Below are 144,179 nucleotides of genomic sequence, written 5' to 3'. Positions count from 1 at the left end.
CTGACTCTAGTCTTACTTTGCCAAGATAGTTGCCATTCATCTAGTTTACGTTGGCATTCTTCACGAGCAACCACTTCCCTTGTCTCTTCCCCTTGTGCTCGTATATGTAAAGAACGTAAACCTTAGCAAGAAAGGCAACGAGAATCGGAATTCTCTTTTCAGTCAGAATGACTATTTCAGTTTTTTCGAGTGCCAGGTCGAAATTTCCCATCCACTCACCCGCCGCATCAATATGCCAAGTCTGCCTTGCGCCTGTTCGACAGTGCGTCCAGCAACAAGCGCCACGACATCATCTGCATAACCGACCAGGCGTGACTCTTATGGCATGCGGAGTCCAAACAGACTATTATAGGAAGGGTTCCAGAAGTCCGGCCCTAGAATGGACTCCACCCCCGACATGACCTCCATCCTCCTCTGACCCTCTAGCGTTCCATAAAGCAGGAAGCGATGTCGCTGATATTCCCTCAATATCCATAAGAGATAGCTCCGGAAAGTGTGTCTTGTGTGCCCAGAAGGTCTTCACATTTTATTGCCCTGACGGACTTCTGATGCCAACCGTTATGAGGAGCACCACCCATCGAGCTCGCGGTTGTGTATCTATGCTCGACGAACACCATGTACGACTTGTTTAATAGCATTAAATGTGGAGCCCCCTGCTCTAAAGCTGAATTGAAGTGGGAATAAGTTCCTGGCAGAACGTAACGCTTCAGCGAGTTGCTTTTGAAGAGCTCTTCGAAAACTTTCCAGGCAGCGTCAAGCATACAAAGTGGGCGGCGGGACGACGACAACTCAGGGTCGCCTTTCCTTTTGCTGATCAGCCTCACCACCTTCCAACGATGTCAATGTCCTTTTTCAGGCGAGCGTTGAATGCGCCGGATCCTCATTCACCTTGCCTACCAGGTCTTACCAGGAGCTAGCTTTGCTCCTATTTATTATGGCTGCGAAGTCCTCTTTTGGCTGATCTATATTCTTTCATTACGGTACCCGTCTCCTCCCGGTCGTTTAGACGCTGTGTCAAGAGGGTTTGTGGATCTCCTTCCAAAGCTTTGCAATTTCCGCCGTTAACCATCACATAGAAGGCTTGCCACGTCTCGCCAACCAATGCCCTCCTGGGCATGAAATCTCGGCAAATGGTCATAATCAGATTCATAACTGGATTTACGATAGTATCAACTGCAGCTCCACCTCCTAGAGTACTCCCCAGTGTGGATCCACCTGCTCCAAGAGTTTCGACATACCAACCGGAGTTTCCCCTCGCGACATTCCATGTACAGAAAAAGGGCCGAGGTGGCGTGCACCGAGACTTCAGGCCAATCACTTCGAAGGCAATGTATTAATAGTTGCCTGACCACCAGCGACAAAAATGACTCCAAGGCGAATCTTACGTCAGGAATGCTTGCCCCGCAGCCTGGTCACCGGAATGTTCGGATGGTTTCGGTGTTTAAAACTAACAATTCTCACGTCATTTCGAGAAATCGTTGCCCTTTGGAGTCTTGGTGAGTCATGCCCCATTCAAGTGCCCAGGCATTGGAATCATTACTGATCTGAATCCGCCCATCTGGGCACAAGATAGCGTCCTCCAGAGCATCAAGTCTGCGTCAACAGTCCGGTATCGTCTCATTCGGTGTGGACACTGAAAAACGTTACCCCTAAACGCCAAATCCAGACAAAGCAGTACCTCCTCGGCCTTGGGCAAAAACCCTAAGGTTGGTGCCGGCAGAGGTAGCTAATATGTTGTGGTGCGATGAAGCTGAAACCTTGTTCACTGATGAGCGCTAGATCAGCTTTAGTCTCCGCAGCAGCGATTGCACTCCGGTTTAAAAGGTGCGGATCATGTTAACTGCGTCCTAGCTCTTTCCAGTTCTACTCAGATGACTGGACACCGCTCCGAATCCGCAGTATGCGGAACTTCTCACCAGGCGCGTTACGCTCCCTGCACAGGAGGCAACTCTCCTTTTCGTTGAAGGTATTCGGTTCATGGCCTGCCTGACCGCATCTACGGTCGCAGATGTGTACTCATTCAAACATTTGTGGGGGGGGGGGGGGCAGCGCGGATTCGTATCCTACACATTACCCAACCAATTCTGATTTTCCCGCTGTTAAGAAGTTTTCTCCCGAATTGCTCCGTAACTTCAACCACAGCGAGCTTTTGGACATTGGTTACCTCCGGACATTCTCGATTGATGTTCTCCTCTACCTTTTCATTTCCACTCAGCTATATTCTGGCTTGATTTTATAACGGATTTTGCAGAGGACTTCCACGAAGGTCTTCCCTTCCGTCTGCTTAATAAGCAAAGCTTATGGTCTAGTCCACCCTACCTTTTCTTTTAGTTCGCCAGCCTTCGTGTCGTCCTTAATTTTCAGAAGAAGGTTTTCTTATGACGCTGCTTGCTGTTGCTTCTTTTTCCTCTTCGCCTTCTTGTTTTGTACATTCCCATGTGTCTTCCAGCAGTTTAGCCTTTCCTGCAGCCTTTACTAGGCGCTGGGGTGGACAATACATTTTTGTGCTGTGTGCAAATCCAGCCAACTCATTCTCCATTCCCACTATCTCCTCATTCGTATTGTTTATATTCACCATTTAAGTTTTTAGTTGTGCATTGTGTGCAAAGGAGCGGGAGTTACATGTGATCTACACACTCCATCCACCCTTCATCGCGACGAAGATACCAACATAACTCCTTTGTTCCAAAAAGAGAATTATCTCCAAATTGCAACAATGTGGATTCATTATTAAAATCCATATTTTATAAACATCCGGTGATCAAACCGAAACAATATTCATAAACTGTAAGCAAAGCATGTCAGTTGCATATCAATATCTACATCAGCACAATTTAATTAAAACCCATTCGATCGTGGGAATAAATAAATAAGAAACAAATCAAAGATCTTAAGACAAGAGTATATAAGGAGCAATGACAGGCAGAAGGGGCGTTCAATTGTGTTCAGTTGCGTTCAGTTGTCTTTAGTTGAGTTCAGTTGCGTGGAGTTACGTTCAGTTCAGAAGTGATAATTATTAGATAGAAAGTTCATTAATAAAAATAAATGTATTATTCTATTAACAAAGTTTTTCATTCAGTTGGGTCGGTTGCCGAACTATAAAATATATTTTTTGGGATTTTGCGAAAAGTAAAATCATAACTCGTGCCACAATAATTAGGAACGGGTATACCTTCGGGGGTAAAGCCCCTACCCCAGTTCCCTGAAGCCTGACCCACGATTAGCTGACTCTGTAATTCACGGACGGATCAGGGCTCGCTCGGGGCAACACTCACATCCCCCATCGACGTCGACAAGGAGTTGCCGACGATTCCAGGGAGTTTGTTCTGATATGTATCGGTGATTAGCGGCTCGCTCTACACCTTCGAAACTTTTTCGACGCTACTATCTAGGACCCAGGTATTATGCCATCTAGGGTGTCAGAATTATCATACTTGCTGGGGCACCTCGGAGAGGCCACTCCCCGTATCGTAAGCGGCCAGTTAAGGATCGCTGACGACCCCTGACAGGCTATGTGCGGCATAAAGGAAAAGGGAATAATTACATATCTATTAGGTTGTAGCATATGAAATGGCCGTTTTGGAAATCAAGTGAAGTTAGTTGTAATTTTGGTGTATCAAACCACCACCAGTTGGCGCTGTTGGTGTTGAATATTGAAGTATAAATACTCTTTAATCAAGGACTCATTTCAGTTTTGACCATCGTTAGGATAACAGGGAATAGAAAGGAAAAAAAGGATGGAAAAGAGCCAAGAACGTATACTTTTTCTGTATGAGTTCAAACTCGGCCATAAAGCGGCGGAGGTGACCAAGAACATTAACAGCGCATTTGGAGCTGATGCGGTAACCGAACGAACTATACAGCGGTGGTTCGAAAAATTCCAGTCAGGCGACGTAAACCTTCAAAGTGAGCCAGGTGGTCATCCAGGGCCATCGATTGACAACAAGAGCTGCGTTTTGTAGTCGAATCCGACATACGTCAGTCTGTGAGAGACATTGCAGAGAAACTGGGGGTACCCTATTTGACAGTTTCCCGGCACTTGCAACAACTTGGAAAGGTGAAAAGGCAAGCTCGACAAATGGGTTCCGCATGCCCTTACAGAGCAAAACATGGCGTTTCGAATGGAAATTTGCAGTTCTCTACTCACCCGCAACAGAACCGATCCCTTTTTGCACAGAATAGTGACATATGATAAAAGGAGGATATTATACGGCAATCGTCGCCAATCAGCACAATGGCTACATGCTGATGAGCCTGTGACTATGGTGACTGTTTCGTGGTCTACAGCTGGAGTTATCCACTATTCTTTTTAGCATCTGGAGAAACGATAAATGCACAGAAATACTGTGCCCGACTCGAGGAAATGCACCAAAAATTGAGCATTCATCGGCCGAGATTGGTCAGCAGAGGTCGAGTGATACTAATTCAAGACACGACCTCTTGCATCCAGAACAACGGTTCAAAATTTGAACGAATTACAGTATGAGACTCTGCCTCATCCACCATATTCACCGGACCTTTCGTCAACCGACTACCACTTTTTTAAGCATTTAAATCATTTTTTAGCGGAAAAACAATTTAGGAACGAAGAGGCTGTCAAAATTGGAATTCTACGAAACTGGCATAAATGCTCTTGAATATCGCTGGGAAAAGTGTGTTGAATCGACTGGTACCTATTTTGATTAAATAAATCAATTTTTGTAAGCTTTACAGTCGTTTCAAATTTTAGTGCAAAAACGGCCATTTCATGTGCAACAACCTAATACATTCAATCTAACTAAAGGTTGGGCAGATGCGACAACTGATTTTAAAACCATACATTTATATACGCATTTCATACCGTTATTATTATTTTATAAGTTTTATTTTAAACAGGATAATAGTAATAAAGCCAAAAAATAACTGTTCTGTAGAACCAAAATACATCAAGACAGTCCTCTGTGCGAAATTTAGTACTCCTTGGATGAACTTAAGGGGAAACCTTAACAAAAAAAGGGGGAATACAGGAAGTTCGCGCTCGGGTATAAAGGTTTTGTGTTTGTGTTTTCTATCCGTATATAGCTAAAAATCCAGCATATTCCTTTATATTTTTCCAAACTTCAAGACATACATACATGTTACAGCCATAAATTTAAAAAAAAACTAAAACAAAATAATTCTTTCCGACCCCATTCATATGAACTTATTTCGCTGTGGTATTGACGAATTGATATGTGATAATGACGTCACACACGTTGCAAAATGCACGAAATTCACAAAAAATGGTAAAGTTTCATCCCTCATTACTTTGTTAATAATAATTGGATTTGCTTCAAACTTATTGTGCATTAGGTTATGCTTACAGTACATGCCAAATTTTGTATGCGATGAACATAAAGGTAAGATTGCCAGGAAAATTTCTAAAATGTGGAAAAATACTATTATTAACTTTATTTCTGTAGATATTGTAACTGGATGTATTTTGAGGTCTAGATTTAGTAGAGATGCATCACTATGATTTTTCAGATTTTTCAGTTGGACAGGTTTTGAGAACGAGACCTTTTTGATGGTTATATCCATCCATCCATTTAGCCATCGTTTCATGCAATATCAAATATGGACAGACAGACATCAACTCGATTCTAATAACAAATTTAACAAATTTTGCAAATTAATATTTTGTATGAAGGTCATCAGCTTTTAAAATTGCAAAAAGTCTTCTTTTCATTGACCGTACAAGTTTGTCGATTCCTTAGCAACCGTGGTTGTTCGTTTTAGGTCATTGTCATGAACAAACATTATAGCAAATGACACGCTACCATAGCATACCAGCTGCTGACTTAGTATATCAAAGTAGTCTATTTTAGTGAAGTTTTCTAAGATTAACTACAGTGACCCTGATTTGAGGATTAGCCTTTGTTCCAAAATTCTTTGCAAGGATCCCCACACAATTTGTCGTTTCAGGAGGAACGAAGGCTGTTCCTTATAACGTAATAAACAGTGGACTTTGAATTCTTTTATTTCCGAGTTATCACAATCTCGGCAGATGCCGGATTTTACCTAATACTAGCACTAAGTGCCAAGCATTTAGGCTCGGACGATCCTACCTACTTAAAAACTAAAGGGGCACTGGTGGTGGTGGCCGGTGGTAGGTCAGTGGGAGAATCCGTCGAGTACCCCCCGCAACATCGAGCACGTATGCAGAATGGTGTACTTCTGTATGGTTTGAACCAGACTGTGCGAAAGTCCCAGGACATCAAGGGAAGCCGTGAGGGATTTAGGTACAATACCTGTAGCTGACAATATTATGGGAACTACAACCACCCGCTCGAGACGCCAAATTTCTTTGATTTCCCGAGCCAATGGCTCATAGTTCACCTTCTTCTCCACGTATTTCCGTTCAATGTTGCTATTATGGGGGATAGCAACATCAATAATATACGCGAATTCGTGAGTTCTTTTATTATTATGATAATATCTAATGATCACCTATTTTGAGTCGCAGAGCAACTGCGTATTGTCTTTTTTTTTGCCCTTTAACACATGATACTTCCAACGAATTAATCGTTGCGGCAGATTCAAGGAAGCGCAAAACTTCAAAACACAGCACGAAATATAACGGTGCCTCCTTTGAGCAGAAATCACGTTTCGTGTTACCGATATGGGATAATAATAATAATCGTTGGCGCAACAATCCAATTGGACCAAGACACTGAAATGTGTTAGAGCACTTCATTCAAGACCCCAATGGTACTACACTACAGGATTGCTGTTCCTTATAGGAGGTAATGTGGTCAGCATTGTGCTCGCCCGCTATTATTGCCCTGATTTGACTCAGGTACTCATTCACAGCTAAGTCGATTGCTATCCGGCTTCAAATCACGATACAAATCCTAATGCCAGCAATGAGATTTGAACCGTGACCTTTCATAAGACAGTCTCGTGCTCTAACCACTCAGCTGTCTGGATACGCTATGAGATGATAACTTGTGTACAATTGTTTTTTTTTTTTGCTGAAATGAACTTTTATTTTCTTGCTTTTCTTTAACATCGGGGATTTTGAACAATCTAAAACTAATAAAATTATAATAAAATAGATGAAAAGTTGTTGTTTTTTCTTTCGTAACTCATTTAAAAATATCATCTAGCTTTCGAGATACCATATTTGACCTAAAAGTGTATTACAGTAACTGTCCAATATTTTAATTGGTTGGCTGTATGTATATTTCAAATAATATCAATGAAATGAAATCATTCTTAAAAAATATTTTCAGCTCTGGCCAAGCTCTGGTCAATAAGGCGGAATTGCACCCAATATAATTCGTAGTCATGTCGTGTTCTACGAATTATATAAAGGAGTGCTCAAGATCTGCAAGCCCAGTTCACTCCGAGACATCGAGGCGGGCAGACACGTTGCGGGTATTAAAAAAATATAACAGGAAGGGACGGAAGTAGCGAAAGTGACGAAAGTGGTGCAGTGTAAAGCGGAGTACTATCAAAGGAAATACACTCCAATGAATTATGCAGTGCACTTCAATATTATTGAGACACTGTATACCAAAGTGCAAATACTTGTAATTGTTTTCAGTGAATACTTGAGGATTCCGGAAACAACAGAGAACGGGCTTGGGGACAATAATGTCCGCCAAGAGAACTAAAATGATACTCCCTGGGGAGCTATCATCTAAGGACGAGGGGAGCACGGGTCCCGCAGAAAATGACCACTCATTATGGAAGGAGCTTGAAGAGCTCAGAGGTGAAAAGGCAGTCATGGCACATCAGCTGCAGTGCCAACAACAGCTGATAATTCAGTTAAAGCAGGAGCTAGCAGCCCTACAAGAGGCAGTGCGAGCCGGCACATCAAGGACCAATTGTGAACCAATCGTCATCGACAGCGGGGGAGCACCATCAACGATGGAGAAATCACCAGGAACCAGCCAAGAATGCGATATGGACAGCGTGGGACCGCCACCAACATACCCCGAAGTCACCATTGATGAAGATGACCCATTCAACTTTGTCCGGAGGAGGAAGCAGAATAAGACTAAGGTTAGTGTCAAAACTGTAACCGCTCCCAAACAGGCTACCGCCCCCCAAGCTCCCCAACCTAGTAAGTCCAAAAAATTAAAAGTCGCCGCAATAACTGGGTACGGTTTGAACGTACCCGCATTCCTAAAACTATTAAAGAGTAAGGGGTTAAAAGCGTCCCTGACAGGACCCTCATATTTACGGAGACGGCGGAAGATCACGGAAGGTATGCGCGCTCTTGAAAGAGCAAGGACTTAATGCCACTACTAAGACGCCTTCCTCCCTTCGCACCCAGTCTGTAGTTATCTGCGGACTCCACAGGGAAACGGACTCCGTGGACATCCTGGAAGAACTGAAAACAGAGCATCCAGATCTCCAACTGAAGACAGTTGCGAATCTCATTACGCGCAGTGACGCAAAGTTTCTGCACAGCGAAAATCCGTCCCGATAAAATCGCAACCGGGATTATTCATCGCGACTTTCGAGCCCTCTCAAGAGCTCAGCGAGGTGATGAAGGTGAAATACATCCTTCATCAGAAGGTAACCTTTGGAAAGGTTAAAAGCTTTGAGGAAGTGCAGGTTTTAACTGCGAAAATTTTGGGCACATCGCCCAAAATTGTACCCCCATCCTCGCGGGGAATGCGGAAGACAAGCAACCGAAGGGCCTCCTTGCTGCAACTGCGGCCAAGCTGGCCACCCAGCGAGCTATCGCTCAATCCAAGACCCTTATTCGCCAGCCCATGTCGATTTGGTCTTGCCGGATTCTCCGACAAGATCCAGTAGTCAATCAACCATTGACTACTTCCTCCTTTCGGAGGAAACTTCCCTGAACTTTCAAGTGATATCTTGCACTACTCTACCACGCATGTCTGACCACCTCGCAGTACTAATTAAACTTTCCTCGTCCTCCCAACTGCGAAAGCTCCCACACTAACTGGGACAAATTCAAGTCAGACCTTGCACCAAGGCTGAACTTGAAAAAACTCGTAACTGACCGCAATCAATCAGACATAGAGATCGACGAAGCCATCGCCTTGGCCACAGATGCCATTAATACTGCTACACGCAGAAACACAAGGCTTATCAAAGTCCACGAGTTACAATATATTATAACTCAGTCCCTCACGATATCATGCTCCACATGAAAGTCAGGCAAATATGGCGTAGGAAACTCAAACGGATTTTACACAAACACGGAAATAAAGTAAATGCTGTGTATAAAGCATTGCTTTCCCGGATTAATTGTCTGAGTACAATAATTCGGCAAAGAGTGGCGATTTCCCGCAACAAAGAATTAACAAGGAAACTAGCAGATATTAAGCCGGGGCCAGATATGTTTGAGCATATCAACAGGCTAACCGGCAAACACAAATTCCGTAATATCGCTCTTTTCAAGAACGGGGAGCACATCTGCAGTGACGCTAGGAAAGCGCAAGTTCTCGCGGAATCTTTTGAGACTCAGCTCAATTCCATTCCGCCTCAAAACAACCCGACTATATCGTCAATTGTTCATTCAAAAATCAAGGCCTTCGTCTCTGAGAACTCCCAGAAGCTAACTAAATTTATAACGACCAACACCTTGGTCAAGCCATCGGAATCGCAACATTTTCTGAGTTTACGTCAACTCACCGACTTAACCCAAAACCTCAACGGTAAAAGGTCAGCCGGGCCTGATGAAATCCCGAATTTTGTGATAAAGAACTTGCCCAGAGCCTCATTGAAATTCTTATTAGCAGGCTTCAACTACTGCATTAATAATGGCTACTTTCCATCCACGCGGAAAGTTGCAAAAATTATTGTGATCTGGAAAAAAGGCATTTCCAGCGAGCCGAGCAATTTCAGGCCCATTTCTTTCCTTATCCAACCTTGGCAAACTGTTTGAGAAAGCATGGACAATTGGGCTAGTCCAGCACTGCAACCTCAACAAAATTATCCCTGACCACCAGTTCGAATTCCACTCTAAACACGGAACGCAGCACGCACTGAGCTAGCTTCACGACACTGTTGTCTCAAGACTTAACGTCAACAACAAACCCACAGTAGCCTGTGCGTTAGATTTAGAAAAGGCCTTCGACTCCATGTGGGTAAACGGACTTATATACAAATTAATAGATAATGAATTCCCAGTCCCGATAATTAGACTTGCGTTAAGTTTTTTCGAAGATAAGCACTTTTATGTCAGCATGGGGAATGAATTCTCCGATCTCTTGTCGGTAATGTCGGGTGTACCGCAAGGATCCATTTCTGGGCTAACTTTCTATAACATCTTCATGGCTGACGTTCCGATCCCCGATGATGGCGTTGACCTGATCCAATTCGCCGATGATATGCTTATGTTCGCTTCGAACCTCCACCCCAACAGGGCAACCAAAGCGGTTGAGAAGTGCATTGTAGACCTCTGCAGGTACTACCGTAGTTGGGGAATCAAGATAAATGAGGGAAAAACGCAAATCTGCACTTTTAGGAGAAAATCTAGATACTTAGTTTCTAGAGGCATCCACAGGAAAGCTAAACGCTTGAAAATGAGAATCGGGAACACCACAGTGAGCAGCTCTAGTTCGATCAAATACTTGGGAGTAACCCTGCATGAACTCCTCAAGTTCAAACCCCACCTCCAGCTCGCTATGAGCAAGGCACACGGTGCAGTTAGTGGCATCTACTATCTTCTTCGCAAGACAGTAGGTCTCAGCACCAAAATCAAACAGACACTGTATAAGGCCCTGATAAGACCCGTTAACTGTTACGGAGCACCAACTTGGATCTCATGCTCAAAACCAAGCCATGGCAAAATGCGAGTCGTTCGAACGCCGAATCCTCAGACACTGCACAGGCCTGTCATACAACTGGAAAACTAAAAAGATCGGCAAAAACGCCGAAGTGTATAGGCGAGCCAAAGTCAAACCAACCGCCAAATCGTGAGTTCATCCCACAGACCCAAAATCCGCACCCTTTCTGAAACTCCCTGCCTGCTAGGAGTGGATAGAGGCTAAGCACAGAAAATTGTAATGTGCTTATTGTAAATATTAGTTAAGGATTAATTATGTTAGATTAAGCTAGATTAAGTTAAAATAAGTTAGGTTTAGTAAGTAAATTTCAACCTTCTCGCGCCTTTAGTGCGGGCGCAGTTTTGAAAAAGTCAAGATTATACTACAACTGTCAAGATCCATGTATATAAAGAATAATATACTGAGTAAAGTAAATTACAGAGAAGGTCGGGTTGGCCAAACAATGTAATAGTCACCCGTTTGATAGAGTTAAGATCAATTAGCCATTATTAAGCTAGCATTAAGTAACCATTGTCTAGTTGTAAGTCATACTATTTGAATAAATTGAATTGAATTGAATTGATCTGCGAGCCGCTACGGTCACGGTGCTCCCAGGGCAGAGGTGAGGGAGCGTCTGACGATTTGCCTCTGCCCTGGTAAGAAACCGTAAAGCCGTCATCGCTTGACAATTTTATCAATGAACCGTCTGAGAACAATTAGGAAACGCAGTATATTTACTTTTCAGAATTTTTAGCTTTCTTTAAAAATATGCATATGTGTGTATGGAACATGCGGTAAAGTTCAATTCAGATTCACATACATATGTACAGGGTGCGGCAGCATAACTTCCTTTTTTCAAAACTCAGTAAAAACTATTGTATGCATCGGAAAATATTTATTTATTTTTTATAATGTAGGTACATGTCTAAAGTTTTTATTTACAGTGTTTTGAAGATCAAATCTGTTAGGTGACGTCCCCCATTCTCCATACATTGCGTAAACCGATGTCTGGCGTTTGTCATGACTCTTGTTAGCATAGCAGGTGTTATGTTGGCAATTTCTTCTTGGATGTTGGTCTTCAAATCTTGTAGGGTTCTTGGACGGTTCACATAAACACGGGATTTCAAAAGACCCCATAGAAAAAAATCACAAGGGGACTGATCGGGAGAGCGTGCCGCCCATTCCAAATCGCCTCTAATTGATATAAGGCGCTCTGGAAAGTGTTCCCTCAAAACAGCCATCGATGCTCTTGAAGTGTGTGCTGTTGCACCGTCTTGTTGGAACCAAGTGTCCCCCAAATCCAAATTTTCTAGCCGTAGGAAAAAAAATTCTCTAGCATGTTTACATCCCGGTCCGAATTCACTGTCACTGTAACCTCATTTTCCTCAAAAAACCAGGGACCAATTCCAGCTGAGGAAATTGCACACCACACTGTGACTTTGGGTGAATGCAAAGGCTTTTGATGCAATTCTCGAGGGTTGGTGTCAGTCCAGTAGCGCATGTTTTGTTTGTTAACTGACCCACACAAGTGAAAATGGGCTTCACCACTAAAAAAACAATAACACCCTCGGGAACGACATCAAGAAGAAGCTCACACGCGTTCATCCGAGAATTGAAGTCACGTTCTGAAAGTTCCTGCACTATCGCCATCTTATAGGGATGAAAATGAAGATCATCACGAAGAATTCTTCTCACAGAACGATCGGATAGTCCAAGGGCAGATGCGTGTTTGTGCGCAGAACGCCGTGGCGATCGCAACATTGACGCTCTCACTGCTTCAATGTTCTCAGGTGATCTAACGGGCCCAGGGACTCCAGTTCTTCCTTTTGTCGCACTTGCAGTTTGTCTGAATGTAGTGACCCATGTAACGATTCATTTGCTGTCTGGGACGGGAGCCAACGGGGCTAAATTAAAGCGATTCCGAAATGCACGCTGTGTTGCAATAACCGAACATCCGCTTGAAAAGTAAACCTCAACGGCAAAGACACCCTCCCCACTATTCCAACGCATGATGGAATATGAACCGTGTCGGGACAAAACTTTACAGTATCCCCTCTTGAACGAGACCACTTAAGGTGGTCATTTTAAAAAAGGAAGTTATGCTGCCGCACCCTGTATATGTAGCTTCTCAATACGGGGCACTATACAATTTAAATACATACGAATATACATATGAAAGTGGAAATATTTCCGATTTCCGCGCTTGTTATGCTACTGTTCCTGGTTTTTTAGCAAACCCTGTGCTAGGATTGAATTTTGCTTTGACGCTATCAACAATAGTTTAATATTAAACAAATACATACAAGTTATTTTGATAATAACGCTTTAATTTCCCGATGCTAGTAATTGACATAGAACGTGGACATTTACTTCACCACAGACTTTCGAGTGAAAATGAAATATGTACATCACTGGGATGAGAGGAGCAGCTAATCAAATTTCTGTCCATAATTACCTCTGTATACATTGAGACTTCAAAGAAATCCATTATCGGTGATTCTCTTCGACCAAAATGGATTCCGAAAATCCCTGAAATATGATTTTCGAATTCGGTTGAAAATTAAAATCCTTCCAACCATCTGAACGTTCCGGGCTATTGTTAAATTCCAACCTATGTATCGCAACATAAAATATTTACAGCCACGTTGTCATCCTGTCAGGTATTCCGTGAAAATCTCATTAAACAACCACACCAGCTAGGAGAGAGGTCGATAATTTAATTATGGCCGCGCGTCGGTTTTATCATTTTGCATATTAAACATTTTAAATTTTGCTGGTCTTGTGAAAGGTGTAAACACTAACGTAACGATGGTGCCCTGGAAGCAACATGGGTGAATGACTGAAGGGATGGAATTCACGATTTTGTGAAAATCCTTAGGATATTAACACCTTGTCGGATTAACCCTATGAAAGCAGACATGAGCACCTTCTGTCTAAAGCTGAAATTTATTTTACATACATTAAATTTCACATGCCCTCTGGGTTTTTCATTTCTCACCATCAAAATCTTCCGGTGCCAGTTCTGTAAACATCTCCCACCAGAGGTGGATGTTCGCTCTCGGCAGGGTTACCCAGACGGAACTTTATTTTTGATCCTAGTTTGAAAAAGATACTACTATTCAGATGATTTCCTTTTGATTAAAGGGAGCATCGTATTTAATGAGAGTAGTGAGAGGCTTTGACACTTCATGACTTTTCCCATAGGAACCTTACGTATGAGTAACTGATTTTCTATGTTAAAATTGCATTTCATTCAACATTTCACGAGGGAACCAAGGATAATTTACATGTTTGATTATATTCATATACGAGTCTTTAAAAAATTTTGCCGACGATTGGAGGATTCAAAATATTCATAAAATTATCAAAGTTAAAAACAAAACATGAAAGGTTATCATATATGGCTTGTACTTTTCTCGTGAAGAGAGGGAGGAAGGGGTTTCTTCCTTGTTTCCTTTGATTTGTTGAATATTTATTCAGTTTTCCAAAATACGTAAAAACAGCGGAGGAGAATATTTTTTTGTTGTAATTTTCTATTAGTGGAATATATAAGAAACAATTAGTAGAATATATAAGTAACAATCTCACGAAACTTTTTTCAATTCAACTGGATCGTGGAACAACCAACCAAAGAATAGGTTGAAGACAATATTCAAACAACATTCATTCAGTAATGATACATTTTATTTTAAACTGGCCAGGCAGACGTTGTCCTGTTCTACAGCACGGAAATTCATCCATCAATTTCTGGTTGCTTTTAGGCCATGTTAATCAAAATTATTCTATTGCATGACATGAATCAAAAAATGTATGGAATCTGGCCCATTTCCAGAAACCAATAAATGTGGTCGCTTTTGTGGCGGCAGCAATGGGGTCAATATGATTTGGCCACTGATGCAACACAATCCAGGAACTTTATTTTAAAGGTTTGTCCAGAACAAAACCTTACTAAAATCGGCTTACAGGCTTTCTGTCCGTCCTCTATCGGTCTGTTTGTCTGTCTGTCAGCCACACCTATTATCTCAGAAACGCTTACTCCTATTGATATGAAATTTTGGAAAAAAGTAGGACCTGTGAATCCCGGCGAGTATAGTCGTTTGGGATAGCAAATGGAAGGTCTCGATTAGTACTTTCCGAAATAGATGTTAGTTTTGAATTTGACTGCCATTGAGAGAGAAGAGGAGCACGATACTACCAAGTTTGGTGCAAATAGCACTGTAGCAGAGCTGTAATATATCAAAGTTCTCACTTTTGCGCATGATTATTGCATTCTAAGATTTTGAATGCAGTATTCTATTAAGGTGAATGGTCTGAAAAATGCAGAATCGTTATGAGCTAGGTACAAATGCGGCAAATGTCCACCCATAATATGCTTATAAAAGCAATATGCAAAACCTTTCATACTTGAAGCGTTTAGCTTCCAGTTTCCCGAATTGTAAAACTTAAATTAAATAGCTTACACGTAGTGTGTTGTGGAAACATAATGTTAGATTAAACGAGACATTTCTACGTTGATTTCGACTTCATCGATTCCATTCAACTCCATTTCGCACGTGGCGTTGCTCGTATATATCTTTGAATTGCAGCATGGCGAGTTCTGCGACCCAAGCTGGTACGCCTCATTAGCGACTTTTTAAGGAACCAAAATTTAACGGAAAATAAAAAATTAACTCACTTAGTGCTTCTATATCGCGATGTACACCATGGCTTCAGTTTCGATCGCAGAGCAAAAGCGATCTTATCATACACTGCTTGGCGTCTCTGTCCTGCAGAGCAGCGTGATCATGAGCGGTTATGAATCTTGTTTGCTTCGTCCTCATTATGCCGGCTCCACTTGTTTGGCACTTAGCGCACACACCAAACTTCTTCAAACAAAGGGTAAATATATGGTTGATTTCTTTTTTCCTATCGGTTTGTCCTGAGACTCTTGTGATGGCTGGATATTACGCTTCAGCGAAAACACTGTCCTTCCCGATTTTAACAATACAATAACTTTACTAAATTTCTAAAACAAAACAACTTCACATGTTTTAACATACTAATTTGTTAATTACTTTAAACTATTTAAAATTAACGAGTCTCACTAACGTTCGCTGGGAGCAGAGTAGACCTCTTCGCTTCTTCTGCTTACACTTGTTCTGCTTCAACTTGTTCTATTTCAACTTATTCAGCTTCAAATTCAGTCCGGGCTATCCAAAATAACGGTTAAATAACTTTCCCTTTTCCCGTCAAGAACCCGGAACCACCCGAAATGTACAGGGAGCGCGAGATCTTGGGCTATACATTAATGAACGCAAGACGAAGTACCCGATAGCATCGTCAGGAACAAAAATCAAGGAACCAACATCATCAAATGGCACTAGTTAAATGAGAACAATAAAGATAGGGGACTATAACCAGTTGGTGAACCCCAAAAGCGGGATGTCGGTAATGGAGACGAAGATGTTGCGTTGGACTCGTGTCGTGACATGTTTTGATCACTTCCGAAATGAGGATATCCGCGATCGTTATAAATTTGACATGCAATAACATCGTTAGTGAAAATGGGATTTCCTTCAAACTTCCCATTGCTTTGCACTGCATTAGTCTTTATACTCAAATCATTTCGTATAACTTGATTGAAAGACCTTTTAGATAAATTTCTAAAATTTATAGTTAAATATTAACTTTATTTCGGGAAATATCGGAATAGGATACATTTTGAATCCTAAAAGGGGATTTTCACACAGTGCAACAATTATAGAAGTATTACGTTGTTGGCTATCAGTTATAAAACAACCTATGCTATCTTGCTAGGCAGGATAATCCCATAAGTCCACAACATCATCGGTCCATACCAAAGAGGTTTCACTTCAGGCAATTCAGCAACAGATTGGATTTTCCCTCTGTGGCAAGCGACGTAAAAATTGTTGGATTACCTTCCACCATCACTTCATCAACATCATGTTCGTCTATGATAGCATAGCCCTGGAAGGCCGGCGGGACTCACTATGCCAGGACATTGCCAGACTAATTCAGATAATTGGCAGTGCCAGCAGACGAGTGTCACCCGCCCAGCATGCTGAGTAGATTACCGCCCAAGGGACCCGCCATGCCAATTCGCCTGGCATGAATTTAGCGGATGTTACCGAAGACGAACTTCGAAGAACAATAAACAGTTCGAAGAACGGAAGGGGCCAAGGTCTGGATAGGATGCAGAACTTCTGGTACAAAAAGTTCACCAGTATACATAGTCAGTTGGCACACATCATAAATCAGGTCATTAATCGGCCGGCGGGATTTCAAATTCTCCTCATTGCGGAGACCTATCTTATCCCTAAGAAGGACACGGTGTAGAACCCCGCAGACACAAGGCCGATTACTTGCTTACCAACTCTCTCAAAATTCATTTCTTCCATTATCGGTGGAAGAGTCAATGCGCATCTTGAGACCAACAACATTCTCCCCGAGGAGCAGAAGGGTTGCCGATTAGGGTCAAAGGGTTGTAAAGAGCAACTCATTATCGACTCTTTAGTTGTAGAACAGGCCACATAAACCTCTTTAGTTGCTATATCGATTCTGCCAAGTGACGGCAGCAATGTCCTATACTCCACTGTGGGGTGAATAGAGAGGGGTGAGTTAAGGGGGTTTTCCAATGTAATTTATTTTAAAAGTAGAATATATAAGGAGTATACTCTAGAAATTTTAAGCAGAAATTCAAGTTTTCCTCGAAATTACATTTTTTCAACTGGTGTGAAGCAGAACTAAGTATTAGCCGGACGGAAATCTTTACACATTCTTCTACATATCAGCAGAACAATAAAACGTTTAAATTGTTGGTTGTAGATCAATACAAATGGATCCCAAAATTCTCCTCCCTTTTCCTAGAGGAGCCCCCTGTCACCGTAAAAACTAAATACAAACGTCTTATCTGAAAGAATTCGGAGATCGAAAGCTTTAATGACGGGACTAAGAAGTTAACATGCAGTCGATGATTCATAACATAACTTCAAACTTAATCTGAGTCTTCAAATCAAGTTAGGTATTAAATTGCAGTTCCAGTGATCATTTTTGATAAATCCTGTATAAATATAGAACTCCAGTTTCGGTTGGTAACAAGGATTCGTTTTTAAGGGAGCATCCCGTGTGAAGGTCGTATTTTTTTGTTTTTTTTAGAAATTTTTTGGAAAGAACTGCATAAAGGTACAAATACGAATTTTTCACCATATATTTATCTCCAAAAAAAGGTGGTTTTCTGCTGCCACGCTAGAGGGCGCTGTGATCATTTTTACGAAAAAAGTAAACGGCATTTTAACGTGCAGAGTTAACTACAACCCGCTGACTATGATTATTAAAAAATATGAAAAACTAAATTTTAGGCGGCGTTTTAAATTTTTTTGTGAATTGTGGTGTTTTTTTACGGCTTCTTTAATGAATAAAAAAAAAACTACTGAATGAATCGCAATTATCCTAGTTTGCGAACCGTAGAAATATGTTCTGAATAAATTGTGAAAATTTCAAAGAATTCCATGGGATAGATTTTGGACTACGGTGGCAGCCGATTTTCAATATGCAGTTTCGAGAAAAACGCATTTAAAAAGTAGAATGCGATTTTTAGCCATAAAATCTTTACGGATCATTAAACTGCTATTTCTAGCGCATAAACCTTAGGTTCCATCAAGCAACACATGTACAGCATTGGCTTCAATTCTTGTCTTTTTAGTGAAGTCATTCAAACGTCATTCGGACCGACAAACATAATTTCAGAACGACTCGGAATATCAAAAAATTACTTTGTCCATATATTCTACACTATATCTAGATACAATCGATGCAAAAAAAATTCGATTCCTTGGATCCGACATACGGGATGATCCCCTTAAGCTTTTCGAAATTTTTTGGTAGGTGTACAATGTGACGCTCGAAATTTTAACTTTATTTCATTATTTTTCTGAATCAGAAAATTATGCACGATTGTTCTGAAATTTTAACAGTGTTTTGACCGAAGCTTAAAGTATACAACAATATACAATACATACAATATCTACTTAATTTTCAATTAATCAATACATGACCAAAGTAGACCCCTTACTCTGGGAAGCAACACAGTCTTCTTCGGTGGTCCGAATTCAAAAATTAAATGTCTTTCTATTCTTTAGACTTGTCGAAATATAATAACAATACTCGTTGGCACAACAATCCATATTGGATCAGGGCCTTGAAGTGTGTTAGAGCACTTCATTCAACACCGTAACGGTACACTAGGAGGCAATGTGAGATTATTACCCTGATTTAACTCAGGTACTCATTCATAGCTGAGTAGACTGATATCCGACGCCAAATCACGATACAAATACCACTGCCGCCAGCGAGATTTGAACCGCGACCTTCCGTACGATAGCCTTGTGCTCTAACCACTCAGCTATCTGGACACATGTCGAAATATGCAGTACCTAAAATATGCAAATATTTTTGAAAATAGCAAAATGGCAACTTTTTTAAAGGAAAACTTTCAGAACCGTTGTATTTTTCTAGGTTAAATTGTTAAAAAAATATTTAATATTAGAAAGTTAATTATGTATATATTTTTACATAAGGCCTAGACCTTAGTCAGCTGAATATAACAATACAGGATACAGGATATTATATGGCAAGGACCATTAAAGTAGCTGCTGCTGCTAATTTCCGTTTCCTACCTACTGTACATATATATATATTTTGAATTTTAATCTAAGATTTTGATAGTATATTTACAATACGCGATTTTTCGATAATGTACACGAAAAAAAGAATAATGCCAAAAAATTAACAAACAAATTCGAAGTTAATTTCAGCGGCATTATTGGAGGATTCCGCTATAGAACTTAAAAGGGAATTGGAATTTGTATATCTAATTTATTGGGAATGAATTCGGTCGATGCAAAGCGCCGAGTACAATACGCAATACTATTTTTAAAAGATCCATTTTTTTAACTTGCACCCGCACCTCTATAAGCTTCATTAAATATCTTCATCATTATCATCAACGGCGCAACAACTGGTATCCGGTCTAGGCCTGCCTTAATAAGGAACCCCAGACATCGCGGTTTTGCAAGAGGTCCACCAATCCGATATTCCTAAATGTTCTGTCTGGCGTCCTAACCTACTCCCCCTCACTCCCCTATGTTACACCCAGAATCAAATATGGAACCAGTTTTGAAAAATACTAATTGAGATCTTTCATTTGATACATGGCCACATTTTATGAAAAGCAATTTTGCACCCTCCATTCACATGTACGTGGAGCTCCCTTACACTTAACATAAAATGGTGCCACTTCCTGCATATAGAGGGAACAGCAGATCACACACTCTTATCAATTTTCGTGACATTTGGTGAAGTCGTTTCCGAATAAATCGGGTGTGACGGACTGGCAGACAGACACTGACTCGATTCTAATAAGGTTTTGTGTGAAACAAAAAGTGTAACAGGTCTCGTTCTCAGAACCTATTCAACTGAAAAATCTGAAAAAAATCACAAAAGTTAGGCCCCAAAATATATCCGGTTCCGATATTCGTACGAATTAAGTTAATCATAGTATATTTCCATATTTTAGAAATTTACCCGGCAACCCCTCTTATGTCCATCCCAGAAGTAGAAAATTTGACATGAGTGTAAGGGATAACATAATGCACAACTTGGTCAAGCTTGAAGAAAATCCAACTATTATTAGCAAAGCTATAGGGAGTGAAACTTTGCCATTTTTTATCAATTTCTCGCATTCTACTCTATTCTCTATTTTGGAATGCGCATGGTATAATCTTCATCGACTATCTTGAGAAAGGAAAAACCATGGCGTTATTGGAGCATTGAAAATATGAGCTTTTTTGAACAAATTAAAGCAGCAGCGAACAAGGCTGCAGCTGGAGTTTCGGCGTTAAGTGGGCTAATGGCAAATATTGTGGGTCCTACAACTAGCAGGTGACATCACCTGATGATTTCAACGCAGTCCGTCCTGCTCTACGGAGCAGAGGTATGGACTGACGCTCTTGACAAGGAGGTATATCGTCATGTCTCTGAACCGGCTGCGATGGTGATCGCGATATGAAATAGATGCAGATGGACTGTGCGACTCATCGGCAACTTAGGTACGTGGCTAAATCGGAAGCATTGTGAGACTGACTATTTCCTTACCCAGTTCTTAAGTGGACATGGAAGTTTTCTGTCTTACCTGCACAAGATTGGAAAGGCACGATCTCCGGATTGTCTGTTTCGCAATGGAGAAGGCAGGATAGGATACGTCAGCAACTCTATTTAAACACGGGGGTTCTCTCTCCAGACAACATTGTCGAGGAGACGCTGAGGAGTGCTGATAGGTGGAGCCGTGTTGCCCATTACGTTCGGATCCTTCTCGTTGCTAAGAAGATAGAGCTCGACCGGCGGGGGGTTCCTTGAACTGACAGTTCCCTTCCTCCTCTCCCCTCCCGTTGGAGAAAGGAATCGTCTGATTTGAAGCCTCCGCAAGACAGGAGAGTTCGGGGACTAGCACGAAGTAATGTGCTGAACGGTTCCAGGCTAGCTCTCTGACGATGGAGAGGTGTTTAGTTGGTAGTCCGCCGATGTAACGAACTGGGTGTCCAACACTCTGTGCGTAAATGCATTCACCTACCCTAACACAAAAAAAAGAAACAAAAAAAAAATGGACAAGCAACCGGATTGGACGTAGTTTGAACATTGTGCTGGACCCCATTTTTTTCCACATTGGAATTATTGTACTTTCTTGCCAGTCAGATGGTGTTCTACCTCCCTGAATAACCCGATTAAATAATTTACTGTGCTGCAGGGTTGGGTCCTAGCTCTTTGGTTTCCAGAGGTCAGATGCGATGTCGTCGGGTCCTATTGCTTTCCCCGATTTCATTCGTTTTATTGCTTCCTCGACTTCAGTTACCCTGACAGGTGGAACTGCTGTAAATCTCGCCAATGTTTGTGGAAGTGGAGGATGAAAAAATGCTACAGTTGATGGTCTCATAGGAAACGGCTTTGCAATCAGTGACGATGGTAAGATGTCGGCGTGCTATGAGAATATAGTCGATTTTACTTTTCTCACTATAAAATGTAGGAAAATGAGACAACCGTTTGATGAATCATGGGTGTCTGCAAAATCGATTATACGGTCGCCACCATCTATCCCTCCTGGTACCTGTTACCGTCTGCCTTTCACCCACATGACCATTAAGGTCGCAATGATGGTAAAGTCACCAGCGGACATGTTGCAGGTGCATTGAGAAGTTGCGAAAGGCATCTTTCTCGGAATCAAATAGTGAATAGTGAGTTTTTATTCCTCATATTTCGGTATGTCCTCTTGCTCAGTGGGTTTTTATCTGACAAACTCACTCATTATTCGCCATTAAAAAATGAAACTTACTTATGTTCTGACGCGTCGACTGAGATGGGTGCCCTAGCATTTTTCCGAGGTATGTTACTCAATTCGATCTAGCGGCATTGGACGCATTATCTTAACCAGGCTGTCGCCAGACCTGCCACTAACAAAAATAACAGATATAAGAAATAAATAAAACCTTTCATATCTGAAGCATTTAGCTTCCGGTTTCTAACTTGTTTTGTTTAAAACAAAACGGACTTGAATAGTGTTTTCCAAATCTAACCTTACTTTTGACGTTTGATTCAGAGGGGAAGAGCGCGGGGCTTGAAAGTTATCATTTCTTTCAGGGACCCATTCTTAGAAACTATTAAATCAGAAAATCTGAAGAAAATCACAAAAGCTGCCATTACATATTGCCTAGGAAACTGACATAATATATTCAGTTTCTAGTTTCCTGATTTGTTTTAATTTGGTTTCATATTTTCTTTGATTCATTTATGCTGGTTTTTACGGTTTTATGTATAGCAAAACCTTACTAAAATCGATCAACATCTTTCTGTCCGTTTTTCGTTGATGATGCTGGGAGTCCTGAGTCCACACCCACTTGGTAACGGACCGGATCACTTAGGAAGCAGCTTGCTTCCTCTTTTGTAGTCCACGGATTCCTCTTTTTTGAGTAAAACACACAAATTTTCAAAAAAGAACAAAAACGGTTTCGTCCAGTGCAGTGGCTGCTCCCAGGGCAGAGGTGAGGCAGCGTCTGTTGAGTTGCCTCTGCCCTGGACGAAACTGTCAGCCAACTTTTTCGATCTTTCTGTCCGTCTTTTTTCAGCGCTAGTAGGTGGAAAAGTTCAAAACCCACCGTTGACTCCTGCCATATGGTTATATGGGACTTTTACCCACTAAAGCCACCTCCTTTTCCGGCGCATATCCCACGGGACTGCTATTTCGTTATTTTGCCGAAGAGCAGAATCAGTTCCGAAGTGTGGCTCGTATTGGTACTTATCTTCTTCCAAAGTTCCTCTTTTTTGTTAACATATGATGTTTCAGGGGCTATCATGTTTTGCACGATATTCTTGGGTGAAAACTGCGCCCGGCGACAATTTCCACTTCCGGGCGGCGAATCTCGGACAGTTAAATACAACCTGTTCCGCATCCTCCTGAATCATATTACATGTCGAGCAATATGGGGAGTTGTCACGCCCAAAGTGGTAAGGGTATGCATGATCCGTGCCCACTTAGGGATGTAGGCCCACGGTGTCCACGGTTCACTTAATCGGTGTGGGCGTGGAATATTTTTTCTATTTGCTACATGTTCCAATGCGTTGGCCCAGACAGGAGCTGCCTGAAGTCGAGCTAACACCTATATTCGCCCCAATAATGTTGTATGATAACTACGGATGCTTTTGTTGCTAAACTTTCAAGATGTGGCTTGAAGTTTATTTTTTGGTCAGTCTTGACTCCCAAATATTTGAGTGCTTGTTGCGAATATATGGTTTGTTCGCCAATACTAATCTTCATCGCTTGTAAACACCACACCAGCGCCTTCTAACCGCGGCAGTCACTCCGATATCATCGAAACCGATAACGTTCGCCCCTTCGAGGAGCTGAAACCTCAAAATTCCATCGTACATTATTAACCATAGAAACGGACCGAGGACCGATCCTTGTGAAACCCCACAGCTAGCCCGATGTCTCTTAGGTCCATCGTCCGAATCGTAACACAATATTCTATCGAGGAGAAACTCTATGACGATGCGCGCCAGGTGTTTGGGAGTGGCAAATTTGACTAAAGCCTCAATTATTATGCCGCAATTTGCAGAATGCTTTCATTCTTCATATCGCCTCTGTGCCACTTTTCCGAAAAAATCACTTCGGTGAAGCATGCCATAAATATTTGTGTGAGCCAATTTGAAACTCTCCTGATGGTCGCTAGCAGCGCTTCATTTCATTTCGTCTAAGCCTGAAATTTTATTTTCGGAAATCTTCTTCGCGGCATCAAGAACCTCTTTTGTCGTTACCTCGGGAATTTCATCGCGATCTACCTGAACGGTGGGTAGGTTCGATTCACTTGGGACTTATGGGAAAATAGTATAAACGGTATCTCTGAGCAAATCAGGGTTCGTGATCGGCGGTGAGCGTTTATCCTTCGAAGCCAGGACTGCTTTATATGCAACCCCCCTCCCCTGCCTTATATGCACCTCGGAGTCTGCTTTCTTACATAGCCTCTTGAAGTGTTCGGTTTTACTTCTAGATATGGTTAAGAAAGGCTTTACGACATTCATCAATCTTGAAATTTCACCACAAGCTCCTTGAATACAGTACGACGTAGCATGCAATCCTCATATGCTTTTTGTAGCCAGGCTCGATTATTACTTATGAGAAGTTCATTCCTTCTGATACTGGCTAAAATATAAGTCAGCCACCTTGTGGAATTCATCAACGCTCAAATCCATGGCCTTTGCTCTTACTTTTTTTCTTGACGTCGCCCACGTGTTGGATAAGGTTCATAAATTGTATAGAGACCTCCCAGGAGAATTCTTTGAGATCCTAAACTCTGTGTTCTTCTATTCTGAGTCAAATACGAACGAACAGAATCTGGATTGTAGAAAAATTTGGGTGGTGCACCGCAGGGTAGCGTTTTAATCGTACCACTGTTTCCTTTGTACACTAGTGATAATGGAATTTGCAAATAAAACTCCTAGTCTTACCAACAGAAATACTGAGGGAGCAAATAGAGTTACAAAAAATTATTCAACACGTTGGAGAATGGACCAAGAAATTGAAAATCCAATTAAACAAAACCAAATTGACTTATTTTACATTAATTTCACTAGCAAGCAAGTCAGAATACCGGAAGTTAGACACTTCGGGTTTCAAGTTTTTGTGTTGCGTAAGTAATTTCCTATGCAGGTTTTCCGATTCTTGTATAAAAGTAAAAATTCAAAATATACCTTGTTATATGTACTTCCAACTCCAACTCCGTCAGACACGTCCTAAAGTGCAATAAATTCACGTAAAATACAAAAGTTTGATGTTCCTTCAAGTTTTACCAAATTGTGTATTATATCCTTATAATGGCGCTGGTGTACTTCTAGGATAAACCTAATCGGGGGTTTCGAGTAAATTCCTAAAATATGGTAATATGTCATTATTGGCTTTATTTGAGCATTTATCGAAATGGGATGCATTTTGCCTAGAATTCGTCTAGATAAATTATTGTGAATTTTTTCATATCTTTCGGATAGGTTCTGATAACGAAAGCTATTATACTTTCCGGGACACACCTATTGAGCTCTCATTCTATGTTTCACGAAAAGTGCTAGTCGAGCCCCCCTTTTGCATGTATGGGGAGCTCCTTAGACCCAACGTAAAATGATACCACTCGTTGAATGTAGACTCTCATATTGTCGCCAAATTTGTGCTAAGCTCAGTTGGAAAATACTCACTCTAGAAAAGAATGAAGAACATGTAATTAAGCATAGACTGGGATTATGTTCAAATGACAAAGCGAAGTCCAAAAATTGACAGGTATCTATCAAGCCGAATGACTTTCTATCATAAAAGGAACACATAAGCTTTTGAGGAACAGCCAGTTACTCAGGAAAAGCAACCATGGAGCTGGGGTTAACCACAGGGTCTTCCTGCTAGAAATGCGAAACTGAAATTTACAAAGTAAGCTTAGCGAGAGGTGGCTTCAATAGGTAACAAATCGGGAAACCGGAAGCTGGGCGCTTCAGGTATGAAAGGTTTTGTTTGCTTCTTCTGTGAGTATATTTGAGTGTAGAACTATCCCATTTGTGCGTACCCCGTTATGTAACTAAAATTAATAACACTGGAGGTTAGTAAAAAAAATATATTTTATTGATCTTTATGATCCTAATACTAGTACAGTTCCAGCTAGACTAATTATTTCTAATACTTAATGCTATCTTAACACCTACGATGCTCGCTCCATTGTTTACTTTTCCCATGATCTATTGTTTTGTGCATCTGTTATGCAGATGCACCTGCAATATTGTTATGCTGTTAAATTCAATAATGTTTATGATTCTATTAAAATGATTCATGTTTACAATGTTTGGCTTAATAATTCTCATGGGAATTAACTGTGAATGGAAGATAAGCTTGGCGACCCAAGCGGATATTTAACCTCTCCCCTATTTAACTTAAAATTCTCCAGAATTTTACTGGATTGCGAGCTTTTTACAACAATTTTCAATTTTTTGTGTCCATGATATAGGGTTAGTATTATGATAAATAGTATTAACAGAAATGCGATTACAATTGAACCAGATAGGTAATTTATATTTTTATGAAATTTTAAAATATTGATATGTTCCAAGTTTCTCTTATTTTCTAAAACTATCTCTTTGAAATCAATGTTTTTGGTGAAATTATAATCCGTATTTTCATTATAAAAGAACCTGTCAATAAATTTTACATTTGTGTTACCAAAAGTTTGATTTAGTATCTGGATTGTACAGTTATTGATGTTGATTAAATAGTTACCATTTAGGTGTATGTCTCTGTCGTCACAATAATTAACAATATTAGTTTGTTTAAGATTCTTACAGATTATAGTGTTATCATCAACCTTCACAATTTCTGTTCCAGTATTTTCTACAAGTACGCAATTATTTCTTGTAATACAATTACTCAAAGGTTTCAACTCCCTTTCATAATTCAAGTTTTCATCATAAACATATTTTGTTCCGTTTATTTCTATAAAATACTGATCTTCTAACATTGCTTGTAAATTATTCGTAGTAGGTAACGATGTAATTAATTTGTACTCTTCAATTTTGTAAGAATTTGGAATTTTAAGGGCCAAAATTATTGTGTTTTCCTTATACTTCAGTAGTCCGGTTCGTACGTTTTTGAGTTTATAAAAGTCCAGTTTAGTCGTCAAAATTTCGGTTGCTGTTAGCATACTAGGGTGAATCAATCCATGTTTCATCATTGCTATGTTGTCAATAATCTGATTTAACTTCTCTTCCAAAATTCGGAGTTTTAAAATTTGGTCTGTTTTCAGTTGGTTTTTTACTAATAATTTTTCGTTTTCTGTGAGTTGTTGAAAGGTTTTACTAATTGCGTTTCGGTCTGACTCTATCAAATTTTTAAGGTATTTAATCGAGTTATTAAAATGAGAATTGAGTTCAATTTGTTTATTAAGGCTTTGAATTGCGTTTTCAGAATTCTCTTCTATTAGCTGGACATGTTCTGCTATTTCCTGTCTATCGTCATCATTCATGGTCCCAAAAAGCCATTTGTAAACGGTGCCTACCGCATTAAATAACCCTCGTTTCATCCTTTGATTGGGATGAGGTTCAATAGCACTAATTTTTGCGTATATGTTCGCCAGTTCCCTACTTATCAATATCGTTTTCTATCCTTAGCCTGCTAATGTTGTCTTTTAGTGAGTCTGCTGTGTGTTTGATTTCGTCAGTATTAATCACGTATAAAATTGTTTTAGTGTCCTTAATTATTTCCGTCTGTCCCATGTAAATTGTGGTAAATCCATTACGCGTTTGAATTTCTGTTACTGTCAGGGTTGCATCTATCTGTGGTGTTGCTAATAGTAGAAGTGGTAGTGCAACTACCCAAACTGAGGTCATCACCTGCAAATTTACGCCGACGTTTTATATTAATGGGATGTTCTCTACCTAATTCTTTAATCCTATATCTAGGTTCGTTCTTATAGTAATTACGTTTATAGTTCTTAACTGGAATAATTCTCCTAGTCTCCCTATAATCTTCTCTTTTTTTATTAAGCTTATTTATATATTTATTCTTGTAGTCCTTCAAAGAATTTTCAAGCATTGCAGGATCAGCCCGCACTGCTTGATTCGGAGTCATTTTGATAGAAGAGTGATATCTATCGTTATAATTACTTACTGCCCTATGTATTTTCTGTAATAAAGTTAGATCTAATTTCCTCATAGATACTAGTTTTTCCTGTAATATTAAGTGAAACCTTTCGATATCACTATTCCCTGTATGGGTATTAGGTTTCGTGAAATGTAATGCTATACCTTGCGCTCTAAAGAAGTCCTTAATATTAATACTAGCGAACTCATTATCGGTAATAATCTTCTGCGGTTTACCAAATTTAGAGAAGTGTTCTTCCAACACTTCGATCTTCCTATTCCAATTTCTATTTTGCTAATGATAAATATAAGCTTTTTTCGTCAGCTTATCAATTAGCGTTAGAAATGCCTGCTTCATGAAATAGTATATACCCATATGCAAAATTTCGTTTATACTAGTGGGAGTTTCACTAATTTTGTATTTAACTCTGAAAGGCTTACGTTCGTATTTGGTTTCCAAACACGTTTTACAATTATTAATAACTTTGGTTATCTCCTCGACTAACTTCGGGTAATACAATTTATCATATTTTTTAGACTATTAAAGGTTTCTATAATCCCACTGTGCATACTCTCAACTGTGTGATATAAGGATATCTGTCTATGGATTTCCTCTGCTGTTTTTATTTCTCTAGCCCTCATTGTAGCTTTGATAAATTTTATGTTCCTATCGTGTCCAAATAGTTCAATTAATACTTGCTGAATTTTATTAAACTGATGGTATGAAAGTTCGGTGTAGATTCCTGTTATACCTGGTCGAATATACCTTCTTAAAAGGTCAACCCAATGATCCCTATCCCTAGTCATATCAATATATATTATTCTACGGTTATGCAATATTTCTATTTCCTGATCTACGTCATATGTTAGTATTAACTGCGTTTTATACTTATTTACTATGGTCTCTTTAATAGGAATGTGATCCAACTGTTGTTCATCTTGTGAATGAACTGTAGCGTTATCTGACAAATCATTGATCGATTGGTTATCAGTGGAATTTTCTTTTTGATTAGTGGCTTCTGGAATGCGACTCAAGAAGTCTGCAACCTTGTTTTCCTTACCTTTGATATACTCTATATCAAACTGATACTCTTGTAGTTTCAGTAACCACCGTTGATTACGTTGACTAAATTCTTTCCCCTTATACTTCTTTGTCATATACTTTACTGGTAAGTGGTTTGTTATAAGTTTGAATCGATTACCCCACAAGTAGGGACGGAAATATGTTATAGCCCAGACAACTGCTAAAAATTCTTTATCGGTAACAGAGTAATTTTTCTCATGATCATTTAGCGATCGAGAGGCATAACACACAGGTTGATTATTCTGTGTTACCACGGCCCCTATCGCATAATTGCTCGCGTCGGTAGTGAGTGTAAAAGGTTTATCGAACTCGGGAAATTTTAAAATCGGTTGTTTAGTCAAGACTAATTTTAGTTGTTCGAATGCTTGAATATATTCTGGATCTCTAACATTAATTTTTTTGTCCTTTTTCAGGTATTTGATCATCGGGTGTGCAATTTTTGCATAGTCTTTTACAAATTTTCTATAATAGCCTGTAGCACCTAAAAATCTCCTTAACTGTTTAATTGTTGACGGTAGTGGATACTCTTGTATACACTTTACCTTATTTGGGTTAGGCTGCATACCCTCAGCTGTGAGAATATGTCCAAGAAATTCGGTGTGTTTTTGCATGAAAGAACATTTGTCAAAACGAATTTTTAAATTATGGTCAGATAAAATTTGGAATATTTTTCTTAATGCCTTAATATGCTCTTTTAGGCTAGTGGAGAATATGAGAATATCGTCTAAGTAGACGATGCAGATTACGCCTACGCAGTCTCGAAGTATATAGTTCATAAATCGTTGGAAGGTCCTTGGGGCATTCTTTAGCCCAAAGGGCATTCTAAGGAATTCGTATAGGCCGTCGGGTGTAACGAAGGCAGTTTTGTGGATATCCCTCGGATGTACTTTTATTTGATGATATCCATGAACCAAGTCCACGGCTGAAAAATATTGTGCTCGTCCGAGCTTATCTAATAGACTCTCTATGTTAGGTAGAGGGAATTGATCATCCTCTGTGATTTCGTTTAACGCCTTGTAATCTACGCACATGCGAAATTTTTGTTTACCTGATTTATCTAATTTTTTTGGTACGATTACGATAGGTGAGGCATATCGGCTGTGTGATTTCCGAATTATCCCCAGTTTCTCAAACTCCCTCACTTGCCGGCGGACTTCCTCCTCGTGTTTTGGAGGAAGACGGTATAGCCTCGAATGGATTGACTGATCCGTTTTTGTTTTTATTTCGTGCATAATTGTGTCGGTGTTAGTTAAAGGATCCCCTTCCTTGTAAATTAACCCACTAAATTCCTTCAATAATTTTTCCATTTCACTTCTTTCTTCTTTATTTAAATGACTTAAGTCAACTTCCCCTTGTTCGGCATTAAGTTCAAAGCACTTGAGATTTTCTTCATTTTCTGAAGAATCTATAAATATTTTACTACCATTATTTAGGATGAGACATTTATTCTCAAAATCGAAGATTTTCACAATTTTGGATAATATGTCCATTCCGATTAAAAAGCCATACGACTTCCCTAATAAATCCCTCTTATACCATTTGATTCTACCTTTTGGATCAAAGTTAAATTCTGTTGGAATATTTGTAATTACTCGTTCAACGCTTTCCATGGTTGTATGATTTATAGTCTGCAAACGGATGTTAGTCTTATCGAAGATTTTAAACTTGCTACAATCTACTCTAGCAGAGTTCAAAATGCTCATTGTTGAACCTGTATCTATCAAGCACTTGTACAATTTATTATCAATGGTAATATTAGCAAAGATTTTGTTTCCGAGGCCTAATTCAGAAAAAACTCTGGTTCAATATTATGAATCTCCTCGTTTACTGAATTAGACCCGGGTGATGGGTCATTTTTATTTTGGTTTGATCGTCTATGGGTCACGGTACCTATCTCCATAGGTTCAGGTGGTGGTCGCCTAACCTGGTCAGAACGATTCCAGGAATGTTGTCCATGTTGAGTAGAATTATTATTACTTCTAAACCCAGAATCTCGGAAGTTATTTAGTCGAGAATTTTGTCGATCTTGCCAAAAATGTCCCGAGCTACGTCTGTATTGATTTGATTCTACCCTATTTGGTCTACCAAAATTTGAATTGTATAGTCCCTGATTACCGGATTGTTTCTGTCTATTGTCCTGTTTGTTATGGTGTTTTATATAGTCCTGACTGTTATAATTCTTTCTTTCCTGATATAGTGTTTCTCGGTCTAAATTATCTTGATCGTAGCCCACGTACGAGTATAAAATTTCTTTTACTTCATGTAAATCAAACAAATTTTTTATATCACGTGACAAATTACCACTAACTATTTGCTTAATTCTATTCACTAATAACGCGTAGAAAGTTTGGCGAGTTTCCGCTGTATTCGATTCATAAGTGGCGAATGTATTGATTTCTTCTATAATACATTCAATTTTAGAGTTAAGATCGGAAATAGAACTTACTTTGAGTTGCGTTATTCTTCTCGAAAGGTCCTTGTAGTTCGTAGATGGTCGAAAATGTTGTTTGAGTAAATTTCTAGCCGACTCCCAGTTTTCCGGACGATTATTTAACAAAAGTTCCTTTGCCGCTCCTGTAATTTTTATGTTATAAATTGCCTGCCAGGCTTCTTCCCGTGATTCCTCATCGATAGCACTAAGATGACCACCAACGGTTGTTAAAAACTGCGTTAGCTGCTTCCTGTCTCCCGAAAACTCTTTTATGTAGGCAATTTGTTTTATTATTGTTTCTGTTCGATTTGGCCGTTGCAGATTAGCTAAATTCTCCAAAGCTGCTATCAATCGTTGCGCTAATACGTTATCCATTTCGGCTTGAAGGATGCGTCGATGGTAAATAGCTAGTCTGTCTCTACGTTGAGTTTTGAGGTGAGTCTATTTCACTGCACTTTTATATTAGATTTTTTTTTTTTTTATCTATTGCTAGGATTCCAAACCAGCCTCAGAATGTGTTTTAAGACGGATTTATGCTTGTTACTCCGCCTCCTAACTTTGTATTTATTTTAGTTAATATATATTTTTTTTTTTTTTTAATTGCTTAAACGAATCGCGATGCTCGATTTTTTTAGTTAAAACAACTTTGTTTCTAAAAAATTGCGCCGGTTCTTGAACGAATTTAAAGCACGTAACTTCGCGTATCACTGGATCCTGCTCGATGCATGGATCCTACCGACTGCGCCACTAAAATTAATAACACTGGAGGTTATTAAAAAAAATATATTTTATTGATCTTTATGATCCTAATACTAGTACAGTTCCAGCTAGACTAATTATTTCTAATACTTAATGCTATCTTAACACCTACGATGCTCGCTCCATTGTTTACTTTTCCCATGATCTATTGTTTTGTGCATCTGTTATGCAGATGCACCTGCAATATTGTTATGCTGTTAAATTCAATAATGTTTATGATTCTATTAAAATGATTCATGTTTACAATGTTTGGCTTAATAATTCTCATGGGAATTAACTGTGAATGGAAGATAAGCTTGGCGACCCAAGCGGATATTTAACCTGTATATGCATTTAGCATGTCATATTTAGTACTTCGGATTGTAAATTTACATGGTAAAGACAACTTTGAGCTACTGTAACTTTGTTACTAATACTATGATTTTAATCAAACTTGGGAATAATATGCTTCATATTATACTTTGTACTAATACCAACTTTTATAACTCTGGGGTAAACTTAAAGGGGGTTTTACTCAATTTTCCCAAATATATGTAATATACTATTATTAACTTAATCTGAAGAGATATCGATATGGAGAGTATTTTGCGTCCTGAGCACTATATAGAAGCAGCTTCAATTTTTTCAGATTTTTCGGTTGAGTAGTTTCTGAGAATGGATCCTTTAAACAAATCATCACTTTCCGCCCCTTCCACTCCACGCCTTTCCAACAAATCTCAAAACTAGGACCGGCTTCGAAAAGTACCAATCAAGACCTTTCATTTGATACCCAATATAACTATATTCGGTGAAAAAAAAAATTACACCCCCCTTTTACATGTTTTACATGTATGGGGTTTTGCACCCCCTAAGTCTCAACGTAGAAGGATATTACTCACTGCATGTCTGGGCGTTCACAGTTCCCACCTTGTCACAAAATTTCGTGTCAATCGGTGTAGCCGTTTCTAAGAAAAGTGGATGTGACAGACAGACAGACAGACGCAGAGACAGACAGACAGACTGACATTGAACCGATTTTAAACCTTTAAACCTTAAAAATTGGCACTTGAACTGTGATCTCTAGCCATGAAAGATTTCCAACCCTCAGCTTTTCACTGAAGTTAAACTTTAAGTGCCAAGCTAGAAGATATTCATATTTAATCTGTGTTTGTTCTGCTCCTCATCCAAATAGTTTAAAGCAGCTTCCGTCTGTCGCTAGTATGTCTAGAGACACGCACGTTCGTCTGCGAATATTGGTATCGTGAGGGTGACATCGCTGATTTTATTCCTAAGTTGTGGTAGAGATGTGTCACAGCCGTTGCCAGCCCTAGCTTATGCGGTCCTAAGATATTTCTAGCACTAGATATACAATTTTTGACATTCAAATTATCCAGCATTATAAAAGCTGAGGGATTTTGCGGGGAACCTCATAGCTTTTCCTGTGGTAGGACTTAAAGTCGCAAACTATAGGCTGTGGTAATTGCATCGGGTAATAAGACCATTAGGTTCACTTCAACTATTAAATATATAGGAAGACTACAAAATGTGTTAACAAAAAAAGTACTCAAATTAGAATGGTCCAAAAAACTTACTCATGTGGCTACACAGTAACCCTGCCCTTCCCAAAATTCACCTTAAATCCACCCCCTTCATCAGCTCCCACCAGGCTCATCGAGAAAGGTTCGTTGTTTGCCTTTTCTCCAGCATGTACGCCCATTAAATTTACATATTCGCGGGGGTTCATCACATTTAACTCAAATTGTTCCGAGTTTAACATATTCATGAAGTTTGGCTGATCACTTCCACTCTGAAAGTGAAAGTGAAAACATTTTAATTGAAGGGATATCGTCACGAAATCCGCAACTGCATGACTTTAAAGAACCACCCAAGCATTCAGGTTGCCATCTGCAGTTTCCTGAATTTGTGAATGTGGTTACATATACATTCATACCGTGTAGCTGTGCTTGCGAAAGCAATGTCCAGAACACTGAATTGCCGGTTAATCTGCCCTGCAATTTTATTACAGAAATCGCGACACTATCATGATGCTTTGCGGTACCTCCCTATGGCGAAACAAATGATAATGTGTGGTGAATTTTTGCATTATACATGAATTACACATGAGAATGGATGAGGTACTGTTCAAACGGGTGACAATAAAAGGGAAATTTGAAATGGTATTACATGCACCACCATCGTAAATCTGTGGAAATGATTCCCGCATCCTTTCAGGTCTAGATGTATAAATATTTCAATGTACTTCGTATATGTGTTATGAAAAGTGCAGTTATTATATTATTATATTCAACAAGTCAGAAAACCTCTGGTTATTTGAATATTTGTTTCATATCTGCGTTTATTCTAAACCTTCTAGAATTCTTAGGTGTGCATTCAACTGAAAACACTAACCCCTTTTATTTTTATGATTAGTCTTGATATTAACTTTTGCATCATACTGCAAACCCATATTGCCTGTACTATGGGTGTAGTAACTTCGCTAACAACACTAGGGTTTTCATTAAACTTTCTAGTTTCTTTGTTTGAATTTTGAAAGCAGCCTAAAACGAACTTCAGAAGAGACGTAGTGACGAATTCCAAAATATTAGGTTGAGGAAAAAGTAATGTATTTTGTCAATAGATGGCGACACTTAAACATATCTTGTGTTGTACTTATCGCATCGGGTCATACTATACTATTTGAAGATGATAATCTGGGCTACAGGTGTCTCTTTGACAGTTTTATGATCGTACGTTTCAGTCTCAAGTTATAGCGCGTCAAAGATGGAGTCCACCAAGGAAGAAATTCGTCGTATTTTACATTTTTGCTACCTGATAGGTAAAAATGCAACGAAGGCGGCTGAAAAAATTTGTGAAGTTTATGGGTCCGATACTGTAACGATTCGCATAGCACAGCGTTGGTTCGATCGATATCGTTCAGGTGTAGTGGATCTCGAAGATACACCCCGTACTGGTAGGCCAATCGTTGTAGAAACCGATAAAATCGTCGAAATAATCCAAGTAGACCGGCATGTGAGCACTCGCTCGATTAGCCAGGAACTGGGTATAGACCATAAGATTCCAAAAAAGCTGGATGTTTGGCTGCCACACGAGTTGACGCAAAAAAAATCTCTTGGACCGCGCTCACTGCTGAAATGGAACGAATTCGACCCATTTTCGAAGTGACGACAACCTCAAGCGCGGCGAGCCGGCCCAAACCATCGCCAAGCCCGAATTGACGGTCAGGAAGGTTTTGCTGTGTGTTTGGTGGGATTGGAAGGGAGTCATCTACTATGAGCTGCTCTACTATGGCCAGAGCCTCAACTCGGTCCTCTACTGTGAGCAACTCGACCGTTTGAAGCAGGCGATTGATCAGAAGCGGCCACGATTGGTCAGTAGGAATGGTGTTCTGTTCCACCAGGACAACGCTCGGCCTCACACATTTTTGATGATCCACCAGAAGCTACGGGAGGTCGGATGGGATGTCCTATTGCACCCACCGTATAGTCCGGACTTGGCACCAAGTGGTTACCATCTCCTCCGGTCCATGCAAATGCTCGTGGCGCTACTAAGTTGGCCTCACAAGAGGCTTGCGAAAACTGGCTGTCTAAGTTTTTTGCAAATAACGAGGGGGGGGGGGGGTTTATAAGAGGGGATTATGGAGTTGCCATCTAAATGGCAACAAGTTTGCGATCAGAACGACGCATATTTGACTTAAATCGGATAATTCTAAGTATGTTAAATAAAGCGTTAAAATTCGATCACAAACAGTACATTACTTTTTCCCCAACCCAATTTAATCGGCTGCTATTATATATACAAGTTGGAAAACGGGAAGCTGGACGCTTCAGGTATGAAAGCTTCACGTTAGAATGACACGGACGTTGAAAATCTGAGAATACAAGTGACAACTTGGACCTATTAAAACTCTGTTAGCAATAGTGCAATTTTCACCAAACTAGTAGCAGTATCATGCTCAATAGTGTAGCCTGTATTACTGCAAAAGTTTATGATTCTAGGATAAATTTAAGGGGAGTTGCCAGGCAATGTTAAAAAAATATACCTATAACAAATATGGTAATATATGATACTTTTATTCACTGTATTTAAACAGGTATCCGTATGGAGAGTTTTTTGAAACCTGGCTTCCATGTACATGTAACACCATATTTATTTTCAGGTAGTTGTATTGATACTTTGTGTGTGACTGACCCTTTCGGACCCACCCACCCCTGCCCTTTGCGGCCAATGTCAAAGTTAATATAGGCTTTGTAAAGTACTAATGGAGACCTTTCATTTGATACCCTACACCACTATATTGTATTGTACACCCCCTTTTTGCATGGAACTATGTTACTTCTTGCATGCAATTGAATTCACAGGTCTCACCTTTCTACCAAATTTTGTGTCAATACCAGTAAGCGTTTTTGAAATATAAGGAGTGACAGTTAGACAAGGAATGGGCACACGGGCGGGCAGACAGACAGAAAAACAGGCAAACAGGAAATCGATTTTAATAAGGTTTTGTTTTACACAAAACCATTTTTTAATTAACGCACAGACGACTTTTCCTCGGCCAGTTGCTTCCATTTTCATTGCATTTTACAATTGAATCCGACTAAAATTTGTGAGAACAACTAATTTACAAATGCTGTTGTGACGGGCCTATTGAAATGTTAGATAGATACGTCATTAAATTTCATATCAAAAGGAGGCGTAAGTCAGACATAAGCGTTGTTCGTTTGAAGAGACTAACTCGCTCGAGGTAACTTCAAATTAATATTTGTCGAACAGAAGTCTATTGAGGTAGACTGTCTCTGCGCTTACCACAGAGAGGGATTCTCTCTCTCTTTTTATGACTACTAATAATGGACACCCTGCCACCTAGCATTTGAGAAGAACCTAACCGTAATAATTATCAAGTTTGGGGACAGACGATGTGATAATTTAAACAAAACTTGACAAAGTAGACGGAATATCAGAAATCCTTCATATTCTCCTAGTGTTGTAGAACTACGAACCGAAAGCCTAGGGACTTGCACTATCACTGAATAAACACATCCATAATAAAGCCTGGAGCTACTAGTTTTTGACTTATGAAGCTTTTCTGATATTGGTACAACCCGATTCGAAAATCGCTAGTATCAAAGAGACGTGCAAGGGTCTACCTGCTAAATTGTGAGACGAGGACCAGCATTTGGTGTTAGACCATTGACTATTAAGTTTGCTCAGGAGTGAAAAACAGCCAGGCAATCGAATGGAGAAATTTTATTTTCCGACAGGAAAGAGAAATTTTTGTGGAACAATTGGATGTATGCAGGATGGCATCGTTATTATTCCTTAAGAAGGGATTACCAACCTTCAACGGGGCACTGGTCTTTGAACTACCAGATGGAAAAAAATCGAAGAGGTTTCATATGAAGCCCCGCCGATCTTAGACAAAGGTATCTCGGAATTTCAATGAAGAATTTCCGTCTCTAAGAAGTCACTATCCTCAGGGAGGAAGGACTTCACTTAACTGGGTTCTGAAGAGCAATTTAGTTGATGCCGAATTGGACAGAGTGGAAAACACACCAAAAGCGATGAAAAACCAACAGATCGCTAACTTAAATCTATTTCTAAGATTCAAACCCGAGGTTCGACTTTGAAATGTAGAGTAATGTCAAGGATACTTAACTTGTTCTGTAGATGCAAATATGCAGGACCGCATGACATAAAAGTGAAGGAACAAATGTCATTCTACGAGTATGACAAGACGGCGTAAAGTCAACCGCCGTTAATTAGTTGCGTTCTTTCCGTGGTGAAGGAGATGACGATCCACGTTCTGGTTGAGAGAAAACGGAACACCTTTCCCAGGAAGGGACTCCTAGTTAAGGACATTTAGTTAAGGTTTTTAAAGAACGGTCGAGGATATGCAAACAAATTTTATGTTTACTGACAAGATGTATGATCGCATGAAACTACGACTATTGATAACGTTGGACCTCTAAAACCTTCGAAAAGATAAAGATATATTCAAGCTACCCAGTGCGACTTAACGAAGTTCGTGCAAGCATACTCATTAGAAACAAAAGATGCTGGCAGTGTAGCAAAAACGTTTGTGGAGAAATTTACTTTAAAGTAGTGGAAAATTGAAATCTGATGAGAGAACTGAATTTACTGACGAATTATTTAAAATTGTTTGTAAATTACTGAAGATTGTAAAGTTGACATTAAGACCTTTTCATCATGAAACTCTAGGAATACTTGAAATATGTCATCCTCTTTTAACTATATATATAAGTTTACACGGCAGAGAATACTGGCATGAATTATTACCTTATTATATCTATTAAAATCAGAGTCTGTTTCTCTGTTTTTAAGGTTTTGTGTGAAACAAAACCTTATTAGAATCGAGACGGTGTCTGTCTGTCCGTCTGTCCGTCTGTCTGTCTGTCTGTCTGTCTGTCTGTCTGTCTGTCTGTCTGTCACACCCGATTTATTCGGAAACGACTAGACCGATTGTCACGAAAATTGGTGAGAGTATGTAATCTGGTGATCCCTTTACATGCAGTAAGTGGCGCCATCTTGTGTTAAATTTAGGGGGGGGCTCCCCATACATGTGAATGGAGGGTGTAAAATTTTTTTTCACAGAATGTAGCCATGTAGGGTATCAAATGAAAGGTCTCAATTAGTACTTTTCGAATATTCGAATATATTTCGAATATTTGATATTAGATGAAACATAGGGGAGTGAGGGTTCAAAATATGACCCCCAAAAAGTGTAACAGGTCTCGTTCTCAGAACCTATCCAACCGAAAAATCTGAAAAAAATCACAGTGGTGCATCTCTACGAAATCTAGGCCTCAAAATATATCCGGTTCCGATATCTGCACAAATAAAGTTAATAATAGTATATTTCCACATTTTAGAAATTTACCCGGCACCCCCTTATGTTCATCCCAGAAGTACAAAATCTGGCATGCGTATAATGAAGAACATAATGCACAGTTTGGTCAAGTTTGAAGAAAATCCAACTATTATTAACAAAGTTATAGGGGGTGAAACTTTACAATTTTTTGTGAATTTCGTGCACTCTACAACCTGCATGACGTCATCATCACATATCAATTCGTCAATACCACAACGAAATGAGTTCTTATGAATTGGGTGGCAGAGAATTATTCTGTTTTAGTTTTTTAGTTCTCTGTCAACCAGACATGTGTGTATGTAGGTATATAATATATGCGTGCTAATGAACTCTGCGGGTAGTGCCTAATTCAAATAGATAAAAGAAGTAAATCGGAAATATGGGTACGATCCATTTATATACGTACATATATGTGTACAGTATTCGGTAATAAGCAGTTTGTTTGTTTAGGGTGAGCGTGATATCTATGGCTGTCATATGTACGTATGTCTTGTAGTTTGGAAAAATATCAAGGATTATGTTGGATTTGTAGCTATATACGGATAGAAAAATGTGCGTTGAAGTTTCTCACATAAGATGAACACAAAACCTTTATACCCGAAGCGCGAGCTTCCAGTATTCCGACTTGTTTTTTAGCGTTGGAGGGTAGAACGATTCGAAACCTACTGCTGGTTTCTGCCATGTAGTTATGTGACACTCATACTCACTAATACTAAGATCTATTTATACTAATGCTAATATCTTCCCGGGGAGTGCTCTAAATCATCAGCGGCTCATTGTGGTTCTCTACCTTTCTTCTTTTCTTCGGAATTCTTCCTGCCGAAACTGCTCGTGAATATTTACTGGCACGTTTTCGACTTGTTTTCAAGACTCCTTTCAGATGATAAACGTGTATCTGCGACAGCTTCCAGTCTTGTCCGGTGCACATTTTCAGCCATACTAACGCATTTGGGGCAGCATGGCAAATCAGCATGCCCAAATCTATGTAGGGAGCATGCTTAACTTTATCTCTGCTCAAGAATTCTGACCGTAATGCGGTGTGCCTAACGACCAGTTTGTGTCTCGTCCTATCTCTTTTCGTATTCTAGAAATGCGCTCTATTCCCTGACTACATACTTTTTATCGTAGAGACGCCGACCTTCGTTCGCTAGGGGGCTGACAACCCTACACGGAAAACCGACGTTACGGAGCCACGAAAGGAGCTTCGGACAGGATGGAACTACAACAGATTAACGATTTGCGCATTTTCCCATGGAACGTGCGCTCCCTGTACAGAGATAAAGCTGATAAGCAGCTAGCCCATACCCTGTCCCAATATAGGGCTGATATAACAGCGTGACAAGGGATGCGATCGACAGGGACTGGTTTCCTGGAGAAGAGCCACTACACCATATATTATAGCGGTCATCCAGTAAACCATGTGCTCGGAGTAGGTTTCTTAGTCAGCCAAAAAATGAAACCTGCTGTTATCAGCTTTGAAAACATAATCGAACGGCTATGCACTCTGCGCTTGCCAGGCAAGTTTAGAAATATAAGCCTCATTAACGTTCACGCCCCATTAACGTGCAGAGGAAACTGCAGAGTCGGAGAAGTATACCTTCTACGACGCCGTAGAACGAACTTTCGAAGCCTGTCCCAGATATGATATCAAAATCATACTTGGGGATTTTAACAGCCAAGTAAGGAAGGAGCTCGTATTCAGGCGATACGTTGGCTCCCATAGCTTGCACGAAAAAAAAATGATAACGCACTGCGGATTATTCTATTAGCAGGGTCAAACGAAATGGTTGTTCGAAGTACCTGGTTTGCGCGGAAAGCGGTCCACAAACCTACGTGGTCCTCTCCATACGGGACTACTTTCAACCAAATTGACCACATGTTGATCGAACGCCGCCACCTCTCAGCCTTGATGAATGTCAGAACATATAGGGGGGGCAATATAGACTCGGATCACTCTCTCGTTGGCATGGTGCTCCGAGCTCGAATAACAATACCACCTAGAATCCCCTCTCACAATGAGGTGAAAGTGAACCCTGAAGCCATTCACAACACAACCTTGCGCGACACCTATAAGAGGGAAATGGATGGCGCAATAACCGCAGTCAACAGAGGACTTGGAGATGAAGCATCAACAAATGATCTTCCCAATCACCTGAAGAACGTTATCATGGATACGGCCACAAACATACTTGGCCCCAGCCGCAAAAGGAGTCGGAACGGTTGGTTTGACGATGAATGTAAGCTAGCAACGGAACGGAAGAATGCCGCATATCGAGTAATGTTGCATTCTCAAAGAACCCGGGCACGCGTAGAGACTTATCACGAACTCCGTCGAGCGGAGGAGCGACTTCACAGGCGGAAAAAGGAAGTCTGGGAGAACCAACAAGTCTGTGAGCTAGAAAAGTACAGGGAGCAATCGCACCAGGCGCGGAAGTTTTACCAACAAGTCAACAGGATGAAGCCTTATACACCTCGATGCTCATCCTGCCGAAACAAAGAGGGAAATCTGATTTCCGACAAACTTTCATGAGCTACTGAACAACCAAAACACCGGCGAGTTGGAGGTCCCGCCAACTGAAGGCGAGGGACAAATACTGCCACCACCAAGTTTAGGAGAAACAGTCGGTGCAATTCATCGGCTAAAAAATCATAAGTCGCCAGGAGCCGATGAAATTACAGCCGAATTAGATAAATATGGAGGGGACCAGTTACACCAAGTGGTTCATCAACTTATGCTCAAGGTATGGGACAGTGAATCAATGCCTGACGATTGGGAACGAGGCATTATCTGTCTCATACATAAAAAGGGAGATATCACACAGTGCAGCAATTATAGAGGTATCACGTTACTGAGTACCATCTATAAGATATTCTCTACTAGCTTGCTAGGCCGGATAGCCCTATACGCCCAGAACATCATTGGCCCATACCAAAGAGGCTTTACTCCAGGCAAATCAGCAACAGATCAGATTTTCTCTCTGCGACAAGCGATGAAAAAACTGTTGGAATATGGACAACAGTGGCACCATCTGTTCATCGACTTTAAAGTCGCCTATGAAAGCAGTGCCAGGGTGAAACTGTACACGGCCATGAGAGAATTCGATATCCCGACGAAATTAATAACACTGACTAGGGCGACCCTGACCAATATACGAGGCCAGATAAAGGCAGCAGGACCACTCTCAAGACCATTCGACAACAATCAACAACAATCTACCACAAGGGGATGCCCTATCATGCGCCCTATTTAACCTGGCCCTCGAGAAAGTGATCCGTGATGCTGAGGTAAATGCCAGAAGTACGATCCTCTTCAAGTCGACCCAACTATTGGCCTATGCTGACGATATCGACATCATGGGAAGAACCACCCGAGATGCACAAACTGCCTTCATCCAGATCGAGCAGGCGGCAATCGGCGCGAGATCTTGGGCTGCACATCAATGAAGGCAAGACAAAATATATGGTGGCAACGTCAGCACCGAAGACGAATCAACCAACAACATCAAACCGCACTGGTCAAACACAAACACGAAGAAGAATAAGGATAGGAGAATACAACTTTGAGACCGTTGACAATTTCTCCTATCTAGGGTCGAAAATCACAACCGATAACAACTACGATGATGAAATCCGCGCACGGTTGTTGCCAGCCAACACAGCCTATTTCAGCTTACAAAAACTGTTCCGCTCGAAACGTCTCACCATAGGGTCAAAGCTCTTACTGTACAAGACTATGATCTTGCCAGTCCTCATGAGTTCCTCGGAAACTTGGGCTCTTAGCAAGAAAAATTGCGAACTCTTGGCCGCGTTCGAGAGAAGAATCCTCAGAAGAATTTTTGGCTCGCTACATGAGGATGGACGATTCCGTAGCCTGCACAACGACGAAATCTATGAACAATACCATGACCGTCAGGTTGTAGATAAAACCCGGCTCAATAGGCTACGGTGGGCGGGTCACTTAATCCGTATGGATGAGGATGATCCAGCCCGGAAAGTCTATAAGGGAATATCTATGGTAGAAAAAGAAGACGAGGCAGACCCTGCCTAAGATGGAGCGATGGCGTAGGTCAGGACGCCAGACAGCTTTTAGGGATATCGAATTGGTGGACCTCGGCGCAAAACCGGGATGTCTGGAGTTCCTTATTAAGGCAGGCCTAGACCGGATACTGGTTGTTGCGCCGTTGATGATGATGATGATGATGATATTGATCTATATGAGGACGGACTCCCCACCCTACTGGTTTACCTGATTTCGGATCGAGTTTCAGCTTTTGTAGCTTCCATTGTTCGAGGAATAGTTCTTCTCTAGATACATGTTTGGTACTGCTCCAGCTGCCACTTTCAAAGCGATATTCGGGATGTCATCCAGCCCTGGAGTATTATTTTAAATAAGTTTGTTTGCTATCTCCAGAATTTCCTTGTCCACTACTACTGCGGGAAGTCTTGCATGGTGTACATCTTCTGGGAAGAGAGCGTTTATTATATTCCGCAGAAACTTCGTCTGTCTGCCTGTCACGCCTTATATCTCAAAAACGGTTACTCATATTGATGCGAAATTTGGAAGAAAGGATGGACCTAAGAATTCCATTGCATGCAAGTTAGTTAACTCCACGTTGAGTTTAAAGGAGCCCCATACGTAGAAAAGAGGATGGTGATTTTTTTTACTGAGTATAGTCATGTAGGGTATCAAATGAAAGGTCTCGATTAGTACTTCACGAATGCTATGCCTTTAGTTTTGACATTGGTTGTAAATGGCAGGGGTGCGTGGTTCCGAAAAGGGTCATTGACTACAATGCCCGTCCTCGGAAACTACCCAACCCAAATATCTGAAAATAAATACAGTGTTATATGTACTTGCAACCTAGGTTTCAAAATACTTTCCATCCAGACACCTGTTTTAATATAGTTAATTAAAGTATATTACCATATTTATTAAACATATTTTTTTAAAACTGTCTGGCAACCCTCCTTATATTTATCCTAGAATCATAAACTTTTGCAGTAATGCAGGCTATACTATAGAGCGTGACAGTGATGAAAATCGCACAATTACTAGTCAAATTGACACTTTTTGTGAAAATTTCTTGCACTCTCAGTCTTTGATCGTCAATGTCATTCTAAAATGAATGGTGTTATCAACTAATTGCATAAACATTGCGAGCTAAGTACACAGGGTGAGGGGCATCCTATGAGTTGGGGGTTTAAAGTTTTCCTTGCTTGTCATAAGACGCGACTGAAAAGGATAGAAATTGATAAACTCACAACCTGGAAATTTTGAAACTTTACTGCTACCGAAACGTCAACAACGGACAGATAATTCAGGAAAGGCTTCTTAAAATTGATTGCCAAGGTGGGATCTGAAAACTTCTTGCTTGGATATGTGATGGGGCATGTAATGGTAATGGTCGGAGGTTTGTGGATTTCTGCAGCTTCCACCGCCTCGCCATTGGTGGCACATTGTTGGAGCAAAAAGCGTGCCATAAGGTCAGTTGTGTTTTAACTAACCGCCACCGCACCAGCAACCAAATCGGCCACTTCATGATCAATAGATTTAGGAATTGTCTTCGGGATGGCACATTACGGAAGAGCTTGCAGTCCTATGGAGGACGTCAACGGTCGACTTCTCATCCACGATGATGAACAACTGAAGAGATGCAAAGAGGACTTCACGACAGTTCTTAACCGTATCACATCTGGTGCAGTTCCTCCTCCTGTGGATGAATTGGCTAGTCACGGAAACATGCGGGTACGGGCAGTTTCTCTTAGCAGAAGCAAAATCATTTCAGCCATCGATGCACCCAGATCTAGTAACGTCGCTGGACTTGACGGTGTCTCCGCAGAGTTATCTATCGCTGCAACTGTAGTTACTGCAGATCTTCTGCTTCCACTCCTACGGAAATCTTGCAAAACCCGAGACGCATCCCAAAGAAGAAGACTCGTTTTCAGTGTAACAATTGAAGGGGTATCTGCGTTCTCGCTGCTGTCGCAAAGATAATACATAGTTGAAATAATACTGGAACGCATCAAACAACACCTTGAAAGCTTTCGGTAGCGTGAATAACGAGTGTATTTGGTTTGCTCAACGCAGGATTCCAGAGAAACTAATAGATATTATCAGAGGGATATATAATGGCGCAAAATGCCACGTTCTGCACCGAGGTAAAATCTCGAAGGATTTTGTGGTCCAAAGCGGAGTACCCCAGGGTCGTATCCTGTGGTCAATAATATTTCTTCTTGTTAGCTGTGACATTCTTCATGCTGCCTTATTCGGGGATTTGGAGGAACTCAATAGGCGATGACATATTTTCTTAAACACCTCGACTACGCTGATGAAATCTGTTTGTTTTCTCATCAGGTCATGAAATTTGTGCATGTGTGACATGATATGCTGACTGTACGATGGGCATGGAATAGTTCCATGTATGGTCATAGTGTAATCAATGACACATTCAGGTCAACCGTGTTCCAATATTTAATCGACGTTATTATCACTAGTGCAGCTGTCAGGGCTTGCAATTGAATCTCGATCGACTTAATGAAAGCTCTGTAACACTCGTATACATAGAACACTGGTGCACCGTCGGTAATAAGGTGGATAACAGTTCAGCTTGCCAAAAATTTGCTTCCCGAATGGAGAGACCAGCCCGTTTTGTCTGCCCTGATGGGCAAATTTGCAAAAAGAAACGTAACTGTATAAAGAAATCAGATCACAAGAAGGCAGATGAAAATCTTTGAGAAGCCGGTAGAGTTAGATATACCACGAAAATCTCGTCAGGGTTTGTAATGAGCCACTATTCAAGAAACTATAGACAATCGCGATGGTATAGTGGACTATTTTTGGCCCATGTGAGGAACACGGTGAGACGGTACTGCATTTAATATTGCAGTGTTAGTGGATTTTAGCTATGGTCAGAAAATTATCTTGGTTAGCCAAAGTTGTCCTAGAGGGGAAAACTATCTCAAAAACCTCAAAAGTCGGCAAAGTTCACATGTCCTTAAACTATAACAAACAACAAACAAAGCTCTGGATATCGGCGAACCTTTTGGAAGAGAACACGAGAGCTGAAACAGTAAATGAAAGAAAAAAATAACGACTCGACGCTATCTGAAACCCCGCACTCATCAAAAAATAATTCTGGTGGTGTCAGCAACGTGACCAAGGAGTTCAGGCAAATGTTTAGTACCGACATGTAAAATTCCGTAAATCATAAAATACATTTTATTCAACTTCAGCATATTTGGATTTTCTTAGATACTACTTAGATTAATTAGTTTAGTTTAGTCGGGGGAGCGCAGCTCCAAACACTTAGACCTTTGTTAGGCCCATTGTAGTATCCCCGAAGGTCGCATCTCGCGGACGTTTGCAAGCTTTCGCGGGTCTGAGAACATTTTCGAGAGACAGATAATGCATAGACTTTCGATGGAGAAAACCTTAACGGGGTATCTTCGTCTGAGGTCTATGGAGGCCCAGCAGCAGTGTATAAAGTGCAAGGCCATATCTTCCGCCTCCTCACATTGGCTGCATATAGCCGAGACCACCACTCTAATTTTCTCAAATGATAATTTAAAAAGCAGTGTCCCGTTAAAAGCTCTACTAGAGTTTTCACGTCCCACTTCTTAAGGGAAAAAAGGGTTCTTTCGCAAAGACTTTCGTTTACCGGCAGAAGTTCAGATTTGGGTGTGGGAATCCTTGCAATTTTCCCCTTCAAAGTGAACTTGACAGTCGATGGCCGCATGACGAAAGCTAGTTCTGGGACCACCATTGTGGTTCCGGGCAGGACCATTTGGGATCCAGAACCAAGACAAGCCAGTCTGTCAACTTCCTCATTACCAGCAAAGGTGAGTGCCATGACATCAGGAGTGTTTCTTTCAATCGTTTCAGGAGCACATAACTGCAAGTCCACGCTAGCTTGATATGTCGTTGCTGTTTAGTGATGATAATGCTGTCCGACTGTCGGAACCGATTCGAAAGGAGCTATTCTTCCATTTTTGGCGCAAATATTCGGCACTTGATTTTCTGGTACCACCACCTCTCCTAGACTCTCCTCTAGATTCCTCCTTTCTTCTACAAATCTTAGACAGTAAAAGAATACATGCTCTGGATCCTGTGGAATTCCATCGCAATTTGGACAGTCTGGTGAGGTCACCAACTTAAACCTGTGCAGGTATTTGCAATATCTTCCATGCACCGTGAGAACTTGGGTGAGATTATAACTAATCCCACCGTGTCATCTCTTCAACCACTCGTTGATGGCAGGAATGAGCCTGTGAATCAACCGACCCTTTCTCCAGCGTTCCCACCAATCTTGCCATCTTTTCATGGATCTCTCTCGGCTGCGATAAGGGAGGTATATGTTCACCATCTCATCTGCCAAGATGTCAGTCGACATCATGCCAGAGATGACAAATACTGCATCATCTGAGATAGTCCTGAAGGCAGAGCGTACCCTCAGGACTGTCCTCCTGTAGACTGCACTCATTTTGTTAGCGTTAACAGACATCTACAGCGGCTCCTCCAAACTGGGGTCCCATAGAGCATGATTGAGATCACCACCCTGGCTATAAGCAATCTAGAGGTGTACCGCGCAATGCCGCGTTCGGTGTCATCCTTGCCAGGGCATACTTGAGGTGGATAATTTGTCACAAATATAATGCAGGTATAACTGAGCTTCCTGTCTATCACCACCCGCAAGTATTTGATGATCGGCTTGCAAGTAATGATATGATTTCCGATTCTAATGTTGGTGTAATCTTCCGCCGCTTAGTGACGAGGACTGCTTCCGCAAGTGTCAGACCAGAGCTCTCAAGCCAACTTTTACCAGCACTGATTGCCTTGCTTGAGTATAACTCAGAATCTTCGAGATGCTTTACGACAACAAACAGTGCTATGTTGTCAGCGTAACCCGCTTCCCGCGGATGGGGAAGATTAAGTACATCGTTGTACAAGATGATCCACAGTAGTCGGCCTGCGGGACACCCGCGAAAACAACGTACTCCTGGGGTCTGTCATCGGTGTCATAGCAGAGTCTCCTTTTAGCTAAGTAATTACCAACAATAGCAGCGAGATAGGCGAGAGTACCAACCTTCGCTAGGGATTTGCGAATTAGATTCCAATTGACCGAATTGAATGCATTTTTCACATCCAGCTAAATAACTACCAACAATAGCAGCAAGATAAGCGGGAATAGCAACCTTCGCTAGGGATTTGCGTAGTAGATTCCAATTGGCCGAATTGAACGCATTTTTCACGTCCAGGGTTACTACCACGCAATATTTGCTAGTACTACCCTTTCCGTGAATTGCATCTTCGACCAAGCCAGTAATCAATTTGATGGTATCAATGGTTGATCTGGCTTTACGGAACCCATACTGCCGATCTGAAAGGCCGCGTTGGCTCTCAACAACCGGGAGTAATTTATTATAGATTACCCTCTCCAACATTTTCCCCACAGTGTCCAAAAGACATATGAGTCTCTATGATGATGATTCACCTGGAGGTTTACCAGGCTTAGGCAGAAGTATCAACCTCCGCCGCTTTCATTCCGCTGGAAATATCCCCTCGGACATGCACGCTTCGAACAACTCAGCGAATATGTCCGGTCTGGATTTCACGACAAGTTTAAGAGCGTTATTCGGTACTTCTCTAGGCCTGGCACTTTATTGCCTCCTATCCTACCGCAGATCTCCAGCAGCTCATCATTGGTGACCGGCGAAATTGCCGTCACATTCAGAGGTGGTTGCCTCTTCTACCCACACCTCTACCGTGACGGTTTGTATACAGTTAACGTATGATAGCGATTTGCACCTTAGATTTGAACGTTTGCTCAAGTAAATCTTACGCGACCCTGCACCGATTGAGGTTTATTTGAATTCCTCCATCTGTGATCTATTATAAAGAACTCTAATAGCCCTCACCATATTGTTTATGGCCTAGTGCACGTTTTGCTTGTCCTTGATAAACTCGTATAACTCAACTATTTTTACCCCAAACTGGGTCAAGAGTACTTCTTCCGAATAGAGACCCTATTCCCTATGAGCCCCGACAGGATTACAGCTTTTATACTAGGTTGTTCAATAAGTTTTGCGTTTCGGCAAGAGAGGGCGTTACTACTAGCTTATTTTTTTTTTGTTATGTTGGTACACTCGTTCATATAGTATAGTGTGTAAACTTTCATTCCAATCTGTCAATTAATTTTTTTGTTTACAAGCCATTTAGTATCGACCGGGTATTTTTTTACAACGTAAAAAAATCAAGTATGGTGCAAGGATTGAATTTTTATTTTTGGGTGGTTTAAAAGCAAAGGAAATTTGGGGCTTGGTTGCTGAATTTAAACGTGGTCGTACAAGCCTTAAAAACGATCCACGTCAAAGACGTCCAAAAACAGCAACAACTCTAGAAATGCAGAAAAAATCCAGGATATCGTATTAGAAAATCGTCGAGTGACTGAAAGAAATTTAGTAGAAGCCCTAAGCATCTCATTGGGCAGTGTAAGCTTTTTGCACAATGGATTCCGCATTCGCTAACAATGGAGCGAAAACACATTCGAATGCGACTTTCTCAGCAATATTTAGAGCGTTTTCGATAGGATAAAGTGGATTTTGTGGGTCAAACCATCACTACAGATGTGATTTGGGTCTATCACCATGATCCTGAATCAAAACAAGAGGCTAAAGAGTGAAGTGAACCTGGTTCTTCGGCTCCGAAACCAGTTCGCGTCCAGAAATCAGCCAAACAATAAATTCTGAATATTATTGTAATCTAAAAGATCAGCTGAAGAAAAAAATTCGTGAAAAAAGACTAGGTTTACAGAAGAAAAAAAACTCTTTTAATCAGGACAATGCACCATGTCACAAGAGCATTTTAACAATGGTTAAATTCCATGAATTCAAGTTCACATTATTGGAGCATCTACCGTATTCAGCAGATTTGGTCCCTAGCGACTTTCATCTGTTTCCAGACCTAAAAAAATCATGCGTGGAAAGCATTTTCCATCAAATGATGAGATCTCACTTAGATAGATAGAAATCATAAATTGCAATATAGTTGGGACAAGCGTATTGATATTTACCGAGACTATACTGAATAATAAAGTGTACTTCAAACCATACGAACTTCTTTTGAATGGATTCCTTTCTTGGTCCTGATGTTCCTCCTGCTGTCGTCCATCTTGAACATATGCGGTGGGCGTTATCACGGTTTTTATCGTCTGTCCGTCATATGCATTTTCACGGAGACGGTTGTAGCGATTCTTGCCAAATTTGGTGGAAACGTGGGAACTGTGAACGCTCACGCATTCAGTAAGTTACATTATTCTTCATCGAATTTAAGGTTGGTCCCCATATATGCAAAAGGAGGGTGTAAATTTTTTATTCATCAATTACAGTCATGTGGGATATCTAATAAAAGGTTTCGATTAGTACTTTCCAAAGCTGGTCTTAGTTTTGACATTTGTTGAAAAAGTGGGAAGTGATAATTTTGTTTAACGGGCGAACAGAAACTACCCAAACCAAACATCTGAAAAATCAAGAAATTGCCACTATATGGTGCCTAGGCTCCGAAAAATTCTCCACTCCAATATCTATTCAAATAAAGTTAATAATGGTATCTTACTAAAATTTTTGGTAATTTGCTGCAAAACCCCCCTTAAGTTCATTGTAGCGTTACACAACAATGTAGGGTGTAACACATGATCCTACTTGGGGGAAATCGCACTATTACTAACAACGTTATAGCTGGTCAAAGTTGTCGCTTCTATGGAAATTCAATACTGAAGAAATATATGCATATATTACGTGCAAGGTACTAATGGGGCAAATACACACTCAAATATCTTTGTAAAAGAAATACACAAAACCTTTCATACCAGAAGTGTCCAGCTTCCGGTTTCCCAACTTGTTTTCAATTCTTTTCTTTTCTACGACGAAGCATGCCTTTTCAAGTGTCCAAATGGCTCAAGTGATTAAAGGTTGCGGTTCAAATTTGGATTGGTTCAAAGAAGGATTGGTTATCGTGACTGGATGTCCGATACCAATCGACTCAGCTGTGACTGAGTGCTTGAGTCAAATCAGAGTAATAATCTCGGGCGAGCGCAGTGCAGACCGCATTGCCTGCTACAGTATACTTTAGTGTACCGTTATAGTCTTGAATGAAGTGCTCTTCCAGGCCCAGATCCGATATGGATTGTTGCGATTATTATTATTATTATGTCTTTTTAAAGATGAATCTAGAGACCATATTAATCAGAGGCACTTGATGCTTGTAAAAGAATTTTCAGATATACGGATGACTGTATGGCAGGCCGGTATTCCACGCACCAATGGTATCAAGCCCACTTCATTGAATACTTTTCTTTAGGACAGCTTCGAGTGCCGCGCTTGTCGTAATGCTTATTGCTCCAATAATACTTAGGCAACCAAGCTTCTGAATCTGAATCAGCAGCTGTCTGCTGTTAATCAGACATCAAAATGGGTATATTGTTGAAGCTTGTAGCTGCCCCCCCCGAGGTTCCTAGTGAGCATCACCAGTCCAGTCTTGCTAGCGTTCACCATGAGTCGGTTACGTAGGTACCAACTGTGGGTTATCCGGTGGGCAACCCCTAAGACGTCCTGCATCAAGAGACTTCTGTTCGACTAATATGTGAAATTATCTCCACACTAGCACATGAAAAATCAAACTTTGATGTCTATGAATACGCGTAAGGCGTTTTCTTTATCGAACATCGCCTTCTCAATTGCTGCTCCGAGGTCATGAGTTGCTGCCTCCGTGAATTTGCCTTTTTTATTGGCAAGGTATGCCACCTAGGGACGTAAGTTACATGCCGTGGGCCGAAAGTGTTTAAAAAAAAGAAATGGACTCCAAGTCCCCTGAGATCCGAAATGAATCAAACAAATTATGAATTACTATTTCAACTTTATTCACGGAAATTCCTGCTTACATTGATCTACGATCTAAGTAATACTACTCTCGAGAAGTTACGTGGCAGGCGTATTTATGATTTTACTGTGCTGACTTAGCGTCTGCGTTTTCTGGAATTGTGGAAGGTTGCAAATAATTTCTCACGTCTGCCAGTATGGTGTCGCATTTCTTGGCGTCATACTGTTTCATTCCAGTCGTTACCTGATACATAACTCGCATTTCTCGGTGTCATACTGTTTCATTCCAGACGTTACCTGATACATAACTAACTCGCATTTCTTGGTGTCATACTGTTTCATTCCAGACGTTACCTGATACATAACTCGTATGCATCCCTTATGAACCGATCAACTAGTCTTTTTATTCCTTTTAGGGGGAAGAGAACTAGAGTGTTAGGTCAACAAATTTTTGTCTTCAATGTAGTTGGATTTCCTTGATTTGGGAATAAATTTCACCTTCACATCACGCCTCTTATTTGGAATATAAACGTCTGCTACGCAGGTATAGAACATATTCTGAGTATGTAGATGCAAGTCCCTTTTACTAGATCAACAATAATCCAGACCAGCATGGAACGAGTTAAATGCCTAATTCATTCATTTCAAGTATACTACTTTGTATGCTAGAGTCCAGTCTTTTGGTTAAGGGCTCTATGCGTCTCACTGGTTTGCCGATTCTTCATCTCTTTCTGTGTACCTCCCGCTCTGTAAGATAACCCAGCTACTGGCTACGTCCTTTGACCAGGATCCCGTTCAGCTTTGAAATTGGTCCAAGAAAGGTGGTCTCTTCGCAAAAGCGTCTCGATGATGATCATTCAGCTGATCTAATGCTCTTCTTTAAAGCTGTCTGCCTTTTTACACCGATTCCAGACAGCGACTGAATCAGACTTTTCAGCTTAGTTTTGCTAAATCCAAGTCCCACTATGAAGTTTTATCCTCTTTCGACGTCCTGTGGACAGCTCTTTTCGACAGTTTCCCTCATGCTAGTTGTGACCATCTGAGTTGTTTTCTCAACTCTGGTAATGAATTTGATGAGTCCATCAAAGAAGTCTGTACGTCACGCAATCTGCCTTTCGCAGATTCCGAAATGGAGTGGTTGGAGGTAGATCCATCCGTGCGCCTGTGATCCGAGAGCGTCATATCGTCTGATGCTTTCCACTCCTGAAAATAAGCCGCAATGTCCGCGCTCCATGACCTCTCCGCTGGCCAGGAATGTGGGTTCATTACCCATATTAAGCTAAGTGTTGTGTGTACATCATATCATGAATTGGAAAACAAAAGATTCGCCCATCAGTGTTGCATTGATGTGAACAAGTGCCAACCAAGCGAAAAATTTATTTGTGCAACGTTATGTAAATTGAAATCCTATCAGCAAGAGCCAGTGGGAAGCCCACTTAAAAAACAGAGGTGCGGCACAGTAGGAAATTATGCAGCAGCAAATCCCTATACCTCAAAAGTGTCCGGGCAGCTCAGTGACTAGAGCACAAAGCTGTTATACGGAAAGTCACGGTTTAAATCTTACTGGTGGAAGTGGGATTTATTTCACTACTTGACGTGCTACTTGACTCAGTTGTGAATAAGTACCTGAGTCAAATGAGGATAATAATCTCTGGCGAGCACAATGTCGACCACATTGCTTTCTACAGGGTATTATAATCCTGTAGTGTACAATTACGGTCTTAAATAAAGTACTCTAGCCCAAGTCAAGTCCTGGATTGTCGCGCCAATGATTATTATTATTATTAAAACTCTATACGGAAATTTCAACTTAGACCGGACCAAACTTCATATAAATTCAGTCAAGTAAGAAATATTACCGGCCGGGACTCCGATTACTCGCTTCAGGGGTTTATCAGAGCAGTGGGAAACGTGGTTCCTTTATGTGGAAATAATGAACCCTTATTGAGATGTAGATTATTTACAAAGGCAAAAGAGAAAATTCAGAGTGAAGCCAAACCAAGTGTATAGCAATCAAAAGGCAAGCTGAAACAATGGTGGGTTGATAGGCTGGATGGGGATTTAAAAGCCTCAAGATTGCACTCAGATCAGGCATTCGATAGAGCCAAATGGCGAAACCGAACGAGCCGACCCCGTTTCTGAACGAGAAAAAAGCTGAAGAAAAAGAAGAAGAAGAAAAGGTGAAAACGCCAATTGGGATCTCGTGTAAAGTGAATTAAAAACACATTTCAGACCAAGAAATAACTATAAACAAGTCGGGAAACCGGAAGCTAGACGCTTCAGGTATGAAAGGTTCTGTGTATTTCTTTTATAAAGAGGTTCGAGTGTGCATTTGTCCATTAGAATGTACCACGTAATATTGTATATGCATATATTATGTGAGAGTATCCCCTTTCAACTGAAATTGACATTCACAGTCTTGAATTTACATAGAAGCGACAGATTTGACCTATTATAACTTTGTTAGTGATGGCGCTATTTTCATCAAATTTGACAGGATCATGCTCTATGCTGAAACCTGTATCGTTGCAACATTTTTTTGATTCTAGGGTGAACTTAAGGGGGTTTTCCTGATAATTACTAAAAATTACAGTAATTTACTATTATTAACTTTTTTTGAGCAGGTATCGGTACGGAGGATACTTCGAAGCCTAGGCACCATATAGTGGCAACCTCCTGATCGTTTGCAGATTTTTCGGTTGGGTAGTTTCTGAGTATGGGTTCGTTAAAGAAATGATCACTTTCAACCCCCCGCTCTCCCCACCTTTCCACCAAATGTCAAAACTAAGACCCGCTTCGAAAACTACTCACCTTTAATTTGATACCTCATATGACTATATTTGATTAAAAAAAATGTACACCCCCCTTTTGCATGTATGGGGATCCCCTTTAAATTCGACGTAAAAGGATGTAACTCATTACATGCGTGAGTGTTCACAGTTCCCACCTTTCTACCAAATTTGGTGTCAATCACTAAAACCGTCTCGGAGAAAAATGCGTGTGACCGACAGACGGGCAGACAGACGGACAGACAGTAAACCGATTTTAATAAAGTTTTTTGTTTACACAAAACCTTAAAAAGAGTTTCAACTTGAAGGTTAATACAATCAGATCTATAAATTATAACTTAAATTAATTATATGGTTTCGAGGATAATAAATCCCGAAATTAGCTACCGTACTCTGATTACAAGAGATATTTCCCTAATTCAGGCTACTAACAAATTCGCGGGTTAAGCCTTCTTGATGAGAATGACAGTCTTCATTATTATTATATGAATTTTTGATAATTTTTATTTTAATATATATAATTTTTAAATAATAACAAAAATAACGGAGATTTTCATTCCAAAAATGGCAGACCCAGAAATAAAGGAAAACAATTCCAAACGTCCAAAAAATTTTAGTAATATTTCAAATTCAGATCAAACCATATACAGGGGGCGGCAGCATAACTTCCTTTTTTAAAATGCGCGCCACTCAGTTAGTTGATGTCATAGCGGAGCGCTAGTGGTCTCGTTCAAGAGGGGATACTGTAAAGTTTTGTCCCGACACGATTCAGTCGCCATCATGCGTTGGAATAGTGAGGAGCGTGCCTTTGCCGTTAAGGTTTACTTTTCAAGCGGATGTTCGGTTATTGCAACATAGCGTGCATTTCGGAATAGCTTTAATTTAGCCCCGTTGGCTCCCGTCCCAGACCGCAAATCAATTGTTACATGGGTCACTACATTCAGACAAACTGCAACTGCGACAAAAGGAAGAACTGGAGTCCCTCGGCCCGTTAGATCATCTGAGAACATTGAAGCAGTGAGAGCGTCAATGTTGCGATCGCCATGGCGTTCTGCGCGCAAACACGCAGAATTCATCGTGATGATCTTCATTTTCATCCCTATAAGATGGCGATAGTGCAGGAACTTTCAGAACGTGACTTCAATTCTCGGATGAACGCGTGTGTTTTTTTTTAGCGATGAAGCCCATTTTCATTTGTGTGGGTCAGTTAACAAACAAAACATGCGCTACTGGGCTGACACCAACCCTCGAGAATTGCATCAAAAGCCTTTGCATTCACCCAAAGTCACAGTGTGGTGTGCAATTTCCTCAACTGGAATTATTGGTCCCTGGTTTTTTGAGGAAAATGACGTTACAGTCGCAGTGAATTCGGACCGGTATGTAAACATACTACAGAATTTTTTTTTCCCACGGCTATTTGGATAATTTGGATTTGGGGGACACTTGATTCCAACAAGACGGTGCAACAGCACACACTTCAAGAGCATCGATGGCTGTTTTGAGGGAACACTTTCCAGAGCGGCTTATTTCAATTAGAGGCGATTTGGAATGGCCGGCACGCTCTCCCGATCTGTCCCCTTGTGATTTTTTTCTATGGGGTTTTTTGAAATCCCGTGTTTATGTGAACCGTCTAAGAACCCTACAAGATTTGAAGACCAACATCCAAGAAGAAATTGCTAACATAACACCTGCTATGCTAACAAGAGTCATGACAAACGCCAGAAATCGGTCTACGCAATGTATGGAGAATGGCGTAAGTCACCTAACACATTTGATCTTCAAAACAATAAAATAAATAAAAATAAATAAATAAATAAAAACTTTAGACATGTACCTACATTATAAAAAGTAAATAAATATTTTCCGATGCATACAATAGTTTTTACTGAGTTTTGAAAAAAGGAAGTTATGCTGCCGCACCCTGTATAATAACCTTCAACCTAAGCAATTCAATAACTCACGTCAATATCGCCACAAAAGCAGCAATAATTAACGCGGACAATCTTACAAAAACTACAGACGTTTGAAAATAACGAGATTGCACATAACAACTTTAAAAATTGTGAATATGGAAGTTGGTAATATTCAGCAATAAGAAGCAAATTTTCCCAAAACACCTCTGGAGACAAATTGCCGATAGTATCGTTAACGTAACCTTTAAAGCATTGATCGACTCCAAATCAGAAGCAATTATCCTCACCCAGCCCCACCTTCAACACATATTCAGATAAAAACCTTTTCTCTACTCTCAATAGAATCCACGAAGTCAAAAGAAAGAGAGAGAAAGAGAGACATATACCTTCCGAATTAGAATATTTATTATCTTGGAAAATGGTGGACTTAACGGGTCGCCAGTACGATGCGATCGTCGGTCAAAATAAACTACTAGCTAATAAAATATTTGTTGAACATAACGGCCTTATAATAATTTAGAATCTGTTAACATGGATCATACAAATTTTGATCATTTAAATATTGCTGAGAAGCACAAATTGATATACTTTTTAGAGGAATATCAAAATCTCTGCTACAAAAAGGCAGAACAATTAACCTGGAACCACGACAATCAACCCCGTCACAACAATAAACGCCCCAATTTACTCAAAAATTTACAGGTACCCTCAAATTCACGAAAGTGAAATCGAGAAACAAATTTGAGGAATGTTGAACTAAAAAATAATAGCACCGAGCAGTTGCCCCTATAACAGCCTCCAGTGGATAATAATAATAATAATCCATCTATGAAAAGAAGAAGAAATTTGTGGTGCGGTACGGATAACCGACGGGAGTCGTCTCACTTGGTGACAAGGTTGGGGCGCGGGCAGAGGCGGTGGAATGGTGACAGGGTTGGGGCGCGGGCAGAGGCGGTGGAATCAACAATACCACGCCGAACTGCAGGCAACAGTTTCAGTACTCGTCAAAGCACTCTTCTCCACCGTCCAGCTGAAGTTCGGGACGAATTCCAAAGAGCGTGCATAGAATTCTCGGACATACATCCTTTGCATAGACTTGGTATTCCCAGCCTCTATTCATCGCCAGTGGTGGTCAAAGGGTAGTATAGGTCTCAGGGTGAAATGTGGATTGGTAGCCATGATGGAGCATAAAACCTGGAAAACGCCTGCTGAACCAACACCAACAGCTCTACTACCAAACCCTATCTCCACCTCCACGTGGTGACCGCTGGGAACCTTCTCTCCCACACCTTAAAACGCGACAAATTGTACCAACTGATCCTCCTGGTTGGGGTTGGGTAGGGCTGACAACCCTACATGGAAAACAACTTGTTACGAAGCCACAGCAGGAGTCTCAGACTGGACTGGACGAACCTGGCAACAACGACGCAATGTTCCATTAGAAAATGCGCCTCCTGTAGAGAGATGCATGCACCTTATATTATAGTGGCCATCCAGTAAATCATTTGCTCGGAGTAGGGTTTTTAGTCAGCCAAAAAATGAAACCTGCTGTTATCGGGTTTGAAAACATAAGCGAACGGCTATGCGCTTGCGAGGCTAATATAAGCCTCATTAACGTTCACCCCCTACAGAGGAGACTGCAAAGTCAGAGAAAGATTCCTTCTATGAGGCAGTAGAACGAAACTTCTAAGCCTGTCCCAGATATGATATCAAAATCATACTTTGAGATTTTAACAGCCAAGTTGGGAAGGAGTCCGTGTTCAGGCGATACGTTGGCTCCCATAGCTGGCACCAAAATACAAATGATAACAGACAGCGGATCATTCAATTAGCGGTGTCACATGAAACAGTTGTTGGAAGTACCCAGTTTGTGCGGAAATCGGTCCACAAAACATATGTGGGCGTCTCCAGACGGGACAACTTTCATCCAAATCGATCACATGTTGATCGAACGCAGCCACGTTTCAGCCTTGATGAATGTCAGAACGTATAGGGGGGTCAATATAGACTCGGATCACTATGTCGTTGCTGCTCCGAGCTCGAATAACAACATCACCACAATCAGGTGAGAGTTAACAATCAAGCCATCCACAACACAGCCCTCCGCAACACTTATAAAAGGCAGATGGATGCCGTAATAACCCCAGTCAACAGAGATCCTTAAGCATCAACAAATGATTTTCACAATCACCTGAAGAACGTTATCATTCATACGGCTGCAAACATACTTGGCCCCAGCCGCAAAAAAAGGGTCGGAACGGCGGGTTTGAAGATGAACGTAACGGAAGGATGTTGCATACCGAGTAATGTTGCATTCTCAAAGAACCCGGGCACGCGCGGAGACTTATCACGAACTCCGGCGAGCGGAGAAACTACTTCACAGACGGAGAAAGGAAGCCTGGGAGAACCAACAGGTCAACAACTCGAAAAGTACAGGGAGCAACCACACCAGGCGCGGAAATTTTACCAACAAGTCAACAGGATGAAGCCTTACACACCTCGATGTTCATCTTGCCAAGTATACAAGAAACAGTCCGTGCAATTCATCGGCTTAAAAATCATAAGTCGCCAGGAGCCGATGGAATTACAGCCAAATTGGTTAAATATGGAGGCGACCAATTACACCAAGTGGTTCACCAACTTAGGCTCAAGGTGTGGGAGAGCGAATCAATGCCTGACGATTGGCAAAGAGGCATTATCTGTGTCATATATAAAAAGGGAGATATCATACAGTGCAGCAATTATAGAGGTATCGCGTTGCTGAATACCATCTATAAGATATTCTCCTTTATATTGCGGCCCCGTACGCTCAGAACATCATTGGCCCCAAAGAGGCTTCACTCCAGTCAAGTCAGCAATAGATCGGATTTTCTCTCTATGGCAAGCGATGGAAAAACTGTTGGAATATGGTTATCAATTGTAGCATCTTTTCATCGACTTTAAAGCCAATGATAGCATATCCAGGGTAAAACTGTAGACGGCCATGAGAGAATTCCGTATCCCTACGAAATTGATAAGACTGACTAGGCTGACCCTGACCAATGTGCGAGGTCAAATAAAAGAACGGTTTGAGATCACTCTAATTTGTATCGTGATATGATGTCGGATAGCAGTCGACTGAGCTGCGAATGAGTACGTAAGTCAAATCAGGGTAATAATCTCGGGCGAACGCAATGCTGACCACATTGCCTCCTACAGTGTACTGTAGTGTACCTTACGGTCTTGAATGAAGTGCTTTAACACACTTCAAGGCCCTGATCCAATATGGTTTGTTTCGCCATCGATTAATATTATTTCCGAGTTATCACAATCTTAACGGCTGCCGGATTTTACCTAATACTAGCACTAAGTGCCAAGCATTTAGGTTCGGACAATGCTACCTACTTAAAAACTAAAGGGGCGCTGGTGGTGATGGCCGGTGGTAGGTCAATGGGAGAATCCGTCGAGTACTCGCCGCAACATGCAGAATGGTGTACTTTTATTTTATTCTTTTATTCTTCCCCGAAAGAGGTTTGAACCAGACTGTGCGAAAGTCCCAGGACATCAAGGAAAGCTGTGAGGGATTTAGGTACAATACCTGTGGCTGACAATATTATGGCAACTACAACCACATGCTCTAGATCCCAAATTTCTTTGATTTCCCGAGCCAATGGCTCATAGTTCATCTTCTTCTCCACGTATTTCCGTTCGGTGTTGTTATTATGGGGGATAGCAACATCAATAATATGCGCGGAGCGACCCGTCCTGCTTACTAACAGCGGGTTAGGTTTGTTGTGTGGAATATGGCGATCAGTTAGAACTTTCCGGCCCAAATACATACTGTAAGCAAAACTATCAATTACTGTTTGCAGCTTATATCAGTAAGCCGGACATGTTCCCGTGATCAGCCCATGTTTGCATGCAAGGTTTTAAGAAACCACCTTACATACAGCATTAAGACTGGTGGTGTATTGCGCTAGTGCGATAACAGAGCAGCCTGAAATGAGATGGTCTAACGTCTCTAACGCCGAACCACACATTCTGCACTGGTCGTTCTCCACCCGTTCTTTCATAATCAGCTTTTTATAAGCTCGGGTGCCGACCACGCCGTCCTGAATGGCCCATATGAATCCCTCCATCTCAACAAAGAGCTCCTCAGCACACCGCCATCTGACAAATGCAAATCAACAAATGGCTACCAAAGACAATTCAAGTGTTTACCATGCATTGTCTTCTACTTCCATTCATCGATCCGCTCTAGGTCCGACTTCACCCCACTAAGAGGATTAAAAGTCCACAGTCTGCATTACAGACAGCCACATGTAAAAATAAGCGCGTAGCGAGTCGACTTGACGATGATGCTGTGCCGCTACGTCAACTAACTGCGATGTTACGAGGCAAGTTCATCCGCTCCATGGCAGAGTTTGGATCCTGCATTCGGAATTTGGAAATAATTGTCCATATCTGCCGCTGGACGTTTTCCAGATCAGTCTTCGTCCACGCAATATTTCGAATGCATAAGACAATGGAGGGATAGCGAATGCATTCAATGCGCTTATCTTATTCTTCTCAGCGAGATGCAATTTCAGTACCACCTTTACACGTCACCGGAATTCCGACAGCAAAGCATCCTCCAGTTCACCAACTAGGACATGAGTTCCTTGCAGAATTCCCAGGTACTTGCAGAAGTCTGTCTCGGTCATAGCTTCGATGTGGAGGTCACCAATGCTATGTCCGGCATACGGTTGCGATGACCTTTGTGGATGGATTGTATTCGACACTTATCTAATCCAAATTCAATCCGAATATCACGGCAGAACATGTCTATTATTCGCAACAGACTTCTAAGGTGGTGATCAGTACCAGCATACAGCTTGATGTCATCTAAGTACATCAAGTGTGTCAGTTCACACTTAGCATGTAGGCATTTCTAGCATCACTCAGTAGCCATGAAAGGGGGTGCCATGCAAAACCAAAGGGGACTCAACTAATCCCCCTGAAAAGTGTCTATCCGTATACAAATAGGCTCTGAGGTATTAGCACCCTCAGATCAACGCATTGATAAGGTGGTATGCCACCCTTCTATGACTGTCGAAAAAAACTTGATTAGTATGCGATACAGACGTAGGTCGGCATAATTGATAAAGCAACTAAAAACGTTTATTTGGCTTCTAGTTGCTTGTCCTACCGAGTCTATAAGGGGTTGCTCTTTGCAACACCTTGACCCAACTCGGCAGCCCTTCTGCTCCTCGGGCAGAGTGTTTTTGGTCTCGAGGTTCGCAATGATCCTTCCTCTAATAATGGGCGATATGAATTTGTTGACGGTCGGTAAGCAAGTAATCGTTCTTGTGTCCGCGGGGTCCTGCATCGTATCCTCTTTTGGGACAAAACAGATAATTACCGCAGTGAGAAAGGGTGGAAATTCGTCCGGCTGACTAAAGACCTGATTTATGCTTTATGCCAACCGGCTGTGTATACTGGTAAATTTCTTATACTAGAAGTTTTGGAGTCGATCCACACCTGGGCCCCTCAAGTTCTTCGAGCTGTTTGTAGCTCGTCGGACTTCCTCTTCGGTGACATCCGGAAAATTCATGCTAGGGGTATTGTAATCGCGGTTGCCTGCTCAGTGTGCAATTTGATTGCGTAACTGCACCACATTACACAAGTGATTGTAGTTGCAGAAGTGACATATCAGCATACAGTCGAGATGCAATCTCATTATGGATTTGAGATAGAACTCTCGGAGTTGCTGTAGATGCATTGAGCCTAGGAATACCTGGTCTATGCAAAGGATCCATTTCCGAGAATTCCATACACGCTCTTTGGAATTCCTCCCGAACCTCAGCAGAAACTTCAGCTGAACGGTGGAGAGGAGTGCTTTTGCGAGTACTAAAACTGTTGCCTGCAGTGCGGCGTGGTATTGTTGATGCCGCTGCCTCAGCCCCCATCGACTGTTGGTCACCAGTTTCCCCGATAACCTCAAGCATCTGCGACGCGCTAAACAGTCACGTGAGTTATGATTTTGCTTTTCGCAAAATACCGAAAAATATATTTTATAGTTGGACGACTGACCCAACTGAATGAAACACTTCCTTTAAGGATTAAATCACTTTATTATTAATCAACTCTTAAACTTAATAAGTATTAATTTATAAAGACAACTTTAAAACAATTGAACTACTAAACAGTACTCAACTGAAGAACTAACTGAAGACAGCTTGTGCCTGTCATTGCTTCTTATATACTCAAGACTCTCACGATCTCTGATCTGTTTCTTATCTATTTATTCCCACGATCGAAAGGGTTTTAACCGCTTGTGCTGATGCAGACATTAATATGCAACAGATATAATTTGCTTATAGTTTATGAATATTCTTTCAGTTTGATGACTGGATGTTTATGAAATATGAGTTTGGATGTTTATGAAATATGAGTTGGATGATTATGAAATATGAATTTTAAGAATGAATCTACATTGCTGCAATTTGGAGATAATTCTATTCTTGGAACAAAGGAGTTATGTTGGTATCTTTGTTGGGGTGAAGGGTGCATAGAGTGTGTGAGTCATATGTAACTCTTGCGCGAAATAGCTGCAGCCGGCGGAGCTCCTGCTCGTTGTGGCGCCTAGACGTCGAAACCCCCCAAGATTAGCAGTTTCGACGCCGTGCTGTCCATTACGGGAGCCCGACGCATTCATCAAATCAGACGACTCCCGCTGGTTATCCGTATCGGACCTTAAAATTCTCCTTCTTCTCATTTTTGGTGGTGTATTTTATCCCTAAGTGCCAGGTGTAGTGATAGCTTCCTCAATGAATAATCTGCAAGACTGCAAAGTGCCTGCACTTTCCTCACCTACTCTCAGAGACGCTGCGGTGGCGTACAGCCAGTCACATTAAAGCTATCCATCCCTCCTCTTTTTACAACCGGGCTTGGGACCGGCTACGGCGGAGTTGTTATTATTATCAATCGTAACAGTAGTCAATTTTTTTCGTGATCAATGGTTATGTTGTGCAGTAAACACATACATTGCTTCAATTTGCTTTAATAACAACCACGGTTTCATTGCCAAAATTCTGAAAGTACTTTCAAGGCAACGTTGTGCATTTGTTAAATGGTCATTAAATAATGTCGTTTTTAAGGTTTTGTTTGCAATTTTCACGGCAATACCGCTTGATACGAAATTTGCTGAGAAAGTGAGAATTGTGAACGCCCAGAGATGCACTGAGCTACATCATTTTACGCTTAGATAAAGGGGAGGGGGGAGGGTCCTCATACATGCAAAAGCGCGGTGTAAAATTTTTTCTCACCGAATATAGTCATGTTAGGTATCAAATGAAAGGTCGTCATTAGTACCTTCCTATTTTTTACATTTATTGGAAAGGCGAGGAGTGGGAGGGGTCGAAAGTGATGATTTCTTTAACTCTCAGAAACTAATAATAATAAGAATCGTTGGCGCAACAATTCATATTGGATCAGGGCCTCGGAGTGTTTTAGAGCACTTCATTCAAGACCGTAACGGGACACTACAGTACACTGTAGGAGACAATGTGGTCAGCATTGCGCTCGCCCAAGATTATTAACCTCATTTGACCCTGGTACGAAAAAACGAAAAAATCGTGAAGCTGCCTCCATACGATGTCCACGCATCTGCTTAAATTAGGTTAATTATAGTATATTACCATATTTATGGGAAATTGAGTAGAAATAAAATAATTGCCTTCAAGTTATATCATCCCACGCAACAAAAGTTATTTGAGATAATTTCATTCCTGCATTCAAGGTAGGTACAATGGAAACAGTAGATTTCTACCATAATCATGACATGATCTAAAGTACGTTCTCAGCTCTAAATTGGAAAAAAGCAAAATTGTCTTCTTCCTTCATTTCCCTTCTGTAGTTTTCATGGCATCATACACATGAACGGGACAATGTTTAATTATATCTACATTGTTATATCTACATTGTACCAAACCTCAAAACAGCCAAAACTGCACTTCCTAAATCAAATCTCAAAATAGTGAAAATTACACCAATTCCGTCTCACACTTTTATCTGTTTATTGAAATTTTTCATTTTCGGACTTCCTCCATTGAATTTAAAAGAACCATAGTAAATATTACTATTATAATTCATGACTCCTTCAACTTCATTCCTTCTGCTAGAATTTCTGAATTTTCAAAAAGTAGAAATCACAAATATCATGTTACTAAAGTAACCAATAAGAAGTAAGCCCTCAAACAAAGAAACAGAGAACTGAAAAGAAATCGCAAAACCGCACCCGCCATTTGTTCATTCAAACACCGTTAAAACTGCACTTCCTAGAATCGAGATCAAAACTTCTTCCTCTACTTTCGACTTTCTTTGTAAAGTCAGAAATCAGTAACCAAAACCAATGCTACTTCAGCAACAGATACCAACAAAATTCTCTTCTACGCATTTTTAAAACTTAGCAATCACAAAAGTCCTTATCCCGGCAAGAGCACCGATCAGGCAGTTACCTTGTCAGTTAACTTTCGCTTGGATACCAAATGTCCCGCTAATTTTTCTGCCCAGGCAATGAATTCATCATCAGTTGGAACAGTAGCAAAAACTACTTCAATTTTTTTGATATTTTGCATCGAGCCATCCTTCCTCGTATCGGCCTCTTTCCAGTAATAAAATCTCTGCAAAACTCCCTCATTCGTATTTACATTTCACCTTAGCTTGAAACAAACGCTAGAAATAAACGCACGCAATATACAGCATTATCGTGTTTGTAATATTTGGAAATTTCGATATTATTATTGAAAATATTTAAATCAGTTTCAGAGTTTCGGTAAGTTTAAAATGTAAGTTTTATAAATAAAATCATGTTAAGTACTGAATGCCAGGATGGGAATCAGGGAATTGAAAGTAGGATAAATTGGACCTTCGCGAAGCTTACCGTCGATATAATCCTGTAGGTTCTCAATAATATTGCACTCCGAGGATTGTGGAAAGTTTTGAGTAGTTTGGGACAATTGAACACTAATCCGTGCTTGTTTTTGACGCTTTATGTGTCTAGTCACTGTTTCGGCATATCTTAAATGTTTGACAAATGCACAATTTTTCATCGCAGGCATACAGATTTTTTAAAAATACCGATGTATATATTCGCATCCATAGTCTCCTACACGAATATCACATTTTTCACGCCGTCTGCGCTGTAACAGTGACCCTACCACGGCACTTTCCTAGTAAACATTTCACGGATCGCAAGGAATAAAACCTATGTTAATGAAGTCAATCAAGTAAGGCGATCTGAGTTTGCTCAGAACTATCTTTCAAACGTTTTGGGGTGATGTACTCTTTGTCAACGAGTCTAAATTTAATGTATCTTTCTGGGATGGAAAAGTAAAAGCGTATAAAAATCCTAATACAATCCTGTGGTTGAAAAATCTGACAATCACGGCAAAGTGGGAAGTGCTATGGTAGGACTGCTACGGGGCAGAAGGTGCGGTGGTGTGGTAATTGTGGAGGGGTACATGGATGCGAATGTGTACATCGACATTTAAATAAATGTGCATGCATATTTGACAAACTTTCCAGATATGCCAAAACAGTGACCCGAAACATAAAGCGTAAACTATCCGAATTTATTCAAAACCTCTCCACAATCCTCGGACTGCAATTCTATTGAGAACCTGCAGGATTCGGAAACGGCCCATTTCGAAGAAAGAATACTTGATGGATCGTCTTTTCAAATAATCCTCAGCAAGTGTTTTACTTGATCCTTTTCGTGAAATCCTTTTGCATTGTATCTGGCAGACTGTACGTAATGTTCTTAAAACAAAACACATACAATTTGTTTTACCCCCTTCCCGAGCCGGATTTCACTTTTGCTCACTGTATGTATTATGTGAGTCATTATACAATACAATAGTAACAATAATTTATATAATCAGGCGATGAACGTTGGCTGTGTTACCTTTATGTTGCTTCTTGAGCTATACTCGAAACATTTTTTCGCTTTTAGATGGTGCACTGCAACTCACTCACCCCAGAAAAGTTACTATTAACTTTTCCTAATTCAACGAAAACGTCTCGGGACCGGTACGTATTTATTTCGAATTCGTTTTATAGGATTCTAAAGCTACAAATTGTTGTGTGAGGCTGCATGAAAAAGAGCAAGGGACGTGGAGTATAGCGGTCACGTACACGGTTAACGACAATAGAAAACTTCAATTGAGACTTGAGCAACATTTGGCCTTCGATTCTTGGAAATTTTCTAAGATTAAGTATTCCACGGTGGAAAATAAAATCGGACCGATCAAATGCAATCGAAGGTAATGTTTGCAGTACGCTCCAAAACGTGCAACCAAATTAGGATTTATTGCACATAACGATGGTGCTTGATGTCGGATTTCCTAGCTACACATGAAGATATTCGAGCACATTGCGTGATTTGAACCCCTAACTGGAGTCGAGGGGTCAAAATGACCCCACCGTCCGCATTTTTGAAATTTTGTATAAAACAAAACTTACTTTACGTTTTTCGTTTTCAAAATCATTTTTATTTAAACCAAATGTTGAACATTAATAATATAGATCGAGAAAAAAGAATGCAAAAACAATCTTATAATCTAACAAGGAAAAATGGAATAAACATTATGGCCACTGTGGGCACTCAAAGTTTTTTTTAATAAATAACAAACAATAATTAATATAACAAAATACATTACATTGAAAAACAATATGTAAGTTATCCGGAAATGGTCAAAAACCCGACAAGGTTAGCTTTGTCTTGTTGACGAACAAAAAAATTAAAAGAAATTCCATAACCTAATTTTGAACTTTACCTCTTAAAAACTACTTCTAAAATTTAAATTTATTCTTAACGCTAGTACAAAAATAAATACAATTTATTTATCTTAAAGCTAATAAAATGAATGATATACGTATTTAAAGATATTCTTATATTCCATAATTTTTCTTTTTTTTGATGAGCGAAATGAACACAATACAATATAATGAAATATATAATTCATAACAATCGGAGGTGAAAGTAACACCCGTGTAATATTTATATTATTGACATAGTCCCACAAAGAAACAAATGACAGAACCGAGCACCGCCACCGCTAACCGGCATCCCGCAGCCACCAGGACCAAGATTTCTCTTTTTCATCCCAGAGCCCCCGCTGTCAAGTTCGGGGGGTATTCTATCCTTTTGTCCGTGGCCCGTCTATGTATATGATACATAACCGGATCACAGGCAGAATCAAGAGTTAGACCATTCCTGTCAAGATACACGAACGCTTCGGAAAGAATGAAGCCTGTCGTGAGAGTTTTCTCAAAATACCCATCATTTGGGTAGAACGGCTGCGAAAACCAAAGGTTCTCGCCATGCGAAGCAGATCGCACTATATGATTCCGAATCAATCTGACAATAACTGTGTTGATTCTCGGCACAGCAGCAGCTGTATACATCACTTATTAAGTTACATAGTGTTCATAGTTTGACGAAGCACTCCTATTAAACCCCGTGCATGCACGCAGACATTTCCTTTCAAAGATCCTTATTTTTTCCATTTGGCTAGCACTCAAATTAAACCAGATAGCATATCTGTAGGTGAGCACCGGTCTAACCGAAGTAAGATAGTAAAGAATCTTAACCTTCCGGCTAAGATGTAGAGCATAAAAGAGTTTTCGAAGAGACACGAATGCCTTGCGAGTGCTTTCTAGCGCGACTTTAATGTGCTCGTTAAATTGGAGACGTTCGTCAAGACGTACAACCAGGTATCTAACGCACATCTTATGAGGAATGTGCTCAGAACTATCCTCGTTCGCGAGAATGTGGAAATCTGTCTAATTCCTTTTCAAGTTCCTACTGGCGTACGTCAAGGAATTTCGAAACAGAATCATTTCACACTTTTGCGCATTGATTCTCATCCGCCAACTGTTCGTGAAGAACTTAATATTATTTAATATTTTCTCAAGTTCAACTTGCACCTCAGTTACCTTCTTGTGTGCCGTGTAGGCTATCAGATCGTCAGCAAAGGCAACCAACGACCTTTTAGGATTTGCAAGAATAAATATTCACACCAACGAAAAAGAAACAAGTTTTTATTATTTCAGACCTTTTAGGAGATTTATTAAAATCGAAAGAGTTGAGTAATTTGCCGGCAAATACTGCAAATAGTGTAGGCGCAGTCACTGTCCCTTCGTGTAATCCATTCAGAACATGAAATTCTCTACTAGTAGTGAGATTCCGTAATGACAAAGCACTTGCCATACAACATACTGCACATCATCGCTACGAGATGGCTGGGAAACTCATTCTTCAAGACCCTGAAAATCAGTCCATCCAACCAACTAACCAACACCGGCATCAAAGGCCTTCTCCATGTCTATAAGGTAAACGCCAAAGCATTCGCCATTGTTAATCGTCCAGGAAATATCAGACGTTACACGAATTGTTCAATAAATTATTGAACAAAATGCAATAATTACGAATGGCAATGTCTGGTAAATGCTTGAAGACCACGTTGGGAATGCCATCTATACCGGATGATCTCTTATTGTTCACCCTTCTAACTATGGAAGTTAGCTCCACACATGAGACAAAGCAATCAAGCAGACTATCACTCGGTATGAGATCAGCCTGCGACGCAGAGCTAAACCGCAGAACTGTGGTGCCGTTCAGGCAATATTTGAAATTATGGACATCTCGTTCTACAACTTCCGAACTTACTTTACGGAGCCGATATTAATTTTCACATTGGTTGCAAAGAAGGGTAGCGCGAAGGTCCGAAAAGGATCAGTTACTTCAACGACCAGTTCTCAGAAACTACCGAAAGCTATCTAAAAAAACATAGTGCCCCATGCACATGGTATCTACGCCACAAAATACTCTCCATAACAATACCGGCCTAAATAAAGTTAATAATAGTAGTTTGGTTAAGCAGCACTTTCTTTCATATTTGATTACGGATTAATTTAAATTCCCTGTTATATCAGCAATGTTTGAAATGAAATTGACGGCTTTTAACTAATTAACTATATTTTGAGTTAAATGCAATTGAAACAATAAATTGCAGGACAACTCTCCGCCCTATCTCGACTCTCTTCTAGTATTGATAACATACTATATTCATTTTACAAATTTCCTTATTTTTTTTTTAAATCACGACCTGCTCCGCGACGGTGAACACTGATGGGGGGCACTGTCAATCGAGTTAACAACTGTGGATATAAATTTCGAATGTTGTTAACCCCAGGTGGTCGAAGAGTAGTATAGGTCCCAGGGTGAAACATGGATTGGTACCCACGATGGAGCATAAAACCTGGGAAATGCCTGCTGAACCAACACCAACAGCTCCACTACCAAACCCTATCTCCACCTCCACGTGGTGACCGCTCGGAGCTCTTTCTTAATGAAAAGCTGCAGACGGAGAAGGGTGAAGGCGTGTCTTTCGCACCTAAAAACGGGACAAATTGTACCAACTGGTCCTCCAGCTTGGGGGTTGGGTAGGGCTGACAACCCTACACGGAAAACAATATGTTTCGAAGCCACAACAGGAGCCTCGGACTAGACGGATTATACAACGACGAACCCAGCAACGACAACGGAATAACGATTTGCGCATTTTCTCATGGAATGTGCACTCACTGTACAGAGATGAAGCTGCTGAGCAGCTAGCCGATACCCTGTCCCAATATAGGGCTGATGCAACAGCGTTACAGGAGATGCGTTGAACAGGGACCGATTTCCTGGAGAAGAGCCGCTACACCATATATTATGGTGGCTATCCAGTAAACCATGTGCTCGGAGTAGGTTTCTTAGTCAGTCAAAAAATGAAACCGGCTGTTATCGGCTTTGAAAACATAAGCGAACAGCTACGCACTCTGGGCCTGCGAGGCAAGTTTAGAACGCCCCTAGAGAGGAGACTGCAGAGTCGAAGAAGGATACCTTCTACGAGGCAGAAAAACGAACCCTCGAAGCCTGTCCCAGATATGATATCAAAATCGCACTTGGGGCTTTTAACAACCAAGTAGGGAAAGAGCCCGTATTCAGGCTACACCAGCTTACACCAAAATACAAATGATAACGGACTGCGGATTATTCAATTAGATGGGTCACACGAAATGGTTGTTGGAAGTACCTGGTTTGTGCGGAAAGCACATATCATGGATACAGCCACAAACATACTTGGCCCCAGCCGCAAAAGGAGTCGGAACGGCTGGTTTGACGATGAATGTAAGCTAGCAACGCAACGGAAGAATGCTACATACAGAGTATGTTGCATTTTCAAAGAACGCGGGCACGCGCAGAGACTTATTACGAACTCCGTCGAGCGGAGAGGTAACTTCACAGACGGGAAAAGGAAGCCTGGTAGAACCAATAAGTCTGTGAACTAGAAAAGTACAGGGAGCAACTGCACCAGGCGCGGAAGCTTTACGAACAAATCAGCAGGAAGAAGCCTTATACACCTCGATGCTCATCCTGCGAAGACAAAGAGGTGCCGTCAACTGGAGACGACGGACAAATACTGCCACAACCAAGTACACAAGAAACTGTCCGTGCAATTCATCGGCATAAAAATCGCCAGGAGCCGATGGAATTACAGCCGAATTGGTTAAATATGGAGGCGACCAATTACACCAAGTGATTCATCAACTTGTGCTCAAGGTGTGGGACAGCGAATCAATGCCTGACGATTGGCAAAGAGATATTATCTGCCTCATACATAAAAAGGGAGATATCACACAGTGCAACAATTATAGAGGTATCACGTTGCTGAATACCATCTATAAGATATTCTCCACTATCTTGCTAGGCTGGATAGCCCCATACGCCCAGAACATCATTGACCCATACCAAAGAGGCTTCACTCCAGGCAAATCAGCAACAGATCAGATTTTCTCTATGCGGCAAGCGATGGAAAAACTGTTGGAATATAGACAACAGTTGCAAGATCTATTCATCGACTTTAAAGCCGCCTATGATAGCGTAGCCAGGGTAAAACTGTACACGGTCATGAGAGAATACGGTATCCCGACGAAACTAATAAGACTGACTAGGCTGACCCTGACCAATGTGCGAGGCCAGATAAAAGCAACAGGATCACTCTGAAGACCATTCGACATCAACAACAGTCTACGGCAAGAGGATGCCCTATCATGCGTCCTCTTTAACCTGGCCATCGAGAAAGTGGTCCGTGATGCTGATGTAAATACAAGAGGTACGATCCTCTTTAAGTCCACCCGACTACTGGCCTATGCTGACGATATCGACATCATGGGAAAAACCACCCGAGACGTACAAACTGCCTTCATCCAGATCAAGGAGGCGGCTATTGCCGCGAGATCTTGGGCTGCACATCAATGAGGGCAAGACAAAATATATGGTGGCAACGTCAGCACCGAACACGAACCAACCAACAAGATCAAACCGCACTGCCCAAACAGGAAGAATAAGGATAGGAGAATACAACTTTGAGACCGTTGACAATTTCTCCTATCTAGGGTCACAACCAATAACGGCTAAGATGATGAAATCTGCGCACGGTTTTTGTCAGCCAACAGAGCCTATTTCAGCTTACAACAACTGTTCCGCTCGAAACGTCTCACCATAGGGTCAGAGCTCTTACTGTACAAGGCAATGATCTTGCCAGTCCTCATTTATTCCTCGGAAACTTGGGTTCTTAGCAAGAAAAATTGTGAACTCTTGGCCGCGTTCTAGACAAGAATCCTACGAAGAATTTTTGGCCCCCTACATGAGGATGGACGATTCCGTAGCCTACACAATGACGAAATCTATGAGCGATACCATGACCGCCCGGTTGTGGATAAAATCCAGCTCAATAGTTTACGGTGGGCGGGTCACGTAATCCATATGGGTGAGGATGATCCAGCCCGGAAAGTCTATAAGGGCAATATCTATGGTAGGAAAAGAAGACGAGGCAGATCCTGCCTAAGATGGAGTGATGGCGTAGGCCAGGACGCCAGACAGCTTTTAGGGATATTGAATTGGTGGACCTCGGCGCAAAAGCGGGATGTCTGCAGTTCCTTATTAAGGCAGGCCTAGACCGGATACCGGTTGTTGCGCCGTTGATGATGATGATGTTGTTAACCCCGCTGCGTCACATCACTCCGCCCGCAGATGAAACCTAGGGGTTTCAGCGACCGAATTCGGAACTGCGTTCTTCATCATACGGCTGCAGCCGGAATAAGGAGACAGCATTTTCCTGTCCAACGTTCTCAAGCTGGAAGAAATACTCTCCCCGCTCGAGAACACGGTACGGGCCTTCGTATGGAGGCTTCAGCAGCTTCCGGACAGCATCCGTCCTGACCAGGGCGTGCGTGCACGTGTCCAGCTCCCTGAGCGCACAGGCAGGTGCGGACGAGTGTCGTGTAGAAAGTGTGACTTTCATGTGGCGAAGGTTGTCTTTCAGCAGGCGCAGCAATCCCGAATTTGTGAGACCTGATCTCTTGTCGAAGACCGGATCATTTGGGAGTCTTGCAACTCCTCTCGGCGGGTTGTTCGTAGGCCCGAGTAGGACGAGAGGCAAGACCTGAGTCCAGAAAGGATCATCGCGCGCCATAATGGCCGTTTTCAGCATCCGGTGCCAACGTTCTAGCATCCCATTGAACTATGGGTGGTAAGCCGTTGTAAGGTAATACCTGTAATCGTGCGAGTCTTGCAAAGGTCCTACAATGTCAAGCTGTATGGTGTGGAACCGCTTGGTAGTGCGGGGAAATGAGCCCACTTCGTTTCTTACATGCCTGTTGGCCTTACACTTTCGGCATGCGATGCACTCTCTGGGCCAGGAGTTGATGTTCTTATTCATAGAGGCTTATGGTCCATGAACACTGTGAACGGCCTGCCCTCTAGGGAGAAGCGGAAGTACTTAATACTTAAATACGCGGCGAACAGTTCTCGATCGTAGGTGCTGTAGTTTCGTTGAGCGGGGTTTAACTGTCTGGAGAAGAAGCTCAACGGCTGCCAGACCTGATTCACCTTTTGGTGAAGAGCAGCACTTACTACGATGTCAGAGGCATCGACAGAAACGGCTAGGGGTGCATCCTGTCGAGGAAATGCCAAGAGTGTAGCATCAGCCAGTTGCTGTCGAGATTTATCGAACGCGCGGACAGCCTCGTCAGACCACACAATCTCTGGTGTGTCTTTTGTTTTGGGGCCAGACAAGTACGCGTTCAAAACGGACTGGTGTTGGGCGGCCTTGGGCAGGAAACGACGATAGAAGTTTAGCATGCCCTAGAACCTCCGCAAATTCTTCACGGTTTTCGGACGCGGGAAGCTTGAGATCGCTTGCACCTTGTCTGGATCGGTCTGTATCCCGTCAGGGAAATGAAGTGGCTGAGGAATCTCACCTGTGTCTGGACGAACTTGCATTTCTTAACATTTAGGACTAAACGAGCCTCAAGGAGGTGTTGAAAAATGCCCTCGAGATGGGCTAAGTGCTCAGACTCTGAGGAAGAAGCGACCAAAACATCATCCAAATATACGAAACAGAAGTCGAGGTTTCGCAGGACCGAATAGATAAACATTTGAAAGGTTTGCGCCACCATGCACAACCAAGTCATCCGTGTAAACTCAAAAAGTCCAAAGGGTGTACATATTGCCGTCTTTGGAATGTCTTCTGGAGCTACAGGGATTTGGTGATAGGCCTTGGTTAAATTCAAGGTCGAAAAGATACGGCAGTTCGCGATATGATGCGCAAAGCCGTGGATGAGTGGAATATAATATTGGTCTGGAACAGTCTGCGCGTTCAGCCTTCTGCAATCCCTACAGAGGCGCTATTTGCCATTTGGCTTAGGGACCATATGGAGTGGGGAAGACCAAGTGCTGTCTGAAGGTCTGCAGATACCCAGTTGCACAAGTTGTTCAAACTCTTTCCGTGCAATAACCAGCTCCTGGAGTGGTAGCACCTTCGAGAAGATAGGCGAACCAGTAGTATTAATGTGGTGCTGCACATTGTGCTTCACTGGTTTAGAGAGACTACACTCTGTAGTAATCTGAGTGAACTTTTGGAGGAGTGCCCGAACACGAGAGTCAACAATGTCCTCTAAAAGTACGGAAATATTGTTGCTTGGGTGAGATCCCATTTACCCCGACGAATTAAGGTTGGTCGTGGGATCCATAAGAGACTTGTTTTACAAGTCCACCAGCAACCCATAGTGTCAGAGGCAGAGTCTGCGCCTAAAATGGAGAAGCTGACATCCGCCAGGATGAATCGCCACGAAAACGTCCTACGCAAGCCAAGACTCACGTCCACTTGCCTATACCCGTATGTGTTAATTCGGGAGGAATTTGCTGCCGCCAGTTTTAACGATTGACGAAATAGACGATGGTGCCGGGGTACGGGACGAACCGAAACCTCTGCACCAGTATCTACGAGATAACTGCGCCTGCTGAGAGGGTCATAAATTGTTAGGCGACGTGGCCCTGCGTTCTGGGTGGCCGTCGCCATGACCCCCCGCGGATCTAGTTTTTTGAGGTAGACGCGAATTTACAAGGGAGCGTACATTTGGTGGCTTTCTATTCTCCGCCCTACCTCGACTCTTCCGATTTCCGACGTCCCTACTTGTTCTTCTTCTTTTTTCAGTCAATAACAGTAACAGAAGCTTTTTCCCGAAACAAGGTTTTTGGAGCGCATTCAAAGAAAAATTTAATGGATTGATCTAATACATTTTTTTACAAACTGATTGCGTAATTAATGATTGCATGCACATAAAATTACAAGAAAGTTTAAGTTTTGGAAATTTTCCGGCTGCCAAATTGCCTAAATTACAAATTAAGGTGTGTACAGTAGAAAACTAAAAAAATAATAATGTTGAATTAAATAATATTTTTTGTTGAGGATGCTGAGAGTCCTAAGTCCGCGCCCACTTAGTAACGGACTGAACCACTTGGGGAGCAACTTACTCCCTCTTTTGCACTTCTCGGACTCCTCCTTTTTGAGTAAAACCCAAGTTTAGTCATTACGTGTTTGCGATTATATTTAGGTCGAGCATTTTCCATCGATCGTCACTTTCGGTCACGCTGCTCCCAGGGCAGAGGTGAGGCAGCGTCTGATGAGTTGCCTCTGCCCTGGACGAAACTGTCTGTCAACTTTTTGGTAATGTTGAATTGATTGCAAGTTGCATGAAAAAACTGGTAACTTCCGTCCGATTCGCTCTTTTTGCAACATTTGGATATTACGGCCATCATTTTGTTTTTTTTAGTTCTTTTGTTGATGCTTTATCTCCAGGATCTCTATTGACTGCGGTTATTGCGGCATCCATTTCCCCCTTAAAGGTGTTGGGGAGGGCTGCGCTGTGGTGTTATTATTCGAGCCCGGAGCACTGTGCCAAGGGGATAGTGATCCGAGTCAATATTGCCCCCCCCCCCCTTGTATGTTTTGACGTTCATCAATGCTGAGAGGTAGCGACGTTCGATCAACACGTGGTCAAATTTAGCTGAAAGTGGTCCTGTCTAGAGAGGCCTACATTTATTTGTGGACCACTTCCTTCGTAAACCGGGTACTTCCGACAACAGTTTCATGTGACACTGCTAATTGAATAATACTCAGTCCGTTATAATTTGTACTTTTATATAAGCTATGGGAGCCAACGTATCGCCTGAATATAGGCTCTGCCCCTACTTGGTTGTTAAAATCTCCAAGTATGATGATATCATACTCATACTAGTATGATGATATCATACTTGGGGCAGGCTTCGAAGGTTTGTTCTACTGCCTTGTAGAAAGTATCCTTCTCCGACTCTGCATAAACAAAGGTGGTCAAAGGGTAGTATAGGCCCCAGGGCGAAACGTGGATTAGTACCCACGATGAAGCACAAAACCTAGGAAACACCTGCTGAACTAACACCAACAACTCTATTATCAAACCCTATCTCCACCTCCACGTGGTGACCGCTGGGAGCTCTTTCTTATCGAAAAGCTGCGCACGGAGAAGGCTAAAGGCGAGTCTCCCGCGCTTAAAAACGGGACACATTATACCAACAGGTCGTCCAGGTTGGGGGTCGGGTAGGGCTGATAACCCTACACGGAAAACCGAAGGTACGAAGCCAAAACAGGAGCCTCGAACTGGACGCATAACACAACGACGGACCCGGGAACGAAAAAGGAATAACGATTTGCGCATTATCCTATGGAACGTGCGCATCCTTTACAGAGGCGAAGTTGCCAAAGAGCTAGCCGATACCCTGCTAGAATAGAGGGCTGATGTAACAGCGTTACAGGCGATGCGTTGGACATTGACCGGTTTCCTGGAGAAGAGTCGCTACACCATATTTTATAGCGGCATCCAGTAAACCATGTGCTCGGATTAGGTTTCTTAGTCAGCCAAAAAATGAAACCTTCTGTTATCGAGTTTGAAAACATAAGCACTCTGCGCGTCCGAGGCAAACTTAGAAAAATTAGCCTCATTAACGTTCACGCCCCTACAGAGGAGACTGCAGAGTAGGAGAAGGAGGCAGTAGAACGAACGAGGCAGTAGAATGAACCCTCGAAGCCAATCCCAGGTATGATATCAAAATCTTACATCGGGATTTCAGCCAAATAGAGACGGACTTCATATTCAGACGACACGTTGGGTTCCATAGCTTACATCAAAATACAAATGATAACGGACTGCGGATTATTAAATTAGCCGTGTCACACGAAATAGTTAGTGGAAGTACCTGGTTTGCGCGGAAAGTGGTCAACAAACAAACGTGCGCCTCTCCAGACGGGACCACTTACAACCAGATCGACCACGTGCTGATCGAACGCAGCCACCTTTCAGCCTTGATGAATGTCAGAACATATAGGGGGGCCAATATAGACTCGGATCACTATCTCGTTAGCATGGTGCTCCGGGCTCGAATAACAACACCACCCAGAATCCCCTCTGACAATCAGGTTAGAGTTAACACTGATGCCATCCACAACATAGCCCTCTACAAGAGGGAAATGGATGACATAATCTCCGCAATCACCTGAAGAACGTTATCATAAATACGGCCACAAACACATTTGGCCCCAGCCGCAAAAAGAGTCGGAACGGTTGTTTTGTCGATGAATGTAAGTTAGCAACGGAACGGAAGAATTCTGCATACAGAGTCATGCTGCATCCTCAAAGAACGGGGGCACGCGCAGAGACTTATTACGAACTCCGGCGAGTGGAGAGGTGACTTGACAGACGACAAAAGCAAGCCTGGGAGAACCAACAGGTCTGTGAACTCGAAAAGCACAGGGAGCTAAAAAGTCAGGAGGATGAAGCCTTATGCACCTCGATGTTCATCCTGCCGAGACAAAGAGGGAAATCTGATTTCCGACAGAATGGGCATATTTGAGCGATGGGTTGAGTATGTTGATGAACTAACGAACAAATAGAACGTCGGCGAGTTAGAGATCTCGCCGACTGAATTCAACGGACAAATACTGCCACAACCAAGTATACAAGAAACAGTTCGTACAATTCATCGACTTAAAAATCATAAGTCGCCAGGAGCCGATGGAATTACAGCCGAATTGGTTAAATATGAAGGCCACCAATTACACCAACTGATTCATCAACTTGTGCTCAAGGTGTGGGACAGCGAATCAATGCCTGACGATTGGCAAAGAGATATTATCTGTCTCATACATAAAAAGGGAGATATCACACAGTGCAACAATTATAGAGGTATCACGTTGCTGAATACCATCTATAAGATATTCTCCGCTATCTTGCTAGGCCGGAAAGCCGGACGCCCTCAGACTTCACTCCAGGCAAATCAGCAACAGATCAGATTTTCTCTCTATGGCAAGCGATGGGAAAACTATTCGAATATGGACATCAGTTGCACCACCTTTAATCGACTTTAAAGCCGCCTATGACAGCATAGCCAGAGCAAAACTGCATACGGCCATGAGAGAATTCCGTATCCCAACGAAATTGATAAGATTGACTAGGTTGACCCTGACCACTGTGCGAGGCCAGATAAAAACAGGAGGATCACTCTCAAGACCATTCGACATCAACAACGGTCTACGACAAGGGGATGCCCTATCGTGCGTCCTCTTTAACCTTGCCCCGGAGATAGTGATCTGTGAGGCTGAGGTAAATGCAAAAGGTACGCTCCTCTTTAAGTCCACCCAACTACTGGCCTATGCTGACGATATCGACATCATGCGAAGAACGACCCGAGATGTAGAAACTGCCTTCATCCAGATCGAGCAGGCGGCACGAGATCTTGGGCTGCACATCATTGAAGGCAAGGGAAAGTATATGGTGGGAACGTCAGCGCCAAAAACCAACCAACCAACAAACCGCACTTTTCAAATGGGAGGAATAAAGATAGGAGACTTCAACTTTGAGATCGTTGATAATTTTTCCTATCTAGGGTCGAAAATCACAACCGATAACAGCTACGGTGACGAAATCCGCGCACAGTTATTGGCAGCAAGCAGAGCATACTTTGGCTTATAAAAACTGTTCCGCTGGAAACGTCTCACCATAGGTTCAATCCTCTTATTGTACAAGACAATGATTTTGCCAGTCCTCATGTATTCCTTGGATATATGAGTTCTTACCACAAAAAGTTGCCGCACTCGAGAGAAGAATCCTCGATACCACGGCCTTGTGGTGTAAAATCCGGCTCAATAGGTTACGGTGGGCGGGTCTCTTAATCCGTATGGATGAGGATGATCCAGCCCGGAAAGTCTATTTGGGCGATATCTATCATAGAAAAAGAAGACGAGTCAGACCCTGCCTGAGATGAAGCGATGGCATAGGTCAAAATTGAGCTGACTATGAGCTGATATATGGTCGCCCTTCACCCTTTTGTGCACCCGCGGTTATCTGAAAAACCCTTCATCATCATCTTCAACAGCGCAACAACCAGTATCCAAGGTAGGCCTGTCCTAATTAGGAATTCCAGACATTCCGATTTTGCGCCGAAGTCCACCAATTCCGTATCCCTAGAAGCTATCTGGCGTCTTGACCTACGCCATCGCTCCATCTCAGGCAGGGTCTGTCACGTCTTCGTTTCCTACCATAGATATTGTTCTACGATAGATACGGATTAAGTGACCCGACCACCGTAACCTATTGAGCCAGATTTTATCAACAACCTGACGGTCATGGTATCGTTCATAGATTTCGTCGTTATGTAGGCTACGGAATCGTCCATCCTCATGTATGATTCCAAAAATTCGAGCACGGCCAAGACTTCGCAACTTTTTGTGATGAGAACTCAGATATCCAAGGAATGCATGAGGACTGGCAAGATCATTGTCTTGTACAGTAAGAGCAGCTAACAACCGTGCGCAGATTTCATGTTCACTGTTGTTATTGGTTGTTATTTTCGACCCTAGATAGGAAAAATTTTCAACGGTCTCAAAATTATAGTCTCCTATCTTTATTCTTCCCGTATGAAAAGTACGATTTGATGCTTTTGGTTGCTTGATTTTTGGTGCTAACATTACCACCATATATTTTGGCTTGCTTTCATTGATGTGCAGCCCAAGATTTCGCGCCGCCTACGCCTGGTCGATCGGGACGAAGGCAGTTTGTGCCTCTTGGATCGTTTTTCGCATGATGTCAATATTGTCAGGATAGGCCAGTAGTTGGGTTGACTTAAAGAGGATCATAGGTCTCGTATTTACTTCAGCATTACGGATCCTCTTTTCCTGAACAGGTTAAAGAGGGCGCGTGATACGGCATCCCCCTGTCTTGAACCGTTTTTGATGTTGAATGGTTTCGAGAGTTGTCCTACTGCTTTTATTTAGCCTCCCACATTGGTCGGGATACCGAATTCGTTCATGGTGCGTACAGTTTTACCCTGGCTATGCTATCATAGGTGACCTTAAAGTCGATGAAAAGATGATGCAACTGATGTCCATATTCCAACAGCTGTCCCACACATCGAGCATAAGCGGATGAGCCGCTTTATGTAGTTGGTCGCCTCCATATTTAACCAATTCGGCTGTAATTCCATCGGCTCCTGGCGATTTAAGGTGTTTAAGTCGAAGAATTGCACGGACTGTTCCTTCTGTACTTGGTGGTGGCAGATTTGTCCGTCGTCTTTAGTTGGCGGGACCTCAAACTCACCGATGTTCATCCCATCGCTCCAATATGCCCATTTTGTCGGAAATCAGATTTCCCTGTTCGTCTCGGCAGGACAAACATCGAGGTGTGTGAGGTTTCATCCTGCTGACTTGTTGGTAAAACTTCCGCGCCTGGTGTGGTTAATCCCTGTGCTTTTCGAGTTCGCAGACCTGTTAGCTGTTGTTATTCAAGCTCAGAGCACCATGCCAACGAGATAGTGATCCGAGTCCATATTGGTCCCCCTATATGTTTTGACATTCATCAGGGCTGAAAGGCGGCTGCGTTCAATCAACACGTGATCGATTTGGTTGAAAGTGGTCCCGTCTGGAGAAATCCACGTTTGTTTGTGGACCGCTTTCCGGGCAAACCAGGTACTTTCAATAACCATTTCGTGTGACATTGTTAATTGGATAATCCGCAGTCCGTTATCATTTGTATTTTGATGTAATCTATGAGAGCCAATCCGGTTACTTTCCCATACCATGAAGATTTTTGAACGGATTCTTGACGTGTGAATCAAGGCTAATTTGTCAAAAACTGCGGAACTACTGACGCAATACACTGTGCGCGGTTACTCATGGAGAAACACCGTAAGAAGGATCGCCCTGTTTACATTGCATTTCTGGATGTCGTCCGTCCTGCCGCCCCGAGTGTTACGTTGGACTGGTGGCGTGGCACGTTTTGATCACATCGGAAATGATGGTATCCGCGATCGAAATGGGGTTCCACCGATAGTGGAAAATTACGAGACAGGCGTCTTCGATGCTCTCGTCACGTAATTCGCGCTACCGAGAATTCACTTGCCAAGATTGGTCTGAACATCGAAGTCGATGGTAAACGACCAAAAGGCAGGTCTAAATAACGGTGGCTTGATACTCTAGAAGGGAATTTAAAAGCCTGGAGATTGCATGCAGGTCAGGCATTTGATAGAGCCAAATGCCGAAGCCGATCCCGATGATCCGACCCCGCTTGTGAACGGGACAAAGGCTGAAGAGAAAGAAGACAGCTAAAAAATTAATTTATTCCCAGATTTGTATACTTCAAGCTATACATATGGATGTTCATATTGAACTCGAAATTACTATGCTCACCCTAGCCAAGCAAATATTGTCCATTACCGCTTACTGGTCCTTCATACATAAGCATGTGAGTGCGCTTGTAGATCGACAGTACTCCTCTGAATGTTTCTACTTCACTTCTTAAGCAAAAAGCCAATATTACTCGCACATTAAAATATTATACACATATGTAATTATCCGAATTGATCATTGCGTGTATATGTTTCACCTAAGAAAAGTTAAAAAGGTCAAATTAAGGTGTTCCCATACATACATATGTTATGTGCTCGCGGTACCTCAGGCGGTCCACTTCATTGTGGCCTAAGTGTACATATATCGCAATATATGTAGATCATATTGTTGTGTATGATGTCTCCTGGGCCGTAAAATCACACGAAATTTTACAACTTTAATTTATTATGGTTTTATTGATCATTAGTGTTTCTTTGAAAATGATCATAAAAATTATATAAATATCTTTTATTTATAGAGAATCCTTTTGACAAATTCCTAAAATATAGCAATATACCATTATTAACTTTGTTTGAGCTGATAGAGGAATAGGATGCATTTTAAAGCCTAGATTTTAAACAGGTGCCTCTTTATTATCATTTTCAGATTTTTCGGTTAAATAGGTTTTGAGAACGATACCCGTTACCCTTTATGATGATTATATTTTCAGTCCAGGGAAGGGAGCTCTCTCTTATCTGATACGAAAAGTTAATTTGCTACCCCACATAACCATATTTTGCTCTTTCACATGTATGGGAGCCCCCCATAAAATCATCACTCACTGCCTGTAAAGGGTCTCACAGCCCACATGTTTTCATAAAATTTTGTGACAACAAGGTCAGTCTTTTCGGAGCAACTCGGGTGTAACAGACAGAGACACAGGCAGACTGACAGAAAAACTTTGAATCGAAATGAATGAAGTTTTATTTCAGACAAAACCTTAAAAAAGTCGGAAAACCGGAAGTTTGGCGCTTTATTTGTCCCATTTGTACGTAGTACGTAATACATACTTATATATATTAAGATTTTTCGGCTTGGTAGTTTCTGAGAATGGATCCGTTCAAGAAATGAGCATTTTCGACCCCCCGCGCTTCCCGCCTTTTCAACAAATGTCAAAACTAAGATCAACTAAAAAAATATACATCCTCCTTTGGCATGTATGGGGACCCCCTTAAATTCGATGTAGCATTATGTAACTCACTGTAAGCGATTTTAATAAGGTTTTGTTTTGCACAAACCCCAAAAAATGGCAAGAATTCCGAAACGAATTGTTTCTAAAATCCTAGTTTCGAAACGTACGATGAAGCAGAACAAAATATTCAATTTCGTAACATGTAAAGGAAAACTAAAAAGAATAATGATTAATAAAGTACAGGATGTTCGGATACATCGAAATTTATTCGGTGGAATGTTATGAATTTCTATGGAAGACGTGGCAGATGCAGTGATACAGCAGATGCAGGGGTTACGCCATTATAGCGGCTTAAAATATTAGCATATTTTGAGATTTTTCCAGGGTCACAATGTTATAAATCAAAATTCTGACGAAGGTCCTCAACTGTGGATATAATCAACATCATCATCAACAGCGCAACAACCGGTATCCGGTCTAGGCTTGCCTTAATAAGGAACTGCCTCTGCCCTGACAAGAAACCGTAAAGCCGTCATCGCTTGACATTTCTGTGAAGTTTGGGTGCAAACCCTAAGCGAGGGGTACGTGGACCAAGAAAGAGGGAGTAAGTTGCTCCCCATTTGGTCCGGTCCAGCATTAAGTTGATGCGGACTTAGGACCCCATCATTCTCAAAATATTTCCAGCTCTGGTCAATAAGGCGGACTTGCGCTCAATATAATTCGTAGTCATGTCGTGTTCTACGAATTATATAAACGAGCATTTAACATCTGCGAGCCGCTACGGTCACGCTGCTCCCAGGGCAGAGGTGAGGCAGCGTTTGACGATTTGCCTCTGCCCTGGTAAGAAACCGTAAAGCCGTCATCGCTTGCAATTTCCAGATATCCCGGTTTTGCGCCGAGGTCCACTAATTCGATATACCTAAAAGCTGTCTGGCGTCCTGACCTACGCCATCGCTCCATCTTAGGCAGGGTCTGTCTCGTCTTCTTTTTCTACCATAGATATTGCCCTTATAGACTTTCCGGGCTGGATCATCCTCACACATACGGATTAAGTGACCCGCCCACCGTAACCTATTGAGCTGGATTTTATCCACAACCCGACGGTCATGGTATCGCTCATGCATTTCGTCGTTATGTAGGCAACGGAATCGCCTATCCTCATGTAGAGAGCCAAAAATTCTTCGGAGGATTCTTCTCTCGAACGCGGCCAAGAGTTCACAATTTTTCTTGCTAAGAACCCAAGTCTCCGAGGAATACATGAGGACTGGCAAGATCATTGTCTTGTACAGAGCTTTGACTCTATGGTGAGACGTTTCGAGCGGAACAGTCTTCGTAAGCTGAAATAGGCTCTGTTGGCTGACAACAACCGTGCGCGGACTTCGTCATCGTCACTGTTATCGGTTGTGATTTTCGACTCTAGGTAGGAGAAATTATCAACGGTCTAAAAGTTATATTCTCCTTCCTTATTCTTCCTGTTGGACCAGTGCGGTTTGATGTTGTTGGTTGGTTTTCGATGCAGACGTTGCTACCATAAACTTTGTCTTGCCTTCATTGATGTGCAGCCCAAGATCACGCGCCGCCTGCTCGATCTGGATGACGGCAGTTTGTACGTCTCGGGTGGTTCTTCCCATAATGGATATAATACACTGTTTAAAATTAGCTTTTCTCGACGGAGCTTTTTTGTTTTGAAGGGCACCTACAAATTTCAATTAACGATGACCAAAGGTTTTTTTGATTATGCATATATGTGAATGAAAAGTTGTTATTTACACAACTTTTTAAAATGAAATCATTGTGAATGCAATTTGATAAATCACCTAAACGATTTCTTTTGTTTGGAATCGTTAGTACATTGAAACGTACCTATTTCAATTTGTGTTTAACGAGACAGTCATCTTTTGTGGCGTTTTTAAAAATTTCCTTATCAGTTTTATGAAAGGCTATAACTCGGGCCTTATTAACAAACGAGGCCAAGCAAATCTCGCTTCAGTTATAAAAAAATACATTCTTTCGTTGATTTAATTACAACACCCCTTCCACTTCGAAAGCTATTCAAAACTACCTATAACTTAAAACCGCGAAGACTTTAAAATTTACTAACGAACCAAATTATTATTTACTACACTACAAGTCACAATTCATCAGAAACCAGTTCTATTCCTCTAGGAAAAAACCTAAAAATACCTACTGTAATTCATCGCATTGGCATCATTCAATAAATGCATGATGAATTCTCAACAGCGGAATTAATTTTCAATGGAGGCGTACAGGCAAATTTTGAAAATGCCTTTCAAGGAATGTATCGCAAAGAACGCATTTTTTGTTGTTGTTCTGCTCTTCCTCCGTCGAACACAACAATGATTTGAGCTGCGTTAAGGTTCTTTGCAGAAGTTTTTTCTGTTATTTTTCTCACTTTACTTTATTGAAGTAGTGCTTTCCTTTCAATGACACCATGTCACTCGTAGCGACACAATCCTGGCCGTCATCAAGGAGCATGTTTGACTTGAGGTCTTCGCGGAAACTGGTAACCAACATTCAAAGCGCTGGCATGAACCAAACGTCGCAGTACAGGTAACAGTTTTATTATAGTATTCACCAAATCACTCTTCTTCACGTCTTCAAGTCTCCGTTGAGGTTCGGGACCAATTCTAAAGAGCATGTATAGAAGTTTTAGAAATGGATCCTTTGCATAGATCAGGTATTCCTAGGCACTATGCGTCTCCAGCAACTCCGAGAGCTATATCCCAAATCAATGATGAGATTGCGTCTCGACTGTGTACTGATATGTCGATACTGCAACTACACTGACTTGTGTATTGTGGTGCAGTTACTGCTGTCAGATTACACGGCCAGAAAATTCGCTTTCGCATTACTCGTTTGAGTGACCAAAGTGATCCGCCATGAAAAATTCATCTGGAACGCTGGTGGGATTCATTACGGTGGGACACATTAGGGCGGGATATTGCTAGTCCGACTCAAATCAGCACAGACGATGCTAGCGGACGGGTGGAGAATGAAGTGCAAATCAAGAAAGGGGTCATCTTCTACCAGATATTCACTCATTACCTCCAATTTTTTGTTTTATTTATTTACTTTCTCTTATTGGCTATACTTCCGAAATCATCTTATGTGACATATGTACACGTGACGATGTTCTATTATATTACCGTTAAGAACCACAATTGGTGGTTCAAGATGGACTCATTTATATTCTGGGTACTAACTAATAAGGGGCGTTTTCACTGCCTTTTCTTTGCCATCCTGGCACGTTATCTCTCACTAGATTAGACTAGACACAATGGTACTGAATTCTCCTTGCAATAAAAGATGCAATGTGTTCACATCCGTACAACAAAATCTCTTTCTATAACAGAGTTCATACACTCGCCTTTTTCCTAAATATTGTTATTTTAATATTCTCCCTCCTGAGTTACTTCAGTTTGCAACGATCCTGACTAACAACCACTTGAGGAACTATTCAGATATATCTGTATGCATACGGATATACGTAGAAGTGAATGTAAATTTAAATCCTCATTTGGAATGCTTCACGTTCTTCCTTTCGCCTACATTTTTGAGATGCCTACGACCACATCTTGAGCACGAAAGTCTGAATTCACAATTCTTTTTAGCTCTCGAGTTTTTCACTTCGTTAACTTTTACCTCGGGAGTACTCCTTTGTGTCTGTTGCAGTCTGTGTACATTTTCTTGGGTTACTTCCTCATTTTGCTCCGCTTCCTCCTCGCTTAGGATACTTTTAAATTTAAAGAGTTCAGATGAAATGTTGCAAGCAACTTAATTTCAGCGTAGAATGCGTTCACTGTTCACCCTTATTGGTTTCTAATGAGCTTTTTGTATTTTGTGTTTGAGTACCTGGTAAGGAGCCCGGTTCATTTCCCTGGCTGAACTTGAAGTCATTAGCTCTCAATTCGGCTCCCTACTTGGAAGCTGGCAGGTTTCGCAGTATAAATGAGATTTAGCAACTTTATTTGATGTACATGTGTATCTTTATTCAGACACTGCCTGGCGTAGACACGTGCAACCCGTTTTTGCCTGTCAGGTACGCGCCATTCCCAACAAAATAACCCACCCCACACCCTTTATCTTGCGGCTCCCACGGAATGTGATCCATCTGTTTTGTCTCCACCGCGTATTACATTTTAAAGGTGTCAGGTTTCTTAATTTATTTTAATTGCACTCAAGTCTTTCGTAAATTGGGCGACATCGACATCACCTTCGAACAGCATGAGAATAGGAATGCTCCACGAAACTTCATTAGACGCAAAGGAACATTACGTGGCTGCAAATGAAGGCATCTTTGTCCGGAAACAGAAAAGGGGAAGCCTGAAAATGGGACATAAAGGATAAGGTGAGTCCTAGGAAGAATTCTTAATTGCCTGTCAACGATTCAAGCTTACAAAATTGAAGGAATTAGGTGAGGAGTCAGCTATGGAGGAATTAATTTAGAATCCAGTGAATGACGGCACCTTTCTGAATAACATTTGCCTGATTCTTTTCGTACGCAAAAGTTTGCTCTTCTTTTGTATTTCTGAGCCGTTGCTTGACGAAAAATATTAATTCCGATGAATTTAAATATAGAAAACGATGACATTGGAGTTTTGAAGTGATGAGAACGTCCTTCTTCTTGTTTGGAATAAGGACGGAATAGATTAATTAAACAAGCAAACTTCTTTTTGTGGTAATAGCCAGAGAAATTGGATAAAGGTAAGAATAAAATGGTTTGAAATCCGAACGTGGGTACTTCTGCAGGAGTTTATTCAGAAACTCATTGACGTACCTGCCGACATCCCACTATCCCGGGCATGAATTTGGGGATGTTATCGAAGAGGGATTGCGGGAATTTCCAAGTTTGTCCCTAAAAATGATTTATTGCACTAAGTCCCCTTTCATTTGTTCTGAAAGATGCTAGGAAAGTTGACACACTTGATGTAGTTAGATGACATCAAGTTGTATGTTGGTACCGACGCCCACCTTGGAAGTCTGTTACGGTTAGTGGTATACGTATCGTCGTGATATTCAGATGGAATTTGGATTAGACAAGTGTCGAATTCAAACGATCCGCAAAGGTCATGACGGGCCGAATGGCGAATTCAAGCGATGTGTAAAGCTGGTGATGAAATCCCATCTCCTAAAAAGAATAAAATAAGCACATTCAATGTATTCGCTATTCCTTCATGGCTTATGAATTCAGAATATTGCCGTGGACGAAAAGCGATCTAGAACAGCGACATCGGCGGCGTCAGACGCGGCTGACGTCGTGGCACAACATCACCGTTAAGTCAGCTCACTACGCACTTAGTTTTACAGTAAAGAGCACGCGACTCTCTCACACGCGGCTCTCTGTAAGGCAGAATGTGGGCTGATACCACTTAATCTGAAGTATCGTTCTTTCAATCCTCTGAGTGGGGTGAAGCAGGACCAAGAGCGAATCGATGAAAGGAAGTCAAAAGCAATGCATGCATTTGCCGATTTGCATTTGTAGAATAAACGGTTATGTGTTGAGGAGCTCTTTGCTGAGACGGAGGGGTTAATATGTGCCATTCAGGACGGCGTGGTCGCCACCCGAGCTTATAAAAAGCTCGTCATGAAAGAGCGAGTAGAAAACTACAGTGCAGAATGTGTAGCTCGGCGTTAGAGACAATGGGCCATCTCATTTCTGGCTGCACTGTTATAGCACCGGTGCAATATACCACCAGGTATAATGCTGTATGTAAGGTGATCCATCAAAACCTTGTATACAAGCATGGGCCGATCATGAGAACATGTCCGGTTTACCCATATGAGCCTGAAGCAGTACTTGATAGTTCTACTTACAGCATGTATTGGGACCGGCAAGTTCTAACTGATCGCCATACGCCACACCACAAGTTGTTAATTGACAAGAGCGGTTGCTCCGCGTATAGTATTGACGTTGCTAGCCGCCATAATAGAAATATTGAACGGAAATACGTGGAGAAGAAGGTGAACTAAGAGCCACTGGCGTCTAGAGAAAGTTGTTGTAGTTCTCATAATATTGTCAGCTACAGGTATTGTATCAAATCCCTTTAGTCTGGTTCAAACCATGCAGAAATATACCATTTTGCATACGTGTTTGATGGAACCACCATCATCACTAGGGCTTTGAAGTAAGTAGCATCGTCCGAGCCTAAATGCTTGGCATTTAATGCTAGTATTGGGTAAAATCCGGCATCTGTCGAGATTGTGACAATTCACAATATATAAATCTCCGCTGTAGCAGGTCCCCAGCCCGGTTGGGGAAGGAGATTCCCTTCTTCCTTTTCCATAGAACCTATGTTGATTTCAATCGGTGTAACTAACACTTGCACGCTCTGAAAGCAATTCAAGCATTTTGCGAATTATGACGCCTTTTCTTGCAATATTGGTCCGCCTGTGGGTTGATTGCTGCCTCTCACTAAACTCAACAATTCAGCTTTATAAACTGTTTGGTATTTGCGTGTTCTGTAATTTCTAACGCTTCCGCGAGAGCTAGCATTTCCAAATCTTTTCCCCTTATCTGCCCAAATTGGCACTAAGCGGAATTTGAAGCTAGGCCCACGATGAAACTTCTGCGATGAACACTATTATTTCATTGAAATTTCTACGTCGCCCGTTAGTTTGTAAATGCACATTTACATACATGAATATAGAACAATGTGTGATTTGCACCGCGGAATCAATACTCCGATTTCGACTTATAAGATTTACTTACTTCGAATAAGAGGAATTCGACAGAGAAATTAAATCTTACTAAGAAAATTGATCGGAATGCCAATGAAAGGCGAAAAGTTCGAGCTAGAGAATAATTCGACTTGGGTTCGGACATTTTGAATTTATATTCTTCACGTATACAAGCTATTTCAAAATTAACGGGCAAACTGTATGCCAGGTGATGATTCTTCATGCAATTCTAAACAACAAAAAAATTATTTTTTTTTAATAACTCGAAACAACAGCTAGAGCATTGGTATTAACGCCGAATCGCTGCTAGGATTTCACTCTAAAATATGAAACAAAACTGAAATTTTGTCATGATGAAACACGATCGAGAATCTCGCAAAATTAATAGACAAAAGCACCTACCACGTAGTCCGACTCATCAAATAAAATAAACAAGTCGGGAAACCGGAAGCTTGGCGCTTCAGGTATAAGAGGTTTTGTGTTTCCCTTTGTGAGAAGCATAACGCAGTTTTCCATTGGCTGGGGATATTTGAATCGCTCAGCTTTGTCAAGTAACCTGCCCAGAACTGAGCGGGTCAATGCTATCAGGCGTGCGTATGCGATACTGCCCTCCATGCCGGGGTAAAATTTAATACTTCTAGGATGAACTTAAGGGGAGTTTTCCAGTCAATTTCTAAAAGCTGGTAATATACCATTAGTAAGTTTATTTGCGCAGATATCAGAATGAGACATATTTTGAGGCCTAGATTCCATCTAAGCGCACATTCCTGATTTTGTTCGGATTTTTGGGTTGGTTAGTTTCCGAAAATGAGTCCTGTCTCACTTTAAGTGCGTACATTTTGGCTCCTTACTCACGCACTTTGCAATTCACGCTAAAACTAATATCAGTTTTGGAAATAACTAATCGAGACATTTCATTTGATACACGACTGGGTGAAAATTTTTTTAAATCCCTCCCTTTGCATGTATGGAGATACACCCTTTAAACTCCACCTAAATTTATGTCACTCACTGTATGTGTGAGATTTCCACCAAATTTCGTTCGGATCAGTTTAGTCGCTTTGGAGAATAGTGCGTGTGGCAGACAGACAGAGAGACAGTGAATCGATTTTAATAAGGTTTTGTTTTACACAAAATCTTAAAACCAACTACATCAAAGTTATAACCAGCTTTGACAAAGAAAGTAAAAAGTACTATACATATCAGTTGAAAAGCTCTAAGGTTATTATAATAGTTCTAAAAGGGATCGAACCAAGGGTGGATTTGCCAAAAATTAAAGAAGTTCTGAAGGATGAAAAATTTCCGGTCAGATCGGTGTATAATATTACGAGTATAAACCGCAATAGGATTTCCTGGCCGCTCTGCCATGTGGAACTCGAACTTGATGGAATAAAATAAAAGAAGGGTGAAACGCACCTAATACGTAAGATACGCTATCCGCTTCATTGAAGAATCATCATTTGTGGAATTCTGCACTGTTTTGTTTTGCAAACAAAACCCTTAAAAACAATTTCCAAATTGATGGGAATTGCCTCTAGGGCACTGAGCATCCAGAAGGAAAAGCACACGCGGTACCGGAATAATTATCAGATCCCAAATTATGCAGTATCTTCTAGGAGATTAGTGCAAAGACAACCTCAAACAACTTCAATCCGATTACTGGATTGGGCCAGCGAGAGAACCATCACCGCGATCTATTGTCCTCCATAGTTTTTACAGATTTTTCAAGAATTCGCAAAATTTTTTAAAACACTGGGGAACAGATTTCCTATTGCTGGGGATTTTAATGCTAAGATCACTCTTTGGAGATCCAGACTGACCACTCCTAAGGAGAGACAGTTGTGGTAGCACGTGCCCGAGACACTAGGCTTAACATCGGCTTATCTGGACAGCCCACTTATTGAACAGCAAATCAATTCTAGAATGTAAGACTAATCTGTAATCTTACTTTGAGAATAATGTATTCTTCAGTACTGGCGAGGAATACATTTCAATTTTAGCTCCAAGATTTGCAAACGGAAAATAAAATAAATATGTCGTTATAAAAAAAAACAAGTCGGAATACCGGAAGCTCGCGCTTTGGGTATAAAGTTTTTGTGTCCATCTTATGTTTGAAACCTCTAAGCATACTTTTCCATCCGTAATAACATATTCCTTCATATTTTTTTAAACGGATATAGATTTTATCTTGACCCTAAACGAACAAACTGCCTATTACTGAATACTGTAGATATATGTACACGTACATAAATTGATCGTACCCAAATGAATACCATTAGTTTAATGTACAAATATTATATTTTTTGCGACCCCCCATTAATATAAGCATACTTTGTGTGGTGTTGACGAATTGATAGTTGGATAGTTGGATTTTCTTCAAACCAACGAAATTATGCCTTATGTTATCCTTTATACCACTACCAAATTTCGTACGTCTAAGATGAACTTAAGGGGGATTGCCGGCTAAAGTTCTAAAATATGTAAAATATATTATTATTAACTTTACTCGTGCAGATATCGGAACCGGACGTATTTTGATTTCGTAGAGATGCATCACTGTGATTTTTTTCAGATTTTTCGGTTGGATAGGTTCTGAGAACGAGATCTGCTTCACTTTTTGGGGCACACGTTTTGAGCCCTCACCCTGCTATGTTTCACCCAATGTCAGAAACAGATCAATTTCGAAAAGTACTAATTGAGCCCTTTCATATGATATCTCACATGATCATATTTGGTGAAAGAAAACTTGACATTTACCCCTTTCACGTGTATAGGGAGTTCCCCTTCAAACTCAATACAAAATGGCGCCACTGGCCGTACATAAAGGGATTCACAGATCACACCTTCTTATCAAATTTCATAACAATTGGTTTAGCCGTTTTCGAGTAAATCGGGTGTGACTGTCAGACAGACATTGAATCGATTTTAAGGTTTCGTGTTTAGGAGCGTGCCTATGCCGTTGAGGTTTACTTTTCAAGCGGATGTTCGGTTATTGCAACACAGCGTGCATTTCGGAATCGCAAATCAATTGTTACATGGGTCACTACATTCAGACAAACTGCAAGTGCGACAAAAGGAAGAACTGGAGTCCCTCGGCCCGTTAGATCACCTGAGAACATTGAAGCAGCGAGAGCGTCAATGTTGCTAACAAGAGTCATGACAAACGCCAGAGATCGGTTTACGCAATGTATGGAGAATGGGGGACGTCACCTAACAGATTTGATCTTCAAGACAATGTAAATAAAAATTTTAGACATTATAAAAAATAAATAAATATTTTCCGATGCATACAATAGTTTTTATTGAGTTTTGAAAAAGGAAGTTATGCTACCGCACCCTGTATATTCCCAAACTTATATATTCCCAAACAGATACATATATATTGAAGATATAAATGTTACGCCCATCCTAGATAAACAGTCTCTACTACCGCATACTGATATATGTATATATATATAGTTAAAAAAGCCCACGGACCCTCTTCCCGCCCAACCGGACCGAGGGGCGACCAACCTAAGAATGGGCTGAAGGCAACATCCAAAGGCCCGCATCACAGCGATGATGCGTTTTAATGCAAAGCGTGTGCGACCATGCGAAAATGTATTACTACATCCCGATTGTCGCAAACACTTCAGCCAATGACGCGGAGGTTCTACACTACAGAGACATGGATCTTATATCGAAGACAGTGCGGATCAAGACTGAAACCCATTAGGTCAGATTATTACCGGACAGGACTCATCGGACTATAGCACAGGGTGCAAGGATAACCGCTTTTTGCATCTCCATGTATAGTCCAGCCCTAAGATCGAGCGTTTTCAGCGCTTTATGTAAGTTCTGCGGGACTAATCCCGTCGCTGAAATTACTACTGGGACTACTTCGATCTTTTGTAGTCTCCAGGTCTGCTTTATATCGTCTGCCAAGGGGCCGTAGTTCCGGATTTTTTCGTGCTGTTTTTCAACAGTATTCCGGTCCAACGGTACGGCTACATCGATTATAAAGCACGCTCTTTCTTCCTTCAGAAGCAGAACTAGATCGGGTCTGTTATGATTAACACTGTGGTCGGTGGCAATAGTGTGATCCCACAGTAGTTTGACCCGATCATTTTCCAAGATTCTCTGCGGAGTATACTTATAGTAAGGATGGTAGGTTGCCACTAAATTATACTTCAACGCAAGGTTTTGATGGAGAATCTTGCAGACGGAGTTATGACGATTGGTGTACTCGGTACTGCTCAAAATCCTGCACGCAGATGTTACGTGCTGGATGGTCTCCTCTTCACAGTTGCATAACCTACAACTGGAGTTGGTGATTGAGGAGTCGTGAAGAATGTACCGTTTATAATTTTTTGTTGGGAGCGAAGCGTCCTGAATTGAAGTTAGGAATGCTTCGGTCTCATAGAAAAGTACACCATTTGTCAACCATTTGTTGGAGGCTTCGATGTCAATGCCTGACAACAACAAATTTTTGATATGACCTCCGTGAATGGGTTTCTCTTTCCACATGTCGATCTTCTGTTGGACTGAAGTAACATTCGACATGGGATCCCATTCTCTCCTTCTCAAGCTCAAAGGAGATAATTTATTATCTGCCATGACGGTAGCCTGATGTATTTGGCTAGAGGATTGTTTCTCATAGAAAAACTCACGAAGAGAATGCACTTGATTGTATTGCAACGTTTTTAAATCAGGTACCCCTTCCTCCCTGATGACATGGGATAGTGATTCCAATTTTTCGGCAGCTCTATTATGCATGTTGTTGTTTGCAAGAACTACCCTTACCCGTCTATTGACAGCTTCTAAATCAGTATTACTCTACTGTATCACACCGAAAGTGTATAGAAGGACGGGAATGGCGAAGGTGTTGATTGCCAAGATTTTATTTTTCCCGTACAGCTCAGTTTTAAGGACAAGATCCAGACTCCGTTCAAATTCCTCCAGCAACTTAGATTTGATTATTGCCACAGCAGGTGTTGTTGCTTGCAATATGCCGAGGTATTTGTAGACGTCGTCCGAATCCATGCCCTCAATTCGGACGTTATTTTGGCTGTATCCTTCGTTGTCGGTGTGTTTTCCCCGAACAATTGTTTTTATGCGACATTTCTCCAAACCCAACTGCATGCCGATATCCCTGCTGAACTGGATGGTGATGTCCAGCAAGGAGCGAAGTTGGTTCTCGTCTTTGGCATACAATTTGATGTCGTCAATGTACATTAAATGGCTTAATGTACATTTCGACAATATGCCATGCTTGATTTGGAACCCGTATTTGCTTTCTTGCAAAAGATGGGATAGCGGATTCAAAGCCAAACAAAACCACAGTGGACTTAGAGAGTCGCCTTGGAAAATGCCACGCCTGATTGGTATCTCTCCTGATGTTTGTGAGGATACCGATAGCTTCGTGCTCCAATTCTTCATTACTGTTCTCAGAAGAAGAACGACATTCGGGTTGATTTTATACAAGCGTAACACTTGTAGTAACCACGAATGTGATATGGAGTCAAAGGCTGATTTATAATCAATGTAGGCTGTCGAGATATTTCGTTTTTGGTGGACAGCCTGCTTTACAGCTACCGTATCGATTATAAGCTGTTCTTTGCAGCCTCGGGAGCCTTTTGCGCATCCTTTTTGCTCCTCAGCTATCAATTTATGAACATCAAGATGTTTTGAGATGTTCGCGCACAGAACTGAAGTGAAGAGCTTGTAGATGGTAGGCAGACAAGTAATTGGTCGACATTTTGAAGGGCAAGAGACACCCTGTTCCTTGGGGATGAGGAAAGTTATCCCCTTGGTGAAAAATGGTGGAACTAAATCAGGATCGGCAATCATCTGATTAAATTGATTTGCCAATATCCTGTGAGTGCTCTTGAACCGCTTCAGCCAGAAGTTGTGAATCTTGTCAACTCCTGGCGCCTTCCAGTTACCTGCCTCGTCAAGGGCTGCTTCAACGTCGACTTCAGTTACGTCAGGCATGGTCATTTCGGGGAGGACATCGCATGAACGCATAAGGTGTGGGAGCCACGCTGCTTCTAAATTGCAACGGCTGGATTCGCTCCAAACACTTCTCCAGAAGTCTTCTGCCTGATCCAGATCGAGGTTACTTTCCCTATCTGAGTTGGTGAGATTTTTGTAGAATCCCCGTTGGTTCTGGAAGAACAAGGTGTTGTCTGTCCTTCGCTGAAAGCTTTTCTGATACTTATGGATGCGATTGGAACATACCGAAGTTTCTGCTTCAGCACCTAGAGGATTTCTTCGATTGGCGTATCATTGGACAGATGGTAGTTTCCAATGATGTTCGCAACGCATCTGTGCACTCTTAGTGATGGATTTCCAAGGAGTGCTTGCGTCACACGACCGATCTCCTCTCTTAACTTTTCGACTCTTTTGTTGAGTCGAAACACCCAGAACGGTAAAGTCCTTCTGCGCATACCTCTGTTATTCGCTCTAAGATGTTGGTTATGGAGACGAATAACCGTGGCAGCTGCAACGTAGATCGGGCTGTGAACCTATGTAGCAGTAATCTCGCTAGCCAAACGATCAGCCAAAATTCTGTCAACGGCAGCAATGATGTTAGTAGTTGCCGAAGTAAACTTCAGTTTTGGGATCTTTGGCCTAGCGTCTGGGAGAATCTCAGCATACTCTGTGAATGCAACCTGGAATGCGGTCAAAGCCTCATTATAAATTGGGTCGATATCCCCAGTTACTAAGCTTCTCCTGACTACTGGATTCATGGAGTGCCTTATAGGTGGAGAACGTGTGTTACTCCTTTGACTAGTCCGGTAATTTGATGACTCCAGCCCGAGCTCAAGTGAAACCTCTTGGAAGATTTGTTGCCTAGTTGGTAAGGCAACTCGGTTGTTATTCACTATGAACCAACGGTCGATGTTGAGGTGCGATGGTATCATTGCAGAAATTGACGATTATAAAATGTCGACGTCTTATGAGGATATAGTCGATTTGCGTTTATATGTAATATATGAAGGTGAGCCAACCATTTTATTAACTACGTATAAGTGTCTACTACCCTTATAGGGGTCGAAAATCACAACCGATAACAGCTACGATGATGAAATCCGCGCACGGTTGTTGGCAGCCAACAGAGCCTATTTCAGCTTACAAAAACTGTTCCGCTCGAAACGTCTCACCATACCACCATTCAGGTCTAGGTAGTGCAGCTTCTCCGCCTCACTTGGCAGCAGGTTCACTTCCTACTCGATCCTGTTCCTTGGGCCGTTATGGCCTCCTCGGTTCCTTCTGAGTTTTTAGAAGGCTTTCCACCCAATGTGTCCTCTTAAGTATCTTTCTTCGTTTTCCGCTCTTCTTCTCCATCTTGCTCCTAAAGACTCATCACAATTACGTTTGCAAATCTTTATTCTGAGCAATTACAAGGCCCAGAAGCTTCTCCGTTTCCGACGCTGCGGCTGTGGAAAAGTACACTGTCAGCATGTATGCTAAACGAATATCATCCCCAGCTCATGGTGACAGTTCTGCACCCTCCCAGCCTAGTAATTTGTCGGCTATTCCTTCGCAGTAGGCCAATGTTGAGCTTGGCTCCAGTGCTCCTTGGGAATGTAAACCAAATAAAAATGAATCTTATGAAAATTGCGCCAACGAACCCGGTAGAATTGAGGCTAATTGAGACTAGAAAGCATCAAATATTGTTGCACTTTTGTAACCACTCAAAAGCTTGCCTAAATTTCCATTGCATGATAGCTCACTCTTCTAGAGATTTCAAGTGAAAAGCATTCTTAGAACTCCTTGTCAATCAAATCTCGGATATCTTACCACAAAGTGTACATTGGCAGAGAAGAAGTAATTGGGTAACATGCCATGAAGGCAACCTGCAAGGGGCAGAATTTACAGAAAAAGGATCAACGCATTTCAGATTAAAGTTAGCGTAGGCGTGAGGCTGCACCGCTAGATCTGACCACGAGTCGGTCTCATATTCAGTGAACCGCGAAGCGACATGGTAGCAAAATATTGTAAAACGTTTCGGGGCATAGTGCAAAATCTCAAAATGTGCAAATTCTCACAATTAATTTATGAGGCCGATTCGATATCCCTAAAAGCTGTCTGGCGTCCTGACCTACGCCATTGCTCCATGTCAGGCAGGGTCTGCCTCGTCTTCTTTTTCTACCATAGATATTGCCCTTATAGACTTTCCGGGCGGGATCATCCTCATCCAGACCGCCCAACTACATCTATTGAGCCGGATTTTATCCACAATTTGACGGTCATGCTATCGCTCATAGATTTCGTCGTTATGTAGGCTACGGAATCGTCCATCCTCATGTAGGGAGCCAAAAATTCTTCGGAGGATTCTTCTCTCGAACGCGGCCAAGAGTTCGCAATTTTTATTGCTAAGAACCCAAGTTTCCGAGGAATACATGAGGACTGGCAAGATCATAGTCTTGTACAGTAAGAGCTTTGACCCTATGGTGAAACGTTTCGAGCGGAACAGTCTTTGTAAGCTGAAATAGGCTCTGTCGGCTGACAACAACCGTGCGCGGATTTCATCATCGTAGCTGTTGTCGGTTGGGATTTTCGACCCTAGATAGGAGAAATTATCAACGGTGTCAAAGTTGTAGTCCCCTATCTTTATTCTTCCCAGTGCGGTTTGATGTTGTTGGTTGGTTGGTTTTCGGTGCTGACGTTGCCACCATATACATTGCCTTGCTTTCATTGATGTGCAGCCCAAAATTTCGTGCCGTATGTTCAATCTGGATGAAGGCAGTTGCGCTTCAGCTCCTTCATAATTTCCCCTGGCACTCACACTCGCCCTCTACTGTTCTACGCCAAGTGCCCTTGGGGCGAACCACTCGTCGAACATTTGGGAGAGTGAATTCCACTGTATGGCATAGGCCACAATGCAATTGTCGCTTCTCCTTAATGGGTGACCTATCTAATGCCACTTTCGTCTTCTGATCACATTGCATAAGAGTTTGAAATAGTGTCAGGCCAGCATACTCCGATGTATTGACGAAAGCTTGGAGCTTTTGAGTAACAGTGGAGTTCACTTTCCATGTGCTACTCCTATAGCTAATATCCGTCTTATTTGCCAGACTGACGGCAGACCCAACTGCCTGCTTCCCTTCTCAATTCCCGACTGACATTGGAAAACAATTTTCGGCGCCAAAAATTTTTTTTTGATGTGATGGACACCAATACATCGCCACACTCCTAAATAACAAGACGGAAAGAAAACTAGCACCGAACAGTCTCAACTTGATCTTAGTGATGAGAGCATTTCCAGATTTTAGACAAGGCAATGAAAGCGGATCTGGCGCTATTAATGCGCTGGGCAACATCTAGTCCCATGCCGCCGTCGGCAGAAACCATGCTTCCTAGATATACAAATTGATGGACGCTTTCGATGATTAGGCCATTAATGCAGATAGGGAGAGTGTGATGACTCATTAGACTGAGAACTTTGCTTTTGTTGGTGTTTGTCTTCAGTCTAACTCCAGTTGCCTCTCTTTCCAAACCCACAGCCATTTGGCCAAGGTCCATGACCCTGTGAGATAGCAAACAAGCAGACAGATATCATCAGCGTAGTCGAGATGTTTGAGGAAAGATATCATCGTCCATTAAGTTCCTTCACGTCCTCCGCACATGGCAACATGAAGCACGTCACCAATAACAAAAAGAAATAATATCGATGACAGGATACAACCCCGGCGGACTCCGCTTTGGATCTCAAAATCCTCGGAGATTTTACTTCAGTGCAGCACGTAACTTTGTGCGCCATCATATGTCGCTCTGATAATAGCTATTAGAATCTCCTATGTAGGGAACTCCAGATACACTCCTTGTTCACTCTATCGAAAGTTGTCTCGAAATCAATGAGAAGAATGATCCGTGGGGTGTTGAATAGTCAATACAGGAGGATCCGGAGCGGAAACCAGCCTGTTCTTTGTCGATCAAGCTTTCGAGATGCTCTTTGATACGTTCCACGATTACTTTAGCAATTATCTTTGCGAAGGCAGAGAGCAGGCAGATAGATAATTTGGTGAGAACATGTGGTCTATGCATGCCCTTTCATATAGTAAGTGGCGCCATTTTGTGTTCAGTATGAAGGGAGGCTCCACATATGTACGAAAGGGGGTGTCATTTTTTCACACAGAATATAATCAAGCGGGATACCAGAAGAAAGGGCTCCATTAGCACTTTTCGAAATTGATATTATCTCTGATATTCGGTGAAACATAGGGAAGTGAGGGCTCAAAATGTGTACTTCAAAAAGTGAAACAGGCCTAGTTCTCAGGACCTGTCCAACTGAAAAATCGGAAAAAAAAAATCGCCGTGAAATCTCAAAATACATTCCCTTCCTATATCTGTACAAATAAAGTGAATTATAGTATATTACCATGTTTTAAAAATTTACCGTAAAACCCCCCTTACATTCATCACAGAAGTACAAAAGACATTAGCTTAGGCCATAATACAGGACACAATTCTGACAAGTTTGAAGGCAATGCCACCATTCGTAACAAAGTTATAGAAGGTCATATTTTCCCATTTCTGGTAAATTTATTGCACCCTAAGTCATGTATGACGTTATCATCATGTAAAGTGTAAAGTCCATAGGGACGTTTTAGTTTTCCTCTTATTGTTTCTTTAGTTATTTGCATATCAGTGCCAATTACTCGAGGTAGATATGTGTATCTATATGTATGTGCTAATAAAGTTTGCCGTTTTTAATTTACATACATAACATACATATTCGACGTATATAAATATACTTGTGGACGGAGTAAAGTGAAAATCCGTGAAGATGAGTTCGATCTTTGATGCGCACATATAAGTTAATAAATTTAAACACCGTTTGTGTTTTTAAAAAAGAATAATTTCAGGGCTGAGCCTGATGTTTAATAAATTGAGTCTATAAGAGAACTGACCTGAACGCGTGCAGGTATTGAATGCGCGTGCAGGTGCTAACTTATATATGGCATGCGGTAATAAACAATGTTTATTTATTTAGGATGAACACAGTGATATGTATGTGCATTTGTGTATCTTGGGGTTTGGCAAGAAATAACAGAATATTTTGTATTCCAAGCTATGTACGAATAATGAGATTTCGCTCGGTAAAGGAGTTCGAGCGTTCCATCGGCGAGATGGGGACCCAGTGGGAAAGGACTAATGATGATCCAGTTACCCAGTTATTCCGTTAAAGCAACGAGCATTATTAGGCCGGTTTTTGAAAATTTGTCATAGAAATATGCATTCTTACATTTTCCTTGCGCAATTTCCACACACGCCCTGAAATAAATAAAACTTGAAAAGCCGAAATGCTTTCTAAACTGAAAGTAATATAACACGTTAAAAAGTATTCCAGCTTAGAAAAATTGCCCCTAAGAAACCGCAAATTTTATGAACTTTTCTTGGCAAGTACATATGTCCACTTTTCTTGCTCAATATGCTGATAAACCCGTGATTTACCGGTTGGAAGCTGAGGATCTTTAATGGACTTCAAGGGCTGAAACCCCTTGTATGCAGATATCCGCTACCTTTTTTGTTTCGCACGTATGTACGTACACATGGAAATATTTCATAACACAACAAGATGTACATCTACAATCGCGCAGTTCGAACTATTGCATAATATGCTGATATTTCAAATTTTTCACAGGATCTATCACAAACACACAAGGAAAAACTCCATAAAAATTGATTGATAGCTTTACTTACACTGAGTGTATCGTGAGTGGAAAATATTTTTGGGGGACATTTGCATGGGGTGTACGTAGAATGTTTATTGAATGTTTAAATTCTGTATGGTAAATTTATATCGGCATTTAAGTCATTGAGAATGTCAATGCCTTCTGTTTGTGAAGTGTTGAAGAAATAACACTATTTTGGTAGATAGGTGAGTACTTTTCGAGAATGTGTAAAGTTACGTCCGTGGTCGTTTAACCTGAGCACCTGCCAAGTAGACTTAACTCCACTATCTTCTTAGGACATGGATTAACTTCCTAACCGCAATCAGAGCCCCGCTGTGGCAATCAACAGCGGCATAACCCTATACTGAATGCATGGCTAACCATTCATACTTGTGGACACAAGAACCAAGTACGGCACGGGAGTTGAAACGCAGCTCCAGGGTTTAGGCCCAAAGGTCTCGTTCTCCGCTTGAACGTAACCACAACCCACTAGGGGACCGACTACTACAACCGAGCTGAAAGTACATCAACGAGGAATTCTTCTGAGACATGTAAATTCAGAGGACTATCCTAATTCCGATAATATCAGTACACCCCTGGAAAGGTTTAGTGAGCCAAGGCACTTCAGATAAGTCCGCGTACAGACTCGGGACTGACGGCTCTAATTAAGCCTCGAAGCATTCGTCTATGGCATCCTCGCCAGCAAGTCAAAGTTAGTACAGTGTTTGCCGGTGCCACTACGTGGAGGTTGTCCTCAGCCACTTGGTTTTCGGCTGGCCAGCAAGGTTGTTGTCCCATGGCCGCCACCTCCGAGCCCCGAGAATGTGTAAAAAAAACAAAAAAAAATCTTACCTTGGTAATGAAATAATGAATAGTGGGTACCGTTGCATGATATGACCTACAATTAAGTTCCACACTTGCTTAATATCTCAATCAACACGTTTGATTTGTATATATGCAAGCAAGTATTTTGACTTCCAATGGGGAGCCCACTAGCATCTGGGGAGACAGATACAGTAGCGGTAAAAAAGCGTGGGCAATTTTTTTTGCGAAAAGGTGGTTTTGAGGTGTTTTCCGATCAAATGCGTTACTTGGCCTTTTCACTTAAATTGGCATTTGTTACAAAAGGGAGGAGCGCAAGGGCCTGAAAGAGGCTAATTAGTTCAAGGACTCGTTCGCAGACACGACCCAACCAAAAAATCTGAAGAAATGATGGTGGTTTATGCATATGGTATTTAGTCTCCGAAATGCTCTCCGATGCAATATTTGATTAAGGCCAATAATAATACATTACTATATTTTGAAAATTTACTGCAAGCATCCTAGACATGTGGAAGGCGGGAATATAGACTTTAATATGAAACACCATTCTGAAAAGTTTGGCCGAAATCCTACTATAATAAATAAAGTTACGCTAACTTGAAATTTGCCTGTTTCTCATCAAAATGAAATTCCCTCCGAGAAATTTTCAGTACCACATCGAATCGGGTATATTCAACGTTCATATATGTACTTAGACAGCTTCAGACCAATCACACATATAACAAAGTTTTTCTCAGAAGGTTTGAAAAAATAGATTCGGACAAATTTAACACTTGCATGGTTAGAGAAAGTAACGAACAAATAATCTTCGAATGAACGAACACATAATCTTCGAGTGCCTGGTTTCGAGTTAAGTGTATATGGTATAATAAATCTTTCAACCTTGAACAAATCTTTTTGAGTAGAGATCCTTGCATGATTGATGACCTTTTATATTTCTTCAAGGAGGTTAGAATTAGATAGGCATACAGATAGTTTCAGTTTCTTCATGTCTTGGCCTGTCATCCTCGTTCTTTTTCCTTGAATTGATCTATTATTACTCCCCAGCGCTCCAATGGTTCGCAATGGTTAGTAGAGTTGCGGAGAAGTACCTGATCCACACGATGTGAGATACCTTTAATCTACCGAGCAGCCTCTACGTGTTCTTGCGTCAAGTTGGTACCGGTTTTCTGGTTCCGGCCGGGGCCTTTCGGATGGAGGATACGGAAAACCTTTTATTTCACCTGAAGGAATACTGAATCTTGGTTTTCCGGAGCTGAACCCTCGGTTCTATAATGCATCCTGTTCTTCCTACAACTCGCCATTTTGTGTACTAAAACTTATAATGCATCCCGATCATCACCATCAACTACGATAACGACTAAAAAACAATAACATGCATCATTGCGTGAATACATTTTTTCAACTTAAATATTACCAAATCAATTACGATTAAACATTCATAAAAACTTATACCTGTTAAGTTTGCAACACGTGTTCAGTCTGTTCAGGCAGGCTTTAAGACTTATGTATTTGTCGGCTAATTAAAAAAAGAATCAAACTTAATAAATTTGTGTTTTGCGGTTTTTGGCCATGGAAGACAGTGTTTTTTGCAAGATAGGCTAAGTACCTGCCATCAGTCCGTTGCTGCATTTCCTGGGTCGTATCAGGTCCTGTTTCAATTGTTAGCTTGCCGGGTCCCAGGGACCGAACAAATAAGTCGGGAAACCGGAAGCTGGGCGCTTCAGGTATGAAAGGTTTTTTGTATTTATTTTATAAAGACATTTGAGTGTCAATTTGTCCCATTAGTGAGAAACAAGTAATAATAATTGTTGGTGCAACTATCCATACTGGATCAAGGCCTTAAAGTGTGTTAGAGCACTTAACTCAAGACCTTAACGACACACTACCGGATTGCAGTACCCTGTAGAAGGCAACTTGCTCAGCATAACATCCGCCCGAAATTATCACCCTGATATGACTCAGGTACTCATTCACAGCTGAGTCGACTGGTATGCGATGTCAAATCACGATACAAATTCCACTGCCACCAGTGAAATCCGAACCGCGACCTTCCGTACGTGACGTGAGAATATCAACTTTCGGATTATATTGACATTCAATATCTTGAATATCCAAAGAAGTGACAAATTTGACCTATTATAAGTTACCATAATTGTGCGGTTGCCACCTACCTTGGTAGGATCAAGCTCTAGATTACAGCTTACATTGCTGAATTTCGTGCTGCTAAGGTGAACTAATTGAATTACTGAAAATTATAGTAATGTACTTAACTTTATTTGAAGCAATATCGGTATGGAAGGTAATTCGGAGGCTAGCCACAATATAGTGGGTTTTTCAGACTTTCGGTGTGGCAATTTCTGAAAATGGCCTCGTTAAATAAATGATCACTTTTGACCCCCCGAACTCCCTGCCTTTCAAACAAATGTCAAAACTTAGACCAGCCTCGGAAAGTACTAATCGAGACCTTTCATTTGATACCACTGACTATATTTGGGGAAAAAAGTTACACCATCCTTTTGCATGTATGGCGACCTCCCATTAAATTCGACGTAAAAGGATGTAACTCACTGTATGCGTGAGCGTTCACAGTTCCCACCAAATTTGGTGTCAATCGCTGCTACAGTCCCCGACAAAAATGCGTGTGACGGACAGACAGACAGTAAAGCGATTTTAAGAAGGTTTTGTTGTACACAACACTAATTGCTGAACCAACACTGACAGCTCTACTAACAAACCCCTATCTCCACGTCCTTGTGGTGATCGCTGAGTAATCTTTCTTAATGAAAAGCTGCAGGGGAAGGATGAAGGCGAATCTCCCGCGCCTAAAAACGTGCCAAATTGTGCCAACTGGTCCTCCAGGTTGGGGGTTGGGTAGCGCTAAAAACCCTACAAGAAAAACAACCTGTTACGGAACCACAAAATGAGCCTCAGACTGGATCGACTACACAACGATAAACCCGGCAACGACAATGGAATAACGATTTGCGCAATTTCTCATGGAATGTGTGCTCCCTGTATGCTCCGAGCTCGAATAATAATACCGTCCAGAATCCCCCCTGACAATCAGGAGAGAGTTAATATTGGTGCCATTTACAACACAGCCCTTCGAAACATCTATACGGGGGAAATGGATGCCATAATAACCACAGTCAAGACAGATCTTGAAGATGAAACATTAACAATGATCTTCACAATCACCTGAAGATCATAAATATGGCCACAAACATACTTCGCCCCAGCCGCAAAAGAAGTCGGAAAGGCTGACTCGACGATGAATGGAAGCTGGTATCGGAACGGAAGAATGCTGTATACCGAGTAATGTTGCATTTTTAAACGAGTAATATTGCCTTCTCAAAGGACGCGGGGACGCGACTTATTACAAACTCCGGCGAGCGGAGAAGCGACTTCATAGACGGAAAAAGGAAGCCTGGGAAAACCAACAGCTGTATGAACTCGAAAAGTATAGACACAAGTACATACAACAAGTCACAAGGATGATGTCTTAAGCACCTCGATGCTCATCCTGCCGAGACAAAGAGGGAAATCTGATTTCCGACAGAATGAGCATATTGGAGCGATGGGCTGAGTACTTTGATGAACTGCTCAACAACCAGAATATCAGCGAGTTTGAGATCCCGCCAACTGAAGACGGACAAATACTGCCACCACCAAGAATAGAAGAAACAGTCCGTGCAATTCATTGGCTTAAAAATCATAAGTCGCTAGGAATCGATAGAATTACAGCGATGTTTATTATATATGGAGGCGGCCACCAAGTGGTTCATCAATTTGTGCTCAAGGTGTGGGGCAGCGAATCATATTACGCAGTGCAACAATTATAGAGGTATCATGTTCCTGAGTACCTTCTATAAGATATTCTCCTCTATCTTGCTAGGCCGGATAGCCCCATACGCCCAGAACACCATTGACCGTTACCAACTCTAGGCAAATCAGCAACAGATCAAGTTTTCTCTCTACTGCAAGCAGTAGAAAAACTGTTGGAATATGGAAATCAGTTGCATCATCTTTTTATCGACTTTAAGGTCACCTATGATAACGTAGCCAGGGTAAAACTGTACACGGCCATGAGAGAATTCGGTATCCCGACGAAATTGATAAGACTGGCTAGGCTGACAATGCCCAATGTGCGAGGTCAGATAAAAGCAGCAGGATCACTCTGAAGGCCATTCGACATCAACAACGGTCTACGAAAAGGCGATGCCCTATCATGCGTCCTCTTTAACCCGCTCTCCAGAAAATCATCCGTGATGCTGAGGTTAATGCAAGAGGTACTATCCTCTTTAAGTCCACCCAACTACTGGCCTATGCAGACGATGTCAACATCATGGGAAGAACGACCCGAGACGTACAAACCGCTTTCATCCACATCGAGCAGGCGGCGCGAGACCTTAGACTGCACATCAATGAAGGCAAGACAAAATATATGATGCCAAAGTCAGCACCAAAAATGAACCAATCTACAATATCAAACCGCACTGGTCAAACGGGAGGAATGAAGATAGGAGGCTACAACTTTGAGATCGTTGGGAATTTTACCTATCTAGGGTTGGAAATCACAACCAATAACAGCTCCGATGACGAAATCCGCGCACGGTCGTTGACAGCCAACAGAGCCTATTTCAACTTTCAGAAACCGTTCCACTCGAAACATCTCACCATAGGGTCAAAGCTCTTACTGTCAAAGACAATGATTTTGCCAGTCCTCATGTATTCCTCGGAGACTTGGGTTCTTAACAAGAAAAATTGCGACCGTGTGGCCCCGTTCGAAACAAGAATCCTCCCTACATAAGGAGGGACGATTCCGTAACCTATATAACGACGGAATCTATGAGCGATGCCATGACCGTCTGGTTGTAGATAAAATCCGGCTCAATAGGTGTGGTTGGGCGGATCACTTAATCCGTATGGATGAGGTTGATCCATTCCAGAAAGTCTATAAGGGCCAAATCTATAGTAGACAAAAAAGACGAAGCAGACCCTGCCTGAGATGGAACGATGGCGTAGACCGGAATGCCAGACAGCTTTTAGGGATATCGAATTGGTGGACCTCGGCGCAAAACCGGGATGTCTGGAATTCCTTATTAAGACAGGCCTAGACCGGATCGGTTATTGCGCCGTTGATGATAATGATGAAAGCAGAATAACCCTAATCAGTTCAGACGCGGGAGTCATGATGGGGCGTATAAGGAATGGACGATATAGTGATGAATGAGTACAGAATACTTTAAATCATTCTCCACACGTTTTGGGTTGGCCAAGCCGTGGTATTGGTACAATTATAGTGCTGGGAGGCACTGTGACTTTGGCAGCTTATTTAGAATGAATCTGGAAAAAGAGCCTTCTGCCAATAGTCGATGGTTTCATTGAGCACATGAAAGTGGGTTTTCAAAATGATTTGCACCGTGCCGTTTTGGTCGTCATAAAGCGAAATATATACCGTGATAAATCATTAAATATACTTGACACGCCCCTACACCCCTACACCCCTACAAGAATTAAGTAGGTTCGGGCAGAGATATTCGGAACAAATGGTTATCCTTAAAAGCCCACTGTCAGACTCTTCGTTTTCAAATAATTCGCCCAAATCTTTTCACCGGTGATTCATTGTATTTAATTTTATCAGAGACGACAACATTTGCCCTTTTACAAGTACATCGATTTTTTAAATTTTCCTCAAAACTGTCGTTTTCATTATAAATTGACTTATTTCATCAGTTGATCTGCAAATTGTGATAAAATTGATACAATGTTTGCTCTTTTATGCCAATAAACCTAAAACAAATTAAACAAGTGGGAAACCGAAAGCTCGGCGCTTCAGGTATTAAAGGCCTTGTTGATGTTTTATGTAAGAACATTTGGGGACACGATGGTTTCATTTATACATAGCCCGTAATATATATTCGTTAAACATACCCGATATACGATGTATAATAGTACTGGTATTTTATCCCTTAGACAGCACCAATTTGACGCAAAAGAGGCTACTTTTACCTACTGTAACTTTATTAATAATATTGTAATAAGAATTATTTGTTATTAAACATAACTTCACTTCCAGTATGTTGCCTCTTATTAAAGCCTATATTAATGTCGAATTTTGCAGGGTCTTGAACTCAAGGAGGGTTTGCGGTAAATTTTAAAAATATATTAATATACTGGTATTAACTTTATTTTAACAGATATCGGTATGAAGTGCATTTCCGCGCCTAGAGGTCATAGAAAGGCATCTTGATTTTAATTTTTTTTCTCAGTTTCTGAGAATGGCCTTTTCATTTAAATGACCTTTTTTGATGCCCTCAGTCACTTGTTTCGCAACCGGCTTCAAAACTAAGGAAAGTACTCTAAGAGAGTTTTCATTTGATGCAACAGATGACTATAATCGCTGAAAAAAAAATTCAAATGAAATTTATGGGCTAACAATCTGCAAATTTTGGAACTCCATTGCTATCGAAACGTCAACAACGCCTCGGATAGGGACTCATCTCGCGGCAGCAACCTTTGGCTATTGAAAAAGGACTATGATTGGTTTCCGGAAAGTGCGTACGCTCATCGACAATGGTAGCGAGGGTCCTCAGAATGCTCGCTTCCTCCAATTTGAGCGGAAGTCCCCCCGACATAACTTTGACATTCCACGTCTAAGCGAAGTAAGATGGTGGAACTCTGAAGAGTACTCCTCTCACGTTTGCGGCAATGTACTTTTGTGCTCTGGAAAGGCAAGTGATAGCAGATGCGAATCTGGTGTCGGTTTGATTCTGACCGCTACCGCAAAGCGCGCTCTCCTGACGTGGGAACCAGTTTCTGTCAGACTTCTAACTGGAACTCCGGTCTGGGTTAAGGAGCATAATTCTAAAATACTGCGCACCAAAGGAGATTTCTGATAAAGTGGAGAGGGATGCTTTCTACGAGCAATTAAACCCAGTTCAGGGATGGCTTCCTAAAGGTGAGATTGTGATAGTGATGGGTGCTGGTAGCGGATCATGGTAGCGGATTGATGAACAGCAGCGGTTGGTCCCACATCTCTCGTTGGTCCTGTGAAGTCAATGGTCGACTTCTGTTCCACGATGATCAACAACTGAAGGGGGGAAGGAACACTTCACCATGGTTCTTAACCGTATTACATCCGGTGAAGTTCCTGCTCTTGTGGACAGAATGGCTTATCACCGTAACATCCGGATAAGAGCTGTTCCTCTTAGCAGAGTATAATGTAATGCATTCAAACTTAGTAAAGCCGCTGGGCTTGACGATCTCCCCACAGAGTTATTTATCACTGCATCTACTTCAGATCTGCTGCTCCCACTCGTACGGAAATCTTGGGAATTCGAGACATTTGCCAGAGAGTGGAAGTACCGGATGACAGTTAAAATTCCAAAAAAGGGGACCCGTTAGGAGTGTGATAATTGGAGAGGTTTCTGCGTACTCCCTGTCGTTGCAAAGATAATAGCTAAAGTAATTCTGCAACTCATCTGAATATCTCGAAAGCTTGATCGACACAGAGCAGGCTGGTTCCCGTTCCGGATCTTCCTGCATTAACCACGTCAACACCCTACGGATTATTTTGGAACCGTATATTAAGTTTAGATCTTGGTTTCACCTGCTCTTCATCGATTTCGATCTGATGATGTTAAGAACACTTCATGAAGAGGATTTTGTGAAATGCACTTCGCTCATCAACAGGCGTCAGGCCAGGGCCAAAGGGACTTTCACAAGTCTTTCGCATAATTTCCATCAATCCCAGATTATTCAATTGATGAAACCTTCTTGTACAGAATCTGGCATCTGATAATTTTATTAGAAAGATGCACCCAGCACACACTCAAAACACCAACGAATCAATTGAAAGCTGTGTTTGGATTTTGGCTACAAAACACCCACTCAGCAGTAACGGCCATCAATGAAGAACTTTTGTCCATTTTGCAAGTCCTGGACCTGTTGATTATTGATTGATTATTTTGGGGTAGACTCCGAGTGTAGGGTTCGCAATGTTGCAAAGAGGCCCGGATACAACAGAGAAATATGGCAAGCCGAGGACATTTTCTTAATGTGGAAGAAGAACTCCCTCCCCTCCCCCTCCCCGCCCTGCTATCGCAGATTGAATTGTAAGTTTCTGAAATCATGTCTTATACTATGCTTCATTTCTAAACGCAGAGTAACTCTTTTAAACATTAGAGCATCACTTCTAACAGAAGTATTTATCGAATTCAATAATTTTTCTTTTCAGTTTCAGTTCTTGAACAACCATTTTGATTTGTTCCATTTTCACAGCCTCTAAAGGTATAAAAAAAGTGAAAAATACAATTTTTTTATAAAATGTTGGAAATTTTTGCGAAATTTCTAAATAGTAAAAATCCCGGACGAAAAACATAGCCGACGGAACACTTGTTAATATGAAATATATTTTCTTTTTATTTCGGACAGATAAAATAACCGTTCTTTTGAACCATGCCCTGGGAAACGTGAACCCATGATGCAGATGTTAATGCAAGAGAAACCATCCTCTTCAAATGCCCCCAACTATTGGCCCATGCTGACGATATTGACATCATGGGAAGAACAACTCGAGATGTATATGCAGATCGAACAAGATGTGGTGGTGAGAACGTCAGCATCAAAAACGAAAGAACCAACAACATCAAATGGTACTGTTCAAACGAGAACAATAAACATGGGAGACTACAACTTTGGGACTTTTGGTAATTTTTCCTGTCTAGGGTGGAAAATTATAACTGATAACAGCTATGGCAATGAAATCCGTGCACGGTTGTTGGCACCCAACACAGCCTATTTCAGCTTACAAAAACTGTTTCGCTGGAGACGTCTCACCATAGGGCCAACTCTTTCTGTACAAGACAATCATCTTGCCAGTCCTCGGAGACTTGGGTTCTTAGCAAGAAAAATTACGAACTTCTGGCCGCGTTCGAGAGAAGAATCCTTCGAATAATTTTTGCCATGACAATTCCGTAGCCTCTATAACAATAAAGTTTATGACCACGACCGTTATGGGTAAAATCCGGGTCAACATAATCCTTATTGGTGAGGATGACCCAGCCCGGAAAGTGAGGGCAAAGGGCAATATCTATGGTAGACAAATAAGCATAGGCAGGCCTAGAACGAATACCGGTTGTTGCGCCATTGACAATGATAAAAATGACCGTTCAGATGCCTCAAAGTTACCCATAACATTTCGACAAGAACAACACATAAAGAATGAATATTTTTCAAAAATATGTTTGATAAGTCAAAACATGTAGGTAGGAGGCGGCCTTAACTTTGCAATATGAACCTATTTATCTATATAAACCAGTCTATATTTATGTTACCATTCTACTGGAAAATTCTCTCCTCAAAGAAAAGAATTAACTTTCAGATTTGCATACAGATTTCCCTTTTTTGATTATATTTGGATAAAGCAATAGACCCCAATTCTATACATATACTTTTGGGTACATGTTTGTATCTATTCCATCAATTTGAATATTTCTACACGGTATTCTCATGCTACCATTTTTCATGCATAAGTCCAGCTATCATATAGGTAGATTTCAATTGTTCTCATGAAAACTGATTCAGATTTACATAAACGTATGCACATGTATGCGTAACTAATGGTTCTACAGTGCAAACAACTGAGTGGCCGTTTCCTTCAAGTGTACCAGGGAAGTCTTGAAGTTCAACCACTGCTTGTGCCATGCATTATTCAATAGCTCCTTCTGCTCATTTCAAATGCAAGGAAAATTGTTCATGCGATGAATTTGCTCAGAAATTCTATTGACTGTAAAAAATGAATCTCAAAACTAAACATCATTCAGGTAGGGGTAAAGATGCATGTAAACATCAGGATAAGTATGCATATTGTATCTTTCATCTTGTTCCTAACTAAATTTGAAGGAAATCTTATAATCTGTGTAGGTTTTTGTTAAACATTGTAAGTTTGGCATCGTATTTCATTATATTCACCTTTTGTGCCTAAGAAGTGTACGAATAACTTTTAAAAACCATAAAAGGTATGTACATCTATTGTTTTTTTTGTATAAACACAAAACCTTATTAAAATCGGTTCAAAGTCGGTCTGTCCGCATGTCCATCTCTCTGTCTGTCTGTCACACTCGATTTCCTCGGAAACGGCTGAACCGATTGTTACGAAATTTGGTAAGAACATGTCGTCTGTTTGTCCCCATACATGCGAACGGAGGGTGTAAATTTTCTTTTCGCAGAACATGGTCATGTGGGGTATCAAATGAAACGGCCCAATTAGTACGTTTCATAAATGTTTTACTGATATTGGGTGCCCAAAAAGTGAAACAAGTCTCGTTCTCAGAACGTACCCAAACGAATTAGCTGAAAAAAATCTCAGTGAAGCAACTATATGAAATTTAAGCCTCAAAATATATCCCATTCCAATATCTGCACAAATAAAGGCAGTAAAAGTATATTACCATGTGTTGGAATGTGCTGCCAATTTACACGGAAAAGGCGACTTTGAGCTACTGTAACTTTGCCACTAAACATAAATGGGTTTCTAGTAGATATCGGGATGATGAGTAACTTATGACCTGGGCACCACGCGGGGCAGATTTACGATTTTTTTTGACTTCTTTCTGAGAAAGAAATCACCACTTTATAGCTCCGGCACTTCCCGCTTTCCAACAAATGTCAAAATTAAACAACCAAAAAATTAAATCACCGACTTTGGAAAGTACTAATCGAGACATTACGACTATATTCAGTGAAAAAATATTACACCTCCCTTTTCCACATATGTGGAGCATCCTCCCCAAAAAAAAATTCAACTGCATCCGTGTGCGTTCACAGTTGCCATCATCATAATCATCAACGGCACAACAACTGGTATTCGGTCTAGGCCTGCCTTAATAAAAAACTCCAGACATCCCGGTTTTGCGACGGGGTCCACCAATTCGATATCCCTAAAAGCTGTCTGGCATCCTGACCTACGCCATCGCTCCACCTCAGGCAGGGTCTGCTTCTCCTTTTTTTCCAACCATAGATATTGCCCTTATAGACTTTCCGGGCTGGATCATCCTCATCCATACGGATTAAGTAACCCGCCCACCGTAACCTATTGAGCCGGTCATAGATTTCGTTGTTATGTAGGCTACGGAATCGTCCATCTTCAGAGCGACAAACCAGTATACAGACTGACAGAGTAGATGCTGGTACTTGCGCTGCCTGAGTGAAGTTTGCCTTGCGGAAACAAGCGTCATTCAGACAACGCAAGTACGCCTCTCTAAAACAAAAAGGCCAGGCCCACCGGAAAAGGGAAAGTAGAACCAAGCTAGAGAGATTGTGGAAAAAGCCTTCTTCAGTAAAAACAAGGGAGGCAAAGCTCTGAAAAGAACTGCAGAAACATGGACCAAGGTTGCTGTAAAGAAAAAAGCGACCCACAAGATGCATGCAATGACTATGTTAGAAAACAGGCGAACTGAAATTTTATTGCTTTTGTGTAGAGAAAAGCTCTCATGTTCGGTTTTGTAATGAGCAAACAATGCCTGATGTCCAAGAGGAACACAAAGGGTCAGTACATGCATTATGTTGCATACGGAAGGAAAACACGCAAGTGAATTTATCTATTTGAATTTAATGATGAAATTTGTTTGAGTTGCTGTGGGCTTAGATTAACTTATGTAAGTTTATACAAGCACTGTACTAATAGCGACCACCATGCAATTTTCCTCCAGATCGAAAATTTACCATGCAACGAGGTGCTTTCCCGCAGAGCTCGACATGAGGGATTCTCCGCGAAAACCTCTGAACGGGATGCTATTGGAAGGCCATAAAAGGTGGCGCACATGATCGAAGCATGCGACACACCCATGCCGAGGCAGCGAGTCCCACACAGTCGGTCAAATTATTGATGGAATAAAGCAATAGGAAAAGTTGGGAGCTATATATTTCCGAGCAAGAATGATGAAGACTAGAAGTCGGAAATAAGACCCGGTGTGCCGTTGGTTTATCAGCATATTTGATGCATGGCTGGTAGAGGAAGTTATTCTCGCACGGGAAGATGTAAAAACTAGTTTTGCTACCGAAGCCCACAAAAAACACAACCGAGACTTCCATTATCATTCCGCCGGAACAGCTTTATGGACACGGTAGACATGATGCTCGAAAGGATAATCTACAGTAAACTCCTCACTACCATACAATATAGAGATGCCTTATCGGAGGAATAGTTTGGTTTTCGTCAAGCCCATTGGCTCAGGGCGCGATGCCGTCTAATCAATATTGTACCGTGGTAAAATTGGACCTGCGTTCTATTAAGCTATCTGGTAGTGGATAAAAAGTTCATTGGCTAAAATGGTTGCCCCTAATTATTTGATTAATAATAATAATAATCGTTGGGGCAATAATCCATATTGCATCAGGGCCTTGAAGTGAGTTTGAGCACTTCACTCAAGACCGAAATGGTACACTACAGTATACTGTAGGAAGCAATGTGGTCAGCATTGCGCTCGCCCGAGATTATTATCCTGATTTGACTCAGGTACTCATTCACAGGTGAGTCGCCTGGTATCCGACGTCAAATCACTACACAAATCCCACGGCCACCAGTGAGATTTGAACCGCGACCTTCCGTACGATAGCCTTGTGCTCTAACCACTCAGCTATCCGCTCACTCACTTATTTGATTAAGCTAATCGAAAATCACCTTTCGAAAAGCACACCTTTGTGCGATACGGATAAACGATCTAATCGTTACACCATCATAGCAGGAGTACTACTGGGCTCAGTGTTGGGTCTTCTCCTGCGGAAAAAGATGTGCAACGGGGTCCTTGTCCTTTCCGTGCCAAAAGAGGCCACGGCAATGGGTTTCGCAGGTGATCTAGACGTGGTTGTCGTCGCAAAACAACCTGAAAGTGTTGAAGTGTACGCTACCGAAACTGTTAGCGCCATAAAATTGTGGGTTTAGATGGTTCAGCTTGGCCTTGCAGAGCAAAAGGCAGACTTTGATTATTAACCGTAGGGAAAGGAACACAATTAACATTTGTGTTAGCAGCCACATCATGACTTCAAAGCAGGTTATCAAACATCTGGGAGTAATGATTGACGGGAAGATTAATTTCAAGGGACACCTGGATTAAGCCCGTAAAAAAGCGGTAGCGTGTCATTAGCATGAACGATGGAGGATTGCGGCCCAAAATACAGCCGCATATTGCTTATGACCAGAGTCTTTCGCTCTCCATTAAGCGGCACCGATCTAGTAGGCAGCGCTAGCGTAGTAGAGTAATCTGAGGAGAGTAAACATAGCATTAGGGTGTGCAGCGCCTTCAGAAGGGGGGTTAAAGGATGATCCCGATGGACATTCTGGTAAGGGAGGAACGCTTTCTGTATGAGAAAAATAAAATGAATCTACCCGAGAAGCGTTCAGCATATCAAAAGGCGGCAAGGTGGGATTCGCTGCAAAAGGGGCAGCAACGGTGGGATGACTCGCAGAGGGATCGCTTCACTCTGATTCCCTGTATTGAGGAGTGGATTCAGCAAGGATATGAGGAGATTAACTAAGGGCTGACTCAATCCCCGTCAGGCAGCCAATGACGCGTATAGATTGGATACCATTGGAGCGTGGAAAGGCGGCCAATCACAAGGTCATGCGTCTACCTGGAAATTGCTTAACAAACATCCGGTAGCTCTGAGGCCGACCGGTTTCCAGATACGTCTTTGAAAAGACATATACTGCACGTGTGTTCTCGGGGAAGCCGATTATGGAACTGGCCCGACCCCTCAAAAAAATGTCGACCATATTCCAGGCGGAGAAATATGCCATTTTACTGGCAGCAGAAGAATGTCTGCAGCAAAAATGGAGGGGTCGCACCATTCGAATCTGTTCCGACAGCCGGGCGGCATTATCACCACTAAACCGCAATGATATATCAAGCCAGTTGATGTGAAGGTTTCATCAGGAGCTGCTGAAACTTGGCCGACTGAACGGCGCATTCCTGATGAGCAGGCTGACAAGTCTGGATCTTTGTCTGGATCCACAATGGTGGGGTCAGAATCAGCTTTTGGAGTTTGGCCATTCACTTTCAAGTCTACTCTGAAGGGTGAAATTGTAAGGATTCACGCAGGAAGGAGAAATTTAAACTCTTGCCAGCATGAGAAAATCCTTGTGAAAGAGCCTGGGGTCGCTAGAGCGGTATTTTTGTTGTCCCTTAAGAAGTCGGATATGCAAATCATAGTAGGACTTCTAGCGGGACACTGCTCCTTAAACCATCATAAGGAAAAGTTTGAGGTGGTGGTTTCGCCTATGTGTGTCCTCAGATCTTAGACGAAGACACCTTGACAAGGTTTTCTTCAATAAAGAATCTGCACACTCTCTGCCTCTGGGGAATGTTATCAGGTTTGCTAAAACCTGCGAACGCCGTTGGCGGGAAGTCATTGAACAGGCGATTTACGGGGATAGTACACTGTGCCGGAGTTGCCGCTCCCCAGCAAACTAAACTAACTAACTTGTAGAGGAAATGCTGAGGTCATAGGCAAAACTGGTCCTCGGTGAACTCCGGAAGGAAAGGATTCAGGCACAACTTGGAAAAGCGGAACGCGCATGGAAAACGCAAAGAATGAGGGGTTGTCACAGTACGGACCCAAAAACATGAGGTCTACATACAGTGCAAGGATCTCGATGAAGTGACATCCAAAGGAGAAATTTGCACTGCCTTGATGGAACAGTGCAAGTTGGAGAAAGTTGTGAGTTTGTGGAGCGTCTACGGCGTTGGTTTATCCAAATCGCTCAAGATTTACTCGAGCAGACCACCTTCGAATCCGAGGTGGAAATTGCCATCATTAGCGAACCATATAAAAACCGTCACGGTGGCATATGGGTTACAGATTCAACTGGTGGAGCGGCGATATGGGCATGTGGTCGACAAACCATACAGTGTACTGGGGACAGACATACAGCGGCTTTATGTGTATATGTGTACAGCTGTTACGCCCCACCAAGCCGGACACTGTCCGAATTCAAGCAAATGCTTGACTGTCTTGTTCTGGACGCAAGGGGTCGTAGTCCAAGAGTGATTGCTGGGGACTTCAATGCTTGGGCCCGTGAGTGGGGTAGCAGAGAGACAAATGCAAGGGGCCGCAGTCTATTAGACGCTTTTGCACAGTTGGATGTCGTTCTCGCCAACGAAAGATATGTAAACACCTTTCAGAAAGGGGGATGTACCTCAATCGTAGACCTAACTTTTGTCAGCCCTGCACTGGCACGTGGTATGTCTTGGTGCGTCAGCAAGCACTACACCCACAGCGATCATCAGGCAATCTTCTTTGGGCTATGGATGGAGTCACCGGCATAAGACCATCATGCCCGAAACCGAGAAAGATTTCAAGCTGGCCTGCTAAAGCTCTGGATGAGCAGACCTTCATAGAGGTGTGGTTACACCAACCTAATAAAGCAGGCGTCTCTACGGAAAGAGCTGTCCATGTGGCCCAATGCATCGCCAAAGCGTGTGACGCGTCCATGCCGAGGAGGTGCTCATTCCCCAGTAGAAGACCAAACTACTGGTGGAATGTTGAACTGGCCAGCCTTCGATCCGCCTGTCACCGAGCCAGAAGAGCGGCTCAAAGAGCGGTAGGCAGAATCGTCCGAGGGCAAAAAGAGCGCGCCTGTAAAGAATCCCGCAAAACCCTCAAGCTCGCCATCCAATGGAGCAAGAGGGAATGCTTTAAGGAGCTCTGTTTAGAAGCGGACGTAAACCCGTGGGGGAGCGCTTATAGAATCGTTATGGGGCGATTCAGAGTGCGATCATCTCCGCAGATCACGTGCCCTTCACTCTTGTTAAAAATTATCCAGGGGTTATTCCCTCAGCAAGAGGATGGCATAGAGAGCTTCCAGCGACCTTTAAACGACACTTCAATACCGCCGGTCACCTGTGACGAGGTGCTGGAAATCTGCGCTATGATAGGAAATAACAAATCTCCGGGTCTGGATGGCGTGCTAAATAAGGCTGAGCTGTTCAAAACTTACATGTCCGAGGGGATATTTCCTGCATCATGGAAACGACAGAAATTGGTGCTACTGCCCAAGTCTGGTAAACCTCCAGGTAAGCCAACCTCCTACAGACGTATTTGTCTTTTGGACACTGTGGGCAAAATGTCTAGCATCTAATCTATATAATCTATAATAGATTACTCCAGGCTGTTGAGAGCCAGGGAGGTCTCTCAGATCGGCAGTATGAGTTCGGTAAAGCCAGATCAACCATTGATGCCATCAAAATGGTTACTGGCTTGGCCGAAGATGCAATCCATGGAAAGGGTAGTACTAGCAAATATTGCATAGTGGTGACCCTGGATGAGAAATGCATTCAATTCGGCTAATTGGAACCTAATACGGGAATCTCTGGCGAAGATTGGTATTCCCTCTTATCTTGCCGCTATTGTCAACAGCTATTTACAAGAACGGAGGCTTTGGGATGACACTGATGATGGACCCCAGGAGTACGTTGTCTTCGTGGGTGTCCCACAGGGCTTGTGCTGGGCGCACTGCTGTGGAACATCATATACAGCGCTGTTTTTAATTTTCCCCTTCCGGAGGAAGCCACGGTGGTGGGCTACGCCGATGATATAGTGCTGGTTGTTGTCGCAATGCATCTCGAAGATGCTTAGTTATACACTTGCGAAGCGATCAGTGCTGTTAAGGGCTGGCTAGAGAGTTCTGGTCTGCGGAGGAAAAAACGGAAGCGATCCTCATCACCAAGCGCCGTAAAAGAAATTTTGCCAGTATTCAAAGTGGAAATCATATCATCACTTCTAAGCCTACCATCAAATACTTAGTTTGGGAGAAAGGCATTGCAGGTTACATTTAACGCTAACAAACTGAGTTCAGTCTACAGAAGAACAGCCCTAAGGATGTGCTCGGCATTCAGGACTGTCTCAGATGATGCAGCATTCGTCATTTCTGGAATGATGCCCATTGACATCTTGGCAATTGAGATGGCGAGTATATATAATGCGAAGTCTACGTATCCTGTATCGCAAACGAAGAACGCCGAAAGGGAGAGATCTCTAAGTAGATAGCAAGAGCGGTCGGAACGCTCGGGAAAGGGTCGGTGGACACACAGGCTTACCCCTGCCATCAAGGAATGGTTGGAGAGACGACACGGTGAGATTAATTATAATCTTGCTCAGTTTCTCAGTTTCTAGTGTGCGGATAGCTGAGTGGTTAGAGCACAAGGCTGTCGTACGGAAGGTCGCGGTTCGAATCTCACTGGTGGCAGTAGGATTTGTATCGTGATTTGACGTCGGATACCAGTCGACTCAGCTGTGAATGAGTACCTGAGTCAAATCAGGATAATAATCTCGGGCGAATGAAGTGCTCTAACACACTTCAAGGCCCTGATCCAATATGGATTGTTGCGCCAACGATTATTATTATTATTGCTCAGTGGTTTCAGTGGGTAGAAATCCCACACGGTGCAATGTCCAGGCCAGTGTCTTTTGAAGATTTCCACCTCCTCAAAGCAAAAAAAAAACAAAAAGAAAACAGACTGTACGTCAGTCGGACAATGGACCGATTTTAATGAGGTTTTGTTTCGCAAACGAAACCTTAAAAAGTAAAAAAAAATAGGAAAAACCCTACGCAGTGTTGAGGAGCATGTAGTTCTGTGTATACGGTAAACATTTCCAGTCAATCGAAAAAAAATCGTTCGAGTTATCTTTCAACAAACTTAAAATTTGTCGTTTGCAGAAAAATTAGTTTTGAGTTTTAAATACTGAAAACGTTTGCATAAATACGTCTTACATTTAAGCATTAATGCTTCTACCATGCAATCAGCCGCCATTCAGATTACAATAGGTTACACAGTTTCTATATCTTCGGCAAAATGTGTATTTTTTATAGATTCTGGCACACTTCTACGCGTCTAGTATAAAAAATATTTAGAGGGTAGGGTCTTATTATCAATCTCGGCAAAAGCCGCATTTTACCTAATACTAGTACTAAGTGCCAAGCATTTAGGCTCGGATGATCCTACCTACTTAAAAACTAAAGGGGCGCTCGTGGTAACGGCCGGTGGTAAGTCAATGGGAGAATCCGTCGAGAACTCCCCGCAACATCGACCACATATGCAGAATGGTGTACTTCTGCATGGTTTGACTTTGCGAAAGTCCCAGGACATCAAGGGAAGCCGTGAGGGATTTAGGTACAATACCTGCAGCTGACAATATTATGGGAACTACGACCACACGCTCGAGATGCCAAATTTCTTTGATTTGCCGAGTCAATGGCTCATACTTCACTTTCTTCTGCACATATTTTCGCTCAATGTTCCTATTATGGGAATAGCAACATCAATAATATGCGGGGAGCACCCCGTCTTGTCAATTAACAGTACGTCAAGCTTGTTACGTGCAGTATGGTGATCAGTGAGTACTTGCCGGTCCCAATACATGCTGTAAGCAGAACTATCAAGTATAGCTTCAGGCTCATATCGGTAAACCCGACATGTTCCCATGATCAGCCAATGCTTGTATGCCCATGTATGTTCTGATGGATAACCTTATATACAGCATTATGCCTGATGATGCATTGCACCGATACCATAATAGTACAGCTAGAAATGAGATGGTCCAACGCCGAACCACCCATTCTGCACTGGCCGCTCTCCATCCGTTCTTTCATGATGACCTTTTAATAAGCTCGACTGGCGACCACGACGTCCTGAATGGAACACATGAACCCCTCCGTCTCAGTAGAAAGCTTCCCAGCACACAGCCATCTGTTCGACAAATGCAAATCGACAAATGGCTGGCAAAGACAATTCACGTGTTTACCGTGCATTGCCTTCGACTTCCATTCATCGATCTGCTCTTGTTCCGACTTCACCCCACTCAGAGGATTGAAAGATCGATCCTACAAGTTAAGTGGAGTCAGCCCACAGTCTGGCTTACAGACAACCGCATGCAAGGGCCTTGCCTGCTCTTTCCTGTAAAAATAAGCGCTCAGGGTGTCGATTTGACAATGACTCTATTCTTCTTCTTATAATTTACTAGATTCTTTTTATTTATAGCAGTTGTAGGCTCCTAATATAATGGTGGTATCCAGGGCCTTAGAGAGAAAAATCGTGGGCCTGAGCCTGGTATGTGGAAAGCGGGGCCAAAGTCAAAATTATCCGGGCCAATAATTAAAATTATGAAGGGCCCCACCCCCCATTATTCCTCGTTTTCATTGAAATTTCTATTTTGATCCTCCGAGAAAACTCCGGGCCCCCGCCCGGGCGGATATATGTTTAACATTCATTTCTCCTGAAGGAAATTCATTTCTTCGCGAAGCACAACATATAAAAACTTGCAGCTTTCACAAACAACATGCGGGACCTACCTTTAATCTTCATTACTCATTGCGAATCCAAAGTAACACATTGCACCTTGGTCTTCCCTTTTTTCCACAAATGTATAAATGATAAAACTGATTCACAAACACACAAGACCGCTGCATATATAATAGTATACAGCTGGGCAATGGGGATAGGTAAACCAAGTAGGGAAAACGGAAGCTGGACGCTTCAGGTACGAAAGATTTTGTGTATTTCTTAGTACGTAGCACGTAATATATCCATATATTATGTGAGAGTATCCACTTTCGGGTGATGTTGACATTCATAGTCTTCAATTTGCAAAGAAGCAACAACTGTGGCATATTATAACTTGTTAGTAATGGTGCGATTTGCACCGAGGCGGCCTTTCAGATCGGCAGTATGGGTTCCGAAAAGCCAGATCAACCATTGATGCTATCAAATTGGTGACTGGCTTGGCCGAAGCTGCAATCCACGGTAACCCTGGACGAAAAATGCATTCAATTCGGCCAATTGGAATCTAATACGCAAATGCCTAGCGAAGGTTGGTATTCCCGCCTATCTCGCTGCTATCGTCGATAGTTACTTAACTGAAAGGAGGCTCTGGTATGACACCGATGACGGACCCCAGAAGTACGTTGTTTCCGCGGGTGTCCCACAGGGCTCCGTATTGGGCCCATTACTGTGGAACATGATGTACAACGATGTACTTAATCTTCCCCTTCGTGAGGAAACCACGTTGGTGGGTTACGCTGACGACATTGCATTGGTTATTGTCGCAAAGCATCTCGAAGATGCTGAGTTATACTCAAGCGAGGCAATCAGTGTTGTCAAATGCTGGTTAGAGAGGTCTGGTCTGACGCTTGCGGAGGAAAAAACAGGAGCGGTCCTCATCACTAAGCGCCGGAAGAGAAATTACGCCTGTGTTAGAATCGGGAATCATATCATCACTTCCAAGCCGACCATCAAATACTTGGGGGTGGTGATAGACAGGAAGCTCAGCTATAAGCAACACGTACAGTATGTTTGCGATAAATCATCCAGTGCTAGTATGGTCCTGGTGAGGATGATGGAGAACGTGGGAGGGCCACGGAATACCTCTAGGTTGCTTATAGCCAGAGCGGTGACCTCAATCATGCTTTATGCGACCCCAGTTTGGAGCGAGGCGTTGCGGATGTCAGTTAACACTAGCAAACTGAATGCAGTCTACAGGAGGACAGCTCAGAGGGGATGCTCTGCCTTCAGGACTGTCTCAGATGATGCAGCATTCGTCATCACTGGAATGATGCCGATTAATATCTTGGCAGATGAGATGGCGAATATATACCATGTGCAGCCAATCTCTCCCTTATTGCAGACGAAGAACGCTGATAGGGAGAGATCCATAAATAGATGGCAAGGGCGGTGGGAACGCTCGCGAAAGGGTCGGTGGACTCACAGACTCATTCCTGCCATCAAGGAGTGGTTGGAGAACGACACCGTGAGATTAATTATAATCTCACCCAGTTTCTCACTGGACATGGAGGATATCTCCAATACCTTCACAGGTTTAAATTGAAGACCTCACCCGACTGTCCAAATTGTGATGGAGTCCCAGAGGACCCAGAGCATGTATTCTTTCACTGTCCGAGATTTGTGAAAGAAAGGAGGAATCTAGAGGAGGCTCTAGGAGAGGTGCTGGTACTAGAAAATCTGGTGCCGAAAATGCTGGCACATCAAGAGAATTGGGATGCGGTCAACTCCATGATCGCATATATTCAAGATAAATTGCGAAAGGCAGAGGAAAGGAGAAAAACGCGGTCACGTGCGCCGCGCATAGAAGAAATAGGATTAAGCTAGAATGAGCTGACTCCGCCCCGTGATGTAATACCTTAGGGTGATTCCGTGGGGTAGGGAGGGATTCGGGGGTGGTTATAGTGGGTAAAAATCCCACACGCTGGTGTGTCCAGACCAGTGTCTTTTGAAGATTTCCACCTCCTCAAAAAAAAACAAGTCGGAATACCGGAAGCTCGCGCTTCGGGTATAAAGGTTTTGTGTTCATCTTATGTGAGAAACTTCAACGCACATTTTTCTGTCCGCATATAGCTACAAATTCAACATAATCCTTCATATTTTTCCAAACTACGAGACATACGTACATATTACAGCCATAGATATCACACTCACCCTAAACAAACAAACTGCCTATTACCGAATACTGTACACATATATCCACGTATACAAATTGATCGTACCCATATTTCCGATTTACTTCTTCTATTTCAATTAGGCACTACCCGCAAAGTTCATTAGCACGCATATATTATATACTTACATACATACATGTCTGGCTGACAAATGACTAAAAAACTAAAACAAAATAATTCTCTGTGACCCAATTTATACGAACTCATTTCGTTGTGGTATTGGCGAATTGATATGTGATGATGACGTCATGCAGGTTGTAGAGTGCACGAAATTCACAAAAAAATGTAAAGTTTCACCCCCTATAACTTTGTTACTAATTGTTGGATTTTCTTCAAACTTGACCAAACTGTGCATTATGTTCTTCATTACACGTATGCCAAATTTTCTACTTCTGGGATGAACATAAGGGGGGAGTGCCGGGTAAATTTCTAAAATGTGGAAATATACTATTATTAACTTTATTTGTGCAGATATCGGAACCGGATATATTTTGAGGCCTAGATTTCATAGAGATGCACCACTGTGATTTTTTTTCGAATTTTCGGTTAGATAGGTTCGGAGAACGAGACCTGTTACACTTTTTGTGGGTCATATTTTGAACCCTCACTCCCCTATGTTTCATCTAATATCAAATATTGAACCAGATTCGAAAAGTACTAATTGAGGCCTTTTATTTGATACCCTACATGGCTACATTCTGTGAAAAAAAAATTTGCACCCTCCATTCACATGTACGGGGAGCCCCCCCTTAAACTTAACACAAGATGGCGCCACTTACTGCATGTAAAGGGATCACCAGATTACATACTCTCACCAATTTTCGTGACAATCGGTCTAGTCGTTTCCGAATAAATCGGGTGTGACAGACAGACAGACAGACAGACAGACAGACAGACAGACAGACGGACAGACGGACAGACAGACACCGTCTCGATTCTAATAAGGTTTTGTTTCACACAAAACCTTAAAAAAGACAGACAGACAGACGGTTAACCGATTTTAATAAGGATTTGTTTTGACACAAAACCTTAAAAAGTTATCCTCATATTAAATGTGTACGGATAAGCTTTCTCAATTCATTCGCATGTCTGGGACCATTGAGCATGGATACTGCCCATTAGATAAACTGTGCTCCTTATATATAATATACATATGTTAACTATAAATACACCGCATATCTAAATCTTTATATATAACAAGTCGGAAACCGGAAACTTGGGGTTTCAGGTATGAAAGGTTTTGTTGATCTTTCATGCAGGATGGAGATACGCAATATTCAATTCGATGTACTGGTGACATTTTATGTTTTACGGCATTTTAATTTTACGGGCCTAAGATGAACTTAAGGAGGGTACGCAGTAAATTTTAAAAATATATTGGGCTTTCCGACGAACAATTCTGATTTGGTAAGGCGAAATCAACTGTCAACGCAATCAGCATGTTGACCGGTTTGGTTCAGGCTGCAATACAGGAAAGAAAATAATAATAATAATCGTTGGCACAACAATCCATATTGGATCAGGGCCTTGAAGTGTGTTAAAGCACTTCATTCAAGACCGTAACGGTACCCTATAGAACACTGTAGGAGGCAATGTGGTCAGCATTACGCTCGTCCGAGATTATTACCCTGATTTGACTCAGGTACTCATTCACAGCTGAGTCGACTGGTATCAAATCATGATACAAATCCCACTGCCACCAGCGAGATTTGAACCGCGACCTTCCGTACGATAGCCTTGTGCTCTAACCACTCAGCTATCCGGACAGGAAAATCCTGCGCTTAAAAAATGCGTTCAATTCTGCAAAATGGAAAAAAATCATCGAAGCACTCGACAAGCTACAGGTTCCGAAATACATTGTACGCATTGTTGTTGAGTTTCTCCTTGGGGGAAGACTTTACTGTGAATCGGACAATGGGTTAAAAATATTACCGACAACGTGCGGGGCGATACAGGGTTCTGCCCTAAGTCCTTTACTGTGCCTAGTTACGTATGAGGGAGTGTTGTCGCTACGCCTTCCGGACAACGTGGCGACTGTTGGCTTCGCCAATGATATCGGAATAACAGCTGTTACAAAGCACCAAGACGAGATCAAGACATCAATTCATGGTTGAGAAATTCCGTCCTTTCACTGGCTGAACACAAAACAGAAGTAGTTCTCTTCAGCAAGAGAAGAACACAACCGTGAAAATCAAAGTTGGCGAACAAACAATTTGCACCCACCATAGCTCAAGTACTGGGGAGTAATGATGCGCTGCAACTAAAGCGTCTTCCATCGCTGCAACGATCTCGAGAATACTACCGAACATTGGTGGGCCAAGACAAAGTCGACGTCTTCTGCTTTCTAGGGTAGTGAGCTCCGTGCTAAAGTACGCAGCTCCGGTTTGGGTCTCTGTTCTGGATAACAAACTAAACTGCTGCAAATAGGAAATGGCGTATCGGGTAAGTGCACTCCGGGTATGCAATGTGTATCAGACAACATCAGGAGAAGCAGTATATGTACTAGCAGGGTATTCTTGGCGAATGAAAACCGGCGAATGAAAGCCGGCGACCCTACGGCAAAACATATGCAGCTGGGGAGTCTAACATATTTCGACGGGACGAGTCACAAACTGCATCATTCCGGATATTCGGAGATGGTTTGAGCAAATTCTTAATTCTTAAGTGGATATGGAGGCTATCGTGCTTATTTAAATCGATTTGGTCACGACGAATCACCATGCTGCCTAAGGTGCGGTAAGGTGGCCGAGAATGCAGAGTATGTCATATTTGATTGGCCCTGGTTTACCGCGCCCTGAACAAGAATGGAAGTGGTCAGGGGCTTAACACCCGAACATATTTTAGAGTTCATGCTGGAGTCAACGGATGCTTGGAACCAGACCAGCTTAGGCAATTGGAACTATGACAAATACAAAAAAGAGAGAGAACCATAACGAGCCGCAGTTAAAGTTTATCCAGCTCCGCGACACAATACTTTATAGGAGTTCTGTGGGGAGTGTGAAATGAGGAGATGGCCTTCTTGAGTAGAAGTCTCGCATGACTGCATGGCAGGAACCAGCAATAGGTTTTAAACCTTTCTACCTTCCAACGCCGAAAAAAAAGACAGACAGACGGACGGACAGCATCGACTCGATTCTAATAAGGTTTTGTTTCTCACAAAATCTTATAAACAGGTGAATGTTTAAACAAAACTACTATACTAATCCTGGTCCCAGTAGAGACAACAGGTACAAAAATAATAATAAAAAACAAAAACACCCAATATCATCATTACAAAAGTAATAGTGGATTTTGAAAACGTGAAAACTGAGGCAAATTTTCGAGTCAAATTTAATTTTTAATTTACCAATAATCATTTTACATGTCGGCAGCGTTCCAATTAGAACTCCAGTGGACAGTGGTTCTACAGTTTCTGAAATAAATCAAAACAACATAGATACATCCCCCTAGTAAAAACTAGTAACTTTAGACAGGTAAAAGGGATTACACGATCTGGAAAGTAGCATCGGAGAATAAATTCGACGCTATAATTGGACCTAACATCCTAGGCAAACGGTAAAATTAATTCAATTGAGTGAATGGCAATAAACTAAAATTTGAGAATTGCTGTATTAAAACCGAAAATGAAATAAACTATCACGAAATATCTGAGAGTAGCCAAATTGTTTGAACGCAGAAGAAGCTCAATCACTGCATAAACTAACAAAATCATACAATGATCTATTGTATAGGGATGGTGATATACTATCCTGTACAACCCAAGCAAAACACAATACAGTGACTGATTCCCACCAGTCCATGAAAAGGAAGTGAAAAATCAAACTAGAGAAATGTTAGAACAAGACATTATAAGGAAGTCAACATTACTTTATAACGCCCCTATATGGGTCGTTTTGAAAAAAATAGATAGTTTAAGCCAGCAAAAGTGGTGTATTGTCATCGGCTGTAGAAAACTCAACGGGGACACTATCGAGGATTAGTTTCCTATACCTAATATCAAAAACATATTCGACAAACTAGGTATAGCGTTATAATTCACAACCTTAGATTTCCATTAAATAGAAATCCAGAGACTAATAGGAATAAAACAGCTTTTTCTACCCCCCAAGGACACTACGTGTTTAATCGTATGCTCTTTGGTCTAAAAAACACCCCTGCGACAATCCGACGCATGATGAACGAGGTTGGAACATGTCCACCAAGTTTGCGTAGTATGTAGGTGTTAATAACTATCTATCCTACTTTACCCTATCCCTACTTTAAAAAAAAATTTATACTAAAAACTGATGCGTCCGACAATTTACAATAAAAACCTATCATCGTGCTTTAGTTTGGCTAACTAGATTGAAAGAACCAAATAGCAATTACGATATAGAATACATCAAGGGAAAAGAAAATCATCTTACAGACTTTCTGAGCCGTATAAACGTTGATACAAACGAAATAAACGTGATAAATTCATCTAAAAACGATGATAGTACAAGTAATGATAGTGGAAGGGCAACCATCCATTCTGGAGAGGAGCAGCTAAACGATTATATACCTATAAAACAGGGAATAGTTAATTCGTATAATACGCAACTGATTATCACAAAAACAAAGAAGCAGAAGTAGTTTGATTTTGTACATAAACATCGTAAAATATATATTGATAAGCAAGATTTAGACAACGGCAAAATCGACGACATCTTACGAAGGTACTTAAAAGGAAGAGGTACTACAGGGTATTTTTTCGAGTTTCATGACCATGAATGGAACCAAATCCAACCGCCAATAATTAACCTATACTCAAATTGTGAGCAGTTAAAATTCGTTAAGTGTACCGTGGATCTACCTCGGAAGGCCAATGTTTAGAAAAATGAAAGAAATTCATGGAAAAACCAACCATAGAGGAATAATCGAAAACTACAGCGAATTGAAAGGACTTACTACTACCCAAAATTTATTCAAACAATACGACGTAAGCAACTGTGTAAAATAGGAATGAAAACCAAAAGCCGGAAGCCGGCAAGAGACTAACGAAATTTAGAACATCGATGTATGTCTCTCAAATAACTAAAAGATACTTTTTACGGCAATAGATAGATTTTCTAAATTGTTATATATCAAAGAAACTATGGACCAAAACGAACTTTTATTCGACTAATCAGAAAAATGAATGCAGTACTGGGAAAACCAAAACTTATTATTGCTTACAACGAACTTAACATGGCGAACGTGAAAGAATTTCTTAAAAAAGAAAATATAGAAAAACATTTTATAAACCCGAAGGCTTATAATGGACGCGCAGCCACAGTTTTTGTAAGCTGAAATACGCTCTGTTGGCTGCCGACAACCATGCGCGGATTCCATCATCGTAGTTGTTATCGGTTGTGATTTTCGACCCTAGATAGGAGAAATTGTCAACGGTCTCAAAGTTGTAATCTCCTATCTTTATTCTTCCCGTTTGACCAGTGCGGTTTGATGTTGTTGGTTGGTTCGTATTCGGTGCTGACGTTGCCACCATATATTTTGTCTTGCCTTCATTGATGTGCAACCCATGATCTCGCGGCAATAGCCGTCTGCTCGATTTGGATGAAGGCAGTTTCTACGTCTCGGGTGATTTTTCCTATGATGTCGATATCGTCAGTATAGGCCAGTAGTCAGGTGGACTTAAAGAGGATCGTATCTCTTGCATTTACATCAGCATCACGGACCACTTTCTCGAGGGCCAGGTTAAAGAGGGCGCATGATAGCGCATTCCCTAGTCGTAGACCGTTGTTGATGTCGAATGGTCTTGAGAGTGATCCTGCTGCTTTTATCTGGCCTCGCACATTGGTCAGGGTCAGCCTAGTCAGTCTTATTAATTTCGTCGGGATAACGAATTCTCTCATGTTCGCTACAGTTTCACCCTTGGTGTGCTATCATAGACGGCTTTAAAATCGATGAATAGATGGTGCAACTGGTGTCCATATTCCAACAGTTTTTCCATCGCTTACCGCAGAGAGAAAATCTGATCTGTCGCTGAGTTGCCTTGAGTGAAGCCTCTTTGGTATGGGCCAATGATGTTCTGGGCGTATGGGGCTATCCGGCCTAGCAAGATAGCTGAGAATATCTTATAGATGGTACTCAGCAACATGATACCTCTACAATTGCTGCACTGTGTTATATCTCCCTTTTTATGTATGAAAGAGAGAATGCCTTTTGCCAGACGTCAGGCATTGATTCGCTATCCCACACCTTGAAAATAAGTTGATGAACCACTTGGTGTAATTGGTCGCCTCGATATTTAACCAATTTGGCTGTAATTCCATCGGCTCCTGGAGACTTATTATTTTTAAGCCGATGGATGGCACGGGCTACTTCTTTTATACTTGGTGGTGGTAGTATTTGTCCGTAATCTTCAGTTGGCTGGACCTCTCCGCTCGCCGGATTTCGTGATAAGTCTCCACGCGTGCTCGCCTCCATTGAGAATGCAACATTACTCGGTATGCAGCATTCTTCCGTTCCGTTGTTAGTTAACATTCATCGTCAAACCAGATCATTTGTTGATGGTTCATCTCTAGGATCTCTGTTGAATGCGGTTATTGCGGTATCCATTTCCCTCTTGGAGGTGTTAACTCTCACCTGATTGTCAGAGGGGATTCTGGGTGATCTTGTTGAGTTCGGAGCACCATGCTAACGAAATATTGACCCTAGTCCATACTGGCTCCCTATATATACTATCAGCTCAGTGTTTAGTGCGTTGGGCTGTCGTACGGAGGGATGCGGTTCAAATCGCCACTGGTGGCAGTGGGACTTGTATCGTGACTTGTCGTCGGACACTAGTCGACTCAGCTGTGAATGAGTACCTGAGTCAAAACAGAGTAATAATCTCGGGCAAGCGCTATGCTGACCACATTTTCTCCTACAGTGTACTGTAGTGTACCGTTACGGGCTTGAATGAAGTGGTCTAACACACTTCAAGGCCCTGATCCAATATGGATTGTTGCGCCAACGATTATTATATTATATATATATACTATCATTCATCAAGGCTGAGAGGTGGCGGCCTTTGATCAACACGCGGTCGATTTGTTGAAAGTGGTCCCGTCTGGAGAGGCCCACGTATGTTTGTGGACCGCTTTCCGCGCAAACCAGGTACTTCCAACAACCATTTCGTGTGACACTACTAATTGAATAATCCGCGATCCGTTATCGTTTGTATTTGGATGTAAGCTATTGGAGCCAACGTATCGTCAGAATACGGGCCCCATTCCTACTTGGCTGTTAAATTCCCCAAGTATGATTTTTATATCATATCTGGGATAGGCATCGTTATACTGCCACGAAGAAGGTATCCAAACGGCTATGCACTCCGCACTTGCGAGGCGAATTTAGAAATATAGGCATCATTGACGTTCACGCGCCTACAGAGGAGACTGCAGAATTGGAAAAAAAATTACGTGGTATTTTGAACTCGAACGGTATATTTATTTGCAATGGATGTTGCCGAACCGATGCATAATTTTACAGTAATTGTTCGAAGTGAACTGGTTCGGTGCTTTCTCCAATGCTCTGTTTGTTTGTTTGTGGTCCGTTTTTAAGGTTTTGTGTAAAACAAAACCTTATTAAAATCGATTCAATGTCTGTCTGTCTGTTTGTCTGTCACACGCATTTTTCTCCAAAACGGCTAAACCGATCCAAACGAAATTTGGTGGACAGATGGGAACTATGAAATCCCACGCATACAGCGAGTGCCATAAATTTAGGTGGAGTTTAAAGGGGGGCTCCCCATACATGCAAAGGGGAGATTCAAAAAATTTTTTCACCGGATATAGTTGTGTAGGGTATCAAATGAAAGGTCTCGATTTGCATAAATTGCAAAGTGCGTAAGTAAGGAGTCAAAATGTACGCATTTGAAGTGAGACAGGCCTCATTTTCGGAAACTACCCAACCCAAAAATCCAACAAAAGTCAGGGTAGTGCGCCTAGGTGAAATCTAGGCCTCAAAATATGTCCCATTCCGATATCTGCTCAAATAAACTTACTAATAGTATATTACTACTTTTTAGAAATTTACTGAAAAAACCCCCTTAAATTCATCCTAGGACTTCCGGATTCTATACCAGCATAGAGGACAATATTTTGTGTATATACGCTAAATTTCATGGAAATCAGGCAATTAACGCCAAAGTTATAGCAGTTCAAACTTAGCAATTTCGAGCGAGTTTACTGCTTCCAAAGCCATGCAAAACGGATGCTGACGTCATAATTACCCGGAATAATTGACATTCACGTGGAATATTAAAGTCACATTTATGAAGAATCTATTTATCTGCAGCCCTTTTTAAGGTTTTGTGTAAAACACTTATGTGAAATCTAATCTTCGAGAGATGTCCCATTCCGGTATCTGCTCAAATAAATTTACTAATAGTATATAATCAACTTTTAGAAATTGACTAAAAAGCACCCCTTAAGTTCATCCTAGGTATACCAAATTTTGCGCCGACAAAGAGGACAGTCTCGTGCATACACATGCCAAGTTCCATGACAATCCAACTATTAGTGGGAAAGTTATAGCAGTTAAAACTTATCAATTTCGTGCTAATTAACAGCATCCTAAGTCATACAAATAAAATGCTGACGCCATAATTAATGAGAATAATTGAAATTCGAGTGAAATATTAAAATTCCATTCAAGAAGAATCTAATTCTCCCTAGCCCTTTTTTATATTTGATGTTGGTTAAATTGTTTTCATTCGCTAATAATATTAAACTGAGAGCGTGAAGCGTATGAGGTTGACCATTATCAACATAGGGCTTTCCATCAAATGATTTATTTAAATCGCTTTCTAGAAAATAGAGGGCAATGGAATTTTTAGCTATATTACACGGAGCTGTCGTGCACTCGTCGCTCCTCACATCTTTTTCATTTTCTTCAGCCTTTAGTTCACTAGCGGGGTCGGCTCGCGGTGATCGGTTTCGTCATTTTATTTTATCAAATGCCTGATCAGGATGTAATCGCGAGACCTTTAAATCCCCATCCAGCGTATCAAGCCACCATTGTTTTGTCCGGCTTTTTGGTTGCTTACCATTGCTTTCGATGTTCTGATCAATACTGGTTGTTGAATTCTCGTTAGCGTGAATTACGTGACCACACCATCGAAAACGCCTCTCTTGCAGTTTTTTCACGATCGATGCAAACCCATATCGATCACGGATATTTTCATTTCCGATGTAATCAGAACGTGTCACGTCACCAGTGCAATGCAACATCTTCGTCCCCATTACCGCAAGACGCCGTTCATTGCCCTTTATAGTCGGCCAACACTCAGAACTATAGAGAGTGGCAGACGGACAACATTGCAGTAAATTTTAGATTTGGGACGTGCGCTGATACGTCGATCACAAAGAACACCAGTTGGGGAATGCTACTTCATCCAGGTTGCATTAATGCGTGAAACAATTTCAGTACGCAGTTCTCCGTTGGCTGAAAGCGTTGACTCGAGATTTTTAAATCCCTGAGTTCTGGCAATGGCAGTAACCTGCCCTTCGAGATACTTAAATCGCTGAGTTCTGGCAGTGGTGGTAACCTGCCCAGAACTGAACGATTTCAATATCTCGGGTCAATGCTATAAGCCAATGGAGAACTACGTTATGCTCCTCACATGGGGAAACACAAAACCTTTTATACCTGAAGCGTCAAGCTTCCGGTTTCCCGACTTGTTTTGTTTTTGGCAGGAGGTGGAAATCTGCAAAAGACACCAGTGTGTGGGATTTTTACCAACTAAAACTACCACCGACTCCCTCCCTATCCCGCGAAACCACCATAAGGTATTACATCACGGGGCGGAGTCAGCTCTCTCTAACTTAGTCACCTTTCTTCTATACGCGGCGTACGTAACCGCGTTTCTCTTCTCTCCTCTGCCTTTCGCAGGTTATTTTGGATAGATCCGATCATGGAGTTGACCGCATCCCACTTCTCTCGATGTGCTACCATTTTTGGCACCAGATTTTCTGGCACCAGCACCTCTTTTAGAGTCTCTTCTAGATTCCTCCTTCCTTACATACTATACATACCTATACATTCTCTGGATCCTCTGGGACTCCATCGCAGTTTGGACAGTCGGATGAGGTCTCCAATTTGAATCTGTGGAACGCTAACAAAGATGATCGATTTACGTGTAACCTTCTAACTCTTGAAGTATCCAAATTATAAATCTTAAAAATACGATCTGCATATTCTACCTGAAAATGAATTTAGTATTCAGTTATCAGTTGTAGTGTGAGTTCACTGTTCAAACAGAATGGCCCCTAAGCTCTTCATCACTGGCTTAACTTTATTCATAACATCCATTCTGAATTTTAACACTGTTACATCGCAGTATAGAATTCGAAGCCCTCCAGCATTTGGAAAAGTTGGAGAATTTGAGGTGTTTTGCCCAAAAGGTTTCCGGGTAACAATTCCAACAAAAACAAGTCGGGAAACCGGAAGCTGGACGCTTCAGGTATGAAAGGTTTTGTTTGCTTCTTTTGTGAGTATATTTGAGTGTAGAACTATCTCATTTGTACGTAGCCCGTTATGTATATGCATTTAGCATGTCAGACTATTCACTTATTTAGTTCCAGTAAATTTATACGATAAAGTCAATTTTTGAGCTACTGCAACTTTGTTAGAAATAGTGTGATTTTGATCAAATTTTGGGATAATATGCTTCATATTATATTTTATACTACTACCGACTTATAACTCTGGGATAAACTTAAGGGGGTTTTACTCAATTTCCCCAAAAATATGGTAATATACCATTATTAACTTAATTTAAACAGACATCGATCTGGAGAGTATTTTGAGGCCTGGGCACCATATAGCTTCATGAATTTTTTCAGATTTTTCGGTTGGGTAGTTTCTGTGAATGGGTCCGTTAAAAAAATCATCACTTTCCACCCCTCTCACTCCCCGCCTTTCTAATAAATCTCAAAACTAAGACAGGCTTCGAAAAGTACTAATCGAGAGCTTTCATTTGATACCCCACATGACTACATTTGGCAAAAAAAATTTACACCCCCTTTTTAAAATTATTCTCGTTAATTATGACGTCAGCATTTTATTTGTATGGCTTAGGATGCTGTTAATTCGTACGAAATTGATAAGTTCAAGCTGCTATAACTTTAACAATAATAATTGGATTTCCATGAAACTTGGCTGTCCTCTATGTCGGTGCAATTTAGTACACCTAGGATGATCCTAAGGGGAGTCAATTTCTAAAAGTTGATAATATACTATTAGTAAATTTATGTGAGCAGATACCGGAATGGGACATCTCTCGCAAATTAGATTTCACACACACACAGTGTTTTACACAAAACCTTAAAAAGGGCCGCAGTTAGGTACATTCTTCATAAATGCGACTTTAATATTTCACGTCAATGTCAATGTCAATGTCAATTATTCCCGTTAATTATGACGTCAGCATCTTATTTGCATGGCTTTGGAAGCAGTTAATTCACGCGAAATTTCTAAGGTTCAACCGCTGTAACTTTGGCGTTAATTGCCAGATTTCCATGAAATTGTAGTTCTACGGAATACCGGGCAGAACTAGACATTGTGCTTCAGTGAGTGCTGATGTTAAAATACCAGAAAATTTTTCGTCTAGTGAAAACTCTTCCTGTTCACCAACTTCAGACATGTTAGCCACTACATGACATTTTGGAGAGCTTAATTAAATTGCAAAATACTTTAAATCCACTGAAGGCAAAAATACACTCATTACATAGAGACGGGACATAATCTTCTTTCATTCATATTTTCAATTCAAAAATTAATTAATCATGGCCTGCTCCGCCACGGAAAACACCGATGGTGGCCAGCGTCAATCTGCTGCGCCACAAAATTTAGCACGTATATACGAAATATTGTCCCCTATGCTGGTACATTCGGAAGTCCTACGATGAAGTTGAAGTTGAAGTAGTTAGAAAAGTTAGTAACATACTATTAGTAAGTTTATTTGAGCAGATATCGGAATGGGACATATTTTGAGCCCTAGATTTCATCTAAGCGCACCGCCCACTTTAAGTGCGGACATTTTGATTCTTTACTCACGCACTTTGCAATTCAGGCCAAAACTAATGTCAGTTTCGGAAAGTACACATCGATCTTTCATTTGATACCCTACACGACTATATCCAGTGAAAAAAAATTCTCAATACCCCCTTTGCATGTATGGGAAGCCCCCCTTTAAACTCCTCCTAAATTTATGCCATTCGCTGTACGCGTGGGATTTCATAGTTCCCAACTGTCCACCAAATTTTGTTCGGATCGGTTAGTCGTTTTGGAGAAAAGTGCGTGTGACAGAGAGACAGACAGGCAGACAGGCAGACAGACATTGAATCGATTTTAATGGGGTTTTGTTTTAGACAAAACCTCAAAAATGATACCACTTTTGCGACTTTCGATTTGATGCTCTTCGTCTACGAGAATTCGGCTAGTTGGTTTACAGAAGTGGTTTACTCATATTTGGGAACAGCAGCACAGCGAATTTTAATGGAGATGTGTTTTTATTGAGTGTTCGAACTATCACTTCCACAAAAAAATGATGTAAAATTCATGGCCGCCCACAAAATCTATGCGACGATTATGGTCACTTTCTAATTGATTCGTGGATTACAAACGATATGCGACCACAAAATGGTCGACTAAAATAAACAAACTGTACATCAAATATTGCGATCAGAAATAAGTTCGAAGTAGAAATAAACCATTACATTTGGCCAGACACAGAGATATATGACTGGAATGCTTGTAGTGTGTGATTATATTTCCAATAATAGGGCTGAATATAGATCATCAGCCGCACCCCAGATGAAGCAATTAAGTTTTAATGCGGTGAAAGTGGATGTGTTTTACCCAAGTCGTTTCCAAGTATCAATTCCCGCAGAAAATGGTGTTTCAATGTCAGACTCACCCTGGAATCAAACAATTTTGAATACAGTACGTGGATTGCATACGACATACGCCCTAAAAATGGTCAGCTAACGTTTGAAGACGACACATCAAACCTTAGAATTGAAGATTTAATATATTCCCAAATAATGGGCACTGCATTTGGGCAGGGACAACAATACCAACATAGAGTGCACGGGTTACGTTTACAAAGTGGGTCACAGGAGCATTTCGCAACCTCCTCCGACGGACATCACGAGTACCGAATGTAAACCATCGATAACGGCAGTGAATAGTATTCAACAGAAAGTGATTCGAATCGAGACTTCCAAGTGGACTCCAGAAGAACGGTTTGCTGGTCAGCGTAGCTTTGAATTTGTTATATGTTTAAGGCACCAAAATGTGATTTAGGGCAACCGAGACCATCTTTCTATAGAGCCTAAACAAATGACAGATATTTATGGACAAACTATTTTCGACTCCAATCTCACATAAATCTGCAACCAGATCATACCGAAGAACTAGAGACAAGGATTGATTAGCACAACTTTCATTATATAGTGCCTCCAATAGCATCAGGTCAAGTTACTAAAAAAGGTTACTTCAGTTTTTTGTATGGTTCCGTTCCAATTAGGGCTAAGTTTTCCGATATTCCTTAGTCTTTCTTGCAATTCTCTCCTACAGATAATGCATATGGCGAATACAACTTCAGTTCAGGACAAATACGCGTGGTGTGTGTTACTAGATTGAATGCATGCATTCTTGCAGATGGCATTGTTTCAAAAGCTAACAGCGCGTTCCAGCTTATGTTGAAGTGAGGATTGTTTGGTATACATACACACAGGTTGATTCTATAACGGAAATAGAAATCCATTTCCATTACCAAGAGTGCACAGATGCTTGTCAACATCATTGGAAACTACCATCTGTCCAATAATATGCTGATCGTAGAAATCATCGAGGTGCTCAAGCAGAAACTTGCAATATGCTCCAGTCGCATCCGTTAAAGCGCCCACAAACGGCGAACCAAGTTGGTGATCAAGTTTGCGGTCCGTTTGCCACAGACCACAGTTAGATACTAGACAGCTACCACACTCCCCCTTGCACCTCAAGGGGGGAAATCAGTGCGGGTACACACGATTTCAAATTGTTTTGAGCATGAGCGAGATGTAACGAAAACCCGATCCGCTGTGTTTGACATACCGCCCGGACTTGCCAATGTATTGGTGAGATTGGCAAGTTTTTGCTTATGCATAAGTAAATACGTGAAACAACTTTTTGCTATATGGGTGAGCACGCCGTAGTACCAGAATAGCAAAAGCTCACCGATCTCTCTCTTACCAATACGAATTGACGAAGATTATGCCTTTTCCTTGTTTAGCGTCTCTGATGTGTACAGATAAGCTTCTGCAAGCACATTCGCAAGTAGGGTCATTTTAGTAAGAGTACTGCCTATAGTAGATCTACTGTGCCACAAACGCAGCAACCGACCGGCAACTTCATTTGGTTGCGAGATCTCGACGAGTGGACATCATCGCGCCGTAATGGACATTACGGTGCGAGATGTCGAACAGTGCACATCGTTGCGTCGTGAGCTTTGCTATGTTGCGCGCTCTCTTTTAGTGTGGCGAGATATATGTTTTCTTGAAAGTGAAAACGCACGATATTTATTAATGTGATTTTATTTCCACTCGTCAAACTCAACTCTAACAACTCAACTGCTCGTTACATGTCTTTTTCGTGTCCTTATATGTGGATAACATTATCTTAAAATCAACCTTTGAACTATTGATTAAATAAGAAAAATGAAAGGCTCATTAGGATTATCTGAAATACATTATCGCGTCGACTCATTAAAATGCATCTTTCTGCTCATACGAATTCTAAGCCTAATCAGAAAATTGATTCTCGCGTCTCAAATTTACCTTTTTTATCGTTGTCGTTTCATTTTGCTTATCTGGAGTGGTCTGGTTTATGACTGGCGTTAAATTGCATACGTGCGTAGCTCTTCGGGAGGGTTTTAGGGAGTAGCAATGATTGAGAACAACCAGGTTTTAACCAAAACGATGCGTCTTTCAATTTGAAAGCCATTAATTGAGTAGTAAGTTTAAATTGCAACGGAAAAGTAACAAATCTAATGTGAGCTGAGTCTAATATTATGTAGGCAGGCTAATATTATGTAAATCTTACCAAAAACGATCCGTATTTGTTGTTCTTTAGTTCCGATAAGCCATGAATTCTTATTGGAATTCGGCATTAGTTTATTGGAACTGATATGTTACATTATTTGTGCATTACAACATCTTATTTACTAAATTTTATTGAGTGTTTGTGTTGGTTTGTATAGTCCGATGTAACACTTTGGCGTCGTGAGCATGTAAATGCCAATATTATAAATAAACTTAATATTATATACTTGTTTTTCCTACTTGAAAGTTAATTTCACTTTGCAATATCTTGCGTTAGGCAACATTTTTGCAAATTACCGCACGTAATGCATTTTCTAGCTTAAGTGTAAATATGCCTTCGGTTTTTAATGTTTTCTGTAAAACAAAACCTTATTTCTAATTGCCAACATACCTCGGGCTATCATATCATGCAATTGTTGTGGCGCCCTTGTTTTTGATTCCAAATGCTTGTAATACAATAAAACGATCTTTATGAAAGGATTCATGCTACTTAAGAAGGTAATAATGATGATATAGGAAGTGCAGATATAAATATATCTGTGTCATCTTTCACCAAGAGGTTAGTTAGAATTTGGTTTACCAACTTCTTATTTTGATGTGTTCATAATTAAATTTAATACAATGTAAAGAAAGACAAAGGAATTAACGACCTATGATCCACTTGCTAATTACCTTTCTTAAGTGATGTTTGTTTGATTTCATGTTGCATCTTAATAAACTTCTTAATTTGAAAGAATGAACCAACTTGGTAATGAGGTTTCGGTTTGTTCGCCACACAGGCAGCAATTGGTCCTGCAACTTCATTTCCTTGCGAGATCTCGAGGAGTGCACATTCGCGCATCGTGAAAGTAATTTTGGTTACATTGTCGTGAACTGGAAGTGGGTGGTTGAATTGAATTGCGTGGGAAAAGTGTATATATAGAGATTTAAGAGTGAATTGGACGTATTTGCAGTGGATTTTATAAATTGGGCAGTTAATAAAATGAACATCAGTGTGAATTTGAAAAGGGCCTTGATATGTGTCATAATAGACGAACTATGTAATGATGAAATACAAGAACCAACCCAAATAAAGAGGAGAAGGGTTTGGTTAAAAAGTTGGTATTTAAATAGGCCTGAATTATCACATTCAAACTTGTTGAAAGAGTTGGAAATTAGTGCACCCAGTGACTTCAAGAACTTTTTAAGAATGGATAGTGAAACGTATAATGAGTTATTGCGAAAAGTGAGTCCATTAATTAAGAAACAGGACACAATAATGCGTGATACGATATTTCCTAACAAACGTCTGTCCGCAACTCTTCGGCTTTTAGATAGCGGACAGACTTTTGAAGATTTGAAATTCCTTACCGCAATTTCACCACAATCTTTAGGAGTCTTGATAATGGAGACGTGTTCGGCAATAATTAAAGTATTAAAGACATATATTAAAGTAAGTCCTCTTCTAATTTACAAAATTTAACACCTTCATTGCTAAGTTGCAAAAGTAAATTCACCATTTCTTTATTTTCTCCTGAAAAATTAATAAATGGTTCCAAACAATTAAATTAGATGTATAGAAGTAGCTATTCCGTTTATAGAAGGTCATTTTACCTATAGATTAAGTACAAATATAAACATATGAAAATGTATATCTGCGTCATCTTTCACCAATTATTAGAATTTGATGGATCAGCTTCTTATTTTCCAGTGCCCATAATTTAATTTAATTTCATGTTTATAAATACAAAGAAATTAACGGTATATGGTGCGAATTGCTGATTATTGTATATTAAATGATTTTCCTGTGATTACCTGTTGCATCTTAATTAACGAGTTAATTTCAAGATAAAGCAAAGGACAAATGTCACTATAATTTCTCATTTTCAGAAAATGGTAGGCAAAGTTACAGGGTACAGGTACATCGCAAACCCATTTTTTTTTAAAAAACGAAATTCCTATTTAAACAATACCCAAACGCGGTATTTAGCTTTCGTTAATACAGAACATAATTATTAATTACGAGGCATGTGCCGCACGGGAATTCAACCTACACAGCCATTCGTCGCCTACTTGCAATTAAACAACCTAATAAAAGGATTTAGGTAGACCAGAGGGATCATTCTTTCGTAATTTCTTTCTTTAAGAGTTGACGTAAACATATACAAGTAATTAACGGTGGGAATCAGCCATACGAAACAACAACTCCGTCTTTTTTATAAGCAAGTACATCCAGTATAAATCGGCTTCTGTTGCTCAACTCATAGAATCTAATTCACTACCCTAAACACCTGTTCAAACGAGAATTATGAACCATTCAGTTGAACGATAAGAAATAAGTGCATCCGAAGCGTGATAAACCAATAATGAAATGTATGAAGTATCAAATGCACATCTGTTTGAATATTCAAGGATTAGGAACATCATAAGATACCACAGAACATGTCTTTACCTTCCAAATAAGGTAAATGCATTTTAAGAAAAGAATATGAGCCAACAAAAAGGAAGAAAACTAAGACATTATCGTAATTAACTTGTAGCAACCGGGTAATTAAAAGTTTTGTACTTTAATTTTACATAGTGGCAACCTAATCTCCATTTCCAATCCTACCCATAAAACACCCAAACAACACCCCATACCATATACGACGATGCGACAACAATGGCTTCCTAGATAATGATAGCAATAAGAACTGGAAGAATCATTGAGAATGTAATTAAGAACTAATCGAACGCATCAAATCATATCATCATTCATCATATGATATGAACGTCCCAAGCGTTCGCAGAACATTAAAATCGCTCGAAAGCTTTTCAAATGATCAAGCAGACACCGAACCGATTCGTAACCGATTCACATTTAGAGGCCACGCCCACAAAATATCAAAACATTTCGATGTTCCTGCAACCGTTGCCGTAACCTGAGTAACCTGAGAGAATTTCTCCACAGACGTGCAACCGCATTGCAACCGACAGCTTGGTCACCAACTTGGTTTGCCGTTTGTGGGCGCTTTAAGTATCAAGAGAGGTTTCAGCGAAAGACAGACAACACCTTGTTATTCCAAAACCAACGGAGATTCTATGAACATCCCACCAACTCAGGTCATGCAAGTAACCTCCATTTGGGTCAGGGAGAAAACTTCTGGAGAAGGGTTTCCGGGGAACCCACCCGTTCCAATTTACTGGTGTGTAGCTCCCACACTTTAGTCATTCATGCGAGGCCATGCCTGATATGACTGGATGGCGCCGAGAGATGATAAGGTTCACTTCTGGCTGAAATGGTACAAGACCACTGAAAGGGTATTGACAAATCATTTTAATCAGATGATTTTCGATCCGGAATTAGTTGCACAATTTTTCTCCAAAGGAACAGCGTTTTCCATCCCCAAGGAACATGGTACCTCCTGCCCTTCAAAACGTCAAGGCTGTAAAGAACAGCTTATAATCGATACGGTCGCTGTAAAGGAGGCTATCCACCAAAAAAGAGATATTTTGACAGCCTACATCGATTATAAATTAGTCTTTGACTTCTTTCGTGGTTACAGCAAGTGCTACGTTTGTACAATTAAATTGGAGCACGGAACTATCGGTTTTCTCACAAGCATCAGGAATGATGCCACTCAAGTGCAGCACGTTCCAAGGTCAAAGTCCCCTGGCTATGCATGCCAGAGTCTTACCGATTAAAACTTCTGAAACTGCTCTTTTTAAGGTTTTGTGTAAAACAAAACCTTATTAAAATCAGCTTACTGTCTGTCTGTCTGTCTGTCCGTCCGTAGCAGCGATTAAGACCAAATTTGGTGGAAAGGTGGGAACTGTGACCACTCTGGTCTCGGTTAGTACTTCCAGAAGCTGGTCTTAGTTTTGACATTTGTTGGAATGGCGGGGAGTTCGGGGGGTCGAAAGTGATCACTTATTTAGCGGGGCCATTTTCAGAAATTGCCAAACCGAAAGATCTGAAAAAAATCAGAAGGCTGCCACTATATGGTAGCTAGGTTCCGAAATACCTTCCATACCGATATCCCTTCAGATAAAGTTAATAATAGTATATTACTATAATTTTCAGTAATTGGCTGCAGAACCCTTAAGTTTATCCTAGCACCACGAAATGTGGCATTGTACGCTATAATATAGAGCATGATTCTACCAAGTTTGAAGAAATCGCACTCTTACTGACAAAGTTATAATAGATCAAAGTTGTCACTTCTTTGGAAATTCAAGCTTTTGAATGTCAATATCACCCGAAAGTGCATATTCTGACATAATACGTGCGTATATTACGCACTAATGGGACAAATTCGCACTCAAATGTCTTTATGAAAGAAATACACACAACTTTTCATACCTAAACTTGGACGCTTCCGGTTTCCGAATTTGTTTTGACCAAATATTGCTATTTGGGGCATCAAATGAAAGGTACTTTCCGAAGCTGTTCTTAATTTTCACATTTGCTGCAAAGGCGGGGAGGCTATAAACTGACAATTTCTTTCACGGATCTATTCCCGGTAACTACCCAACCGAAAAATCCAAACCTCAATGTACGCTCCATACCATTATCCGCCAGTATCTTTATTGTCGAGTCTTCATAACTTTTAAGTATTTATCCAATAATAAATACATATATTATAATAAACATTTATAAGGCGCTTTTATCCATTTGCTGTATAGTTTAAATATTCACAAGAAAAACTGACTTGTATTGTTGCTTCTCAAACGTTAGAGGCAGAAAAGACGTCTCACTTCATTTGTTTCTTTTCTGCCCCTAACTCATGGCACACTCGCAGATCCTCCACTCCCGTGTCGTGCTCCGCAAAGTGGATAGATCCGCGCCATCTATTCGTTGGCACTCGCAACATTCGAAATAAATTTCGAATGCCGCGAATCCTGCCGCGCCACATCACTCCGCCCCCAGTTGAAACCTAGGGGTTTCGGCGACTGATCCCCGAACTTCGTTCGCCGTTAATCCACAAAGCGGACACGACGTTGCTTCGGGGCGCACACGGGTTTCAGCCTGGACAAAGAGACCGCCTTTTTGTGACCACCGATCTCGAGCTGGAAGAAATGTTCTCCCCGCTCGAGAACGCGGTACGGGCCCTCATATGGAGGCTGCAGCGGCTTCCGGACGGCATCCGTTCTGATCAGCACATGCGTGCATGTGTCCAGTTCCTTGGGCGAACAAGCAGGTATGGACGAGTGTCGAGAGGGTGGTGGCGCTTTGATGCGTCGGAGATTGTCCCTCAGCAGACGCACCAACCCCGACTCCGTGAGACCCGATCTCTTGTCGAAGACCGGATCGCTTGGGAGTCTTGGGTTCTCCCCGTAAACCAGCTCCGCGGGGCTGGCAGCAAATTCCTCTCGGCGGGTTGTACGAAGGCCGAGTAGGACGAGAGGCAAGACTTGCGTCCAGGACGGGTCGTCGCGTGCCATAATGGCGGCTTTCAGCGTCCGGTGCCAACG

The sequence above is a fragment of the Hermetia illucens genome, chromosome 2 (genome assembly GCF_905115235.1).
Source record: "Hermetia illucens chromosome 2, iHerIll2.2.curated.20191125, whole genome shotgun sequence".
NCBI lineage: Eukaryota > Metazoa > Arthropoda > Insecta > Diptera > Stratiomyidae > Hermetia > Hermetia illucens.
This window is presented reverse-complemented; position numbering follows the sequence as displayed.